At 43.4% G+C, this 123,689-nt stretch overlaps 9 protein-coding genes, 2 long non-coding RNA genes and 1 pseudogene across 17 annotated transcripts; 5 read left to right on the top strand and 7 right to left on the bottom strand.

The window, feature by feature from the left end:
- Window positions 1–10,025: 10,025 nt before the first annotated feature.
- On the top strand, window positions 10,026–14,430 carry LOC147326787 (zinc finger protein 277-like). Its single transcript, XM_086302152.1, has 9 exons — window positions 10,026–10,115; window positions 10,636–10,849; window positions 11,124–11,212; window positions 11,326–11,408; window positions 11,644–11,735; window positions 12,093–12,189; window positions 13,231–13,273; window positions 13,359–13,533; window positions 13,728–14,430. Exons 1-9 carry the CDS (start codon window positions 10,088–10,090, stop codon window positions 13,915–13,917), a joined length of 1,011 nt encoding a protein of 336 aa, XP_086158278.1. The 5' UTR covers window positions 10,026–10,087; the 3' UTR covers window positions 13,918–14,430.
- Window positions 14,431–32,331: 17,901 nt separating this feature from the next.
- LOC147326786 (uncharacterized) lies at window positions 32,332–36,394 on the top strand. Its single transcript, XM_086302151.1, has 7 exons — window positions 32,332–32,824; window positions 33,007–33,683; window positions 34,174–34,219; window positions 34,577–34,668; window positions 34,758–34,868; window positions 34,986–35,259; window positions 35,580–36,394. The coding sequence occupies exons 1-7, from the start codon at window positions 32,810–32,812 to the stop codon at window positions 35,784–35,786; spliced, it is 1,422 nt and encodes a 473-aa protein (XP_086158277.1). The 5' UTR covers window positions 32,332–32,809; the 3' UTR covers window positions 35,787–36,394.
- On the bottom strand, window positions 35,305–42,183 carry LOC147326785 (uncharacterized). 6 transcript variants are annotated; one of them, XM_086302146.1, is made up of 15 exons: window positions 39,955–42,183; window positions 39,649–39,788; window positions 39,215–39,440; window positions 39,027–39,102; window positions 38,624–38,904; window positions 38,506–38,544; window positions 38,326–38,399; window positions 38,144–38,221; window positions 37,670–37,875; window positions 37,489–37,588; window positions 37,229–37,391; window positions 37,020–37,126; window positions 36,781–36,925; window positions 36,517–36,643; window positions 35,305–36,334 (listed from the first exon to the last, which is right to left on the bottom strand). In XM_086302146.1, exons 1-15 carry the CDS (start codon window positions 40,000–40,002, stop codon window positions 36,030–36,032), a joined length of 2,115 nt encoding a protein of 704 aa, XP_086158272.1. In that variant the 5' UTR covers window positions 40,003–42,183; the 3' UTR covers window positions 35,305–36,029. The 6 variants fall into 6 exon arrangements, with proteins under 6 accessions (XP_086158272.1, XP_086158270.1, XP_086158271.1 ...); XM_086302144.1 differs by having other exon boundaries at window positions 35,306–36,367; XM_086302145.1 differs by having other exon boundaries at window positions 35,306–36,367; window positions 38,506–38,541.
- Window positions 42,184–42,326: 143 nt separating this feature from the next.
- On the bottom strand, window positions 42,327–46,580 carry LOC147326784 (zinc finger protein 277-like; annotated as a pseudogene).
- A 10,384-nt stretch (window positions 46,581–56,964) lies between these two features.
- LOC147326783 (transmembrane emp24 domain-containing protein 6-like) lies at window positions 56,965–60,335 on the bottom strand. The gene is made up of 4 exons (XM_086302143.1): window positions 59,910–60,335; window positions 59,559–59,685; window positions 57,596–57,768; window positions 56,965–57,359 (listed from the first exon to the last, which is right to left on the bottom strand). The coding sequence occupies exons 1-4, from the start codon at window positions 60,333–60,335 to the stop codon at window positions 57,126–57,128; spliced, it is 960 nt and encodes a 319-aa protein (XP_086158269.1). The 3' UTR covers window positions 56,965–57,125.
- Window positions 60,336–68,183: 7,848 nt separating this feature from the next.
- Window positions 68,184–69,567, top strand: LOC147326782 (uncharacterized). The gene is made up of 2 exons (XM_086297800.1): window positions 68,184–68,666; window positions 69,193–69,567. Exons 1-2 carry the CDS (start codon window positions 68,184–68,186, stop codon window positions 69,517–69,519), a joined length of 810 nt encoding a protein of 269 aa, XP_086153926.1. The 3' UTR covers window positions 69,520–69,567.
- Window positions 69,568–70,548: 981 nt separating this feature from the next.
- On the bottom strand, window positions 70,549–73,292 carry LOC147326781 (uncharacterized). The gene is made up of 2 exons (XM_086302681.1): window positions 73,137–73,292; window positions 70,549–72,453 (listed from the first exon to the last, which is right to left on the bottom strand). The coding sequence occupies exons 1-2, from the start codon at window positions 73,290–73,292 to the stop codon at window positions 70,576–70,578; spliced, it is 2,034 nt and encodes a 677-aa protein (XP_086158807.1). The 3' UTR covers window positions 70,549–70,575.
- A 4,286-nt stretch (window positions 73,293–77,578) lies between these two features.
- LOC147326780 (mixed lineage kinase domain-like protein) lies at window positions 77,579–78,606 on the bottom strand. The gene has a single exon (XM_086302680.1). The coding sequence runs from the start codon at window positions 78,604–78,606 to the stop codon at window positions 77,947–77,949; it is 660 nt and encodes a 219-aa protein (XP_086158806.1). The 3' UTR covers window positions 77,579–77,946.
- A 13,941-nt stretch (window positions 78,607–92,547) lies between these two features.
- LOC147326779 (uncharacterized) lies at window positions 92,548–95,185 on the top strand. Its single transcript, XR_015130507.1, has 2 exons — window positions 92,548–93,044; window positions 94,741–95,185. It is a non-coding gene; the product is annotated as an uncharacterized LOC147326779 (long non-coding RNA).
- On the bottom strand, window positions 94,960–100,213 carry LOC147326778 (zinc finger protein 277-like). Of its 2 annotated transcripts, XM_086302141.1 has the most exons (10): window positions 100,174–100,213; window positions 99,440–99,653; window positions 99,077–99,165; window positions 98,881–98,963; window positions 98,554–98,645; window positions 97,741–97,851; window positions 97,243–97,339; window positions 96,117–96,159; window positions 95,857–96,031; window positions 94,960–95,662 (listed from the first exon to the last, which is right to left on the bottom strand). In XM_086302141.1, exons 1-10 carry the CDS (start codon window positions 100,199–100,201, stop codon window positions 95,473–95,475), a joined length of 1,122 nt encoding a protein of 373 aa, XP_086158267.1. In that variant the 5' UTR covers window positions 100,202–100,213; the 3' UTR covers window positions 94,960–95,472. The 2 variants fall into 2 exon arrangements, with proteins under 2 accessions (XP_086158267.1, XP_086158268.1); XM_086302142.1 differs by lacking the exon at window positions 97,741–97,851.
- A 5,263-nt stretch (window positions 100,214–105,476) lies between these two features.
- Window positions 105,477–109,772, top strand: LOC147326777 (zinc finger protein 277-like). The gene is made up of 9 exons (XM_086302140.1): window positions 105,477–105,535; window positions 106,056–106,269; window positions 106,544–106,632; window positions 106,746–106,828; window positions 107,064–107,155; window positions 107,380–107,476; window positions 108,573–108,615; window positions 108,701–108,875; window positions 109,070–109,772. Exons 1-9 carry the CDS (start codon window positions 105,508–105,510, stop codon window positions 109,257–109,259), a joined length of 1,011 nt encoding a protein of 336 aa, XP_086158266.1. The 5' UTR covers window positions 105,477–105,507; the 3' UTR covers window positions 109,260–109,772.
- On the bottom strand, window positions 109,547–112,031 carry LOC147326776 (uncharacterized). Its single transcript, XR_015130506.1, has 2 exons — window positions 111,694–112,031; window positions 109,547–109,991 (listed from the first exon to the last, which is right to left on the bottom strand). It is a non-coding gene; the product is annotated as an uncharacterized LOC147326776 (long non-coding RNA).
- Window positions 112,032–123,689: the final 11,658 nt, after the last annotated feature.

Below are 123,689 nucleotides of genomic sequence, written 5' to 3'. Positions count from 1 at the left end.
GCCAGTAGGTTATGGGGCTTCTGTGTTCACATCTGCTCTGTATGACATTAAACTCCAAGGACCAAATAAACTGCAAATTTGAGTGTTTCGAGCAGCCTGAGCTTTTAGCTTACATGCACTGGCATTATTATTAAAAATGTAAAATAAAAGATGTTAAACCATGTTTCACATGAACATCCACCACCAGAACACAAAATATATGATGGGAAAGACAGAGGAGCAGAACAAGTTCATCTAGAGGCAGATGTTGCTTAAGGAAGTAGACTAGAAGCCAAGTATAATAAAACTGACCGCATGTTTTAAAAATGCAGGGGTGGTTAGTCTTTAAATGTTAACAAAACAAAATTTCAAGGTTGAGGTTTGAAAAACTGTAAAGTCCAGAAATCAGTGGTTAATGTCACTTTGTTGATAAAGTGTGCTGGTAGAACCTGGAATTGTGGTTTCCTGTTAAAATGTTACCAGATCCAGCATTTATGTGTGACTTCAGACTTTATACATAATAATGACCCAGACTGAACACTGCAGTTATAATTGATCTGAATTTCAGGAGTGGGACCACACCTCCATACACGTCACTTCCTCTCCTATGTCTATATATGTCGCCTGCCCTATAACCTATAACAGGCACTATAACCTGTTCATTATTGTTTCCATGCCCCACCCATCTCGCCTTTTCAAGCCTTTCACTTCTCATTAGTATCTGCACAGCCTGGGACCTGCCTCCAGTCCCCTCTGAGGCCTTCCCCAAACCACAGCCTCAATTCAATCTCAAGCCATTATCTACTAGAAATGCTGTCAAACCTAAAATGAGGACGATAGTATTTTGCAGGCATCTGTATTCAATTCAATTTAATCTTATTTATATAGCACCAAATCACAACAACAGTCACCTCAAGGTGCTTTATATTGTAAATGGTAAATGGCCTGTATTTATATAGCGCTTTACTAGTCCCTAAGGACCCCAAAGCACTTTACACATCCAGTCATCCACCCATTCACACACTGGTGATGGCAGCTACGTTGTAGCCTGGGGCGCACTGATAGAGGCGAGGCTGCCGAACACTGGCGCCAGCGGTAGGCAGAGGGCCCGGTGGGTGAAGTGTCCCAAGGACACAACGACCGAGACTGTCCGAGCCGGGGCTCAAACCGGTTACAAGGCGAATTCCCAACTCTTGAGCCACGATCGCCCCCAGGATATTGTAAGGTAAAATCATATGACCCTGTGAGCAAGCACTTTGGCGACAGTGGGAAGAAAAACTCCCTTTTAACAGGAAGAAACCTCCGGCAGAACCAGGCTCAGGGAGGGGCGGGGCCATCTGCTGCGACCTGTTGGGGAGAGAGAAGGAAGACAGGATAAAGACATGCTGTGGAAGAGAGACAGAGATTAATAACAAGTATGATTCCTACGGTGGCTGGGAAGTGCAAATCACATTTACAACATCAACAACAAAATAATATTTCCGAAAACACTTTTACATTAAAAAAAGGTTTTGACCTTGACTTCCAGGTGTTCTGAGTGTGGTGTTCAGAGCTGCCCACCAGCAGGTTGAGGATTGAAGCCAGAAACTTGGAGATGTTATAGGTGACTGAGTTGATCATGCAGACAATTGGTCTTAAAGGTGCACCCTGTTTATGTATTTTTGGTAAACCATAGTGGTTGGTGTAGATTCCCCTGGGTACAGCCTGTGGTATGAGGTCCGGTCAATAGCCTTGTCTTGTTCTAACTGCTTCAGACAGTCTATCACCCTCTTCCTGTAGCCACTAAAATTTATTTATACAGTAAAACTGTTAATTTTCATTTGTTGCCTCAAGACAACACTGTGCAGTTAGCCCAATTTTTTTCAGGCAATATACAGTAATGCATTTGCATTTGCGTGTAGAGATGTGTTTGTGTGCATTTATATGATCATAGTCAATGTTTATTACTTTACAATCTACTCATAATTACAGGACATGGATGTAAAAAACCTTTTATGGAGGGAAACCAAGGGAATGTGCACTTTCTGTCCTCAGAAAGTGAGGACAGTGAAGTAGAGGAGTGGATCCCTGAATCAGGTTTGAGGGACAATTAGGAGCTCAGGAGTAACTGTGTCTGTGTGTCAGATGAAGAAAATGGCGAGGGGGCCAATCTCGAATCTTTGCAAGAGGGCATTAAAAATATCAGCCAACAAATCTTTGACCTCCGGACGGAGATGAAAGCTGACTTCGACGCATTCAAAGAAGACCTCAGGCGTGAGTTGAAAGACGACCTAAAGAAATTCAAAGAAGACACAAACCAACAGCTATCGGCTAACAAGCTAGCGCTCCAAGAACACGGCGAGAAACTCGAGGAAGCCGAAACACGAGTGGCGGGGCTTGAAAGCTGGTCAGCGGTGGCCTATGACGCGCTGAGACAATCGCTAATGGAGCAAAGGAAACTAACCGAAAGGCTAGAAGACCTTGAGTCTAGATCGAGAAGGAGAAGGAGAAGAGGGCAGTTCGGTAATGAGCTTTGTTGAAAATGTGATCAGAAGAGAGAGACTAATACCTGATGGCACTGACCCACAAATACAACGGGCTCACCGATCCCTCGGTCCTAAGCCAGGTGCTGATGCCGCTCTCCGTTCCATTGTCGTCTGTTTTCTTCCGTTCAAAACAAAGGAAACCGTCCTCAGAAACGCATGGCAGAAGAAGATCCTCGTCAAAGACAAACCCATCGGTTTTGACCATGATTATACTGCCACGGTAGTACAACAGCGCCGTGCACATAGAGAAGTGAAAAGCGCACTTAAACAAAAGGGCATACGATTCCAATTCTCTCCAGGGTTTAATTAGAGCCCCCGGGCTCGGTGTGAATAATGCAGCACCTGAGCGCACCTGAGCGGCCTGCTCGAGCAGAACGAGGAGCCGCAGGGAGGCCGAGAGAGCACCACCTCCAGAGGGAGAGAGAGGGTGGTGAAAGGGTTTGAAAGAGTAACATCATAACATCTGAAGGTTTTCATGTCACTCTAATGATGTCCTGACAGAACCACGAGGGGCATCAGAAACATCTGTGTCACACCTGTCCATCACTACATCTGTGTTAGTGACACTGCTGGAAGAATCCAGATTGCTTTGATTATTGTTTCCTTCCATTTTGTTTGCACCAACACTGCAAGCATCAGACTAAATCATACTTAGTATGTATGACCCCACAGTACCATATCACCCTATTAGAGCACTTCGCTCTCGCTTTGCAGGCCTACTTGTTGTTCCTAGAGTATTTAACAGTAGAATGGGAGGCAGAGCCTTCAGTTTTCAGGCCCCTCTTCTGTGGAACCAGCTTCCAGTTTGGATTCAGGAGACAGACGCTATCTCTACTTTCAAGATTAGGCTTCAAACTTTCCTTTTTGCTAAAGCATATAGTTAGGGCTGGACCAGGTGACCCTGAATCCTCCCTTAGTTATGCTGCAATAGATGTAGGCTGCCGGGGATTCCCATGATGCACTGGGTGTTTCTTCTTCACTCACTATGTATTAACAGACCTCTCTGCATTGAATCATATCTGTTATTAACCTCTGTCTCTCTTCCACAGCATGTCTTTATCCTGTCTTCCTTCTCTCACCCCAACCAATCACAGCAGATTGCCCCGCCCCTCCCTGAGCCTGGTTCTGCCGGAGGTTTCTTCCTGTTAAAAGGGAGTTTTTCCTTCCCACTGTCGCCAAAGTGCTGCTCACATGTCATTGTTGGAGTTTCTCTTTTGTCTCTTTATTATCATAAGGTTCTTACTCTACAATATAAAGTACCTGGAGGCAACTGTTGTTGTTTTTGCTGTATAAATAAAAGTGAACTGAGTTGAATGTAATTTGGTTGAACAGGAAATTCACATCATGGATCTGGAGCAGCTGTGTGATGATGTCATGTCAACATGGACCAAAACCTCTGAGGGATGTTTCCAGAAACTTTTTAAATTTGTGCCACAAATGACTAAAGCAGAAGAGAGCTCAGACTCAGCTTCACTGTCATTCAGCCATTTGACATGATATGAATGAAAAACAGATTCTCTGTCCAGGACCTGGGTCTGAGCGACCCAGGGTCCATGAGCATTTATGACTCTTGTTATATGATATGTGTTTGTTTCTGCATTGTGCTGCTGTTCCTGTGTCTATGATGTTGGAGACCTCACCTGCTCAACCGCCTGCCATAACCACGCCACCATCACTTTACCTACCTGTTGCTGCTGCATCACCGTCCAATCTACCCCCAGTGGCTGCTACACCACCATCATTTCCACTGCCTGCAGCTGCCACACCAGCACGGCCTGCGTGTCACAAACCACCTGCAGTGCTTCGCCATGGGCCATCGGAGCTCTTACGTGGCTGGACCTACTACAAGGCTGTCATCAGATCACTGGCCGGCCACCAGAACTGCTATGCCACAGCTGCCAGACCTGTGGCAGGCCGCTCGAGCTGTTTTCCTGCCGTCACCGTCCATCGGGCCAGCTGCCAAAACTGTGGCAGAACTGTGGTTGATTTTTTCAGTTTTTTGGGGACTGTTTTGACAGCGCTGCTGGACGTGCGGTCGGACTTTGAAACCGTTGGGATTAGGGGCTCTGTTTGCTAGAGGATTTTGTTTTTGCACGGAGAGTGCGGAGACTCGGGAGCAGAGTACAGACACTTGGGAGAAGGCGTGACACGGGAGTCGTGGGAGCGCACTGGAGATTTGTTGTGTGTTACATTTACTTCACTGTAAATCAACGCACTGTTTACTGCACAGAGTCCAGCATTTAGGTCCTTTCTCCCCCACAGTCTGCCACACAGACCGTGACATTCTCAGGTCTCAGTATTGCAGCATGCTACCAAACAACGAGTAAAACATTACAAATAACTACAATTAATAGAACAAGAAATTCTCAAAAATAAGTACTGAAATATGCAAAAACATAAATAACAATCACAAATATATAATATTTATATTTGGTTCTTCTTTATTTTAATGACTATTTACAGATTTTCACTGGAGGCATCAAAACTATGGATGAACACATGGAATTAAACCCTCGGCCTTCTCTCAGCGAGCTTCATGCTGTAGTCACCTGACATGGTTTCACTTCACAGGTGTGTTAACTCCAAAGCTGGAATCCTGGAATTTCTTGCCTTCTGAATCTGGTTGGGACTAGAAGTCAGGGTGGCACGCAGTAGGGCTGCACGATATTAGGAAACCCTGCGATGTGCGATAACTGCGATCAATATTGCGATAACGATATGACTTGCGATAAAATAAATAGCAAAACAAACAAAAAACCCCGAATACATAATTTACGTTTTACTGCAACAGTTTTATTTAAAGAAAGCTGCTGTATTAGCAGTGCAACAACAAAGTGCACTTTAACATTGAAACATTGCCCCCATAAAAATTTTTGGGTCTTCTTTAAGGTCCCAGCTGGCCAGCACCTCACGTAATACACGGGCTATATTTTCACTAGTGTGAGAGTTTGGAAAACACACAGTCTCTAGACACCGTGTTTTCAGTTCAAAGTCTTCGGTGAGGAAGAGCACTGTGAAACTCATATATGGCTCTGTTGTACGACTTGATCATAGGTCTGTAGCGTAGTTTTCAGCTTGGCTCAGTTCAAATGTGACGGTCTTGTGTAGGGCTGGGTATCGTCCATGATTTCTAGAATGGATTTGAATCCGATTCACAAGGTCCTGAATCGATTCGATACACGATTCGATTCAATTTGATTCGATTCGATTTAAATCTGGGAAATTTTGCCTCAGTCAGATTATAATTCAGATCAGCACATTTACATATTTTTGTATCTATAAAAAGGAAGCTGACACTTTCCAGACTTTATCACAGGTGTGAGCGTCACAGCAGAGGCCTTTGTGTCAAAGTAGCTGAAGATAAAACACAGAAACACATGAAGGTGGTTTTCCTGGCCTGGATTTTATAAAAATATTCTGCAGTACATCAAAAACGAAAGAAAACCATTAACCAGCTTATGAACATTGCCTCTGAAGTTACAGCGGTTTTATTAGAGACAGCGTTTTGCATAATTTTAAAAAGTTTACATTTGTTCAGAAGCCTATTGAACGGCAGAAATTAGGTTTTCTCTTTGGAAGTAAGTAAAAAAAACATCGGCCGACAGGCTGTAAACAACGGTAGACTTGTGCGTAACAACCAAGCGAATAATGCAGAAAACAGATTTCGGGGACAGACGGGAAACTGTTCTTGAAGTACAGAGAGAGAGAGAGAGCTGTGCATGAAGTGTGATTTTATCCTGGTGGAAGCAAAACAGCAACAGTCAGAGTGAATCCATGACGATGTTTATGTTAAGCGTTTGGATCTTCTTTTGCTGCTGGTTCGGTCAATATTGTTTGGAGAGAGATCAAACTAACAGCTTTAGAATCTGTGCAAAAACGGCGTGAACACAAAGCGCGGACCCGCCGAAACATCAGAATCAGCGAGCTGTCGGCTTTCAGCCCCGAGCGTGTCCGTGCCGTCGGGTGAGAAAGTCACATCTCACTGATCCTGATCCGTCGGCGCTTTGTGTTTACGTCTCTGTGCAGAATCTGTGTTCCTGCTCTCATTCACTGTTTTAAATGTTTGGTGGTTGTCAAAATTTTGTGAAGTTTCACCTGAGATTCTGGAATTTCAGGCAAAATACATTTATATTAAAAAAATCAATTCAGGATTTTAATGAATCGATATCACGTTATCCAAGCCAGAATCGATATTAATCGATGAATCGATTATTAAAACCCACCCTAGTCTTGCGGCATGTTTCGTACATTTGTGGAATGGCGACATGGGAAAAGTAGTTCCCTGAGGGGATGCGGTATCTCCGGTCCACTTTATGTATCAGACTGGTGAAGCCGCCTCTGCTAACTGTATTTATAGGCATCATGTCTTTGTCAAAAAATGTGTAATGGCCTCTGTTATTTCTTTGTAGCGCTTCCACGTTTTCTCATAAGGAGTTCCACTTTAAAAACTCGGATACAGAGACGGCCGTTGGACTGCGGCGCTCTTTGTCTTAACATTAGCAACATTAGCTAGCCCTGTCTTTCTGGAACTCTTCAAACTGTTCTCTGTGGTCATGTTGAAGATGATGGTGGAGTCGTGTTTCCTCTGGTGGTTGCCACGAGTGTTCGGCAAGTTTTGCAGAGCACCTGTGTTTGGAGAACGTCGTCTTTACCAAATCCAAAGTACCTCCAAATAAGCGAGGTACTATTTTTTAGCCACGAGTTCATAGTCAGTAGCGTTCTCGTCATGCGTCTCGCTCTCAGCCATTACAACTCCGACTCGTCGCTGCAGCGTTGTTCGCTCCCCACCTACATAGGAGGCGGGCCTCTAATCCATTTGATTGGTTAATGCCGTGAAGGGCTCTGTTCGACTGGTCAAATGTGTAAAGGGGTTTCTTTGATTGGCAAATTCTTTAAAGCACGTGCGTAAACATTTTAAGGTACCCAATTATCGCGGTTTGCGCCGTCTTTTGCAATGGGCCCATCGCACAGGCTGATATTGCGATGACAATAAATTTTTTATTTATTGTGCAGGCCTAGTACACAGCTGACAGCTCTATTTGACAACTGTTAGAATTCATATTATGGCAAGAACCAATCAGCGAAGGAAATGTCACGGGGTGAAACGGGACAAGTTATTTAGAGTTTTATTGTGCATGTTTTGCAATGTTTTATCTGTTTTAATATTTTAATATTGTATATTGGGTTTGTTTGTATGAGCTTTATTGCATGTTTTTATCTTATTTAAATTGAACACCTGTCCTGTAAAGACTCCGCCCCTACCTGATAGTAAACTGATCACACCTGCGAGAGATCCCAGAGAGGCCAATAAGAGGGCCTGGCAGACCATAGAGCAGCGGGGGGAGAAAAAGCTTGAGAGAAGGCTTGAGAGGAGGAGAGACATGGCATGGTAACCGGTGTGGGCGACGGCCGCGCAGAGCGGCACAGAGGCCCGGCTATAGGCAGCTGGCCAAGGCGTGCGGCAAAGGAGAACGAGACCAGAGATCGCGGACGACCGCGCACTGGAGGGAGTGATCGGAGCTGAGCGGAGAGGTCTGTGCTGGTGTTGACGGGAGGTAGCTCCTCGCCGAGAGAGGCCCACGGCAGGGGATAGAGAGGCAGCGGGATGGCGCCTTATGTCCCCGGGACGGCGAGTCTATGGCTACGCGTGTGAAGCACAACACAGTGGTGGGCGGAGTTAGGAGCTCTGCCCATCTGGGGTAAGTCCCGATTCATCCCGTCTAAGACGAACCTCCAGTGGAATTTAAGAATGGTGACTGCCGCTGGCCCTCTCTCCCTTTTCTAGTTGGCATCAGAAGGAAGAGGCCGACAGGACGGCGACAATCCTGTTGGTTTCTGCACCGTTTGGACTTTTATATCGTGGCGGATGCCACTGGACTGTTAATGTTGTGTTTTATTGCTTTTTATTGTGTTACCCCTTGGCCAAGGTTGTTTTAATTCATTTTGCATTTTTAACTATTTAAATATAATAAATTATATTTTAATTATACAGTTTTTTTTAATCGTGTGCTTTCCCTTGGCGGCTCCACTGCTCTGTCTGTTTGGAGGAAGGTTTCCTTCCTTTAAAAAACGACACTGTGGAAATAAAATCAGCCTTTCCGCTCCGTTACAGAAACAACAGTCTGTCATTTCTTTAAGAACTGAAGGTCAGTCAATCCAGGAAATTGCAAAAACTTCACAAAAACCATAAAGCGCTACAAAGAAACTGGCTCACACGAGGACCGTCCCAGGAAAGCAAGAGCCAGAGTCCCCTCTGCTGCTGAGGATACATTCATCCACCAGCCTCAGAAATCACAAGTTAACAGCTACTCAGATCAGAGCGCAGATAAATGCCACATAGAGCTCCAGTAACAGACACACTCTACATCAGCTGTTCAGAGGAGACTGTGTGAATCAGGCCTTTATGGTCAAATAGCAAGCAGAGGAGATTAGTTTGGGCCAAGAAACACAGGGAATGGACATTAGACCATCTGTGCTTTGGTGTGATGAGTCCAAATCTGAGATCTTTGGTTCCACAAAGGTGAACGATGGTCTCTACATGCATGGTTCCCACCATGAAGCATGGAGAAGGAGTGTCTGGTAGTGTGTGCGCCAGTGAACATGAACTTTTAAAACTCAAAATATTTTTTTTATATACTGGTTAAAAGTGTTTGTGAAATACTTTGTTCTTTATGCTGGACTAACAAACTGCAGTCACAAAGACTGACTGTGAGCACTTTTCGGTGATTACAGAGTCATAATAACGTGTCATATATGAGATTATCACCATGGCATGACATCACATCATGTATGTATTTGCAATATTTAAAAAAAACAGCTGACAGTGTGTTTTCATATTTTCATTCTGTGCTTAAAGGGAGAAAGGTTTATTATTTCTGCAGTATTGCTGTCATTGCTTTTATCTATAGTTTTTTTTTGTTGTTGAGAATAACAGAGTGAGTCAGACTGCAGGATGAACACTGAGCTGTTTGTGCCCCCCAGTGGTCTTTGACCACAACGTGCTTCCAGTGAATTCCCGAATCCAAGCTGTGTGTCATCAGCAGCCACTCCACCTTAAAACTGACTTCACGTATAAAACTTGGGTCATTTATTTAAGAATTTGCACCATATCCAGCCTTCTTGTGCCTCCCTGTACAGAAACTCAAATGTTATTTTCAGACTTTTATTTTAGGGAGCCTTACACCTGTACACATGGTACACATTCACAAATAACGTTTCATTTAAAAATTTGTAATAGAGGGGAGGACACATATGCTAATGTAATGTTAATAAATGGGTATTTATGAACACTAAACTTTCATGTTCAGAGAACACTCTCAGGTATATCTTGAGGATCTGAGTGTTCATGTGATTTATATTCTTTGCTATATATATGCAACAACGTCCAACGTTACATGTTAGTCAACTTCATTCACATTAATTAACCTTCAGCTATCGAAACTTGAGTTTTTATATTTCCTTGAACCACTTGAATGCACCTTTTCTAATTCGTGTTTTACCGGGGGTCCGCGAAGGCGCTTCGTTGGCATTTTACGGCCTCCGATTGGTTCGATTTGTGTTATTTGCACCACGTGACACCAGACATGGCCGCCAGCGAGCCGAGTAAAGACGGTAAGTGTGACTTTTTAAACGTGTCCGCGGCTTTAATGCTGATATCTGGTGGTCTGCGTGCAAAGGTTTGGGTGTCGGTGACTCTCCGAGTCTGTGGGAATCCACAATCAGCAGAAAAAAGGCTAAAAAAAATCAGAAAAGCAGGCGGGAACCCGCCCGGCTAAGCTAGCAGGCTAGGAAATAGCTGGGCTGCTAACTGTGATTATACAGCAATCTCTATATTCAGTCAGTACTCAGTCTGACAGCTGTGAAGTTTATTCAGGATTTAACAGCGTGTAAAGTCTGAGTTCGATTAATGAGTTATTTAATTCATTAATTAATTTATTTTTTTACTTTTAGATCATAGTTTTGTCCCCACGGGTGATGAAAATAATTGTATATAGACAGATTTTTGTAGATCAGAGGGAAATGCTTCTTCATGCCAGGCTGTACATTCTCGCTTCCGCTTGGTTTTGACTCACCTGGTCTGGAGTAGAGTGTGTGTGGTATATAAGGTGTAGTCTCTCTTCTGCTTTCTCAGGTAAGGACAGCATTCTGGAGCCGCTGTGTTTCCCCGATCAGCCGGCTGACATCTCCAGCCCTCCCGGTGTTCAATGTCCCGGCTCCGAGCCGCTGGTCTGCCTGTTCTGCTCTGAGTCCGTCCCACCGCCGCGGAAAGACGTCCTCCTCAGACACCTGCTGATGGAGCACAAGCTTGTCATCGCCGACGTCAAACTCATCGCAGACGTCCCAAAGTACGAGCCACACATGCTCCGGCTCACTCGTTTAACTCTCGGGAACACGTTTGGATGTTTTTAGCATTTGGAACTCGATCATTTCACCAAAGACTTCCTGTAATTATTTGGGGTGATGGGGGGAAACCCTTACCTTACAAGTATAAATATATACAACAAGTCCAGCATGTCCACGCCTGTTAGTGTGCTGCTTTTATGAACCGTGACGAAGTGTTTCTGTGCGCCGGTAAACCTGGCTGTGAGTCGGTTTTTACTGACGAGTTTCCTCCATCAGGTACTTGCTGTACTGGAAGGGCAGATTCCTCGAGCAGCCGCTCACAGATTTCTGCAGCGTCATCAAAACCAACTCCACGGGCCCAGTCGGTGAGTTCACTCAAACCCACAGAGGACCTGACCTTTCAAAGTGAACCACGTACACTTCCTCCAGCTCTGATTAATGACTCATTAAAAACTCTTCTTCCTCGCTGACCTGACAGAGAAGCAGGAGGACTACTTCCTGCTGTGTGACGTCCTTCCAGAAGACAGAGTCCTCCGAGAGAAGCTGCAGCAGAAACGACTGGTGAGGAGACGTGACACTCGGAGCATCCTGAGTGAATCTTGTGCTGCTGGAAGTTTCGTTTCTTTTAAACTTTGTTTTGAGGCAAAGTCTGAAAATCAGGAAAAATCAGAAAAATTGCAGATTTGAGTGATTTGACACGCTTTGTGTCGTTGTAACCTCTGCACTTTAAATATCTGAGCACTCTGAGGTAGTTTTCTGAAGAATTCCTCTGAGCTCTTCTTCTGTGCTCCCACAGGAGGAGGTCCTGGAGCAGCAGCAGAAGGAGCGAGACGACAGCAGCTTCCATCGTCTCTGCATGTTCTGCAGCGAAGAGTTCACGGGAAACAGGTAAAGCGCCGCGGGATTCCCATCAGTCCTGGAAACCTCACGTGTGTTAGATGAAAGCAGACAGAAGGTAGAGCTTCCTGAAATCATGTGACTAAAAGCTTCTTTGCTTCCTGTAGTCATCCTCTTATGATCCAACCCCCAAAAAGCTGCTTTTTACGCATAATTCCATAAACATCATTCAGTGACATGTCTGAGCCTGAACCAAGATACTGAACCTTGGATTGTCCGTCCTGATAATATTCTTATTTACTGTGTCAGCCTGGATGCAAAAGTTTCAATCAAGTCCACTTCCTAGTCCTCCTCTGATCCTGTGTGAATGCTTTCAGTCTGCTCGTTTCATCTCTGTATCGTCCGCAGTGATTGGTCGGACTGGCAGGCTCATCCGGTCTCTGCAGTGTGTCTGTTCTGTGATCACCAATCGGAGACGTTGGAGCAGATCTACGCGCATATGAAGGTACGGGAACGTAGAAGTTTCAGAGAAGGAAAATATCGTTTTCTGCTTTTCATCCCTGAAACGATTCTGCAAAGGCTTCTGGGAGAACGGAGACAGTGCACACTAACAGGAAACGATCTGCTTCCTGAGGTCTCTGCAAACATATGAATCCATCGTTCGCACAAAACATGGATTTTACTCAGAAAGTGCCCTCACACACAGACGGACCGAAGCTGAAGAGCTTTTAAAATGAAGCGCCTTTTATTTTGAAAAGTTTCCAAATAAATACATGATTGTCAAACCTTTAACGAGCAAATAAAAATGTTTCCTCGTTGTTGGGTCTGTGTTTCCACAGGCCCCGCTAGTTTAGAGACTTATTCATCATGAAGGAAACAAGACATAACAGAACATCTTCAACCGGTTTTTCACTCGCTAACGAGGGAAGTCTTTGGTCAAGAACCAGCTCTTGGAGCCCACGCCCCTGTCCTGTCTCAGGCCCGAAGTCCTTCAAAGAGCAGCTTCCCCCGTAGCTATTTATTGACATGGCAGTTACAATACACAATACAACACAAGCACCTCCCACTGTAAAACCCCCCAATGGTTCTAAGACGTGTGTGTGTGTGTGTGTGTGTGTGTGTGTCAGTCATAAAAGCAGGAAGCTCACAACAGATCTGTCAGGATGCATCTGCAATAAAAGCTCCCCCAGCACAGAGTGGCTGGAGAGGTCAGAGACAAAGGAACGTCTTGATCCTATAGGTTGAACTCAGACCGTACAAATTTAAGAAACACGATGACAACATTCAACAATTAGACTTAACACTCGTGAACAATAAATAAATCTAGGATTGGACGTCGACTGCAGTCCGATTTTGTCGTTGATTAAACGTTCTGGTTTAAAGTCAGAACCAGTTTCCCAAACGTGACTCTAAGTTTGTGCTCACGAGTGACGAGTTTACCTGAGAGGCAGAAAAGTTTCTCTCTGCTTTCTGGTTTTGTTATTTATGAAGTCTGTAACGGGCGTCGCGTGCGTGACCCTGACATCTTTCTGTTTTGTGTTTGCAGGAGGCTCACGGCTTCGACCTCCACCTCCTTAAGACCGAGCTCAGTGGGTGAAATCGCCGTGGTAATTCGAGCGCAGTTTGCTTCTATTTCTTCCTTCTGAGTGTTTCTAATGTTCTGTCCTCCCTCAGACCTCAAGTTCTACCAGCAGGTCAAACTGGTGAACTTCATCCGGCGGCAGATCCATCAGAGCCGCTGCTACGGCTGCACGCGGATGTTCGACTGCCGGGCGGACGCCCTGCGTCACATCGCGGCTGAAGGTCACGTGATGAAACTGCCAGAGATGTCCGCCTGGGACCAGCCGCAGTAGGTTTAAGGAAGCGCCTGCAGAATTAACCAATGAGAGCGCGGGCTTTAAAGCTGGCGTACAGCTGCTGATGAACGTGGTCAACGCCACAGATGTTTACACTTCATTTGGAGTATTTTTATCAGCTGAGGAAAATGGCGTCCTTTTTGGGACTAATTTGAGCCTGAGCACTAAACGTCGTCTCGCTCCGCAGGTATTACTTCCCCACGTACGAGAACGACGCTCTCCTGTGCACGCTCTCTGACAGCGAGGAAGGCGACGGTGACGAGGAGCATCGCGGCGAGGAGATCCCGGTCATCGCGGAGGACATCTCTAACCTGAGAGCGCTGAAACAGTCCAGTGTCCTCAAGCAGCTGCTGAAGGAGCGAGGAGGCAGCAGCTAGGACCACAGACGGACACGTGTCATACGTTTGACTCAAAGGCGTCTCTGACGTCGGCTGAGCTCAGCTCATGGTGACCACATGCCACATGGCTGGAACGCAGCGGCACGGGTTTGAGTCCGGCCCTTTCCCTCTCAACTATTTCCTGTACGTCTCTACTTAGTAAAGATAAGAAAGGCAAAAGAAGAGTCCTCTCCACAGCTGGACACGCGGACGCCATGATGTCCGCTGAAACGTAATTGCTCTGCCTCGTGCAATGAAGCTGAAACATGCGTTTTCTTGAATGTGAATTTTAGTACTCGAGTAAAAATGATTTTCTTTTGTAACTTGTAACTGAGCTGGATTCAGTGCTGTGGTGGACGAGCTCATCGTCAAGATGAGACGAGAGACTCTTTATTGTCATTGCACAGTCACACTTAGAACAACAGCACTACACAATTGCAAACTGTCCCGCGTCGGCACTACGCACAACACAAACAACACAACACAGGAACTTAATAAATGAAAAGAATGAGTGTATGTTTTACTGCACATTGTTAGGGCCCGAGCACCGAGAGTGCGAAGGCCCTATTGTATCTGCTCCGTTTCTTATTATTATTATTATTATTATTATTATTCAGGCGAAACAAGGGCCTTTTTGAGGGCCTAAACATGCTCAAAAACTCATGAAATTTTGCACACATGCCAGGTCTGGTGAAAAATTTTGTATTTTAATGGTTTTACATATGAGCACTGGGAAATGGCTCTACAGCGCCACCTATGCCTTGTTAAATGCAGCCCTACAACCACATCGTTTGGGCTACATGTATGAAATTTGGCACACATGTGTATCATGCCAAGACGAACAAAAAAGTCTGTGGGCCCATTGACGCAAACCCAACAGGAAGTCCGCCATTTGGACGTGAAGGTGACATTTTGGCTCTAATTTTGCCGTTTCCATGCCTCGAACTTTTTCGAACTCCTCCTTGGGATTTGGTCGTATAAGCTTCATCTTTGGTCAGTTTCAACTACACACCTGGGCCATGTTAAATTGCGGAGCTTTTGAGTTTTCACAATACCATGAGGCCGTGGCGCCACGGCGAATTTCGATGACTCGCCATGAAAATCTTATTGCCTCTCATTTTGTCATACATTTTCTGACCTTGACCAAAGTGAACACATATGATAAGGCTCCACCCCTGAACATATTTCAACTGCCATATTTGACACCAGGTACAGCGCCACCTAGTGGGAACAGGAAATGTCATGTTTTACACTTTGGGGTACAGTATAGTGATGGGTGACATCTGCAGCCTCAAATTTCTCCAGGAAAGCCTTAAGGAGTTGGTCTTGGGTTACAGTGAAAACTGTGACTTTTCGCAAAAGGGTGTGACCCCAGCGGCGTGGCGAACTTTGATGTCACGCCATGAAGAAACAAATTAGTATAACTCAATGAAATCCAGTCTGATCAGTACCAGACTTTACAGGCATGATGTCAGACCCGCCCTGAACAGATTGATGTGCCCATTGTTGGAAATACGGACAGCGCCACCTAGTGGCAACAGGAAATGTCATGGCTTTAATTTTGTTGTACTGATTTTCACAGGTTCATCGTGGCCACCTCAAAAGCGGTGAATATCAACATCAGTCCCTCGTATCAGTCCCTCGTGATGCTTCAGTGCAAAAATTGTGACTTTAAACTGAACGGCGCACCCTGGTGGTAACGCGGTTCACCATGAAAGATGAAGTGGCTTTTGAGGGGCTTGGAAAGTTTATAGAGGCTTGAAATTTGGCACACACCTCCAAATGGATGAACGCTTTGTTGGCATGTGATCATTTTCATTGAATAGCGCGAAATGGCTCCACAGCGCCCCCTACAATATTTCAAAACATCAGCCCCTGCTCTGTGTTTCATCTATGAGTCTGACACTTGGTAAGCTTGTGTAAGATATCAAGATGTACAAAAAAGTCTCTTGGAGCAATATCCCAAATCCAACAGGAAGTCAGCCATTTTAAAATTAATGTGTAATTTTGATGACATTTTCCCCCCTTTTCAGGCCTCATACTTTGACGAACTCCTCCAAGGGATTTCATCATATTGAAGCATTCTTCAGTGTGTAGAATCTAAAGACCTTTGTGATGTTAAATTGCGAAGCTTTTTCCGTTCAGGGAAACGGGGTGGTCATGGCGGCACGTAGAGTTTCAATCACTCGCAAAAAGCAGTAATCTGCTGTCACTAAAAAACACAATGTCCAATCTCTCCCAAAGGTCGCAGTTGTGATGAGACTCGAGCTTGGAAATGTTTGTTATGCTATTTGTCAATAATGGTTAGAGCGCCACCTAGTGGCATGACTATAATCCTGGTTGAATAAGATGAAATGTTAGCTGGTGATTAAAAGCATGAAATCCATCAATGTGACATCACATCGGACGTGCCGGTTTGAGGTGTTGGCAGTGGCTCGACGTGCCGGGGGTGCGAGGGCCCTCATAACGCTGCTTGCAGCTTTAATTATTATTATTGTTGTTGTTGTCCCCTCAGAAAGCCCAGGGACGTCTCGTGCCTGAAACATCTGTCCTATTTGGTGTTTCTGTTGTTTTTCTGCATCGCTTTGCTGAGCGACACCTGCCGTATGGTGGAGCCGAACTGCAGCGCTCAGAGTTTTCACCGCGTCCTTCGCGTCCAGGCTCACGTTCACGAACATGCAGCACTGAGGAGAGAAACGAGAGGTCGCTGCAGGAACTCACTGCTGTCAAACTTCCTGTTTTATCCTCATTTCGTACTCTGGCAGGCTGTAGGACATTTTGGACAATCTATAATCTTCTAACACAAAAACATACAAGTGTTCACTGAAGTAAACACACAGAGCAGTAGCAGATTTTTTTAAGTGTTTTATTTATTTTCATTTGCTGCTAACTGCCTTGTTTTCATTTGTAGTTTTTGTAGTAGGAAGAACTACAAAATCTACAAATAAACAAAGAGCAGTTAGCAAATGTAGTGCTCTCCACTATGTGAAGCCCTCACATGAATTTTTAGATTTTTCAGTTTAAGCCAATTAAATGAAATCCAAAAATTCAGCCCCAACAATCAAATGATCCCCTATGAGCAAGCACTCTGGCAACGGTGGAGAGGAAAAACTCCCTTTTAACAGGAAGAAACCTCTGGCAGAACCAGGCTCAGGGAGGGGCGGTCTTCTGCCATGACTGGTTGGGGGGTGAGGGGCAAAATTAAATCAAACATAAAGGAGAGCACAGCATATTTATGACAGGTCGGTGGACTGTGGCTCGAGTTCAAAAGATGCTCGAATCCCGCCTGAGGTGGTATGGACACGTGATTCGAAGCAATGAGAACTCAGCAAAAACGACTATTAAGGATCGACCCAGACGGACGCCGGCCTCGAGGCAGACCCCACAGAGCGGGACATTCGCTTCAGCTGAAAATCTTAGAGGCGACCCAGAAAGCTGCAGGAAACGCAACAGTTAAACCTACTTTAAGTAGGTTTACACCACACGAACCAGGCGATTCTCTTTCTGTTGTCTCTTGTTCCCGTACCGCTGGGCGCTGAAGATTTTCCACAGTTTGTCTGAGTTCTGCCATCTCTTGCCTGAGTTGTGTGTTTTCTTGACAGAGTCGTGTGTTTTTTTGAATGTGTCGTGTGACATCGTTACTGAGTTCTATGTGTTCTTTACTGAGTTCTATGTAGTTTTCACTGAGTTGTGCGTTTTCTAGCTCGAGTTGTGCGTTTTCTAGCTCGAGTTGTGCGTTTTCTTGACCGAGTTGTGTGTTTTCTCGACCGAGTCGTGTGTTTTCTTGAATGTGTCGTGTGACATCGTGACTGAAGTCTATGCACATTTCATTGACTCGTGCGAGTTCTTCGGTGAGTCGTGCGTTTTCTTCCCAGAGCTGTGCGTTTTGATGCCCGAGTTCCTCTCTCGTACGCTCCAGTTGGTCTAACGAATCTCCACTTGCCTGTGACATTTTTGTAAAGGTTTAAGGCTGAAGGGTGTCAAAGGGTAGCTGTGTCTCAAACAACTGTCTCTTTCTGCTGTAAACTGTTGAACGAGCTCCTATTTATAGACTCGGTGGGCGTGGCAGAGAATGCGATGTCGCTGTGACAAAACAATGATCCTTTGATCTTCTCAAAGGATCATTGTGATGTCGCCGTGACGTCACGATGATCGTTCGAGAAGATCAAAGGAGCGCTGTGGATCATTCTGCGCATGCTCAGATCAATGAACGGGAGAACTATTTGTAAATACTTTGCTAGCTAACAAAGGTGCTTTTAGCAACAGCTGGTGGTGGTTCGTCGCTATCAACCCTTAAACTCGTGAACTGGCTCTCTAGCTTTTCGATTGCTACTGCTGTCTATCACATATGTATTATTTGGAACCCAGCTTACCTGTAAAAACAGACACACAGCAGGTAACAGGAACTACTCGGTCGCCAGCTCGGCACCACTAGGCTGTGTCCCAATTCAGGGTCTGCACGCTTGAAGTACGCGCACTACGCACGGTGCGTACTATAAGTATGAGAAGTGCGGAAGTGAGAGGCTTGTGAAATAGGACGGTCTTGCCTTCGTCGCGCTGCTCAGGTTGCCTAGCAACCATGATACTAACCGCGAGAAACGTGTCATACAGCTTTGTGTGACAGAAACGAAGGAGAACATGTTTTGTTCATTTGAGACCAAAGGACCGTAAAACATGATTGTTGGGCTTCATTCCTGTGCTGAACAGTCATTTAAGATTAGCTAGTAAATAACAATTAGCTGATGTTGGTCATGAGACTAAAGTCATCTCACTGTGGTAATGTAAATATAATATGGCCAATATTAAAGTTATAGTCAGATTATTATGATATATTACAGCAGTGAGCTTGAACAGTTGTTTATATGTCCTATCACCTTAAATCTTCACTCAAAGACGAGTATCTGTGACAGTGTGTATACAGATGTGTTATATATAAGAGACAAATATTGTTCGTTTAATACGTTGGCATTATTACATTTGGCTCAATGCTTACATACATGTGTATAAAGCAAATGTACGAGCTGTGATAACTGTGTCTGATAGAATGAAGAGTAGACTGATATATGAAATATTCCTTTATTGGGTGAGAAAATCAGACCATGTCATAACTGCTGTAAGTCACACAGAATAGACATCAGAGCCTTAAACAGGCTGACGTCTGCTAAATGGGTCAAACTGGGCAGAAAGTCTACAAACACATAACATCCTTATAGAATATGATGTAACACTATAGATCAACTTAGCTCAGAATATATAAAGCATATAAACAGTTACAGCAATATGATGCAACAAACACAGCAGCTACTGATCCAAAATACTCAAAGCTTCATAGAACTGAAACCAACATTTATTTTAGCTCCATTCTGCTGCTGATACAGACTTTAGGTTTCTGAACATTAAACTTGTTGCTGCCTTTCATGGTGTGTAACTTGAAGGCCCTGAGTACTCTGAGTACTTTCTCCCACACTGGAAACACTGGGATGATCACATTATGTGAACATTACCTAATAAGACTGATTCAGCACAGACAGTTCTGTTAAACTTTCCTAGCAGTCCTTCACAAACAGGGAACAGTCTGTCTATTCTCTCCATCTGTCAGCTGCTGCTGGCTCTTCCTCCTCCTCTTCCTCACACACTGCCGAGTTTGTCCTGGTGGATCATCAGGGGTGCAAAGCCTCACAGATGATGTGCAGCAGTGGGTCCCTCAGTCTGTCCTCACTCTGGACACTTGCAGTCGTCACACATGGAAATCAAATGTGTGATAAGCTGCAGGATTCAAACACAAGTGTAACTTATAAACACACGTTCATACTTTTATTCCACAATCAGAGAGAAAGAAACAGAGAGAGAGTGCAGGACAGACAGACAGGTGACAGTCTCAGGTGTACACACTGCTACACAACAGCACAGAGAAGCAGGATTTAGTGTTTGTGTTATTACGAGTGTAAACAAGAAGAGTTCCAGATGGTACAGTGGACACATGTGTGACTGCTGTGATTAAAGCATCTTTCTTTCAGCTTAACGAGTGAACCGTCAGCTCGTTCAAACACACGTTAAAGTCCGTTTGGCTCGACACCACCGAACAGAGGCAGCAATATAACACAGCTCACATTAACAGTGCAGTGGATCCTGCTTGTGCCGTGATATTCAGGACTGCAAACCGAGCAGCATCACTGACTTTCAGCTTGTTGTGTTTGTGGATATATGACTGACTTTAATTATCCATGAAATCATCACATTCTCTGTAAGATTAAGGTTGACTATATATATATTTATTAGGGGTGCAACGATACACAAAATTCACGGTTCGGTTCGGTTCGATACTTTGGTGTCACGGTTCGATATTTTTTCGATACAAAAAAATGTTCATGCATTTTTAATTTGTCATTTATTAAAATTATAAATATATATTTTAACTCAAAAGTACAGTTTTTAAATTTAACCCTAACCCTTGTGCGTGTTTTTTATTTTGACAGCGAATGCGCACCTGCGGACCACTTATGTGCAGCCCTGGTTATTTAGCTCGTCATATTGCAGCCACAGAAATAATTTTGTCCATGAAACCATAAAGCTGCACTTTCTTTTTGCCTTATAGTCTGATTTGTCATAACTTTTCCGTTTTGTGGTAAGCTTTTCTTTGGCTGTCACTTCTTCACCCTGACCTGTCTTATTTGGCTCAGCAGAACTAAAATATATATCCTGCTGCTTTTACACACGCACTCACATAAGCTCAGCGATTCTCTGCGCGATCAACCTCTCACATGTTTAAGCTGCGGGAGATTTCACTTGTCATGTTTGCATAGTAAGCTAACGATTAATAAGACGATGTCAGAGGAATTGGTGCACAAATTATCATCACTCACAGATCAGTGCTGTCGCTCTCTATACACAGTTCGCACGATTGCAAAGTGAAAGCAAAAAAACAAGCGCAAATTCAAACGCGACTTCAATATGTCACATATTGACAGTGGCTCACCGATGCCAATGACATAATTACCCAGCTACATTTCTGAAAGAATGCAAAAGCATTGACATATATTTTTCCTACAATAGCCCGACGGGCAGGGAAGAGATAGATTTTGGTAGCCCGACTGAAAAAATCGCTAGCCCCAGGACGTTGGGCTAGCGATATTGCGAGCCCTGTATCTGATTGAGAAATCACTCATCTTTGGAAAAGAGAGTTTATTACAGAGAAATGTCTCTTTCCAAAATAAAAGCTATACTATCCGCTTCTTCTGGGCTATATTCTCAGCAGCATAAGGAGAATCACGTGCTAACAGCTGTCTAAATGACTCGGCTAAAGTTAGTAGCATGCTTGTTGTTTTTGTCTTTGCACTAGGATGATGTAAATGTGCAGTCATATTCGTTGTGTTCCCACTAGTGCTTTCAGGTTAATCTCGTTGAAATGACCTTAACGCCACAACACGGCAAATCTCCGTTAACGAGCTACCGCCGATCGCTCCGTGCATGGGGCTAGACGGCCAACACGTTAACGAGCTAACTGCGCTAACACACTAGTTCACACCAATGTAATTGAGCATTGCGTGGCACATCCAACATACTGTTTTACTTTAGTCCATGACTCGCTTACCTTCAGGGTCATACGTCACATGAAAACCAAAATAATTCCAAACGCCAGATCTGAATGAGGTTCAATTTGCCTGTTGCAAGGAGAGCTTAACTTCTGTCTCGCTAGCTTGCCCTGCGCTCTCAATGTGAGAGATTTACATTGCTGTGCTTGAGAGCCACCAGCTGTGGAACGCCAGGACTGCCATAATGAATTAATTAAATACACCATTAAATAATTAATTAAATGTGGCAATAATTAATTAAAATTGGAATTAATTAATTAAATAAATAGTTATGACACATGTAATTAATTAATTATTGACACATTTAATTAATTATTTAATGATATATTTATTTATTTCATTTTGGCAGTCCTGGCGCCTGGCTCTCGTCATGAAATAATTTTATCTGTCAGCCTCACCCATCAAACTCAGGGGGCGGGGTTAACGCTGCCCATGCAGCTTCTCTAACATTTGATTGGTTGCCGTGCAAAGTAAGTCAAAACAGGTCGATCCTAGAAAATCGATTGCTTGTGTAGACCAGGTATCCCAGAATGCAGATCAAATCACAAGCAGCAATGGTGGTGGTGTAGTTTTAAAATACCCCGTTTTTCTGTCACCAGCTACACTTTTAACAGTGTTTTAGCCGCGAATGTCGCGACGTATGTCTGGTCAGGTTGTCAACATAGAACATGTTTGCAAAAGTGCTCAGATGTTTTCAGAGATGTCACTAGCTCTGCTAACAGTTAGCATGCAGAGTGCACCGAGGGGGTTACGTTAACCGGGTTGTTTACATATTCCACTCTCCGTGTTCCACATGTTGCATTCGCAGATTCTCATTTTCACCGAACGATCGTCTCTTTCCGCCTGGTCTTGTGTCTCTGTGCTTCTGTAACATAAAGAACGAGCTGACATTTTTCTCACGAAACCAGCGATCAGCTCAACAGACCCTCAGTTTACCTGCATGCATCCTCCTCCTCATCTGTCAGCTGTTTAACACCTGCTGCTAATTCAAGAAACACGCCTACGTTACCTGGTGATAGTCACAGTTTAACTGGGCAGCCGGTGCTCGATATAACGCAATGTCAGCGCATTTTTCTGCACAAGATAAGTAAATATAGTGTTTTCCCCGAGCGCAGAGCTGCTGGAGCTCGTTTCCTTACAGAGCACTTTATAGGCGAACAGCTTCATCAGCGGCTGATGTCCAATCACCGGCACACAGCTTTCAAACCTCACCTTAGTTTTAGCTCTCAGTGGTTAAACGCTGGACTTCATTCACTCAGGTTCTGTCTGTCGGGTCACGTTTACTTCGCTGTTTTATTTACAACTGAGCAAATCGGTTTGGCTGAGGTTAAAGTTACGTTTCATAACTGCATAGTTTCACAGACGTTTAATGGTTCACTGGCACATGTGTTAGACTGAACTATCATCTAAATATCATCTGTTTTTTAATAGTTATTCAACTGTATTCTAAGCACCAGCTGTCTGTTAGAATGTGATTTTTTTCTCTCTCTGTTGGCAGAGGTATAAAAATGCGCAGGAAAATCTGACATGCATGGCGAACTTCACCGACGATATTTAGGGAGGAATAAACACACATCAAACATAAATGAACCATTTGTCTGTCTCCATAATTGAGAGAATTTTCTCTTCTTATGTCAACACTCTCTCTCTTTTTTTTTTCTTTTTTTTTTCTTTTTCGGTCATGTTATGTTTACCTGTCAAAGGCTTGTTACAAACTATGAAACACATCGTGCAGACTTCTGGATGTTAGAAGAAAACTAATACTGCTCATGAATGAGACTAAAGGCAGGAAGGTGTCCTTTAAAACTAAACATGTTAATAGGACCTCCCTGTTTATATCATAGTTTATGATATAGCACGTGTATTTCAGTAATAGCCTGCTGAGGCCACTATATGTGCTGGCCTCATATCAAATGTGAAGGCAGACTGAGTCTATGTTTGACGTTTTTTATATCTAATCTTCCTTTTCAAACATTTAAACAGCAGCGAGTCTGCAGCTGAGGGAATACAAATTCAAATTGTCGGAACAGGTTTGCTCGTTTCTTGGATTCATTTGGTGATTTATTAAATGTATAACTGTTATTCTAATCTGCTGCTGAGTCTCTTACACTTTTCTTGATGCTGTATATTTTCACGTCTCTGGAATAGTTGGCAGTTAGATAGTCAGCTGGGAAACTTTGTGTTAACTCATGGAGCTGAGGATATCGTGGATATGCTGACCTCGCTGCGTGGTGTACAGAGCGAGGTCAGCATGATTAATATTCACAATAAAAATATTAGCCGAACATCATGAAGTCTGTATGTGTTTCATAGTGTTGAACAACCTTTGTACAGTTAAAGCCAACAGTTACTACATGACGGAAACACCAACGTTATCTCTTTTATGTGTTTATACACAGGTCACGCTGATTACTGAACAAAAACCCAAAGATCAGATGTTAAACAGATTTATTTGCTCTCTCTCCTCCTTAAACATGTTTTTAATGTTAGTTATAATTCAGAATTGGCGACTGAAACACGTAGGACACATAAGAACATCAGGAAATAAAACATCGATAAATATAACCTCAGTAAAAGAAGTCAGCGGGGGTTACTACAGCTGTGTACCGGGGCCTGCGCTTTGTCGGTGGGATTGCTTGCGAGGCGAGCGGGTCTATCCCACGCTTTGCCGTGAGACTGGGCAGACATCTCCGAAATCATCGAAACACTTTTGCAAAGAGGCTGTATCTTGACAAACCGACCAGACACATGAAGATTAAACCACTACATTCTCGGCTAAAAAAATATTAAAACGGTATTTGGTAACACACAAACAGGGTTTTTCAAAGCTCAGTTCTGTTAGCTTCCACATGCCGGTTGTTGTGTGCTAGAAACAATGGCCACCAGGCCAAAGCAATGGTTTTGACTCGATCAGCGTTAACCCCGCCCCCTGAGTTTGATGGGTGAGGCTGACAGATAAAATTATTTCATGATGAGAGCCAGGCGTCAGGACTGCCAAAATGAAATAAATAAATATATCATTAAATAATTAATTAAATGTGTCAATAATTAATTAAATGTGTCAATAATTAATTAAAATGTGAAATACATAAATAATTAATTAAATGTGTCAATAATTAATTAATTAAATGTGTCAATAATTAATTAAAATGTGAAATACATAAATAATTAATTAAATGTGTCAATAATTAATTAATTACATGTGTCATAACTATTTATTTAATTAATTAATTCCAATTTTAATTAATTATTGCCACATTTAATTAATTATTTAATGGTGTATTTAATTAATTCATTATGGCAGTCCTGGCGTTCCATAACCATCTACCGGAACTAAATTCCCTATATGTAGGGTTGCCAACTCCCTGAAAAATAAATAAGGGACACCTCGTGGCCAGGGCCGGGCGACCCAGTTGTCTTCACCCTTCCCAGTGTGGTGAATTTTCTAGCTCTTTTTTTGTGTGTGAAATTATTTTTTTAACCATTTGACTTGAAGTTGATTTAAGTAGATGTGTATTCTTTGTGATATGAACACATGTGAAACAAATGATCATTTAGCCATTTATTTTTAGCTCAAAATGACAACATTAACACAGTAAAACAGGTCTCTTTCTTAAACAGAAGCCTGTCATGCTTAACTTTTGAGAATATAAGTAAATCTTTCTTTAAAAGCACTCTGTCCTGCTTAACTTAAAATAATAGAAAACAATAGAAAGAAAAATATTCTTGTAACAGTGCACATTTAGTGCATTTAGTACAATTGGCTTCAGTTGAGCAATGGCGTGTCCAGCGGGGTGGCCTGGGGGGGCACAGGCCACCCCCCAAACCAGACTGGCCACCCCAGGTGCCACCCCAAAGGCAAAACAATAAAATTCAATCAAATATCAAATGTCCGATTATGTTTTCACGGTGACGCTCAGATATCCGAGTGTAAGTGAATGCAGCATCGCTTCTGCGCTATGCGCATCACGTTAGCAAAGGTAGGAGAGCCAAGCACGAAAGATGGCACTGCAGGAAACAATTTTTCGGTGAAAGAAAATGAGGACAGAATAAATGTCCCGGTAAGTAATATCAAGTTTGTTGAGTTTAGTAAACTTCGGTGAAATTAGAATCCCAAGGAAAAAAATAACACTTAAAGAATTATTGCAGCTGTGGAATATTTCAGACAGTATGCTACTGAGGGCAGCTAACATAAGAGTTATGCGTTATAAGATATAATCTAAGTCGTAACATTGCTGTATGGAGCTGCAGATTTGGTTGCAGGTTAACATCGCTGGACTGGCCATCGGGCATACCGGGCATATCCCCAGTGACTTATTTTTTATTTTTTTTGTAATGGCATGAACAATGAGAGGTGGTGGATTGGCCAGATGCAGGTCGATGTGTAGAAATAACTCCGTTGTTTGGTGGTGACTATGACGGGGCTTCCACAGAGGCAACAGGTGGATGAGGGAAGGGGAGGCAGGAGGAGAGACCCGAAGCAGCCACCAGTCCGAGTGTCAGGTGAACTGAACTTCAGGTAAGAAGTTATGACCTGCAGTCTATCTGGGTCAGATATAAACCAAGTTTAGGTGGAGTTTATTTTCATGTTGCTGACTTTTTACTGTCAGTTGCAATAACTCATACTGCGTTCTAGCCAGTTTGACGGAGTTTTTATACAGCTGGGTGGGTGCTATGATGTTACTGATAGTGAACTTTATTTTATTCATAAGGTTAGTAGAGTTGCCAACGGCTCCTTAAAAAAATGGAATGGTCCCTCATTCAGAGAAAATATTACACGTTTCGTATTGAGCTGAGAAGAGACGCAGTTTGTCCCGAACTTTAGCTAGAATGGAAAAAAGACACAAAGCTGGATTTATTCTGTCTTTACGCTGCACAGCTGCCTCTTCTCTCATTCTCTCCCCCTCCCTCTCCTGTTGCTACTTCAATCATGAAACTGATCAATGATCAGCTGATCGGCTTTTCTCTCTTGTTTATCGCCCACTTTGCGCCAGAAAGAGGAAACCAGCAGATGTTGCGCTAAACAACAGCAGCACGTTTAAGCTTGATCGGCTGTTGTTAGAATGTATTTAATATTAATTTCTAGTATCAGCTGATGTTTGCTGGAGCCACAGCTGTAAAACTGCTGGTCATGATGTCGGTTTGGATATGTGGTGAGAGGGAAACATGAAGATGAAACCAGGAGATGTCCTTACTGAACCATCAGAGCTGAACAGGTGATGGAGAAACAGGTTTACCTTTTAGGTGACATGAATGAGTTGAAGGGAAGTTATGAACTGTTTCTGAGAGACAAATAACACCAGGATCCTTTTTTATGTAGCAGACAGCTGGTAACTGTGCAGGGGCGGGTCTAGCAAAGTTTTGCCAGGGGGCCAGGTAGGGCATTAACAGGGAAAGGTGGGCACAAAGAAATACTTTTCTTTCTTATTCTCATTTAAAATACCTAGTTTTTATTAAATAATTATCTAAATCTTACAACCAAAGTTTTTATCTGACGTAAAATGTATAGAAATCATACATATACCAACAAGACTGTACATCACTGTCACAACAGGGTTTGTTTTCAGTCAAAGTCTTTATGGCTTTACTACCTGGTGGGTCGGTCAGTAGTAAAAATGCCCAATTTTTTTGTCCCAGTCCAGCCCTGCAGGTTAATACTGGCAGTGTCACCATGCCAGCTGACTGTATTTTATCATCAGCCAGTGTTGTTCTTTATCAATATTACCAAAGTTTACCATAAGGCAGCATAGAAAGTATTTACTTGCTTTCAGGTTTCATTCAAATGTTAGTCTTTTCAGTTGTTTCTCCACTTTTTTCCTGTTTCAAAATCAAACACCAGTTTGTGAGAAGATTATCTTCTTTTTTTAACAGGCAGATAAAGTTTTACATTGGCATTGGCTAATTTGTCAATTGTTTGTTACAAATGTTCGTATTTTAATTTTCAAAAATGTTTTTGCCCAAAACATATGTGCACTATATGTCAGTAAAAATACTATGCAAATATTGTTGTCCTTGACTGCTGAGTAAACACTGACAAAGCACTGATTGTATCTCTTGTACTTTATCAACGCAGTATCTAAAAACTTTGCACCGTAGTGGTTAAAATCTCATTCTAATAAGAGTTAAAAGTGCATTTGGTTATTAGGTTTATAGGATTATTGAATTATGGTTAAGGGTTGGTAGAATTTTTTTTTAAAACATTATCTGCCAATTAAATCTGCCACCCTTCTCCAAATCTGTGCCCCTACCTGGCCCCCCCAACAAAAATTTTCTAGACACGCCACTGCAGTTGAGGTATTATTTCAGCTTTTCTAATGCTAATCAGCTGCTCCTGTTTGTAAACCCGCTTGTTCCCATGATTACGCATCATAACTCATCATCATTATTCATCTATGTATTACTTTTATGTATTAGTCATCAATTTGTCGTAATCATCTATCCTTGCAGTTGTTTATTACACAAAATAAATTATATTATCACACTTCTGGCCACATAGCGCTGTGGTGAGACCCTCACGAGCGATTGATGATCGGGAGCTGGTCGTGAGGTGTTAATCACTTCTCGTTACCCCACGTATACTACACGACGCACGATGAAGGCCAAAATCGGTCCGATCACTCAAAAATCGGCTCAAAATGGGCCAAAAATCGCACAGTGTGAGCCCAGCATTAGAGCAGCAATGTTTGTTCCCCGCAGAGAAAGGGAAGAATGGGAAAAGGAAAACACCTGGCTGGAAAACGTTAATATGGGCATGTGCAGTGAATATCAGCGCTATGTGGCCAGAAGTGTGATAATATAATTTATTTTGTGTAATAAACAACTGCAAGGATAGATGATTACAACAAATTGATGACTAATACATAAAAGTAATACATAGATGAATAATGATGATGAGTTATGATGCATAATCATGGGAACAAGCGGGTTTACAAACAGGAGCAGCTGATTAGCTTTAGAAAAGCTGAAATAATACCTCAACTGAAGCCAATTGTACTAAATGCACTAAATGTGCACTGTTACAAGAATATTTTTCTTTCTATTGTTTTCTATTATTTTAAGTTAAGCAGGACAGAGTTCTTTTAAAGAAAGATTTACTTATATTCTCAAAAGTTAAGCATGACAGGCTTCTGTTTAAGAAGGAGACCTGTTTTACTGTGTTAATGTTGTCATTTTGAGCTAAAAATAAATGGCTAAATGATCATTTGTTTCACATGTGTTCATATCACAAAGAATAGAATATGCATCTACTTAAATCAACTTCAAGTCAAATGGTTAAAAAAATAATTTCACACACAAAAAAAGAGCTAGAAAATTCACCACACTGGGAAGGGTGAAGACAACTGGGTCGCCACGAGGTGTCCCTTATTTATTTTTCAGGGAGTTGGCAACCCTACATATAGGGAATTTAGTTCCGGTAGATGGTGGCTCTCAAGCACAGCAATGTAAATCTCTCACATTGAGAGCGCAGGGCAAGCTAGCGAGACAGAAGTTAAGCTCTCCTTGCAACAGGCAAATTGAACCTCATTCAGATCTGGCGTTTGGAATTATTTTGGTTTTCATGTGACGTATGACCCTGAAGGTAAGCGAGTCATGGACTAAAGTAAAACAGTATGTTGGATGTGCCACGCAATGCTCAATTACATTGGTGTGAACTAGTGTGTTAGCGCAGTTAGCTCGTTAACGTGTTGGCCGTCTAGCCCCATGCACGGAGCGATCGGCAGTAGCTCGTTAACGGAGATTTGCCGTGTTGTGGCGTTAAGGTCATTTCAACGAGATTAACCTGAAAGCACTAGTGGGAACACAACGAATATGACTGCACATTTACATCATCCTAGTGCAAAGACAAAAACAACAAGCATGCTACTAACTTTAGCCGAGTCATTTAGACAGCTGTTAGCACGTGATTCTCCTTATGCTGCTGAGAATATAGCCCAGAAGAAGCGGATAGTATAGCTTTTATTTTGGAAAGAGACATTTCTCTGTAATAAACTCTCTTTTCCAAAGATGAGTGATTTCTCAATCAGATACAGGGCTCGCAATATCGCTAGCCCAACGTCCTGGGGCTAGCGATTTTTCCAGTCGGGCTACCAAAATCTATCTCTGCCCTGCCCATCCGGCTATTGTAGGAAAAATATATGTCAATGCTTTTGCATTCTTTCAGAAATGTAGCTGGGTAATTATGTCATTGGCATCGGTGAGCCACTGTCAATATGTGACATATTGAAGTCGCGTTTGAATTTGCGCTTGTTTTTTTGCTTTCACTTTGCAATCGTGCGAACTGTGTATAGAGAGCGACAGCACTGATCTGTGAGTGATGATAATTTGCGCACCAATTCCTCTGACATCGTCTTATTAATCGTTAGCTTACTATGCAAACATGACAAGTGAAATCTCCCGCAGCTTAAACATGTGAGAGGTTGATCGCAGAGAATCGCTGAGCTTATGTGAGTGCGTGTGTAAAAGCAGCAGGATATATATTTTAGTTCTGCTGAGCCAAATAAGACAGGTCAGGGTGAAGAAGTGACAGCCAAAGAAAAGCTTACCACAAAACAGAAAAGTTATGACAAATCAGACTATAAGGCAAAAAGAAAGTGCAGCTTTATGGTTTCATGGACAAAATTATTTCTGTGGCTGCAATATGACGAGCTAAATAACCAGGGCTGCACATAAGTGGTCCGCAGGTGCGCATTCGCTGTCAAAATAAAAAACACGCACAAGGGTTAGGGTTAAATTTAAAAACTGTACTTTTGAGTTAAAATATATATTTATAATTTTAATAAATGACAAATTAAAAATGCAAGAACATTTTTTTGTATCGAAAAAATATCGAACCGTGACACCAAAGTATCGAACCGAACCGAACCGTGAATTTTGTGTATCGTTGCACCCCTAATAAATATATATATAGTCAACCTTAATCTTGCAGAGAATGTGATGATTTTGTGGATAATTAAAGTCAGTCATATATCCACAAACACAACAAGCTGAAAGTCAGTGATGCTGCTCGGTTTGCAGTCCTGAATATCACGGCACAAGCAGGATCCACTGCACTGTTAATGTGAGCTGTGTTATATTGCTGCCTCTGTTCGGTGGTGTCGAGCCAAACGGACTTTAACGTGTGTTTGAACGAGCTGACGGTTCACTCGTTAAGCTGAAAGAAAGATGCTTTAATCACAGCAGTCACACATGTGTCCACTGCACCATCTGGAACTCTTCTTGTTTACACTCGTAATAACACAAACACTAAATCCTGCTTCTCTGTGCTGTTGTGTAGCAGTGTGTACACCTGAGACTGTCACCTGTCTGTCTGTCCTGCACTCTCTCTCTGTTTCTTTCTCTCTGATTGTGGAATAAAAGTATGAACGTGTGTTTATAAGTTACACTTGTGTTTGAATCCTGCAGCTTATCACACATTTGATGTCCATGTGTGACGACTGCAAGTGTCCAGAGTGAGGACAGACTGAGGGACCCACTGCTGCACATCATCTGTGAGGCTTTGCACCCCTGATGATCCACCAGGACAAACTCGGCAGTGTGTGAGGAAGAGGAGGAGGAAGAGCCAGCAGCAGCTGACAGATGGAGAGAATAGACAGACTGTTCCCTGTTTGTGAAGGACTGCTAGGAAAGTTTAACAGAACTGTCTGTGCTGAATCAGTCTTATTAGGTAATGTTCACATAATGTGATCATCCCAGTGTTTCCAGTGTGGGAGAAAGTACTCAGAGTACTCAGGGCCTTCAAGTTACACACCATGAAAGGCAGCAACAAGTTTAATGTTCAGAAACCTAAAGTCTGTATCAGCAGCAGAATGGAGCTAAAATAAATGTTGGTTTCAGTTCTATGAAGCTTTGAGGATTTTGGATCAGTAGCTGCTGTGTTTGTTGCATCATATTGCTGTAACTGTTTATATGCTTTATATATTCTGAGCTAAGTTGATCTATAGTGTTACATCATATTCTATAAGGATGTTATGTGTTTGTAGACTTTCTGCCCAGTTTGACCCATTTAGCAGACGTCAGCCTGTTTAAGGCTCTGATGTCTATTCTGTGTGACTTACAGCAGTTATGACATGGTCTGATTTTCTCACCCAATAAAGGAATATTTCATATATCAGTCTACTCTTCATTCTATCAGACACAGTTATCACAGCTCGTACATTTGCTTTATACACATATGTAAGCATGGAGCCAAATGTAATAATGCCAACGTATTAAACGAACAATATTTGTCTCTTATATATAACACATCTGTATACACACTGTCACAGATACTCGTCTTTGAGTGAAGATTTAAGGTGATAGGACATATAAACAACTGTTCAAGCTCACTGCTGTAATATATCATAATAATCTGACTATAACTTTAATACTGGCCATATTATATTTACATTACCACAGTGAGATGACTTTAGTCTCATGACCAACATCAGCTAATTGTTATTTACTAGCTAATCTTAAATGACTGTTCAGCACAGGAATGAAGCCCAACAATCATGTTTTACGGTCCTTTGGTCTCAAATGAACAAAACATGTTCTCCTTCGTTTCTGTCACACAAAGCTGTATGACACGTTTCTCGCGGTTAGTATCATGGTTGCTAGGCAACCTGAGCAGCGCGACGAAGGCAAGACCGTCCTATTTCACAAGCCTCTCACTTCCGCACTTCTCTATGGTATGGCGTTATTTTTGTGCCACTATTCTGAGCGGACGTAAAAAAAAATTGAGCGCACGTAAAAAAAAATTGCAGGTGCAAGTGTTGCATTTTGAGGAGAAATTCATTTTGAGCTTACAAAAGCTGAATTTGAGTGAACAAAATTCATTGCTGCGTGCAAAAAACGTATTTCAGTGTTTGCGCTTATCCATATACACACACAATAGCACCCCCTCTCGCTCAGTTTTTTCATTTGCGCTTGCTCGCAATGTGTTGCTTGCGCTCACAACATTCTCTGCTTCGTACGCTCAACTCTCTGTACACCGTTATAAGTGTGCCACAAAACCAACCAATCACAGACTTGGTTTCAAAAATTCTGATTGGCTCTTACGGTCTCCAATCAGCTGGCTAGCTACTGCTTTCCGGAAACACTGTCCGAAATGTAGCTAAATCCAGCTAAAATCTCTTAAACCCCAATTTGCGGATAATATCTTTAATCATTTTATTTTAAAATATATTATTTTTTAAGACTATTGTTGGTGTAGTAGAATGTAGTTGCATCATACAACCATGCCAACTGACTAATTTTTCCAAATTATACTTGAGTAGCTCTCTTTTATGTCGTCGAATACTGAATAGCAGCACGAAAAGAGCATGTCCCGGCCACATGTAAGTAATATAAAATCATTTTGTTAATTATTATTCGCTTGATAACTGACGTTAGCTAATTTGCAAACTATGCAAACTTGAAAAATGATGTACCTCATGTAGTTTGTTTTATGGGTTGTTTATTTTTGTCTGAGATACATCATTTCATTGTACTTGTCCATGTTCCTTGCTGCTTTTAACAGGACATACTGAGACAGCAAATGATGCATAGACTCCTCTCTAAACTGGAAGCTGCTTTAAACCAACAACCACTAAATCTGGATTATTTGGAGTTCTTGACTCGTCATGAGCTTGTTCTGTTTGAATCTTTCTCTCAGCAAATAGGCGGTCTGTCAGAGATTACAGAGGCTCTACAAAACGTTCATCATCTGGTTCAGTGTGAAATTAACATCAGCTCTGTGGCCATTATTGAACTGGAAACAGAAGTTGGTCTGGGACCTGGCCACCCCAAAATCGTACTAGAGAGAGAAAGACTCAAGAATTTGTTGGACATTCAGCTGCCAGTCAGCTGCATTGCTAAATGTCTTGGTGTTTCAAGAAGAACAATCTACAGGAGGATGCAAGAATTTGACTTGTCTGTGAGAGGAACATACAGCACAATGAATGACCAAGAGCTGGACAACATCATATCGGCTATCAAAAATCAGATGCCAAATGCTGGCTATCGAATGGTTCAAGGACATTTGGTTTCTATGGGTCTCCGTGTTCAGTGGTGGAGAATGATGGCCTCCATGCATCGAGTTGATGCTGTAGGGATCTTCAAACGGATCACAGAACTAGGCTGTGTTGTGCGAAGAAGCTACTCGGTGCGAGGCCCTCTCTCCCTGGTCCACATAGACACAAATCACAAGCTAATAAGGTAAAATACCCACTTATATAGCTCTAACACAAGTTGGGCAGAAAGATGCACGTTATACTTTAAATCTGCTTTAATCAACCTTATCTGATAGGTCTTTCAGTGTATTTATAATATTTTAAAAAGCACTTGATAGAGTAATATTAAGTAAAAGGAATACAGGATGTGTAACAAAACCAGCAATATTGTTAATTGTAAATTTTCTTGAGCAATTATTTACACTTTGTATATCGATATTTTCCATGATAACAAGCCTATCAACACATAATATGTTAAGTGCTCCAGAAAACTTAAAAAAAATCATGACAAGAGAACTAAAATATTTAGTCTCATTGAACTTATAAACATATAAAAATGTTGGTATTATTTTCAGCACACCTGACAAGTGTCCAGTTTAAGTCAGTGGCAAGTGTGCATACTGAAAAATTTATTTTCAATGTCTTACATGTTCTGCAAATCAAGCCTTAGTGAGATTGTTTTCCCTCTGAAACAGGTACAATGTTGTGATCTTTGGTGGAGTGGATGGCTACTCAAGGAAGGTAAAAGTGTAACTGTTATGTAGAATATTTGGTAGTTTTGAAATGAGAGCTTTATTAGGTTGTTTTTTTATGAACATCAATTATTCAGCAAGCCAACATAGTGGACGATTTGCAATTATTATTTTTTTAAATTTCTAATCAGTTCTTTACCAAAAAAGGTTAAACTAAAAGGCCATTTTCATTTTTTGATAAGTACTACCAATATTGATGTATAGACTACTCAAGCTTTGAATTATGGTTATGAACATAGAACCGTACAATATTCCTTGAACACTTATTATGAAACTGCATTATTAACTGAAAAACTATACATGATCTGAAACCAGATCTTTAATTTTCCATTTGTTTTTACTGCAGGTCCTGTACTTGGATGCAGCAACTAACAACAGGGCAAAAACTGCATTCTCATTTTTCCTGAGATCAGCCCAGCTTCACGGCTTGCCATCAAGGTTTTATGTCCTGATTTAATTTATATGCTAGCAACAAGTATCATTAAAGAAAACTTTAAAAATTCCTTAAAAATGTATTTTTATCATAGGGTTAGGGCAGATCAAGGAGTAGAAAACCTGGACATTGCACATTTCATGTTTGCCACAAGAGGAACAGGGAGAGCGAGTTTCATATCTGGAAAGAGTGTCCACAATCAGAGGTTAGTCTTTTGATGTTTTTTATATTATTATTGACTGCATGGGTAGATTGTTGTAGCAGTTCTGATATTGATTTGAAGCATGAAATACCTGAAATCCAAATTCAAATGTATTTACAGAGTAGAACGACTTTGGCGTGATGTCTGGGTTGCAGTCACTAGCAAGTACCATGATATTCTTCACTCACTCGAGGAGGATGGCCTGCTTGACATTTCAGATGTCATTCATCTTTTTGGTGTCCACTACATCTTTGTCCCTCGACTCCGAGCAGATCTTGTCACCTTTGTTGGAGGATGGAATAATCATCCCCTCAGGACAGAAGGTGGTCTCACTCCTGAACAGCTCTGGTGTATGGGACATCTACAAGAGCTGGACGAGGGCGAGAGACTTGAGGTACCAGCTCATAATCTGATTTTTTTTTTTTTTTTATTTAAATGTTGAATTTCAAAATTTTAGTTAGCAGTTAACTCTGCTCTTCTGAAATTAACAAATTAAAACACTTGCAGCACATCTGGGAGATGCTTCTGGTGATTTTATACATTCTTGCTTATCAATTACCACTAATCTAAATTACAGTAAGAAGAACATGAAAACAAAGGCATTCTTTTTAAATTGTTGTATTTTAATGGAAAAAACGCTTACACAAAATAACATTCCTCCCAAAAGTACCTATTCTGGAATAATGACCATTATATATGTTTGTGGATTTGAAGGAGCTTCGGGATCCAGGCATTGACTGGGAGAGTGCTGTACTGCAAGAAGAATCTAACAGCACAGTTGTGGTTCCTGAAGTTGAATGCCCACTGGATGAGGAAACCCTGGAGGGGCTTCAGAGAACTATTAATCCCTTGGAACATTCTGAGTCACACGGTCGTGACCTGTACATACAATTCTTGCTACAGGTGTCAAACCAACAGTGACACTTAACATGGACGTGAAAGTCAACGTTCTTTTAAGTTCTCAAATACTGGATTTCTTTGCTAAAACATTCAGATTACAAGTAGACAAGCAAACAAAGCACTTGCTTATTATCTATCAACGTAGGACCCTACACAAAGTTTTGAAGTCTTGTCATTTTCATGAAACGGCTACGAACATCTTAACAGCTAATGTTTACAAACATTTTTACTCATTTAGTTTCCAAATTACAAGACAACAATGTGTTAAACTCTGTGGAATCCACCACCATATTTAACTGCTGCACTCATTATGGTTTTAAACACTGTGTAAGTGTCCAGATACTGCACTGGAAAAGTCACAGTACAAGTGCATGCACTCACAACTGGGTAACAAATGGAGTGATCTCCCAGCCGCTCCTTACATTCATGGTCAAACTTGCATGTTATTTTGAAATGTCTCTTTTCATCAGGAAGGATGGGAACATGGGACTGGCCGGTCATCCACTGGAGCACATGGTGGACAGCAAGAGACTCTGATTTTTCACCACCTGCACCGCCTGTGTTTCCATCTGTGATGTTTGAAAATGTTTCTGAAGTCTTTTCTAAATAAAAAGCAATCTGGATTACAATGTTTTAAATTAACAACTAAGAATACTTTCTAGTGCCCTGCATGTTAAAGCAAAAATATTTAACAGATGCATACGGTATATATACAATACTATAGGTATATACAGCTAATACTATATAGTACCTGATACTTCAATCTCCTGCAAGAAATCTTGCAAAAAATTTATGATCTTCCTCTCAGTTCTCTCCCTAGATGTCCCTTTTTCACTGAAATGTGGTTGGCAGCTCATCATAATGAAATCAGCGTCTGGCTGTAAATAAGGAAATAAAGTAGATTATATTATAGATATATTGTTCATTCAAAACTAATAAATAAATACAGGATAACTACAGTACAGATAAGTGGACTGTGTTTGGATCAGACTGAAGCTGCTATGTTAATACTTACTTTGAGGATTTTCCCAGGAACAAACAAACTGTGGCAAGCTTCAGGATTTACAGCCATCAGGTTCACAAGACCATACAGTTCCATGCCCTTTCGGAGCTGCTGTAGCATTGGAATCAGTCTTGTTGTAGAGTGTAAGACAATAGCACTTAAAAATAAAAATAAAAAAACAAAAAAACAAAATGAAAAACTAGTTGGGGAGGGGGGGGGGTTAATGATCTCTCTGATTTTTTCTCCCTTACCGGATCATGCTTTCCTTACTATCCATCTTTATCTGGTTTGTGTATCCACAGCTGACAATTTCATCAGCCCACATCATCAGAGACTGTATGTCTGCTGCATCTTCAACCTGGAAATGTATAATGTGAAAGAGGAAATACAGAAGGTTAAAAGTGTTTAAAAACACCATACTCATAATATATCATGTGCCAGAGCTAAACCAGGTGCTCACTTTGCGGATGAGCAGGGAAGATTCCACATCTGCAACATCCTCCTTAGACAGACAGCTGAAATCAACCTCTCCTGAGCAGAGGAAATTGTAGCACCATTCTTTGAAAAAGGCAGGAGATGGGCCTCCTTGGGCGAGGCTGACTGCAATTATTTCACCAACAGTTCTGTGTAGACAAATGATTATAATTCATTTTCAGGTAACATTTACAAAAATATCGGATGCGTATTAAATGTAATACACAAAGCTCGTATGTAACCAACCTGAAGTTTTCATTATCAAGATCGGTCAGAGAATACTTGGGGTTTTTGCCCCTGTTCTCAAGTCCTTCAAAGAATCTGCTTTCAATACCTGAAATCATGTCTTTCATACAAAAAATATCCGCATTTTTAAGTTATCCATTATTTATTCACACTAGGACAAAACAGGTAATAGGCAACTCACCACTCAAAAACTCTTTCCTAAGTGCTCCTGTATCCACGCCTGCCTCTCCAATGAAAACCACCCTAAGAACACTGGTGGGAGATGCAGCTTTTTTTCTCTGCCACTGGAGAATGCCTCTGTCTGGAAGGTCTTCTCTGTCCACACACAACTTAAATTCTGTTGTGGTGTCGACTTGTTGTTCAAGGCAACGCAATACATCTTCCACGCTTAACAAAAACAGGGTAGAAAACATCCTAAGCTCTCAAAGAAAAATAATCATCTTTAGATTAAAAGAGGCTACCACATTAAACGTGATTAGAAATTATTGCAGCATGTTCTGTGCAACAACCTTTAACAATAATTTAAAGTAGTGTGATCATAAAATGTTTTATATGAAATTAAACCCCAGGTATTGTGTAAAAGATCTTACACATAATTTTAACAAATGGTTCTGCATAATAGTGTGTATATGAATTATAATAGAGCAAAAAGTACCTGTCTGTTGTGCATACTGAAGTTTGAGCTGGTGTCCCTGTAGTTTGGTCATTTTCTTCAGGCACCATGCATTGAAAGCTGATGACAAAACAAAGTTTAAAAAAAAATAAAATAAAAATACATATGTTTGCGTGGACTGTTACTGATTAACATTTTTTCATAAACGGCTGAAAAAAGATTACCTATCCCCACACAGACTCGCATGGACTGTGATCTCATCTTCAGGAAAATCCTTAGTGCATATTGGACAAATAACCTACAATTCCAAAAATGGGTACATGTTAGGCATAGTGGGAAAAAGATCATTACCGATACAAAATTCATTGTAGTTACTATGGTTTTTAGTAATGTGCTAGGTTTACCTTGCATTTGCTTTTCACAATGCATAACTCCGATTCCTGCTGAATCAAAAAACAGTAATTGTGATACTATATTATTTAATCAAAATTGCTCATTTTGATTTCATCAAAATTGTCTCACCTCATCATCAGTCTCATCAGGAGAGAATTTTCCTTTGCACGTATTGATGTGTACTGCAAGCATCTGCAGAGGCATAACTTCATTACACTGGTAACATATCTTCTTTGGCATCTTTGAAAAGTGCTGTGAGTCGGGAGGTAGAGGAGATGTGTCTAATGTTTCCTGAAGAGGTACTATGTAAAAAGTGGATTTGCCACCTCCTGACACAGCTTTCAGTGTTTTGACAGAATATCCTTCTGTTTCAGGTGGAATTACAGTGAGCTTTCGTCGACCACTGCCACCTTTATTGACAGAAAAATAGCATAAACAATCAAGCAGCAAAAGTATCAACTACATAATCATAATGCAGTATGAGCACGCAAGAATGCCAAAAAAATACATAAAAACTGAATTAACAACAAACCTGTTGCCTTATGTAAGAGCCATCCTCCACAAAGATATTCCATTTTTGGAAAGGTTTCTTCCAGAAGTCTAGAAATCTTAGTTAAAAACACCGTTAAGCAGAATGGAACACTAAATGGACTGTGGCATATGATTCAGGCTAAATGCGTCTGCCAATGACTGATTTTAATACTGACTACACAAACTTACCTCTGCATGGTCACCATCTTCTGGAAGAGACACTGTTTGTCTCCCCATGCCAGCTTGTAGGAGTTCAAGCTCCTCAGCTGGCAAAGGTGTGTAGGATGTGTTTTTTGACAGCAAATAAAAACTGAGGCCTGTGGTCTTACTGCCTGCCTTAACAAGCTGCTTAGTAGATGTTAAACATCTCTTTTTACCACGGCTCAAGTGTGATTTGAAATATCCTGGAAATGATCTGTGGGATGAAAATGCATGAGTTTAAAAAAATGCAGTGTTGCATAACATAAGGGTTATTGTTTAATAAAGTTATTAAATATGACATCAGTCCTTAATAGCACATTTTAATTTAAAAATCAATGTTGATAAATCCACAAACCAAATAACTTTAACAGAAAAGATTGCAAAAAGTTAAAATAAAAAAAACACACAAAAAAAGCAAAAACCTTGTCATCTCTTGCTGGATAGTCAGATTTCTAGGCTCCGGCTGCCCACTCTCTGTTGGCCTCCCTGAAGGATTTGTGGATATGTTGTTAAGCAGCAAAGACACCAGATTTCTTACTGCTGACTCAACTGCACCATTACCCTAAAAAACATGATTAGGATACACTGCCTCAGTAAGACAACTACGCTGGTAATTACCCATAAGGCTAGCTTAAACTCTACAGCTGCATCTGTAACTACAATTTCACAGCATATTAAACAGAAAGGACAGCAAATTACTAAATTCACACAAAAAAAATTAAACTCACCTGATACTGTGGTGTAGTATTATTGGAGCCATTGTTTGATTCTGCCATCTCTTCTTTACCTGCAGAGTAAATCAAAAATCCCTCTATCTGCAAGAAGCGAGGCTGAGTGGACAGTGTTTCCGGTGTCCGGACAGCAGTAGCTAGCGAGCTGATTGGAGACCGTAAGAGCCAATCAGAATTTTTGAAACCAAGTCTGTGATTGGTTGGTTTTGTGGCACACTTATAACGGTGTACAGAGAGTTGAGCGTACGAAGCAGAGAATGTTGTGAGCGCAAGCAACACATTGCGAGCAAGCGCAAATGAAAAAACTGAGCGAGAGGGGGTGCTATTGTGTGTGTATATGGATAAGCGCAAACACTGAAATACGTTTTTTGCACGCAGCAATGAATTTTGTTCACTCAAATTCAGCTTTTGTAAGCTCAAAATAAATTTCTCCTCAAAATGCAACACTTGCACCTGCAATTTTTTTTTACGTGCGCTCAATTTTTTTTTACGTCCACTCAGAATAGTGGCACAAAAATAACGCCATAGTTCACGAGTTTAAGGGTTGATAGCGACGAACCACCACCAGCTGTTGCTAAAAGCACCTTTGTTAGCTAGCAAAGTATTTACAAATAGTTCTCCCGTTCATTGATCTGAGCATGCGCAGAATGATCCACAGCGCTCCTTTGATCTTCTCGAACGATCATCGTGACGTCACGGCGACATCACAATGATCCTTTGAGAAGATCAAAGGATCATTGTTTTGTCACAGCGACATCGCATTCTCTGCCACGCCCACCGAGTCTATAAATAGGAGCTCGTTCAACAGTTTACAGCAGAAAGAGACAGTTGTTTGAGACACAGCTACCCTTTGACACCCTTGAGCCTTAAACCTTTACAAAAATGTCACAGGCAAGTGGAGATTCATTAGACCAACTGGAGCGTACGAGAGAGGAACTCCGGCATCAAAACGCACAGCTCTGGGAAGAAAACGCACGACTCACCGAAGAACTCGCACGAGTCAATGAAATGTGCATAGACTTCAGTCACGATGTCACACGACACATTCAAGAAAACACACGACTCGGTCGAGAAAACACACAACTCGGTCAAGAAAACGCACAACTCGAGCTAGAAAACGCACAACTCAATCTAGAAAACGCACAACTCAGTGAAAACTACATAGAACTCAGTAAAGAACACATAGAACTCAGTAACGATGTCACACGACACATTCAAAAAAACACACGACTCTGTCGAGAAAACACACAACTCAGGCAAGAGATGGCAGAACTCAGACAAACTGTGGAAAATCTTCAGCGCCCAGCGGTACGGGAACAAGAGACAACAGAAAGAGAATCGCCTGGTTCGTGTGGTGTAAACCTACTTAAAGTAGGTTTAACTGTTGCGTTTCCTGCAGCTTTCTGGGTCGCCTCTAAGATTTTCAGCTGAAGCGAATGTCCCGCTCTGTGGGGTCTGCCTCGAGGCCGGCGTCCATCTGGGTCGATCCTTAATAGTCGTTTTTGCTGAGTTCTCATTGCTTCGAATCACGTGTCCATACCACCTCAGGCGGGATTCGAGCATCTTTTGAACTCGAGCCACAGTCCACCGACCTGTCATAAATATGCTGTGCTCTCCTTTATGTTTGATTTAATTTTGCCCCTCACCCCCCAACCAGTCATGGCAGAAGACCGCCCCTCCCTGAGCCTGGTTCTGCCAGAGGTTTCTTCCTGTTAAAAGGGAGTTTTTCCTCTCCACCGTTGCCAGAGTGCTTGCTCATAGGGGATCATTTGATTGTTGGGGCTGAATTTTTGGATTTCATTTAATTGGCTTGAACTGAAAAACCTAAAAATTCATGTGAGGGCTTCACATAGTGGAGAGCACTACATTTGCTAACTGCTCTTTGTTTATTTGTAGATTTTGTAGTTCTTCCTACTACAAAAACTACAAATGAAAACAAGGCAGTTAGCAGCAAATGAAAATAAATAAAACACTTAAAAAAATCTGCTACTGCTCTGTGTGTTTACTTCAGTGAACACTTGTATGTTTTTGTGTTAGAAGATTATAGATTGTCCAAAATGTCCTACAGCCTGCCAGAGTACGAAATGAGGATAAAACAGGAAGTTTGACAGCAGTGAGTTCCTGCAGCGACCTCTCGTTTCTCTCCTCAGTGCTGCATGTTCGTGAACGTGAGCCTGGACGCGAAGGACGCGGTGAAAACTCTGAGCGCTGCAGTTCGGCTCCACCATACGGCAGGTGTCGCTCAGCAAAGCGATGCAGAAAAACAACAGAAACACCAAATAGGACAGATGTTTCAGGCACGAGACGTCCCTGGGCTTTCTGAGGGGACAACAACAACAATAATAATAACAATGTGCAGTAAAACATACACTCATTCTTTTCATTTATTAAGTTCCTGTGTTGTGTTGTTTGTGTTGTGCGTAGTGCCGACGCGGGACAGTTTGCAATTGTGTAGTGCTGTTGTTCTAAGTGTGACTGTGCAATGACAATAAAGAGTCTCTCGTCTCATCTTGACGATGAGCTCGTCCACCACAGCACTGAATCCAGCTCAGTTACAAGTTACAAAAGAAAATCATTTTTACTCGAGTACTAAAATTCACATTCAAGAAAACGCATGTTTCAGCTTCATTGCACGAGGCAGAGCAATTACGTTTCAGCGGACATCATGGCGTCCGCGTGTCCAGCTGTGGAGAGGACTCTTCTTTTGCCTTTCTTATCTTTACTAAGTAGAGACGTACAGGAAATAGTTGAGAGGGAAAGGGCCGGACTCAAACCCGTGCCGCTGCGTTCCAGCCATGTGGCATGTGGTCACCATGAGCTGAGCTCAGCCGACGTCAGAGACGCCTTTGAGTCAAACGTATGACACGTGTCCGTCTGTGGTCCTAGCTGCTGCCTCCTCGCTCCTTCAGCAGCTGCTTGAGGACACTGGACTGTTTCAGCGCTCTCAGGTTAGAGATGTCCTCCGCGATGACCGGGATCTCCTCGCCGCGATGCTCCTCGTCACCGTCGCCTTCCTCGCTGTCAGAGAGCGTGCACAGGAGAGCGTCGTTCTCGTACGTGGGGAAGTAATACCTGCGGAGCGAGACGACGTTTAGTGCTCAGGCTCAAATTAGTCCCAAAAAGGACGCCATTTTCCTCAGCTGATAAAAATACTCCAAATGAAGTGTAAACATCTGTGGCGTTGACCACGTTCATCAGCAGCTGTACGCCAGCTTTAAAGCCCGCGCTCTCATTGGTTAATTCTGCAGGCGCTTCCTTAAACCTACTGCGGCTGGTCCCAGGCGGACATCTCTGGCAGTTTCATCACGTGACCTTCAGCCGCGATGTGACGCAGGGCGTCCGCCCGGCAGTCGAACATCCGCGTGCAGCCGTAGCAGCGGCTCTGATGGATCTGCCGCCGGATGAAGTTCACCAGTTTGACCTGCTGGTAGAACTTGAGGTCTGAGGGAGGACAGAACATTAGAAACACTCAGAAGGAAGAAATAGAAGCAAACTGCGCTCGAATTACCACGGCGATTTCACCCACTGAGCTCGGTCTTAAGGAGGTGGAGGTCGAAGCCGTGAGCCTCCTGCAAACACAAAACAGAAAGATGTCAGGGTCACGCACGCGACGCCCGTTACAGACTTCATAAATAACAAAACCAGAAAGCAGAGAGAAACTTTTCTGCCTCTCAGGTAAACTCGTCACTCGTGAGCACAAACTTAGAGTCACGTTTGGGAAACTGGTTCTGACTTTAAACCAGAACGTTTAATCAACGACAAAATCGGACTGCAGTCGACGTCCAATCCTAGATTTATTTATTGTTCACGAGTGTTAAGTCTAATTGTTGAATGTTGTCATCGTGTTTCTTAAATTTGTACGGTCTGAGTTCAACCTATAGGATCAAGACGTTCCTTTGTCTCTGACCTCTCCAGCCACTCTGTGCTGGGGGAGCTTTTATTGCAGATGCATCCTGACAGATCTGTTGTGAGCTTCCTGCTTTTATGATACACACACACACACACACACACACACACACACACACACACGTCTCAGAACCATTGGGGGGTTTTACGTGGGAGGTGCTTGTGTTGTATTGTGTATTGTAACTGCCATGTCAATAAATAGCTACGGGGGAAGCTGCTCTTTGAAGGACTTCGGGCCTGAGACAGGACAGGGGCGTGGGCTCCAAGAGCTGGTTCTTGACCAAAGACTTCCCTCGTTAGCGAGTGAAAAACCGGTTGAAGATGTTCTGTTATGTCTTGTTTCCTTCATGATGAATAAGTCTCTAAACTAGCGGGGCCTGTGGAAACACAGACCCAACAACGAGGAAACATTTTTATTTGCTCGTTAAAGGTTTGACAATCATGTATTTATTTGGAAACTTTTCAAAATAAAAGGCGCTTCATTTTAAAAGCTCTTCAGCTTCGGTCCGTCTGTGTGTGAGGGCACTTTCTGAGTAAAATCCATGTTTTGTGCGAACGATGGATTCATATGTTTGCAGAGACCTCAGGAAGCAGATCGTTTCCTGTTAGTGTGCACTGTCTCCGTTCTCCCAGAAGCCTTTGCAGAATCGTTTCAGGGATGAAAAGCAGAAAACGATATTTTCCTTCTCTGAAACTTCTACGTTCCCGTACCTTCATATGCGCGTAGATCTGCTCCAACGTCTCCGATTGGTGATCACAGAACAGACACACTGCAGAGACCGGATGAGCCTGCCAGTCCGACCAATCACTGCGGACGATACAGAGATGACACGAGCAGACATTTACACAGGATCAGAGGAGGACTAGGAAGTGGACTTGATTGAAACTTTTGCATCCAGGCTGACATAAGAGATGACTACAGGAAGCAAAGAAGCTTTTAGTCACATGATTTCAGGAAGCTCTACCTTCTGTCTGCTTTCATCTAACACACGTGAGGTTTCCAGGACTGATGGGAATCCCGCGGCGCGTTACCCGTTTCCCGTGAACTCTTCGCTGCAGAACATGCAGAGACGATGGAAGCTGCTGTCGTCTCGCTCCTTCTGCTGCTGCTCCAGGACCTCCTCCTGTGGGAGCACAGAAGAAGAGCTCAGAGGAATTCTTCAGAAAACTACCTCAGAGTGCTCAGATATTTAAAGTGCAGAGGTTACAACGACACAAAGCGTGTCAAATCACTCAAATCTGCAATTTTTCTGATTTTTCCTGATTTTCAGACTTTGCCTCAAAATAAAGTTTAAAAGAAACGAAACTTCCAGCAGCACAAGATTCACTCAGGATGCTCCGAGTGTCACGTCTCCTCACCAGTCGTTTCTGCTGCAGCTTCTCTCGGAGGACTCTGTCTTCTGGAAGGACGTCACACAGCAGGAAGTAGTCCTCCTGCTTCTCTGTCAGGTCAGCGAGGAAGAAGAGTTTTTAATGAGTCATTAATCAGAGCTGGAGGAAGTGTACGTGGTTCACTTTGAAAGGTCAGGTCCTCTGTGGGTTTGAGTGAACTCACCGACTGGGCCCGTGGAGTTGGTTTTGATGACGCTGCAGAAATCTGTGAGCGGCTGCTCGAGGAATCTGCCCTTCCAGTACAGCAAGTACCTGATGGAGGAAACTCGTCAGTAAAAACCGACTCACAGCCAGGTTTACCGGCGCACAGAAACACTTCGTCACGGTTCATAAAAGCAGCACACTAACAGGCGTGGACATGCTGGACTTGTTGTATATATTTATACTTGTAAGGTAAGGGTTTCCCCCCATCACCCCAAATAATTACAGGAAGTCTTTGGTGAAATGATCGAGTTCCAAATGCTAAAAACATCCAAACGTGTTCCCGAGAGTTAAACGAGTGAGCCGGAGCATGTGTGGCTCGTACTTTGGGACGTCTGCGATGAGTTTGACGTCGGCGATGACAAGCTTGTGCTCCATCAGCAGGTGTCTGAGGAGGACGTCTTTCCGCGGCGGTGGGACGGACTCAGAGCAGAACAGGCAGACCAGCGGCTCGGAGCCGGGACATTGAACACCGGGAGGGCTGGAGATGTCAGCCGGCTGATCGGGGAAACACAGCGGCTCCAGAATGCTGTCCTTACCTGAGAAAGCAGAAGAGAGACTACACCTTATATACCACACACACTCTACTCCAGACCAGGTGAGTCAAAACCAAGCGGAAGCGAGAATGTACAGCCTGGCATGAAGAAGCATTTCCCTCTGATCTACAAAAATCTGTCTGTATACAATTATTTTCATCACCCGTGGGGACAAAACTATGATCTAAAAGTAAAAAAATAAATTAATTAATGAATTAAATAACTCATTAATCGAACTCAGACTTTACACGCTGTTAAATCCTGAATAAACTTCACAGCTGTCAGACTGAGTACTGACTGAATATAGAGATTGCTGTATAATCACAGTTAGCAGCCCAGCTATTTCCTAGCCTGCTAGCTTAGCCGGGCGGGTTCCCGCCTGCTTTTCTGATTTTTTTTTAGCCTTTTTTCTGCTGATTGTGGATTCCCACAGACTCGGAGAGTCACCGACACCCAAACCTTTGCACGCAGACCACCAGATATCAGCATTAAAGCCGCGGACACGTTTAAAAAGTCACACTTACCGTCTTTACTCGGCTCGCTGGCGGCCATGTCTGGTGTCACGTGGTGCAAATAACACAAACCAAACCAATCGGAGGCCGTAAAATGCCAACGAAGCGCCTTCGCGGACCCCCGGTAAAACACGAATTAGAAAAGGTGCATTCAAGTGGTTCAAGGAAATATAAAAACTTAAGTTTCGATAGCTGAAGGTTAATTAATGTGAATGAAGTTGACTAACATGTAACGTTGGACGTTGTTGCATATATATAGCAAAGCATATAAATCACATGAACACTCAGATCCTCAAGATATACCTGAGAGTGTTCTCTGAACATGAAAGTTTAGTGTTCATAAATCCCCATTTATTAACATTACATTAGCATATGTGTCCTCCCCTCTATTACAAATTTTTAAATGAAACGTTATTTGTGAATGCGTACCATGTGTACAGGTGTAAGGCTCCCTAAAATAAAAGTCTGAAAATAACATTTGAGTTTCTGTACAGGGGGGCACAAGAAGGCTGGATATGGTGCAAATTCTTAAATAAATGACCCAAGTTTTATACGTGAAGTCAGTTTTAAGGTGGAGTGGCTGCTGATGACACACAGCTTGGATTCGGGAATTCACTGGAAGCACGTTGTGGTCAAAGACCACTGGGGGGCACAAACAGCTCAGTGTTCATCCTGCAGTCTGACTCACTCTGTTATTCTCAACAACAAAAAAAAACTATAGATAAAAGCAATGACAGCAATACTGCAGAAATAATAAACCTTTCTCCCTTTAAGCACAGAATGAAAATATGAAAACACACTGTCAGCTGTTTTTTTTAAATATTGCAAATACATACATGATGTGATGTCATGCCATGGTGATAATCTCATATATGACACGTTATTATGACTCTGTAATCACCGAAAAGTGCTCACAGTCAGTCTTTGTGACTGCAGTTTGTTAGTCCAGCATAAAGAACAAAGTATTTCACAAACACTTTTAACCAGTATATAAAAAAATATTTTGAGTTTTAAAAGTTCATGTTCACTGGCGCACACACTACCAGACACTCCTTCTCCATGCTTCATGGTGGGAACCATGCATGTAGAGACCATCGTTCACCTTTGTGGAACCAAAGATCTCAGATTTGGACTCATCACACCAAAGCACAGATGGTCTAATGTCCATTCCCTGTGTTTCTTGGCCCAAACTAATCTCCTCTGCTTGCTATTTGACCATAAAGGCCTGATTCACACAGTCTCCTCTGAACAGCTGATGTAGAGTGTGTCTGTTACTGGAGCTCTATGTGGCATTTATCTGCGCTCTGATCTGAGTAGCTGTTAACTTGTGATTTCTGAGGCTGGTGGATGAATGTATCCTCAGCAGCAGAGGGGACTCTGGCTCTTGCTTTCCTGGGACGGTCCTCGTGTGAGCCAGTTTCTTTGTAGCGCTTTATGGTTTTTGTGAAGTTTTTGCAATTTCCTGGATTGACTGACCTTCAGTTCTTAAAGAAATGACAGACTGTTGTTTCTGTAACGGAGCGGAAAGGCTGATTTTATTTCCACAGTGTCGTTTTTTAAAGGAAGGAAACCTTCCTCCAAACAGACAGAGCAGTGGAGCCGCCAAGGGAAAGCACACGATTAAAAAAAACTGTATAATTAAAATATAATTTATTATATTTAAATAGTTAAAAATGCAAAATGAATTAAAACAACCTTGGCCAAGGGGTAACACAATAAAAAGCAATAAAACACAACATTAACAGTCCAGTGGCATCCGCCACGATATAAAAGTCCAAACGGTGCAGAAACCAACAGGATTGTCGCCGTCCTGTCGGCCTCTTCCTTCTGATGCCAACTAGAAAAGGGAGAGAGGGCCAGCGGCAGTCACCATTCTTAAATTCCACTGGAGGTTCGTCTTAGACGGGATGAATCGGGACTTACCCCAGATGGGCAGAGCTCCTAACTCCGCCCACCACTGTGTTGTGCTTCACACGCGTAGCCATAGACTCGCCGTCCCGGGGACATAAGGCGCCATCCCGCTGCCTCTCTATCCCCTGCCGTGGGCCTCTCTCGGCGAGGAGCTACCTCCCGTCAACACCAGCACAGACCTCTCCGCTCAGCTCCGATCACTCCCTCCAGTGCGCGGTCGTCCGCGATCTCTGGTCTCGTTCTCCTTTGCCGCACGCCTTGGCCAGCTGCCTATAGCCGGGCCTCTGTGCCGCTCTGCGCGGCCGTCGCCCACACCGGTTACCATGCCATGTCTCTCCTCCTCTCAAGCCTTCTCTCAAGCTTTTTCTCCCCCCGCTGCTCTATGGTCTGCCAGGCCCTCTTATTGGCCTCTCTGGGATCTCTCGCAGGTGTGATCAGTTTACTATCAGGTAGGGGCGGAGTCTTTACAGGACAGGTGTTCAATTTAAATAAGATAAAAACATGCAATAAAGCTCATACAAACAAACCCAATATACAATATTAAAATATTAAAACAGATAAAACATTGCAAAACATGCACAATAAAACTCTAAATAACTTGTCCCGTTTCACCCCGTGACATTTCCTTCGCTGATTGGTTCTTGCCATAATATGAATTCTAACAGTTGTCAAATAGAGCTGTCAGCTGTGTACTAGGCCTGCACAATAAATAAAAAATTTATTGTCATCGCAATATCAGCCTGTGCGATGGGCCCATTGCAAAAGACGGCGCAAACCGCGATAATTGGGTACCTTAAAATGTTTACGCACGTGCTTTAAAGAATTTGCCAATCAAAGAAACCCCTTTACACATTTGACCAGTCGAACAGAGCCCTTCACGGCATTAACCAATCAAATGGATTAGAGGCCCGCCTCCTATGTAGGTGGGGAGCGAACAACGCTGCAGCGACGAGTCGGAGTTGTAATGGCTGAGAGCGAGACGCATGACGAGAACGCTACTGACTATGAACTCGTGGCTAAAAAATAGTACCTCGCTTATTTGGAGGTACTTTGGATTTGGTAAAGACGACGTTCTCCAAACACAGGTGCTCTGCAAAACTTGCCGAACACTCGTGGCAACCACCAGAGGAAACACGACTCCACCATCATCTTCAACACGACCACAGAGAACTGTTTGAAGAGTTCCAGAAAGACAGGGCTAGCTAATGTTGCTAATGTTAAGACAAAGAGCGCCGCAGTCCAACGGCCGTCTCTGTATCCGAGTTTTTAAAGTGGAACTCCTTATGAGAAAACGTGGAAGCGCTACAAAGAAATAACAGAGGCCATTACACATTTTTTGACAAAGACATGATGCCTATAAATACAGTTAGCAGGGAGGGCTTCACCAGTCTGATACATAAAGTGGACCGGAGATACCGCATCCCCTCAGGGAACTACTTTTCCCATGTCGCCATTCCACAAATGTACGAAACATGCCGCAAGACTAGGGTGGGTTTTAATAATCGATTCATCGATTAATATCGATTCTGGCTTGGATAACGTGATATCGATTCATTAAAATCCTGAATTGATTTTTTTAATATAAATGTATTTTGCCTGAAATTCCAGAATCTCAGGTGAAACTTCACAAAATTTTGACAACCACCAAACATTTAAAACAGTGAATGAGAGCAAGAACACAGATTCTGCACAGAGACGTAAACACAAAGCGCCGACGGATCAGGATCAGTGAGATGTGACTTTCTCACCCGACGGCACGGACACGCTCGGGGCTGAAAGCCGACAGCTCGCTGATTCTGATGTTTCGGCGGGTCCGCGCTTTGTGTTCACGCCGTTTTTGCACCGATTCTAAAGCTGTTAGTTTGATCTCTCTCCAAACAATATTGACCGAACCAGCAGCAAAAGAAGATCCAAACGCTTCACATAAACATCGTCATGGATTCACTCTGACTGTTGCTGTTTTGCTTCCACCAGGATAAAATCACACTTCATGCACAGCTCTCTCTCTCTCTCTGTACTTCAAGAACAGTTTCCCGTCTGTCCCCGAAATCTGTTTTCTGCATTATTTGCTTGGTTGTTACGCACAAGTCTACCGTTGTTTACAGCCTGTCGGCCGATGTTTTTTTTACTTACTTCCAAAGAGAAAACCTAATTTCTGCCGTTCAACAGGCTTCTGAACAAATGTAAACTTTTTAAAATTATGCAAAACGCTGTCTCTAATAAAACCGCTGTAACTTCAGAGGCAATGTTCATAAGCTGGTTAATGGTTTTCTTTCGTTTTTGATGTACTGCAGAATATTTTTATAAAATCCAGGCCAGGAAAACCACCTTCATGTGTTTCTGTGTTTTATCTTCAGCTACTTTGACACAAAGGCCTCTGCTGTGACGCTCACACCTGTGATAAAGTCTGGAAAGTGTCAGCTTCCTTTTTATAGATACAAAAATATGTAAATGTGCTGATCTGAATTATAATCTGACTGAGGCAAAATTTCCCAGATTTAAATCGAATCGAATCAAATTGAATCGAATCGTGTATCGAATCGATTCAGGACCTTGTGAATCGGATTCAAATCCATTCTAGAAATCATGGACGATACCCAGCCCTACACAAGACCGTCACATTTGAACTGAGCCAAGCTGAAAACTACGCTACAGACCTATGATCAAGTCGTACAACGGAGCCATATATGAGTTTCACAGTGCTCTTCCTCACCGAAGACTTTGAACTGAAAACACGGTGTCTAGAGACTGTGTGTTTTCCAAACTCTCACACTAGTGAAAATATAGCCCGTGTATTACGTGAGGTGCTGGCCAGCTGGGATCTTAAAGAAGACCCAAAAATTTTTATGGGGGCAATGTTTCAATGTTAAAGTGCACTTTGTTGTTACACTGCTAATACAGCAGCTTTCTTTAAATAAAACTGTTGCAGTAAAACGTAAATTATGTATTCGGGGTTTTTTGTTTGTTTTGCTATTTATTTTATCGCAAGTCATATCGTTATCGCAATATTGATCGCAGTTATCGCACATCGCAGGGTTTCCTAATATCGTGCAGCCCTACTGCGTGCCACCCTGACTTCTAGTCCCAACCAGATTCAGAAGGCAAGAAATTCCAGGATTCCAGCTTTGGAGTTAACACACCTGTGAAGTGAAACCATGTCAGGTGACTACAGCATGAAGCTCGCTGAGAGAAGGCCGAGGGTTTAATTCCATGTGTTCATCCATAGTTTTGATGCCTCCAGTGAAAATCTGTAAATAGTCATTAAAATAAAGAAGAACCAAATATAAATATTATATATTTGTGATTGTTATTTATGTTTTTGCATATTTCAGTACTTATTTTTGAGAATTTCTTGTTCTATTAATTGTAGTTATTTGTAATGTTTTACTCGTTGTTTGGTAGCATGCTGCAATACTGAGACCTGAGAATGTCACGGTCTGTGTGGCAGACTGTGGGGGAGAAAGGACCTAAATGCTGGACTCTGTGCAGTAAACAGTGCGTTGATTTACAGTGAAGTAAATGTAACACACAACAAATCTCCAGTGCGCTCCCACGACTCCCGTGTCGCGCCTTCTCCCAAGTGTCTGTACTCTGCTCCCGAGTCTCCGCACTCTCCGTGCAAAAACAAAATCCTCTAGCAAACAGAGCCCCTAATCCCAACGGTTTCAAAGTCCGACCGCACGTCCAGCAGCGCTGTCAAAACAGTCCCCAAAAAACTGAAAAAATCAACCACAGTTCTGCCACAGTTTTGGCAGCTGGCCCGATGGACGGTGACGGCAGGAAAACAGCTCGAGCGGCCTGCCACAGGTCTGGCAGCTGTGGCATAGCAGTTCTGGTGGCCGGCCAGTGATCTGATGACAGCCTTGTAGTAGGTCCAGCCACGTAAGAGCTCCGATGGCCCATGGCGAAGCACTGCAGGTGGTTTGTGACACGCAGGCCGTGCTGGTGTGGCAGCTGCAGGCAGTGGAAATGATGGTGGTGTAGCAGCCACTGGGGGTAGATTGGACGGTGATGCAGCAGCAACAGGTAGGTAAAGTGATGGTGGCGTGGTTATGGCAGGCGGTTGAGCAGGTGAGGTCTCCAACATCATAGACACAGGAACAGCAGCACAATGCAGAAACAAACACATATCATATAACAAGAGTCATAAATGCTCATGGACCCTGGGTCGCTCAGACCCAGGTCCTGGACAGAGAATCTGTTTTTCATTCATATCATGTCAAATGGCTGAATGACAGTGAAGCTGAGTCTGAGCTCTCTTCTGCTTTAGTCATTTGTGGCACAAATTTAAAAAGTTTCTGGAAACATCCCTCAGAGGTTTTGGTCCATGTTGACATGACATCATCACACAGCTGCTCCAGATCCATGATGTGAATTTCCTGTTCAACCAAATTACATTCAACTCAGTTCACTTTTATTTATACAGCAAAAACAACAACAGTTGCCTCCAGGTACTTTATATTGTAGAGTAAGAACCTTATGATAATAAAGAGACAAAAGAGAAACTCCAACAATGACATGTGAGCAGCACTTTGGCAACAGTGGGAAGGAAAAACTCCCTTTTAACAGGAAGAAACCTCCGGCAGAACCAGGCTCAGGGAGGGGCGGGGCAATCTGCTGTGATTGGTTGGGGTGAGAGAAGGAAGACAGGATAAAGACATGCTGTGGAAGAGAGACAGAGGTTAATAACAGATATGATTCAGTGTAGAGAGGTCTGTTAACACATAGTGAGTGAAGAAGAAACACCCAGTGCATCATGGGAATCCCCCGGCAGCCTACATCTATTGCAACATAACTAAGGGAGGATTCAGGGTCACCTGGTCCAGCCCTAACTATATGCTTTAGCAAAAAGGAAAGTTTGAAGCCTAATCTTGAAAGTAGAGATAGCGTCTGTCTCCTGAATCCAAACTGGAAGCTGGTTCCACAGAAGAGGGGCCTGAAAACTGAAGGCTCTGCCTCCCATTCTACTTTTAAATACTCTAGGAACAACAAGTAGGCCTGCAAAGCGAGAGCGAAGTGCTCTAATAGGGTGATATGGTACTGTGGGGTCATACATACTAAGTATGATTTAGTCTGATGCTTGCAGTGTTGGTGCAAACAAAATGGAAGGAAACAATAATCAAAGCAATCTGGATTCTTCCAGCAGTGTCACTAACACAGATGTAGTGATGGACAGGTGTGACACAGATGTTTCTGATGCCCCTCGTGGTTCTGTCAGGACATCATTAGAGTGACATGAAAACCTTCAGATGTTATGATGTTACTCTTTCAAACCCTTTCACCACCCTCTCTCTCCCTCTGGAGGTGGTGCTCTCTCGGCCTCCCTGCGGCTCCTCGTTCTGCTCGAGCAGGCCGCTCAGGTGCGCTCAGGTGCTGCATTATTCACACCGAGCCCGGGGGCTCTAATTAAACCCTGGAGAGAATTGGAATCGTATGCCCTTTTGTTTAAGTGCGCTTTTCACTTCTCTATGTGCACGGCGCTGTTGTACTACCGTGGCAGTATAATCATGGTCAAAACCGATGGGTTTGTCTTTGACGAGGATCTTCTTCTGCCATGCGTTTCTGAGGACGGTTTCCTTTGTTTTGAACGGAAGAAAACAGACGACAATGGAACGGAGAGCGGCATCAGCACCTGGCTTAGGACCGAGGGATCGGTGAGCCCGTTGTATTTGTGGGTCAGTGCCATCAGGTATTAGCCTCTCTCTTCTGATCACATTTTCAACAAAGCTCATTACCGAACTGCCCTCTTCTCCTTCTCCTTCTCGATCTAGACTCAAGGTCTTCTAGCCTTTCGGTTAGTTTCCTTTGCTCCATTAGCGATTGTCTCAGCGCGTCATAGGCCACCGCTGACCAGCTTTCAAGCCCCGCCACTCGTGTTTCGGCTTCCTTGAGTTTCTCGCCGTGTTCTTGGAGCGCTAGCTTGTTAGCCGATAGCTGTTGGTTTGTGTCTTCTTTGAATTTCTTTAGGTCGTCTTTCAACTCACGCCTGAGGTCTTCTTTGAATGCGTCGAAGTCAGCTTTCATCTCCGTCCGGAGGTCAAAGATTTGTTGGCTGATATTTTTAATGCCCTCTTGCAAAGATTCGAGATTGGCCCCCTCGCCATTTTCTTCATCTGACACACAGACACAGTTACTCCTGAGCTCCTAATTGTCCCTCAAACCTGATTCAGGGATCCACTCCTCTACTTCACTGTCCTCACTTTCTGAGGACAGAAAGTGCACATTCCCTTGGTTTCCCTCCATAAAAGGTTTTTTACATCCATGTCCTGTAATTATGAGTAGATTGTAAAGTAATAAACATTGACTATGATCATATAAATGCACACAAACACATCTCTACACGCAAATGCAAATGCATTACTGTATATTGCCTGAAAAAAATTGGGCTAACTGCACAGTGTTGTCTTGAGGCAACAAATGAAAATTAACAGTTTTACTGTATAAATAAATTTTAGTGGCTACAGGAAGAGGGTGATAGACTGTCTGAAGCAGTTAGAACAAGACAAGGCTATTGACCGGACCTCATACCACAGGCTGTACCCAGGGGAATCTACACCAACCACTATGGTTTACCAAAAATACATAAACAGGGTGCACCTTTAAGACCAATTGTCTGCATGATCAACTCAGTCACCTATAACATCTCCAAGTTTCTGGCTTCAATCCTCAACCTGCTGGTGGGCAGCTCTGAACACCACACTCAGAACACCTGGAAGTCAAGGTCAAAACCTTTTTTTAATGTAAAAGTGTTTTCGGAAATATTATTTTGTTGTTGATGTTGTAAATGTGATTTGCACTTCCCAGCCACCGTAGGAATCATACTTGTTATTAATCTCTGTCTCTCTTCCACAGCATGTCTTTATCCTGTCTTCCTTCTCTCTCCCCAACAGGTCGCAGCAGATGGCCCCGCCCCTCCCTGAGCCTGGTTCTGCCGGAGGTTTCTTCCTGTTAAAAGGGAGTTTTTCTTCCCACTGTCGCCAAAGTGCTTGCTCACAGGGTCATATGATTTTACCTTACAATATCCTGGGGGCGATCGTGGCTCAAGAGTTGGGAATTCGCCTTGTAACCGGTTTGAGCCCCGGCTCGGACAGTCTCGGTCGTTGTGTCCTTGGGACACTTCACCCACCGGGCCCTCTGCCTACCGCTGGCGCCAGTGTTCGGCAGCCTCGCCTCTATCAGTGCGCCCCAGGCTACAACGTAGCTGCCATCACCAGTGTGTGAATGGGTGGATGACTGGATGTGTAAAGTGCTTTGGGGTCCTTAGGGACTAGTAAAGCGCTATATAAATACAGGCCATTTACCATTTACAATATAAAGCACCTTGAGGTGACTGTTGTTGTGATTTGGTGCTATATAAATAAGATTAAATTGAATTGAATACAGATGCCTGCAAAATACTATCGTCCTCATTTTAGGTTTGACAGCATTTCTAGTAGATAATGGCTTGAGATTGAATTGAGGCTGTGGTTTGGGGAAGGCCTCAGAGGGGACTGGAGGCAGGTCCCAGGCTGTGCAGATACTAATGAGAAGTGAAAGGCTTGAAAAGGCGAGATGGGTGGGGCATGGAAACAATAATGAACAGGTTATAGTGCCTGTTATAGGTTATAGGGCAGGCGACATATATAGACATAGGAGAGGAAGTGACGTGTATGGAGGTGTGGTCCCACTCCTGAAATTCAGATCAATTATAACTGCAGTGTTCAGTCTGGGTCATTATTATGTATAAAGTCTGAAGTCACACATAAATGCTGGATCTGGTAACATTTTAACAGGAAACCACAATTCCAGGTTCTACCAGCACACTTTATCAACAAAGTGACATTAACCACTGATTTCTGGACTTTACAGTTTTTCAAACCTCAACCTTGAAATTTTGTTTTGTTAACATTTAAAGACTAACCACCCCTGCATTTTTAAAACATGCGGTCAGTTTTATTATACTTGGCTTCTAGTCTACTTCCTTAAGCAACATCTGCCTCTAGATGAACTTGTTCTGCTCCTCTGTCTTTCCCATCATATATTTTGTGTTCTGGTGGTGGATGTTCATGTGAAACATGGTTTAACATCTTTTATTTTACATTTTTAATAATAATGCCAGTGCATGTAAGCTAAAAGCTCAGGCTGCTCGAAACACTCAAATTTGCAGTTTATTTGGTCCTTGGAGTTTAATGTCATACAGAGCAGATGTGAACACAGAAGCCCCATAACCTACTGGCAACACAGTCTACTCATATTGTGTCACAAAGGCCCAGAGACCTGTAGGAAACCATTGAACCACCAATCATTCCCAACCCGTTGTAAGTGCTTGGTGATTAGCTGCTATTGCCCCGTCATGCTGGCCTAGAGACCGGTCCTTAACCCCTCGCCAACCGCCCATTGCTATGCCAACGTGTAGATTCTGCAAACAGCTGATGAATGGTTTCTGGAGAGTACTGGTAGCTATCAGTATAATATGTTTACATATTTTTAAAATCACCATCACATATATGTTATTGTTTTTATTTGTTATCAAACTGTATCAATGCAGTATATTGTGAAAAAAAACGTGTTAAGATAACTGATCGAGTCTGTTTGGAAAAGCATCACAAAGTCTCAACATGATTATTTCTAATATTTATTCATTCAAAGAGAAAGAACCATCACTGCTTTTCAATTTGTTCGTGTCTGCCTTTCCTCCACAAAACATCCAGACATTTTTATTTTTAGTCTATCAGCATCGAGGCTTCTCGCCCTCTGTGCCGGTATTGTTGACAAAGAGGCTTTTGAGGAAGAGTAGCTGCAGGTACCCAGAGGTGACGATGAGGAGGCTGAGGGCCATCGACCACCAGGTGATGTACTTTGAGTTGGACTGCAGCAGGAAGTAGTCTACGCTCTTTCTCATCCGACTGAAGCCGTAGTGCCGGAACATGTGAAAGACGTAGGTCTCCACTTTGTGGGTCGTAGTCTGACACAGCAGAACAGACGCAGGTATAAAAATCTGTTTATTCACTTTTGATGTGTCAAACTCCAACAATCCCGCCTCTGCTACCAGTTACTGTTTTTAATTCATTTTGTGAAACACTTTGAACTTAAGTGTGAAGTTTAAATACATTTGACTTGTTTTGGCTCACCAACTGCTGTCAGTACTGCCACAGACACCACAACACTATAACAACTGTAACAGCAGGTAGCTATGTGTACCTCGATGACGCTCAGTGTGTTGTTCAGCTCTTTGCTGATCTCCTCCTTCTTCTTCTCCTCCTCCTCGCTCTTTGAGGGATCTTGGTAGGTGTCATAGTAAACACCAAAGCTGAGGGAAACCTGCATCGAGCCGAAACGGTTGTGGAAGTTGCTGAAGCACATCTGATAGAAACCTGGAAGTAGACAAGTCAAGATGTTTTTCTTTTTTTTTTCCATATAGCACAGTTAAAAGTAACACAGCAAACACAAAATGTTTTCCAGTTAAAGCAAACCTATTACGTATCGCAGAATCCTGTGAAAATTGAGTTTATCCTTAATGTTTCCATAGGAATTAAAATCAGTTGTATTTGATTGGTGTATCCAACGGCAGATGTGAGAACCTTTGCAAATGCAGACGTTTTTGCAGTTTGCTGGTCTGCAGCATTCAGTTGTGTGTTAACACAATACTACAATCATCTCAGGAGTGGATGTTCCAGCAAATTCAACCTAAGACCATCCAAACGCTCAGAAAAACTGCAAAACCCCAAGAATTCTCATTCTCAGACTCTACAGGCCTCATGTTAAATGTTAAAGTTCATGAGAGTACAAATAGAAACAGACGGAACAAGTGTGACTTGTTTGGAAGGGTTACCAGGAGGAAGCCTCTTCTCTTTAACTGAACATTGCAGCAACGCTCAGGTTCCTTTGGACAGACAAAACCAAAGTGGACATGTTTGTCCATAAAGGAGAAAACGAAACATGTCAGACCAGCTGTCAGCACTGTGGTGGAGGGATGATGATCTGGGCTCCGTGCAGTGACTCAGTAAACCATGAACTCCTCTGTATACAAATGTATTCTAGAGTCAGATGTGAGGCCATCAGCCACAGGACGATGATACCAAGAAGAGTGCCAAACCTCCAAAAGAAAAAGAATCAAAGTGGTGCAATGCTCCAGCCAGTCCAGACCGCAGCCTGACGGAGAAGCTGTGGTGGGACCTTCAGAGAACGGTGCCGAAACCGACTGAAGAGTTGAGTCTCAATGATGAGACTAATAACATCTACAGAAGCGGTCCCCAACCCCCGGGCCTCGGACCGGTACCGGTCCGTGAGTCGTGTGGTACCGGGCCGCGAGAGTTCAGGCTCAGGTGTGAAATGTCTGGTTTTCAGGGTTTTTATCGGTTTTCAGTGTTATTTTGTTATCGTTTTTATCGTTTACTCGGTTTTCCTGGGTCTTTCCACGTGTGTTATGAATAAATTTTCTTTTTTTCGGTACCGGTACTAGTTTTATTTTGTTGTATTTATCCATGACACCTTAAAGGCCGGTCCGTGAAAATATTGTCGAGCATAAACCGGTCCGTGGCGCAAAAAAGGTTGGGGACCGCTGATCTACAGGGTGCACGCACGAGGCATTGACGATGACGTGACAATGAGCAGTGACAAATAAATAATGACAGGATGAGAAACAGGTGAAAACATGGCTGGAAGAAACTAAAGAAACAGGAAGTACACTCCACATAACGAGCACAGGACAAAAGACTATCATAATAAAACAGGAAACAGACACAGGAAAACTAAACACTAACAAAATGTCCAAACTTAAAACACTGGCACCACCCAGGCACCATTACAGAAAAACATGATGAAAATTAGAAGATTTTATTGAACATTTCTGTAAAACTCCTGCAGGGTGAGATGCAGTGGGACGACCTGTATCATGAGAATAAAAGATGAAATCTCAATGGAAATCTCAAATGCTAATCTACCAGCTAACGCTAACAAGGTGTTTTTGTGTTTTAATAATTATTTGGCTGCTCACCTTTAAAACATGTATCTCTCTGACTTTACATCCTCTACGAGAGTTTGTGTTGTATCAACATTTAATGTTAAAGTGAATATCTAGACATAATTTCCTACAATCTGTTCATCGCATTCAGCTGAAGTGAAATAACAGCATGGAAGAGCTATCCATCAGACAGACAGCTACCTGATTCTGCAGCCTCAAAGTTGATCTGGCCCTTCGCATCATCAACAGTAGACAGCAACAGATCACTCGGAGTGTTGACGGTGACAGACAGGTGTCTGTCATGGCCGACTCCCATCACCCACTGGACCTACAAAACCAATACAGAGTTAAAAACCATACAGAGCGTCCACACACTGCAGGAACGAGCAGCAGCAGCTCTGTCAGTGTAAAATATCCTGTTTGATGTTACCACTGTGAGCTCTTTTCAACAGATGGTACCGATGCTGGTGTCCATGCTAATCTGACATTTGTGGGAAAACAGACTACATGTCAGGTGGCGTCACTTAGCTTGACACAGAGTTTTCTTCTTACCATGAAGTTCAAGTAAAATCTCTCTCCACGGTGAGCAAAGTGCCAGAAACACTCCAACCCAGCAGCAGGAAGCACTATAGCAAAGTCGTACTGGTCAGAACCCCAGAACAGCTCCTGGTCTGTGACGTCGGGGCGGGCGTTTGTCTGGGGAACCCCATGAGCTGAGCCCCAAAATAAAAAGCCCAGAAAGAAGCAGGGAATCCAGCACAGCATGTCTAAAACATGGAAGGGTGAGAGTAGAGTCTGTGCTGCAGTTAGATCAAAAATGATTAACCAGCCCTGAAATGTCTCCTCCTCTGCTGGGAAAACTGGACGGGCTGCACAGATGGAAGCACTGCTGATAGAGAGGAAAACCCTGCAGGAGGGAAACTCTCCAGGTGATCCAAACAAATGAACCTTGAAACTTCCACAGACAGATCCCGACATCCTGTGGAGGTTTGGACCACCGGTTCAGTAATATTTGACCATGTGGTGGATGTACATTTAGATTATTCTCATGGCCGTCATTTCAACATTTACATGAATCCATTGATCCACTGGTGAACAGGAAACAGCAGACATATGCCAACAGGAGAGTGGGTGTAGTGCTGAGAAGATGGTCTGATTGATGTTTTACATGATAAAACTTGTTTCCATTCTAGACAAAGATCATAAAGAGAATACAAACAGTATTGTTTAAATGATGGTTTCATTTATAAAGCGAAAAACTCTCCCCAAACCTGCCCTGTGTGCAAAAGTAACTGCCCCCTAAACCTGATCACTGGTTGTTCCACCCTCTGCAGCAGGAAGTGCAGTCACGTGTTTGTGGTCCTGCAGTGAGTCTTTCACATCACTGTGGAGGAATCTTGGTCCACTCTTATTTGGAGGATTGTTGGAATTCAGACACATATTTAAGGTCACGCTGAAGCACCTCAGTCTGATTTCAGTCCAGACTTTGACTCGGGCACTCCAAACACTTCATCTGTTTTTGGACTCATTGAGAGGTGGACGTGCTGCTGATCGTGGTGCTGCTGCATAACTGGAGTGCTTTTGAACTTCAGGGCACAAACTGATGGTCAGACATTCAGGACTGTCAGGTAGAGAGTAGAATTCAAAAGGGTCGAGCCTCTCTTTAAGAAATGTCACTTGTCATCTGCAGCACTCAGTCTGCTTCAGGAAGCGTGCTGCTGCAGTCTGCTGGGGGGCATCATCAGGAACAAGGATGCAAGGAGAGGAGACAAACTAGTGAGGAATGCTGGCTCTATAATTGGAGCTGCCACACACACACAGACACACACACGCAGACACACAGACTCTGTGTGAAGCTCGTCTATATTATCTTTGCTGATCTATCAAACAGCTTAAACGTATTCCTGGTTATATCCTGATCAGTGCTGAGCAGTTAAACATAATTAACTATCAATGAAATCATGTATGAATTATGATTCTGTGATTAACATACACTTCATATCACTTCTCATTTTCAAAATCATGTCGTTTAGCTTTGAAATGTCTGCATTTGTGAATAAAACATTCTCTTAGTAACAACATTTATTTAGATCCAACCATGCAAAATATGATTTTTTCCATTTTTCAAGTGGTCTTAAAGCTTTAATCAGGACTGTATCTGATATCACTTCAGTTTAATGTGAAAAAGCTGCATCAGTGTTTTGCTGGGATGCATCTGCTCCTCTGGCTTTCCTGTTAGCAGTGAGTGCATCGATGTCACAGAGGTTTTAGTGCAGCATAAACTCCAGCACATATTTTTGTCACTCTGGAGCACATTTCAGGAAAATAACAAGAAGTAAATGAAGGAAAGCGACAGAAGCCGACAGGATAAGACGAGCGTCATATCTGAGACAATAACCAGGGCCGGACCGTTTCTGACAGCTGCATCATTTTTATTGTGCAACAACACGGCAGCAGAGGACGGTTTGATTTGGTCTTGGGAATAAATCACTACTGGAAATCACAGGACTCAGATCAACACACGTCTGCTGTCCAGAACCAGGACGACGTGCTGAGATCACGGTGGGCGACAAATGTTCATCAGCAGAACGATGAGACAGAAACACAGAAGAGCCATTTGGAAAGGCAGGAGGTACAGTGCTAACAGGCTGCAAGAAATATAAATACAGACTCACGTCTGTCTCTATCAGTACTTATCATGCAAAAGATACGACACACATGTGTGCAAAGAAGTGTCCAGGTTCATCCTGACCATCAACCTTTCTGACTGAAGGGCATTTCTGCCAGCAGAACTTCAGATATAAGCAGTGACGTGAGCTATAAGACAATAACACTATCAGTCATGGTCTGGCAGTCCCAGAGCACAAAGCTCAGCAGGACATAAACAGCGTGGAGTCATCAACATCATCAACAGAAGGCAGAAGAGCTTTGAATGTCCTTCAAGAAGTCTGGAGAAGTGTTCCTGCAGGTCCTCACAGAGACGCCAGAGAGCTGCTCAGAGAGTTCAGAGAGAGCTGAAGGATGAAGGCCAGACCAAACATTCACGTTCAAGCTCGTTAGAACTGTAAAGACTAGATTTTTGCCTCATATTCTGTATTTTTAATGAATATTTGCACATTTCAGTGAATCGCTGCATCCGTTTCCAATTCTCCTGCAAAATGTAAAGAAACGAGTGAAACGAGGGCTCAAGACTTTTGCACAGTACCGACTATATTAAAGTAAAGCTGGATTCATTCTCATTTAAACACAGTGAAGGCGTTGCTGGTCCATCGGGTAATAAATCACAGAGCTTACAGTGATCACATGGTTTCAGACTCCATCACCTCCCAATCAACTTTAAACAGGGTTCCTTTATCTGGCTCCAATTCAAGCACTTTTTAAGATCTTTCAAGGTCCATGTTCAAGCTTTTCGAGTACATGACCGAAAAAACAAGCGAACAGAAAGCATGTTTCACTTTGCATCACCTCAGTAAGACCATGTGAAAATGTAAACAAAGCCACAATAGAAAAAAATAAGTAGAAACAAAAGGAAAAATTAATAAATACATAAATATTAAAAGGACATTTTATTGTCCAGCAGAGCATTAAGAATATTCAACAGAAACTAAAGTATTGAAGCTCCCTGAAAATCTGCCCACCGATCACTTCAGGCTCTCAGATTTGAACCCACTAAAAAAAGATGTGAAGACAAACAAACTCCAACACCCAGTTTTCATGTACACACAATGAAAAAGCAGCAGAAATCATTTATTAATACATTTTTATGAATTGATTCTGAACCTTGCATGTTTTCCCTCTTTTTTATCCTGAAGTGGCTTTTTGGACTTTCCCTCCTTTGTTCCTTTTCCCTCCTCGTTACTGTCTCGTCGGAGCACCTGAGCCTTGTTATCCTCAGTGTGAGTCAAAAACATAAGCTTATGATAGCAAGGATAAAGACTTGTGGATGTTTTTGCATCTGTGTTGTAACTTGCTGTGATGTATCTACACCAGGTAACCAGTGTTTCCCCTCGCAGCAGCTTCCTCTTCTTTGTTCGTTTCTTTCAGATTTCCTTTCTGTTTAGTTTTGTTGGTTTTTTTCCAAAGTGAGTTTCTCGTGTGGCTTTCTGTGATTTTTCCTTCCCTCTTTTGCAGGAAGACCCTCGTTATTGTCTTGGTTGGGTTCACCTGTGCGTTGTTATCCCGCCTCCTGGAGCCGGTGTATTTAGTGTGGCTTCTCTCTCTCTCTGTCAGTCTTCAGCAGGTTGTTGTGTCTGTTGGGTCTTGCTGTTGCTTTGGGCCTTTTAGGCAGTATATAAGTTTGTGTTCTGCAGTGTTTATATAGAGGTTTTAATTTCTAAAGGCTTACCCACGGCCAATCTGCAAGCTGACAGCTGTGTTTCTCCCAAACAAAATAAATCTGCCCGTCCATCATTAGCAGGGACATAAAGACTCATACTGCGTCCTAAAGTTTGTCTTCCAGCATCAGAGTGAATCAAGACTGTTTTACAATACACCATGCAGTAAAAGACAAAACACAAATGTGAGGTGCTGAGATATTAGCCGTAAAGATAAAAATAATCCAACGCTAACTCAGCCACTTCACAACATTAAAACAAGTTGCATGTTTTATTAGGGACTCCCATTTTTGATAAAATTTAAAGCTGATAGCATCTACTCCAGATCTTCCCATCAAACATTGTTAACTTTGCGTCTGCGCTCCATGCAGGGCCACAAACTCTGGTGCTTTCCCCTCAAATACAAGCATTTCAAAGCCAGTGCAATGGTAGACCCTTCCCTCTACTTCGAGGGCCAGTTTCCTGAAACCCTTACGTGTCCCTGCTGCAACACACCTGAATTTAAACTTTAGTAGCTCATAAGCCAGACTCTAGACCTTAACTGCATGTTGAGGTGGCAAATCTAAGGCGTGCCAGAAGGCCTCATCTCGTTGGTGTCACTGGTTCCTAATCGCCCCATGTGCGACATGCAGTAGCGGATTTTCATACGGGCAGTTGCCCGGGGCGGCATCATGGGCATCTGCAAAAAAAAAATCCTCCTACTCATGCTGCCCCGACGTCATGCCAGCGCATAGTGGGAATGTCACAGGCACCGATCGGTTTTCTATCGCCCATTTGCTGGGAGTAAGGGCGCCCTGCGCCTGCTGCTTGCGGCAGGGAGGAGAGGGCGGGGCGGCGGGGGATTCTCTGGTGGCTGGAGCAGCATCTAATAACCAACTCGCAAAATAAAACAAAATAAAAACAAACACGAAAACACCAGACATCATGATACAGACTTATAATTTGCATCGATGTGTTTTTTTGAAATTCTGTACACGAAAAGTGAGCGAGAGCCCTCGGTGCGCGTGCTCGCTGCTGAAGTCAAAGTAAACTTTATTGTCATCTCCGCTACAGACAGTCCAGCATATAGAGACGAGACGACGAGGCTCCAGCTACAGCAGTGCAAGTAAACAAACAATAAATATAAAATGAGTAAGAAAATAAATGTACACTTTAGGACTCGGGGTAAAGGATCAAAGGAACTTGTCTAAAGCAGTTCTTGTTCATTAACTGTTTTAAAAACTACCATCTGCATAACTGACAAAGGCTAACAAGGCCGGGGAAGGACTATATACACAGACTTAAAAATGTATCTAAAGTCAGCTATTTCATTATTTGTGCTCTTGCCTCTACCATTGAGGACACTTTTTGTCCAGTAAAGAGTAGCGCTACCTCGATTTTTAAACTTTTTTTTTTGTCATTTTGCTCAAAGACTATTGTGATACTCACTCTGAACAATCAGCTCACGTGGAGTTGGCACATACCTGTCTCACTTTGAGATTGTCTGACAGATGTTGAAGGACCTCAGGGACGACTCTGGCCCTTCCTGTAAAGTGCAGTGGTGTTTTTTAACCCAGTCCAGTTTGTCTGTGTACTCAAAGGTCCACGTTGACCCCGTGGATTGAAACAGGGGTCAAGTCTCCTTTGCAACTCAACGTGGCAAAGGAGTCGACTCATCGCCCCTGCTGATGCATCCAACCACCGCAGAGTCATCAGAAAACTTCTGCAGATGGAGGTCTCTGTTCAGTGGCTGAAGTCTGGTGTAGGGGGGCGAGGGGACAGTCCCCTGTGGTGCTCCTGTGTTGCTGATCAACATTGTCTGACAAGGTGAAGACGTACATTGTGGTCTTCCTGTCAGGTAATCAATAATCCAGGACACTAAAGAAGCATCCACCTGCATCGCTGTTAGCTTATCACCCAGGAGAGTCGGCCTGATGTTGTTGAAAGCACTGGAAAAGTCAAAGAGCATGACCCTCACAGTGCTTGCCGGCTGGTCCAGATGGGCGTAGTCATGATTGAGCAGATGGATGATGGCGTCCTCAGCTCCAAGACATGGCTGGTAAGCAAATTGAAGGGGATCCTGATGTGGTCTGACTATGAGTCGGAGCTGGTCCAGGATGAGTCTCTCCAGGGTCTTCATGATGTGGGAGGTCAGTGCCACAGGCCTGTAATCCTGGGGGCCACTGGGATGTGATGTCTTCCACAGCACTGGGACCCTCTGCAGACTCGGCATGAACAGTTTATGGAAGACTCAAAAAAAGCTGGGGGCACAGGACTTGAGGACACAGGGACCCACTCGTCTGATCCAGCAGACTCGCCTGATTGGAGTCTCCTAATCTGCAACTGTACCTGGTCTTGAGTGAAAGTGATGGGTGGGGAGGGGTGTCAGGACTCTGGTGAGGGTGTGAGCAGTCACTGCAGTGTTGAAAATGGTGGTTGGTAACCCATGATGAACTGCCAACTTATCTAGGGTGTACCCTGAGTCCGCTAGGATAGGCTACCTGATAAGGAAATGATGGACAGAGGACATCTCCTCAGCAGGTGTTCATAAAGTTTCCTCATCTTCATGAGGATCTCATGCGCAGCATCTTCCACTGGCTCGATGTGGGTGATCAGGTCTCATACAATATGACCCTTATGGTTATTCTGGCCAAGAAAGAGAATAGGCTGGCAGCCCAGAGAATGTAGTTTTGAAACCTGCAAGAACAACAAGGAAATCTATGCAGCCAGTCTGGTTTGAAAAATTATCTTAGCAGGGGAATAGTTTACAGTGTGGGCATGGCCAGGCTGATCAGTACCAACTCAGGAGGTGCAACAACGTAAATATTAAATCCGTGTGGTTGGTTGGCTTTGATTTGTTACAAGGTTAAGACTGGCCTGAAATGTATCCTCTGGAATTTACAAATCTTGAACAAATGAAGTTGCATATAAGCAAACTGATGCATAACAAACCTTTAAGTTTCACATCTTTGTTATGCTGCTGTAGATTTTTAAAAAGGTTTTGGCATCTCACCTGACAAATTTCTATCTGCTCCTTTTAGGCATCTATGACACGCGCTCTTCCACAAGCATGTACTTTTGTCTGTCGTCACAATCCCCGACATCAGATTGACAGTGAGATGTATCCTGAATAGGGTAAAGAGTTGCTACACTGCTTCCTCACATCTGCTTCATGAATATGAAGGGTTGTAGTGGGAGAAGGTGGTCTAGGGTGAAGAAGGGGGGTGCAGGGTGAAGGTGATGGCTCTGGGGGGGTGAGTGTCCAAAGTGTCTCTATTGTGTGAAGGCTTCTTGATGGCTCATCAAAACGGCAGTTAAAGTCGCTGAGGGCGTTGGCCAAGAGCTTGTGTTGTGTTATTCTGTGTTTGATTCAGTCATTGAAATATCTAACATGAGACAGGTGCTCTTGGATTACTATTGAGACGACAAAGACGGTCATGAACACTATAGAACCAACATCTGTGATGGGCATGATTATCAATAAAAACACATTTTCTTGGCGTGTTAGCCTGCGATCAGGTACCCAATGCGCAGCTTCAAAGACTCCCAGCTATGGCTATTGTAAACACTCACCCTTCTACAGTGCCCGGGGAACACTGGCTGGCTCTTTATTTTGAGAGACAGACGCGGTTATTTTTTTGATAGTTTTGGAAACTCGCTAGACAGTTTTCCACCAGCAATAAAGGTGTTTTTTCTAAACTGTTCCACTATTTTATATTCAGCAGAACGACTCCTCCATCACATGCGGTCAACATTGTGTATTTCATACAGTGTGTGTGTGTGTGTGTGTGTGTGTGTATGTATGTATATATATATATATATATATATATTACGGAAACGTAGAGCTGCCACCCAGGCAAAAGAAAAATACAAGTGTATCACGTTATAACGTGAAAGGTTTATTGTTCTAACAAGATACTTTTCCTGTTTGTACAATATACTTTTCACGTTTGAACAACATAATATCACGTTATTACAATATACATAATTATCACGTTCGTACAATATAAATATTATATTGTACGAACGTGATAATTATATTGTTTGAACAATAAAATTTTCACGTTATAACATATATTTTATTGTTCGAGCATGATATATTGCCGTAAAGATACGGAAGTGTAAAACATAGTGAAGTGGGTGACAGTGCAGATCAGAGTGCGAGAAAATGGCTCGTTTATTGGAATTAATTAAGTTCTATTTTATGCTTGGATTGAGGCATGGGGAGATTTTGCTGTTATTGAGCAGTTTGGACAGTATTGTGATAAGCATGCGGACACTTAGAAGAAACCTAAAACGCATGGGACTGTACAGGAGAAAGAATGAGTCCGATCCGATTGAGGTGGCACGATTTCTTATTGATCAACTGGAGGGACATGGGAGGCTCCATGGATACAAACTACATCACCTGAACTGCATTCAGGCAGGTTATGTTGTCACGCAGAGTACTGTGAGACATTTACTGAAATATCTTGACCCTTACGGTGTTGAGCAACGACGCAGAAATCGCCTAATGCGACGCATGTATGTAAATCCTGGACCAAATTTCATGTGGCATGTTGACTCCTATGACAAACTGAAGCCTTTTGGAATCTGTATAAATGGAGCTATTGATGGGTTTTCGAGAGTTATGATTTGGCTTCATGCCTATTCAACAAACAATGATCCCAAAGTCATTGCTGGCTATTTCATAGCAGAAGTTGAAAAGAGGATGGGAACACCTGCTAGGATTCGCTCTGATTTGGGAACAGAAAATGTCATAATGGCCGAGATGCAACGATTCTTGCGCTGGACTATGGATCCGAACGTCAGAAACTGTTTTATTACTGGATCCAGCAATCACAATCAGCGTATTGAAGGCTGGTGGGCCTTTCTGAGACGACATCATGCTCAGCACTGGATAAATCGTCTCCAGGAACTAAAAGACCATGATTGCTTTTCTGGATGTTTTTTGGACAAGCAGCTCATATTGTTTACGTGCCTGAACGTCATCGAGGTATGTAACCATGTTTATATTCTTTTAATGAGTCATTGTGTGTGTGTGTGTGTGTGTGTGTGTGTGTGTGTGTGTGTGTGTGTTAGAGAGAAAGAGAGACACGGAGAGAGAATAAAAAGTTTGCTTTAACACCTACCATGCACCATCCCTATTATCACTCCGTTGAGGATATAAAAAAAATGCATATTTCACTGGCCAGAAACATAAAATCGCACTGTCTAAAACAATTCACGTTTAATAATTACTTAAAATTTTCCAAAGTATCACGTGTCTACCACTGTTATTCTTGTTGTTGAGTATTTTTGATAAACTCTGTTTTTCCGACTGTCATTGTGTAGTGCTTTTGATTGATTGATTGATTGATTGATTGATTGATTGATTGATTGATTGATCGTACTTTATTCATCCCGAGGGAAATTGGGTTAAGGCTGCCAGCCGTGCCAGCGCCGTTTTGGGTAACATGTTGAGCCAAGAGAAATGTGTTCTTTTACTGATATGAGATTTTTTAATTTTTAATATTTAATAGGAAGAGCTGCAGCAAGTTGCACATATGTGGAACACCCACATAATACGCAGAAGCAGAAATGCAGTTGCTCCAAGTGGACGTCCGATTCTCATGTACACCATCCCTCATCTCTTTGGAGGACAGGATCATCTGAAAGAGGTTTCTCGGGAGGCAGTGGATGCTTGTAAGCAAGAATGTCAACAGAGAGGACCTTATACCTGTGATGAAACCGTTTTCAGCTTGTGTTGCCTTATAATGTCAGAGAACTTCTTACTTCCACCAAGCACAGCAGATGAATCCATTGAACTGTATCTCTTCCTGAGAGCCTATATACTGAAGGACTTATAAACCTAAATATAATTGGGCTTTGGGAATTTTTACGCATATATTTTTGGGTACAATGTTTTATTTGTGCAATAAACAATAGAAAAGACAATCATTATTATTTTGTTTGGATTTTCGGTTCAAGATAGTAGCAAGCAAGCATGTCTAAATATATTTAACCAAATCTGCGTACTCCAACCTTTTGGCATTTCCAATTATTTTTTAACGGAATTTCTATTATATCTGATTTCTGTTTTAAGACTGTCAAAAAAACATTTTTTAAACTGCTGATCCTATACATTATCATTCATGAAATATTGTTTTCAATTTTACTGAACACATTGTGCAACTGCTATTCATCCACGAACAGTTTCTTGTAAACTGGTAAATGTACAAATTCTGCATTATTTAATAATTAACAAATAGTGTTAGATGTTAACCTCCCTTTTATTTGTGTTCAAGGAGAAGAAAACACGGACTCTTGATAAACACTACAAAACTTAACTTATGTGCCAATTTTCTGTCTTTTATTCCAGTCAACTATTGCATCAAACACATTGCCTTCCAAAGTTATTCCCTTAAAATATGTTCTAAACAAATGACTGGTGGAAAGGTAAAAAAAATATACTTGAAAATAATTAATATTAAGTCTTTTGAATTATTACTAAACAAAACATCCCCTCTAGCAGACATCTTGTATCCTACAAAACTGCACCACAGACCTGTGGAAAAGGACCTTGACACATGATAAGAACTAATAATAAGCATAGTTCACCACTTGCTGCTAACCATATGAACTTATTAAACATAATTAGTTAACATTTAAACTAGTAAAACTTTTAAGTATGAAAATTTAAACTGAAATTTACATTTTTCATGGTGGAAACAAATTGATGTTATCCACAATTTTTGAAAATAAATTCAAATATGAAATAAAACACTTCCCTGAAATTTAAGCTCTTTCTTTTTTTATACAATGATGTGTTTCCTGTTTGTGGGTTTAACAAACTTTAGAGCTTCATAGCCAGTCATTGTTAGTGCAAACCTTTCATTCTTTGGTTTAAACATGATGGACTTTAATCAAGCTATGCTGAACTCATAAGAGCTTTTAGCAGCCAAAACATTGTTCAGTTCATTTCGTAGTTCTGGGTAGGACGTGTATGTCCATGGTAGTTCCAGAAGAGGGCCGCATGTGTGTGCCACAGGTCGTCGTGCCAGTCCATCCACAGGCGTGAACAGTACCTCAACCTTGTCAACACAGATGACATCTGACCCAGTAAGAAACCTGAACATCCTTCTGAGCCCTGTATCGTCAAGTCCTCTGATGTACTGGTGCAGAAATCTGAAGCTCTGCTTCTCTGCTTGAGTGGTGGGAGAGGCAGTAAGCAACTTCAAAAGCTTTCTCGTTGTTGGCTTTTTATCCTCATACATTTGTAGGACATCTTGTGGGCTTTGAAAAGCTTCTTTTAGGAAGTAGCTTGCAACTAAGGACATTTTCTCTGCGGCATATGCTGGTTTTTGGATTAATTGTTTGTGTGCGACTTTCAGAAGAAGGCCTTTTAAGTTCTCTTTGGTTGGAAGCACTGATACATCCAGGCGATCCATGAGATCCAGCACTTCATCCCTGTCTTCATCTGAAAGCTCTTCTTTTAGTGCCCTTGTTATCAGATCCCTATCTGATTGACTTAGGTAAAAGAGAAGACTTTCAAACAGCAGATCATCTGATACTTGATTCTCACCGAAGATGAGTGCCACTGTGAAAACAGGAGCAAGGCGACAAGGGAAATATCCATGGTCTTGAAATCCCTTCAGTAAAATTCTACCCATGGATTTCCACTCTTCTTCCTGCCATTTAGGAGACAGTGATGGCACTCTGAACTCCTCTCCTTCAGCTGTGTTGTCCACAAACTCTGACCAAAATGCAGCATACACATCTCTTGATACACCGTCTGCGTCAGCTCCTTTTTCATCAATGTAGGTGTATTTTAGAGGGTGTATGAGGAGTGTTGGATCTTTGAACTGGCTGATCATCTCCTCCAGAATAGTAACCCTGTGAAGTTTGATGGTAACACAGACAACATCATATGATCCTGCAGAGATTATTGCTTCATTGCTTATAGATGTTTCTGGACTACTGACTGCTGTGTTTGTTGGAGGAAGTGTAATGGATGTGATGACCAGATCATCTTCCTCAAACTGCAGGAATGGTTCATCTATTACAGTGTCATCAAGTTGACAAGGCAGAGGCTCTCCAAGGTAGGGTCCAATCATTACCTCAGATGTGTCTAATAATACATCTTCATCAGCATTCCTAGATTCTGATGATGAGATCACAACAGTGTGAGAAGCTTCTTCATCTCCTTGATGTGAGTCAGTCAGTTGTGTAACATTGTTTACATGTGTTTTCCCTCTATCATAAACTTCTTCATCATCTTCATCATTGGAAAATCTTCTTGTGCACAAGTAAAATCTCAACATTCCCATTTTAAGTGCTGAATAGAGTTCTCCAACTGTGACATCTTCATCAAATACGGCCTCTTCCTGATAGTCTAATATGTCATGACTGAACACTTCCCATCTTCCAAATTTGCTTTTTCCACTTGGAAAGAAAAGATCTTTAGCATACTGTAATATGTCAGCTTTTTTGGAGTCTTTGGGCACATCAAAGGTCCTTGTTCCTCCTCCTCTGCGCTTTCTCACTTGCTTACCTTCATGGATCCACCCTAACTCAATTTTTCGTGTCTTTTTCTCAGCCCATTTGTTGTTTTTTGCATATGTTCTTTTTCTCTTAGAAACAAATGCCTCCTCATGATCAGGTTTCTTCTCATTTTCATTGATTCCCATCTTTTCCTTCAATTTTTCCAAGCAGAACCGTCTGGCAGCTATCCGGTCACCATATGTTGGGATGTAATCAGACAGGGTCTTGTCATCCATGAAATCAATCACTGTGGCATCAATCTGTAATAACAGGGATATTTATTACTATACAGAAGTACAAGGTATACCTGCTGCCACACCACATGAGGTACCTCACTAAAAAAATGTATGTAAATTTCACATGTGTTTTGATAATTGTCTGTTATTATTTTAGTGGCAGCCATCAATATTTAGCATTTATTCTTTTCCTCTCTCTATGGCAGCAACATTAATGAGATTCTCTAACATGTTATTAATAGAAATATTACAGTATATACAACGCCCACCTTTGAAAAAGTAAATTAGTATTCACGTATCTTTCAGTTGCACAGAGCACAAAGGGTTGAACTCACTGTTTTTTTTTAATTGAAGACAAATATCAATATAAACACAGTTTAATTCATTTGTTTTTAGATAAACAAGGAAACATTGTGCATCACATAATATAGCGATATATTTAAGAAACCTGGAATCTGCATACGGGTTAAGTAGTAACATGTGGTCATACAACGACCCAGTTTTATACAGCGGGTTAATTTGTTTTACATTCTCCATTCCATATTAAAGATCCACACCAATGCAGCCTACCGTTACGTCCTTACGCAGTCAAAGCGAGAGAAGCGAAAACCGCTGTGGTTGCTAACTTAGCAATATGTCACATTTTTAGACGCTGTAACTTCGTAAAAAGCGAGTTTTACAAGTTTCCCCCTCAAGAGTGCACTTACGTGTTCTTGTAGCATTCGTAAGAGACAGTCCTCAGGTACACCACGATTCCGAAGAAATCTCAGAAGTGGGCTATCAGTGTTTGTGTCCATGTTGAAAGCAGGGCATTCAAAGTTAAGTGCCAGTTCTGACGAGCGTGCACTCTCCACAACTACCATGGATTTGGGTTTCCGAATGCAACACGTTTTACGTTCTTACAATAAAAAATGTTATTGTAATGGTATTTTTTTTTTACGTTCGTACAATATATGATCACGTTCGTACAATATAATATTTATATTGTACGAACGTGATAATTATGTATATTGTAATAACGTGATATTATGTTGTTCAAACGTGAAAAGTATATTGTACAAACAGGAAAAGTATCTTGTTAGAACAATAAACCTTTCACGTTATAACGTGATACACTTGTATTTTTCTTTTGCCTGGGTGGCAGCTCTACGCTTCCGTAATATATATATATATATATATATATATATATATATATATATACATATATATATATTAGTTTTTTTTTTTTTTTATCAACAAAAGCAAACATAAGGTGTGGCATGACAGGACAGAATCATTTCTGAAAGTAAATACGAAAAAAAACCCAAACTTTTTTATACACAAGCTACAATGTCAATAATCCCACTTGATCTGTTTTCATTTCATTCTCCAAAACCAAATTGGAATCAATGCTGAGTCAGCAGCTATGGTCATTTTTGTGCACTCTAGTGTTGCAAAAACTGGCATACTACTGAAACCATATGTGGGATTATTGACCTTTCTTGCCTTATCTGTTTGGAAAAATATTTAAACATTTTCCTTATTTACCATGGGTGAATACATTCCTCAGTAGAAAAAATGCACTGGTGGCGAATGGGGACCCAACCAAGATGGCGGCCCGCTATTGATTTTTTTCTTACTTTCAACCTTTATTGAGGCATATCAATGTTACAGCCAGTGCCAATGCACGTCGCCTCTACGTCTCTACAAAACACGGAAAGTACCCAAAAATTAGGGACAGCTAACTAGCCTACCATATGCGGCACAGTGCACTTAAGTCTGGTCTTTTACCTGTGAAAATAGGCCGAGCAGCCGGTGAAGAACCGCTCTTAGCAGTCAACAGACACACCGGACTAATGGCGACCGCACTTCCTGCGCAGAAGCCAATGGGGTTGAACTTCACCCCATAACGTTACGAAAATTTAGAAGCGTTTCTTAACAATTACTAACATAAAATGCTTCCCTTCAAAAAATAAATTTCACATTTCAAAAATAAAATCACAGTGAACACAACTTAGCTTGGCTAGCTACGTTAGCATAGTAGTTTGCGCCGGGGCTAACAACGTCCGCTATCTTTTAAAAATTATAAGACAATTACAGTGGTCTGCATTAGAGTAACGTCAGTGTTAAATTTTCCAAAAAGAGCCCAACAATTTATGCTATCGCGGAATTAGCTGCTGTGTGTATATTAAAACACACAAACGCGGGGGCAAGCTAAGATGTATGTTATGTATGTTACGTCGTTGTTTTAAAGTAAACTAACAAAATCCAGAGCGACTGCAGATATGTGTAATTTCGCATAAAATTACTCACCGTTCGCGATGAACACAGCTCTTGATAAACCTTGAACATGTGCTGTTGAATATGTCCGCTTGTGTAGAAGAAGGGAACTGTGAGCTGTTTACACGTCATCAAGTTGTATTTTACATCGACAGAACTTAAAATTATATTGTTTTTTGATTAAAAGAAGATTTTAAATTCAGACAAATCACGATTATATATTGAGTAAAGAGGCATAATTTATGTGTCACCCGAACTCAATAAAATAAAAATTTTAATTAGGAAGTCTAACAGTATTTATGAACTTGATTTTTCATTTCACAACAACATATATATGTAAGTAATGACTAAAGATCCCATTAATTACTTTTTAGAGTGACAGCCAATCACCTTCTCAGCAGAGCGCACAACACGCTGCAGTCTCTGTTTGTCCCTGATAGTGGCTCCAGCGTACCACACGGTGATGGAGGAGGTGAGGATGGACTCGATGATTGCGGTGTAGAACTGCATCATCGTCCGTGTTGGCAGGTTGAATTTCTTCAGCTGCCTCAGGAAGTACATCCTCTGCTGGGCTTTCTTGATGACGGAGGTGATGGTGGGCTCCCACTTCAGGTCCTGAGTGATGGTGGTACCCAGGAAGCGGAATGAGTCCACAGAGGTGATGGGGGTGTCAGTCAGGATGATGGGGGGGAGTGGAGCTGTGTGCTTCCTGAAGTCCACAATAATCTCCACTGTCTTCTGGGCATTCAGCACCAGGTTGTTGTGGCTGCACCAGGACACCAGACGTTCAAAAGCAGAGCAGGAAACTGTTTTCTTTGTGAAAGTGGTCGCTGAGGAGTCCATGTGCGCTCAACATGAGGTTCAGAGATTCAGCAATCCTAGTCATTATAATTTGAATGTGACTCATTGAGGGCTGAATAAAAACATTTTGTTCCCTGGCACATGTCTCTTCAGCTGAACAAGGAAATAATGACGACATTCAAGGATGTTCACAGAACAATTGAGAAGATGAAGGATAATGTCCAGCAAATTCAAATTTTATTTGTCACGTACACAGTCATACACAGTACGATATGTAGTGAAATGCTTGGACAACTGCTCGTGACCTAAAGAAAACAAAAAAGGAAAAGGCTATGAATAAGATAGGAAATAAATATGAAAAATTAAAAAGGGTAAATTTAACTAGGAAGGAATAAAATATAAATTAAGGTTAAAAATGAAATAACTGTACAACACAAATTAGAATGAAGGGTAAATTTAACTGGGAGAATAAGATAAAATATATAAATTAAAGTTGAAAATAAAATAACTGTACAACAAAATACACAATATAGAACTATATAAGAATGTATGAAGAAATATAAATAAATATATGCACAATAACAGCAGCATATACACAATAACAGCAGCGTGATTTAAGTAATGAAGTGAAAACAATGTCCAGAAAGTCCAGTGTGTGTGTAAGAACCATATGTGTGGGTCAGTACTGTGTGGTGGTGTGATTGAGAGACCGTATCGCCTGCGGGAAGAAGCTCCTCCTCAGTCTCTCTGTGTTGGTCTTCAGGGAGCGGAATCGCTTTCCTGACCTCAACAGAGAGAACAGTCTGTTGTTGGGATGGCTGAGGTCCTTCACGATCTTCCTGGCCTTGGTCCAGCACCGCCTGCTGTAGATTGAGTGCAGGTCAGGGAGCTCGGAGCGGATGGTGCGCTCAGCTGACCGCACAACCCTCTGTAGAGCTCGTCTGTCCTGCATGGTGCTGTTCCCGAACCAGGTTAAGATGTTTCCCGCCAGGATGCTCTCTATGGTGCAGGAGTAAAAGTTCCTGAGCACCTTAGAGGGCAGTTGGAAGTCTCTCAAGCGTCTGAGGTGGTAGAGACGCTGTCGGGCCTTTTTCACCACGGTGTTGATGTGACAGGACCATGACAGGTCCTGCGTGATGTGAACTCCGAGGTATTTGAAGCTGTCCACTCTCTCCACTGGGCACTCGTTGATGACGGGGGTCTGGTAGTTCCTCTCCTGCTTAGTGCTGAAGTCCACTATCAGCTCCTTTGTCTTACTGACGTTTAGAAGGAGGTTGTTCCTCTGGCACCAGTTCTCCAGATTCCTAATCTCCTTCAGGTAGGCCGTCTCGTTGTTATCAGAGATCAGGCCCACCACGACGGTGTCGTCAGCAAACTTGATGATGGTGGTGGAGCTGGTAGTGGCCACACAGTCATATGTGTACAAAGAGTACAGCAGGGGGCTCAGAACACACCCCTGGGGGGCTCCAGTGCTGAGAGTGGTGGAGGCTGAGACATGTCCGCCCATCCTTACTGGCTGTGGTCTGCCAGTTAGGAAGTTGGAGATCCAGGCTCCCCTCGTCGTGAAAAGACTTGAAGCTCTGTGGAAACTGGTGTTTTTCCTCGACCAGAGGAAGGAAGTTCAGCTGTCTGATGTGAAAAAAGCTCTGGAGAATTTCCTAGAGACTTTGCAGAAAGCTGAACTACTGAACATCAAATTCGCAGAGGCTCACAAGATGAATCAGATGTGGAAGAGTTTGAAAATCTGAACAAGAGCCTCACTGATGACTACATATCGCTGTCTGGGGCTCTACACATCGATCGGGAGATGAAGCTGGATAAACGAGAAAAAAATGTCCAAGCTGGAGGCAAAATTAGCAGAGCAGGAGGAGACACTGGAGGAGACACAGAAAGGAGTGGCATCAAATTCAGCCCAAGAAAATAACACGTTCTACTGTGTCCTGCAATGAAGATCAGACCACACATTATAGGAAACTTTGTTAAACCTCTGAAATCACAAAGTTTAAAATATTTGAGATTATTATAATTAACTAGCTCACCACGCTGCATCCTCAGACTGCACAGTTTGAAGCAGATCAGATGAACGATTGTTAAATTAGATGAAAACCACACAGACACACATAGGCTCCTTGATTTATTAGAGATTCATTTAGCACTAGGACAAGAGGACACAAATTACATAACAATGTGAAAGAGAATAAATATGTGTGCACTCATTTCAGCAAGGAATAATTTCATTGTTTCACAAAACTTTATTAAAATTGTTTGTTTTTGAATCCCTCTCAAATCTATTTAATCGTGAAAAAAAGTAGTATTTCTTTTACAAAAGAATTTCTCGAGAATGAAAGTTACCTTCACAGCTTCCCAGTCAAGAAGACCTTCCAGGAGGAATGAAGGCCCATGAGGATTAAATAGGGATTATTATTGATCACAAATCATGCAAAGCGACTGGCCAAACTAGTAGAGCCGAAAACCCATCGGTGAAACAGTTCTGACGACAGAAACAGGGCTGATGGTCCTAATGACGGGCATCGGGGGCATGTTATTGGAGACAAGAACGCGAACTGTTGTAGTTTTGCAGAAAGGCTGGGCCAGAACAGGCGTCGAAGCCCGCATGGGTGCCATGATGTAGGCGGCAGGCACGGGAGGAGAGGGGATAGGCGGTGCTGCTGGGGAAAACGTAGGACATGGGGGGTTAGGCAGCGGTGTGTAGGGGCGCCCTAAAACAGTTTCATACACCTTGTGCAGTATGTCGCTCTGCTCAACCTGCAGAGCTCCAGAAAGCATCTGGAAGTTCTCAGTGAGTCTTTGGTTCACCTCGCTGAACTTTGCTCCAATGCTGCCTGACATCATGAACTGCTTAAGCCGATTATTTTTTGAGAATTTTGACACCAGTTTCTCAGCATGTTTCAAGATGGTGTGGAGTTCCTTCAGCGCTTTCTCCACAGCGCCAGAGTTTCTGCCTGATCCCCTTTCTTTGACGGTTAAAATCAGTCCCTCCAAAGCTCTGACCCTGTCAGCAATCCGCCTGCAGCGTTCGTCATTGTCCTTCATATTGTCATACATCTCGATGATGGTTGGGCAGAGGCCGAAAAGTTCGGAGACCAGCTTATCCATGGTGAACTGTAAGGAAAGAAAGGTAACAGAACTGTAACGGTGCCATGGAGAAGTAAACTTAACTAGACTGAATTCAAATCAAAATCAAATCAAAATTTATTTATATAGCACATATTAAAACAACAGTGTTGACCATAGTGCTTCACAGTCAGTATAAGCATGAGACAATTAAAACAAACAATAAAACAGGACAACAAACAATAGGTAACAACACAACAAGCTAGACCAACTAGTTAGAATCAAAAGCCAAAGTAAAAAGATAAGTTTTAAGACGTGATTTAAAAGACTGGATCGACTCGGCAGTACGAACATGAACAGGGAGGTTATTCCAGAGTCTGGGTGCCACGGATGCAAAGGCCCGGTCACCTCTCGACTTCATTCGAGACCTAGGTTGTGCTAGGAGCCTGTGATTGGACGATCTGCTCTGTTGGGATTGTATGAGTGGAGTAGTTCAGATAGCTGGGCGCTAAATTATTCAGAATATTAAAAGTGAACAAAAGAATTTTAAAATCTTTGCGATATTTAACAGGGAGCCAATGTAATTTGGCTAACATTGGAGTTATGTGTTCATGAATTCTTGTACCTGTTAAAAGATGCGCAGCTGCATTTTGAATTAACTGAAGCCGGCAAAGAGAGGAGTGTTGGAGGCCCGAGTAGAGGGAGTTACAGTAGTCCGATCTGGATGTAATAAATGCGTGGACAAGCTTTTCAAGATCTTTTAAAGGAAGGAATGGCTTTGCTTTGGATATCTGACGCAACTGGTAAAAGCTGTTTTTTACCACAGTGGACACCTGTTTCTCAAGTTTAAAAGAGCCCTCCAGGAACACTCACAGGTTTCTTACAGTGGGCGAGAGATGGCTAGCGAGAGGGCCTAGGGCATCAGCTAACTGGTTTAGCGGAGTGTGACTACCAAAGACTATGATTTCGGTCTCGTTCAATGTAGGTCAAAATGTATTAAAGTTAGTGAAGGGCAGGATTTAGCCTCTGGCTGCTGAATACAACACGTTTCAACTCTAAATTCCCATTTGAAGAAAACACTTTCAAAGCATAGTTAAAAATATTAAACTGCTGCTGGTTTTAACAAAGATGACTCCAGGGTAAAATCTCCCATCGTACAGGAGCAGAGGAGTAAAGAGTTTGGGTATTTACCAGTCAGTGGAGGTCACAAGTGTTGCTGCTCAGGTGTTGAGGAAAATGAATGTCAATTTCATTCTTGTGAGTTTTTTAGGTGATTTATCTGAAACATCTCTGTGCTGACGTACAGCAACAGACACAACGATCTGCGTTAGCCCCGTTTATTATCAGCAGAATACTTCAAAGTAAAGCACGGATACCTGGAATGCTTAAGTATTTTGTACTTAGTTACCACCCAGCTGTTCTTGGTTTTGTTCTGACATGAATTGAATCAGAGTGAGCCGATGTTCTGAGCACAGACGGTCCAATCCTGACCCAGGTGAGCCTCAGCCCAACAGTCCAAGCAGAGAGGCCTGTAACGCTTCAGGTGAGTCACAGCCAGCGAATCACAACTGCCTGCTGTCGGTTTGCTTCATCCACACAGGAAGTGGCCCTCTGTGAAAAGACGTTTCTGTGGTGTGTGTTGGTAATCGTAAATGTAAAAACAGAAATGTTAACCAATTGTTTTTGAACTAATTCTAGTTCATAGAGTCCAGTTTGATGTGAGCGGCAAATATTTGATCTCTTTAAATATTTCACAGCAAACCCAGTAAGGCTGCACAGTTGGAGGCGATACCTGCGCTGCATGCACGTCATTGTTTACATCATGAAGGTACCAGTGTTGGGACTAAGGCGTTATTAAGTAACGCGTTACAGTAACTACGTTATTATTGTGGTAAGTAGCACGGTAACTAGTTATTATGCCAAAACCAGGAACGCGTTACTCGTTACTGGGATTTAGATAGGCACGTTATTCGTTCGTGTGGTGGCTGTCGCGGAGCTTCCACAGATTCAATAACATTAGCAAGTGGTGGAGGCAGCAGGTGGAGGAGGGAAAGGGGAGACAGGAGGAGAGACCCGAAGCGGCCGCCGGTCCGAGAGTGTCAGGTGAACTGAACTTCAGGTAAGAGGTTATGACCTGCAGTCTCTCTGGGTCAGATATGAACCAAGTTTAGGTGGAGTTTATTTTAGCTGTGCTGACTTTTTCCATACTGCGTGCTAGCTAGCATGACAGGGTTTCTATACAGCTGGGTGGTGCTATGAAGTTAATGATGTTGAACTTTATTTTGTTCATATGGTTAATTATTAGAGTTTCCAACCGTCCTGTAAAAAACGGAATCGTCTCGTATTCAGAGAAATTATTACGGGTTTCGTGTTGAGCTGAAAAGGAACAGTTTGTCCCGGACTTCAGCTACAATGAAAAAGACACAAAGCTGGAGTTTTTCTGCGTCTTTACACTGTCAGCTGACTCTTCTTCGCTCCCCCTCCCTCTCCTGTTTCTACTTCAATCATGAAACTGATCAATGATCAGCTTATCGGCTTTTCTCTCTTGTTTGTTTATCTCCACTTTGCGCCAGAAAGAGGAAACCAGCTGATAAACAACAGCAGCACGTTTGAGCTTGATCAGCTGTTGTTAGAATTTATTTAATATTAATTTCTAGTATCAGCTGATGTGTCAGGGCTCTGTGTGCGGGAGGGCGGAGAGGAGGATCCAAAGGCAGTACTCAGACACAAACGTGAAACTCAAAAAACCTCAGCTTTATTGCTGGCAGAAAAACAAACATGGAGTGAGGATGGAACACTGAGACCAAGGACACACAGGCATAATTCTGAGGGTACAACACGACACTGAGCATGGGAAAACACAGGGCTTATATACACAGGGTAGTAACGGGGGAATCGGCAACAGGAGGGAGACACAGCTGGGAGAGATCAGGGCTAACGAGACGGGGGAGCTAAGCTGCACACACTAACATAAGACAAAGACTTTCACAATAAAACAGGAAACATGAATTACTGAACAAGCATGCAGACTTTACACTGAGAGACAGACAGAATGACACATGGAACCTGAACTAAACTAAACGTGAGATATAACTGAGAACAAATCCTTAAGCACGGATAAACAGAAACAAGAAACTAATAATAATTATCATCTACGAGAAGAAAACAATCCATGAAGCAGAAATAAACCAAAACATAATAAACTCAAAATACTGGGTCCAACGGACCCAGAACCGTGACATGATGTTTGCTGGAGCCACAGCTGTAAAGCTGCTGGTCATGGTGTGGGTTTGGATATGTGGTGAGAGGGAAACATGAAGATGAAACCAGGAGATGTCCTTACTGAACCATCAGAGCTGAACAGGTGATGGAGAAACAGGTTTACCTTTTAGGTGACATGAATGAGTTGAAGTTATGAACTGTTTCTGAGAGACAAATAACACCAGGATCCTTTTCTAAGTAGCTGACAGCTGGTAACTGTGCAGGGGCGGGTCTAGCAAAGTGCTGCCAGGGGGCCATGTAGGGCATTAACAGGGAGAGGGGGGCACAAAGAAATACTTTTCTTTCTTATTATCATTTAAAATGTCTCGCTTTTAAAAAAATAATTATCTGAGTCTTACAACAAACGATTGATAGATTGATGCATATATACCATCAGAACAGTGCACATCACTGTCACAACAGGGTTTATTTTCATTCAAAGGCTTTATGATTTTTCCTATAATGGCGGCCGGTCTCTAGTCAAATTCCCCGGGCCGATTTTTTGTCCCAGTCCAGCCCTGTAAGCAGCTCATCTGCAGTCTGGTGTTACCTACATCTTCCTATTCAGAAGGCAGAATTTCCGAGTTCTGAGTACAATCGAAAGCACCACGACTGCAGTTTTTGTGTTGGATGTAAAAAGCAGGATAGGATAGAATCAGGCGTGGGATTTCTCTCGTGGAAATGTGCACATTATTTTTTTCCTTTCTATTGGTAGGTGGCACAGTGCACTGTGGGAAGTAAGCAAGCTAGAAGACTGACAGTCTGGCTGGGTATCCAGTTACGGAAGCAACACATTAACAAGAGAATTCTGAGTAAAACCAAAGTTACTTTCCCTAGTAACTAGTTACTCTGAAAGTAACGAGTAACTTGAAGTAACTGAGTTACTTTTGATAGAAGTAACTAGTAATGTAACTAAGTTACTAATTTAAAGTAACTTACCCAACACTGGAAGGTACAGCCAATAGAATGAGAGGTGATATTTTGTTTCTAAGAGATGCACTCAGGTCAGGTACATGGAGACCTTATTTGTCTGCAATGATGTTTTGATGAACAGGAATGTAGCACAAAGTAAAGGTGAAAGCAGCCAGCTGTTAGCTTTAATGTTAACAGTTTCATTTATATTTTTATTCTACAAGCTGCACTGAAGTTAGGAGAGAAGAACAATCAATTATAGTTTGCTGCAAATACCTGTATATGTCTCCATCACTAACTGACACAACAAAGGGGACTCTTACCTTGTAGCGTGAGTGTTGTTGGGAAGCACAGCAGTGACACCTTGTGGTGAATAAGTTAATCACCATCACATAGCTGGTTGCCCTCCATCTACAGCAGCACAGCAGCCAGTAGCTGGAGATTCTGAGGCTGACGGTGCACCGGAGCCCTAGCATCCATACGCTGTTCCAGGCAGTGAATGTTCTCATGTTACCTGATGAATCTGTCTGATTGGTTATTATGTGTTATTATTGTGTATCACGCGTGCATATAACAGGTATTACGGTAAATGATACCTGTTGTACCGTAAAGTAAAAGCTATGTTTTTAGGTGTGACGTTAACAATGACAAACATACATATATATACACATACATACACATATGTATATGTATACCATATATTAGAACATTAGACTGCTGATTTATTGTGAATGGATGATATTGTTTTATGATGCACTATACTGCTGAGTTAAGAAGAGAATATTGTGTGCAGAGAGTCAGGGCCTTGCTGTTCTGATAGCAGAGGAGACAGAGCACATTCCACAGGAGGTTCACCCCACCACCTTGTTGGGAGCAGGAAAAACAATGAGCCGAGGTCATAACTTGGGCGCCGTGTGAGAGAAAGAATGTGAATGTTTAGGCCTTTACGACTAGGTGTTGCCCATTAGAGGCTATAAGAGCTTGAGTAACCCTCCACCAGTTTGAGATTTGCTGTGTCACTCTGCATGCATGTCTCCCCATCCGGAGGGTTTGTGCTCTTAAAGTGTTGAATTGTATGGAATAAAGGATTGTTGATTGAGCATTTATACACCGAGTATTGTCCTTCCTTCAGCCCAAAGATCAAAAGAATTGGGAGAATTGAACAATACATACATACATGCACACACAGACATACATATATATATATATGTATGTCTGTGTGTGCATGTATGTATGTATTGTTCAATTCTCCCAATTCTTTTATTCATATATATATATATATATATATATATATATATATATATATATATATAAAACACCCAGCATGCCCCTGCGGGCGGTTTATCCTTCAAGCTCGGGTCCTCTACCAGAGGCCTGGGAGCTTGAGGGTCCTGCGCAGTATCTTAGCTGTTCCCAGGACTGCGCTCTTCTGGACAGAGATCTCCGATGTTATTCCCGGGATCTGCTGGAGCCACTCGCCTAGCTTGGGAGTCACCGCACCTAGTGCTCCGATTACCACGGGGACCACCGTTACCTTCACCCTCCACATCCTCTCGAGCTCTTCTCTGAGCCCTTGGTATTTCTCCAGCTTCTCGTGTTCCTTCTTCCTGATATTGCTGTCATTCGGAACCGCTACATCGATCACTACGGCCGTCTGCTTCTGTTTGTCTACCACCACTTTGTCCGGTTGGTTAGCCACCACCATTTTGTCTGTATCTGGAAGTCCCACAGGATCTTAGCTCGGTCATTCTCTACCACCCTTGGGGGCATCTCCCATTTTGACCTCGGGACTTCCAGGTTATACTCAGCACAGATGTTCCTGTACACTATGCCGGCCACTTGGTTATGGCGTTCCATGTATGCCTTGCCTGCTAGCATCTTGCACCCTGCTGTTATGTGCTGGATTGTCTCTGGGGCATCTTTACACAGCCTGCACCTGGGGTCTTGCCTGGTGTGATAGACCCCAGCCTCAATGGATCTTGTGCTCAGAGCTTGTTCTTGTGCTGCCATGATTAGTGCCTCTGTGCTGTCTTTCAGTCCAGCTTTGTCCAGCCACTGGTAGGATTTCTGGATATCAGCCACCTCCTCTATCTGCCGGTGGTACATACCGTGCAGGGGCCTGTCCTTCCATGATGGTTCCTCGTCTCCCTCCTCTTTCCTGGGTTTCTGCTGCCTGAGGTATTCACTGAGCACTCGGTCAGTTGGGGCCATCTTCCCAATGTATTCTTGGATGTTCGTTGTCTCATCCTGGACTGTGGTGCTGACACTCACCAGTCCCCGGCCCCCTTCCTTCCGCTTAGCGTACAGCCTCAGGGTGCTGGACTTGGGGTGAAACCCTCCATGCATGGTAAGGAGCTTTCTTGTCTTTATGTCAGTGGCTTCTATCTCCTCCTTTGGCCAGCCTATTACCCCAGCAGGGTACCTGATCACGGGCATATATATATATGTGTGTGTGTGTGTGTGTGTGTGTGTGTGTGTGTGTGTGTGTGTATATACAGGGAGTGCAGAATTATTAGGCAAGTTGTATTTTTGAGGAATAATTTTATTATTGAACAACAACCATGTTCTCAATGAACCCAAAAAACTCATTAATATCAAAGCTGAATGTTTTTGGAAGTAGTTTTTAGTTTGTTTTTAGTTTTAGCTATCTTAGGGGGATATCTGTGTGTGCAGGTGACTATTACTGTGCATAATTATTAGGCAACTTATCAAAAATAAATAAATATATATATATATATATATATATATATATACACATACATATATATATATATATATATATATATATATATATATATATATATATATATATATATATAAAACAAATATATACCCATTTCAATGATTTCTTTTTACCAGTGAAACCAATATAACATCTCCACATTCACAAATAAACATTTCTGACATTCAAAAACAAAACAAATCAGCGACCAATATAGCCACCTTTCTTTGCAAGGACACTCAAAAGCCTGCCATCCATGGATTCTGTCAGTGTTTTGATCTGTTCACCATCAACATTGCGTGCAGCAGCAACCACAGCCTCCCAGACACTGTTCAGAGAGGTGTACTGTTTTCCCTCCTTTAAATCTCACATTTGATGATGGACCACAGGTTCTCAATGGGGTTCAGATCAGGTGAACAAGGAGGCCATGTCATTAGTTTGTCTTCTTTTATACCCTTTCTTGCCAGCCATGCTGTGGAGTACTTGGACGCGTGTGATGGAGCATTGTCCTGCATGAAAATCATGTTTTTCTTGAAGGATGCAGACTTCTTCCTGTACCACTGCTTGAAGAAGGTGTCTTCCAGAAACTGGCAGTAGGACTGGGAGTTGAGCTTGACTCCATCCTCAACCCGAAAAGGCCCCACAAGCTCATCTTTGCTGATACTCGGCCCTGAAAATCTTAGAAATATGGTATCTAACCAGATTCTTACCCTGGATGGCATTACCTTGGCCTCCAGTAACACTGTGAGGAACCTTGGAGTCATTTTTTTATTGGGCGACCGTGGCTCAGGGGGTTGGGAATCGCATCTGTAACCGGAAGGTCGCCGGTTCGATCCCTGGGCTCTCTGTCCTGGTCGTTGTGTCCCTGGGCAAGACACTTTACCCTACTTACCTACTGGTGTTGGCCAGAGGGGCCGATGGCGCGATATGGCAGCCTCGCTTCTGTCAGTCTGCCCCAGGGCAGCTGTGGCTACAACTGTAGCTTGCTTCCACCAGTGTGTGAGAGTGAATGAATAGTGGTATTGTAAAGCGCTTTGGGTGCCTTGAAAAGCGCTATATAAATCCAATCCATTATTTTTTACCAGGACATGTCCTTCAACGCACATATTAAACAAATATGTAAGACTGCTTTCTTCCATTTGTGCAACATCTCTAAAGTTAGAAATATCCTGTCTCAGAGTGACGCTGAAAAACTAGTTCATGCATTTATTACTTCCAGGCTGGACGACTGTAATTCATTATTATCAGGAAGTCCAAAAAACTCACTGAAAAGCCTTCAGCTGATCCAAAATGCTGCAGCAAGAGTCCTGACAGGGACTAGAAAGAGAGAGCATATTTCTCCTGTTTTGGCTTCCTGTTAAATCCAGAATTCAAAATCCTGCTCCTCACATACAAGGTCTTAAATAATCAGGCCCCATCTTATCTTAATGACCTTGTAGTACCATATCACCCTATTAGAGCGCTCCGCTCTCGCTCTGCAGGCCTACTTGTTGTTCCTAGAGTATTTAAAAGTAGAATGGGAGGCAGAGCCTTCAGTTTTCAGGCCCCTCTTCTGTGGAACCAGCTTCCAGTTTGGATTCAGGAGACAGACACTATCTCTACTTTCAAGATTAGGCTTCAAACTTTCCTTTTTGCTAAAGCATATAGTTAGGGCTGGACCAGGTGACCCTGAATCCTCCCTTAGTTATGCTGCAATAGACGTAGGCTGCCGGGGGATTCCCATGATGCATTGAGTTTTTCCTTTCCAGTCACCTTTCTCACTCACTATGTATTAACAGACCTCTCTGCATTGAATCATATCTGTTATTAATCTCTGTCTCTCTTCCACAGCATGTCTTTATCCTGTCTTCCTTCTCTCACCCCCACCGGTCGCAGCAGATGGCCCCGCCCCTCCCTGAGCCTGGTTCTGCAGGAGGTTTCTTCCTGTTAAAAGGGAGTTTTTCCTTCCCACTGTCGCCAAAGTGCTGCTCATAGGGGGTCATATGATTGTTGGGTTTTTCTCTGTATCTATGAAGCGCCTTGAGGCGACTTTTGTTGTGATTTGGCGCTATATAAATAAAATTGAATTGAATTGAATTGAATTGAATTGAATTGAATACCAGCCCAAACCAGTACTCCACCTCCACCTTGCTGGCGTCTGAGTCGGACTGGAGCTCTCTGCCCTTTACCAATCCAGCCACGGGCCCATCCATCTGGCCCATCAAGACTCACTCTCATTTCATCAGTCCATAAAACCTTAGAAAAACCAGTCTTGAGATATTTCTTGGCCCAGTCTTGACGTTTCAGCTTGTGTGTCTTGTTCAGTGGTGGTCGTCTTTCAGCCTTTCTTACCTTGGCCATGTCTCTGAGTATTGCACACCTTGTGCTTTTGGGCACTCCAGTGATGTTGCAGCTCTGAAATATGGCCAAACTGGTGGCAAGTGGCATCTTGGCAGCTGCACGCTTGACTTTTCTCAGTTCATGGGCAGTTATTTTGCGCCTTGGTTTTTCCACACGCTTCTTGCGACCCTGTTGACTATTTTGAATGAAACGCTTGATTGTTCGATGATCACGCTTCAGAAGCTTTGCAATTTTGAGACTGCTGCATCCCTCTGCAAGATATCTCACTATTTTTGACTTTTCTGAGCCTGTCAAGTCCTTCTTTTGACCCATTTTGCCAAAGGAAAGGACGTTGCCTAATAATTATGCACACCTGATATAGGGTGTTGATGTCATTAGACCACACCCCTTCTCATTACAGAGATGCACATCACCTAATATGCTTAATTGGTAGTAGGCTTTCGAGCCTATACAGCTTGGAGTAAGATAACATGCATGAAGAGGATGATGTGGACAAAATACTCATTTGCCTAATAATTCTGCACTCCTTGTATATATTGTTAGATTATAATATTATTTTATGCCATGTTAGACCCCTAATTAAAGATTGTGAATTATTATGTAGTTTTAGTTTGCATTATTCTCCTGAATTAGAAGAAGCTGATAACTATTGCATTAGTTAAACTGATTTGCATTACATTAAACTGCTGACTTGTTGTGAATGAATGATATTGTTTTATGATGCATTATACTGCTGAGTTATAAGAAATCTAATTTGTCTGAGTAGAAGAGAACAGAGTGTGCTGGAGTTTTCTGCCCTATTTCAGCAGGAGCAGATAAACAGGGAGCCAAGGTCGTAGCTTAGGCGCTGTGTAAGAGAAAGCATGTGAATGTTTAGGCTTTGTATGATAAGGTGGAGGCACCAGAGGCTATAAAAGTTTGAGCAATGCTCCACCATTTTGAGATTTTGAGGCTGTCTGCATCAGTGTCCATCTCCCACGTGTGTGATCATTAAATCATCGTTTGACTCAACCCGACCGGACCAGTGTTGTTATTGTGGTTTTTCTCTTGTCTCCATCCCCAATATTTTGAACCTTAACAATATATATACATACACGTATATATATGTATATATGTATGTTAGCGTGGGCTGCAATGCGTTAGCACGGTTAGCTCATTAACGCGTTAGTGCCATGTAGCCCCACGCACGGGGCGATCCGCGATAACTCGCTAAGGCAGATTTGTCGTGTTAATGCGGTTATGGCGTTAGCATCATTTTAACGAGATTAACGCTGACAGCACAAGTTTTTACAAAAGTCTGCAAGGTCAGCAGACATGGGGACATTTGTGTGCGGACTGAATTATAGCACGTTCGCATGAAGACAGGAATTACATCAAGGGTTTCTACTTCTGCTCCACTAGAGTAGCTTTGCATGAATCACAGTTCAAATATATGTTTTAGCTCCTCCCCTTTTACAGCCAACCTACCTTTACATCAACTGTGTGCCTCAGATACCAGAGATTTCACCTCTGTGTGTGTGTGTGTGTGTGTGTGTGTGTGTGTGTGTGTGTGTGTGTGTGTGTGTGTGTGTGTGTGTGTGTGTGTGTAGATCAGCGGGCTGTGTCCAGAAGAGGCAGCAGCTCAGGAGCAGTCAGGACAGGTGACAGAGTGTCTGAAGATCAAACTGGAAGACTGTAAGATGGTAAATGAGCTCGCTGCTGCCTTCACTGACCTCTCAGGGTGTAGTGAAACCCAGCTTTATAATTTAAAATGTTTTAGAGAACTACCTGAGGCTGCTCGGCTGGCATGTACAGTGGCTTGCAAAAGTATTTGGCCCCCTTGAACTTTCCCACATTTTGTCACATTACAGCCACAAACATGAATCAATGTTATTGGAATTCCAGGTGAAAGACCAACACAAAGTGGTGCACACGTGAGAAGTGGAACGAAAATCATACATGATTCCAAACATTTTTTACAAATAAATAACTGCAAAGTGGGGTGTGCGTAATTATTCAGCCCCTGAGTCGATACTTTGTAGAACCAGCTTTTGCTGCAGTTACAGCTGCCAGTCTTTTAGGGTCTGTCTCTACCAGCTTTGCACATCTACAGACTGAAATCTTTGCCCATTCTTCTTTGTAAAACAGCTCCAGCTCAGTCAGATTAGATGGACAGCGTTTGTGAACAGCAGTTTTCAGATCTTGCCACAGATTCTGGATTGGATTTAGATCTGGACTTTGACTGGGCCAGTCTAACACATGGATGTGTTTTGTTTTAAACCATCCCATTGTTTCCTGGCTTTATGTTCAGGGTCGTTGTCCTGCTGGAAGCTGAACCTCCGCCCCAGTCTCAAGTCTTTTGCAGACTCCAAGAAGTTTTCTTCCAAGACTGCCCTGTATTTGGCTCCATCCATCTTCCCATCAACTCTGACCAGCTTCCCTGTCCCTGCTGAAGAGAAGCCCCCCCAGAGCATGATGCTGCCACCACCATATCTGACAGTGGGGATGGTGTGTTCAGAGTGATGTGCAGTGTTAGTTTTCCACACACAGCGTTTTGCATTTTGGTCTCATCTGACCAGAGCAGCTTCTTCCACATGTTTGCTGTGTCCCCACATGGCTTGGGGCAAACTGCAAACGGGACTTCTTATGGTTTTCTGTTAACAATGGCTTTCTTCTTGCCACTCTTCCATAAAGGCCAACTTTGTGCAGTGCACGACTAATAGTTGTCCTATGGACAGATTCCCCCACCTGAGCTGTAGATCTCTGCAGCTCGTCCAGAGTCACCATGGGCCTCTTGGCTGCATTTCTGATCAGCGCTCTGCTTGTTCGGCCTGTGAGTTTAGGTGGACGGCCTTGTCTTGGTAGGTTTACAGTTGTGCCATACTCCTTCCATTTCTGAATGATGGCTTGAACAGTGCTCCGTGGGATGTTCAAGGCTTGGGAAATCTTTTTGTAGCCTAAGCCTGCTTTAAATTTCTCAATAATTTTATCCTTGACCTGTCTGGGGTGTTCTTTGGACTTCATGGTGTTGTTGCTCCCAATATTCTCCTCTGAGGCCATCACAGAGCAGTTGTGGAGCTGTTTTGCAAAGAAGAATGCGCAAGGATTTCAGTCTGTAGATGTGCAAAGCTGGTAGAGACATACTGTAAGTGTCACAGAAATGGCTTGTGTATAAAGAAGTTTAATAGATGGTTCCAGCAGTTAAAATGTTCTTGATTGTACATTTCTGTGGTCAATATTGTAAAGGTGTGTTTATCTTGTATAGGAGACATGTTTATCTTGTCACAAAGAACAAGTTGTTACACCGCTATTATTGCGAGGTTTGGGCGTGATAATATAGGGTCGAGCCACGATCGCCCCATATATAAATATATATATAGTCGACCTTAATCTTGCAGAGAATGTGATGATTTTGTGGATAATTAAAGTCAGTCATATATCCACAAACACAACAAGCTGAAAGTCAGTGATGCTGCTCGGTTTGCAGTCCTGAATATCACGGCACAAGCAGGATCCACTGCACTGTTAATGTGAGCTGTGTTATATTGCTGCCTCTGTTCGGTGGTGTCGAGCCAAACGGACTTTAACGTGTGTTTGAACGAGCTGACGGTTCACTCGTTAAGCTGAAAGAAAGATGCTTTAATCACAGCAGTCACACATGTGTCCACTGCACCATCTGGAACTCTTCTTGTTTACACTCGTAATAACACAAACACTAAATCCTGCTTCTCTGTGCTGTTGTGTAGCAGTGTGTACACCTGAGACTGCCACCTGTCTGTCTGTCCTGCACTCTCTCTCTGTTTCTTTCTCTCTGATTGTGGAATAAAAGTATGAACGTGTGTTTATAAGTTACACTTGTGTTTGAATCCTGCAGCTTATCACACATTTGATGTCCATGTGTGACGACTGCAAGTGTCCAGAGTGAGAACAGACTGAGGGACCCACTGCTGCACATCATCTGTGAGGCTTTGCAGCCCTGATGATCCACCAGGACAAACTCGGCAGTGTGTGAGGAAGAGGAGGAGGAAGAGCCAGCAGCAGCTGACAGATGGAGAGAATAGACAGACTGTTCCCTGTTTGTGAAGGACTGCTAGGAAAGTTTAACAGAACTGTCTGTGCTGAATCAGTCTTATTAGGTAATGTTCACATAATGTGATCATCCCAGTGTTTCCAGTGTGGGAGAAAGTACTCAGAGTACTCAGGGCCTTCAAGTTACACACCATGAAAGGCAGCAACAAGTTTAATGTTCAGAAACCTAAAGTCTGTATCAGCAGCAGAATGGAGCTAAAATAAATGTTGGTTTCAGTTCTATGAAGCTTTGAGGATTTTGGATCAGTAGCTGCTGTGTTTGTTGCATCATATTGCTGTAACTGTTTATATGCTTTATATATTCTGAGCTAAGTTGATCTATAGTGTTACATCATATTCTATAAGGATGTTATGTGTTTGTAGACTTTCTGCCCAGTTTGACCCATTTAGCAGACGTCAGCCTGTTTAAGGCTCTGATGTCTATTCTGTGTGACTTACAGCAGTTATGACATGGTCTGATTTTCTCACCCAATAAAGGAATATTTCATATATCAGTCTACTCTTCATTCTATCAGACACAGTTATCACAGCTCGTACATTTGCTTTATACACATATGTAAGCATGGAGCCAAATGTAATAATGCCAACGTATTAAACGAACAATATTTGTCTCTTATATATAACACATCTGTATACACACTGTCCCAGATACTCGTCTTTGAGTGAAGATTTAAGGTGATAGGACATATAAACAACTGTTCAAGCTCACTGCTGTAATATATCATAATAATCTGACTATAACTTTAATATTGGCCATATTATATTTACATTACCACAGTGAGATGACTTTAGTCTCATGACCAACATCAGCTAATTGTTATTTACTAGCTAATCTTAAATGACTGTTCAGCACAGGAATGAAGCCCAACAATCATGTTTTACGGTCCTTTGGTCTCAAATGAACAAAACATGTTCTCCTTCGTTTCTGTCACACAAAGCTGTATGACACGTTTCTCGCGGTTAGTATCATGGTTGCTAGGCAACCTGAGCAGCGCGACGAAGGCAAGACCGTCCTATTTCACAAGCCTCTCACTTCCGCACTTCTCATACTTATAGTACGCACCGTGCGTAGTGCGCGTACTTCAAGCGTGCAGACCCTGAATTGGGACACAGCCTAGTGGTGCCGAGCTGGCGCACCGAGTAGTTCCTGTTACCTGCTGTGTGTCTGTTTTTACAGGTAAGCTGGGTTCCAAATAATACATATGTGATAGACAACAGTAGCAATCGAAAAGCTAGAGAGCCAGTTCACGAGTTTAAGGGTTGATAGCGACGAACCACCACCAGCTGTTGCTAAAAGCACCTTTGCAAAGTATTTACAAATAGTTCTCCCGTTCATTGATCTGAGCATGCGCAGAATGATCCACAGCGCTCCTTTGATCTTCTCGAACGATCATCGTGACGTCACGGCGACATCACAATGATCCTTTGAGAAGATCAAAGGATCATTGTTTTGTCACAGCGACATCGCATTCTCTGCCACGCCCACCGAGTCTATAAATAGGAGCTCGTTCAACAGTTTACAGCAGAAAGAGCCAGTTGTTTGAGACACAGCTACCCTTTGACACCCTTCAGCCTTAAACCTTTACAAAAATGTCACAGGCAAGAGCAGATCCGTTAGACCAACTGGAGCGTACGAGAGAGGAACTCCGGCATCAAAACGCACAGCTCTGGGAAGAAAACGCACGACTCACCGAAGAACTCGCACGAGTCAATGAAATGTGCATAGACTTCAGTCACGATGTCACACGACACATTCAAAAAAACACACGACTCGGTCGAGAAAACACACAACTCGGTCAAGAAAACGCACAACTCGAGCTAGAAAACGCACAACTCGAGCTAGAAAACGCACAACTCAGTGAAAACTACATAAAACTCAGTAAAGAACACATAGAACTCAGGAACGATGTCACACGAGACATTCAAAAAAACACACGACTCTGTCGAGAAAACACACAACTCAGGCAAGAGATGGCAGAACTCAGACAAACTGTGGAAAATCTTCAGCGCCCAGCGGTACGGGAACAAGAGACAACAGAAAGAGAATCGCCTGGTTCGTGGGGTGTAAAACTACTTAAAGTAGGTTTAACTGTTGCCGGATGTGTCATTGCGCTTCCTGCAGCTTTCTGGGTCGCCTCTAAGATTTTCAGCTGAAGCGAATGTCCCGCTCTGTGGGGTCTGCCTCGAGGCCGGCGTCCATCTGGGTCGATCCTTAATAGTCGTTTTTGCTGAGTTCTCATTGCTTCGAATCACGTGTCCATACCACCTCAGGCGGGATTCGAGCATCTTTTGAACTCGAGCCACAGTCCACCGACCTGTCATAAATATGCTGTGCTCTCCTTTATGTTTGATTTAATTTTGCCCCTCACCCCCCAACCAGTCATGGCAGAAGACCGCCCCTCCCTGAGCCTGGTTCTGCCAGAGGTTTCTTCCTGTTAAAAGGGAGTTTTTCCTCTCCACCGTTGCCAGAGTGCTTGCTCATAGGGGATCATTTGATTGTTGGGGCTGAATTTTTGGATTTCATTTAATTGGCTTAAACTGAAAAATCTAAAAATTCATGTGAGGGCTTCACATAGTGGAGAGCACTACATTTGCTAACTGCTCTTTGTTTATTTGTAGATTTTGTAGTTCTTCCTACTACAAAAACTACAAATGAAAACAAGGCAGTTAGCAGCAAATGAAAATAAATAAAACACTTAAAAAAATCTGCTACTGCTCTGTGTGTTTACTTCAGTGAACACTTGTATGTTTTTGTGTTAGAAGATTATAGATTGTCCAAAATGTCCTACAGCCTGCCAGAGTACGAAATGAGGATAAAACAGGAAGTTTGACAGCAGTGAGTTCCTGCAGCGACCTCTCGTTTCTCTCCTCAGTGCTGCATGTTCGTGAACGTGAGCCTGGACGCGAAGGACGCGGTGAAAACTCTGAGCGCTGCAGTTCGGCTCCACCATACGGCAGGTGTCGCTCAGCAAAGCGATGCAGAAAAACAACAGAAACACCAAATAGGACAGATGTTTCAGGCACGAGACGTCCCTGGGCTTTCTGAGGGGACAACAACAACAATAATAATAACAATGTGCAGTAAAACATACACTCATTCTTTTCATTTATTAAGTTCCTGTGTTGTGTTGTTTGTGTTGTGCGTAGTGCCGACGCGGGACAGTTTGCAATTGTGTAGTGCTGTTGTTCTAAGTGTGACTGTGCAATGACAATAAAGAGTCTCTCGTCTCATCTTGACGATGAGCTCGTCCACCACAGCACTGAATCCAGCTCAGTTACAAGTTACAAAAGAAAATCATTTTTACTCGAGTACTAAAATTCATATTCAAGAAAACGCATGTTTCAGCTTCATTGCACGAGGCAGAGCAATTACGTTTCAGCGGACATCATGGCGTCCGCGTGTCCAGCTGTGGAGAGGACTCTTCTTTTGCCTTTCTTATCTTTACTAAGTAGAGACGTACAGGAAATAGTTGAGAGGGAAAGGGCCGGACTCAAACCCGTGCCGCTGCGTTCCAGCCATGTGGCATGTGGTCACCATGAGCTGAGCTCAGCCGACGTCAGAGACGCCTTTGAGTCAAACGTATGACACGTGTCCGTCTGTGGTCCTAGCTGCTGCCTCCTCGCTCCTTCAGCAGCTGCTTGAGGACACTGGACTGTTTCAGCGCTCTCAGGTTAGAGATGTCCTCCGCGATGACCGGGATCTCCTCGCCGCGATGCTCCTCGTCCCCGTCGCCTTCCTCGCTGTCAGAGAGCGTGCACAGGAGAGCGTCGTTCTCGTACGTGGGGAAGTAATACCTGCGGAGCGAGACGACGTTTAGTGCTCAGGCTCAAATTAGTCCCAAAAAGGACGCCATTTTCCTCAGCTGATAAAAATACTCCAAATGAAGTGTAAACATCTGTGGCGTTGACCACGTTCATCAGCAGCTGTACGCCAGCTTTAAAGCCCGCGCTCTCATTGGTTAATTCTGCAGGCGCTTCCTTAAACCTACTGCGGCTGGTCCCAGGCGGACATCTCTGGCAGTTTCATCACGTGACCTTCAGCCGCGATGTGACGCAGGGCGTCCGCCCGGCAGTCGAACATCCGCGTGCAGCCGTAGCAGCGGCTCTGATGGATCTGCCGCCGGATGAAGTTCACCAGTTTGACCTGCTGGTAGAACTTGAGGTCTGAGGGAGGACAGAACATTAGAAACACTCAGAAGGAAGAAATAGAAGCAAACTGCGCTCGAATTACCACGGCGATTTCACCCACTGAGCTCGGTCTTAAGGAGGTGGAGGTCGAAGCCGTGAGCCTCCTGCAAACACAAAACAGAAAGATGTCAGGGTCACGCACGCGACGCCCGTTACAGACTTCATAAATAACAAAACCAGAAAGCAGAGAGAAACTTTTCTGCCTCTCAGGTAAACTCGTCACTCGTGAGCACAAACTTAGAGTCACGTTTGGGAAACTGGTTCTGACTTTAAACCAGAACGTTTAATCAACGACAAAATCGGACTGCAGTCGACGTCCAATCCTAGATTTATTTATTGTTCACGAGTGTTAAGTCTAATTGTTGAATGTTGTCATCGTGTTTCTTAAATTTGTACGGTCTGAGTTCAACCTATAGGATCAAGACGTTCCTTTGTCTCTGACCTCTCCAGCCACTCTGTGCTGGGGGAGCTTTTATTGCAGATGCATCCTGACAGATCTGTTGTGAGCTTCCTGCTTTTATGACACACACACACACACACACACACACACACACACACACACACACACACACACACACACACACACACACACACACACGTCTTAGAACCATTGGGGGGTTTTACAGTGGGAGGTGCTTGTGTTGTATTGTGTATTGTAACTGCCATGTCAATAAATAGCTACGGGGGAAGCTGCTCTTTGAAGGACTTCGGGCCTGAGACAGGACAGGGGCGTGGGCTCCAAGAGCTGGTTCTTGACCAAAGACTTCCCTCGTTAGCGAGTGAAAAACCGGTTGAAGATGTTCTGTTATGTCTTGTTTCCTTCATGATGAATAAGTCTCTAAACTAGCGGGGCCTGTGGAAACACAGACCCAACAACGAGGAAACATTTTTATTTGCTCGTTAAAGGTTTGACAATCATGTATTTATTTGGAAACTTTTCAAAATAAAAGGCGCTTCATTTTAAAAGCTCTTCAGCTTCGGTCCGTCTGTGTGTGAGGGCACTTTCTGAGTAAAATCCATGTTTTGTGCGAACGATGGATTCATATGTTTGCAGAGACCTCAGGAAGCAGATCGTTTCCTGTTAGTGTGCACTGTCTCCGTTCTCCCAGAAGCCTTTGCAGAATCGTTTCAGGGATGAAAAGCAGAAAACGATATTTTCCTTCTCTGAAACTTCTACGTTCCCGTACCTTCATATGCGCGTAGATCTGCTCCAACGTCTCCGATTGGTGATCACAGAACAGACACACTGCAGAGACCGGATGAGCCTGCCAGTCCGACCAATCACTGCGGACGATACAGAGATGACACGAGCAGACATTTACACAGGATCAGAGGAGGACTAGGAAGTGGACTTGATTGAAACTTTTGCATCCAGGCTGACACAGTAAATAAGAATATTATCAGGAGGGACAATCCAAGGTTCAGTATCTGGGATCGAGCCGGGGATCAAACCTCCAACCTTTCGCTGCACCTCCTGATCCACAGCTACCCCGAGCTCACAGCACCTGGTTCAGCACCTGGTTAGCGCTGGAGATCAATTTTTCCTCATGTGATCCTTCAGCGTGGTTTTATCTCGAAACGTTTTCTCGCAGTACAGACACTGCAGACTGAAGCGAGGGGAGCAAAATGAAAAGGCGCGCGAAACAAAACTTAACGCTGTGAATAAAAAGCAACGATTAGCGTACCTGTCCAGTTTGTCCTGCAGCGTGTCGAGGAACTCGCTGCAGTAGACGATGTTGTCCGGCAGTCCGATGCTGAAGGAATGCTCTCTGGCCATGTGGTTCAGCAGAGACGACCTGGAAACAGCACGTGGAGCCATTTTTAATAAACAAAAGAAAACATCAGCTGACATCATCACTGTTAGCACTGCGCTGCAGTCCTTTGGGCTTCGTCCAGAAGTTCCCATTTGGACAAGACTTCAAGATCCACGCAGCATGCCCATAGTGGCAGACAGAGGGAAGCAGCCTCTCTCGCCATGGGCCGCTGCATGTCCAAATGTGAGGAGACCCGGAGCGGACGCGGGTTATGTCTCTCGGCGTCCTCCCGCAAGAAGCTGGAGGTGGTGGCTGTGCAGAGGGAGGCCGAGCATCTGCGAACCAACACAGTGACTGAAAATGGATGGATGGAAGCTTAACTGGAGGTAAGACACAGATCCACACAAGAACTGTGGTAAACACCAGTGAGTCACACCTTCATGCCATTCATGAACCAGCGCACACCTGCACAGGTCTCAGACCTGACCCTTAGCAGGAGAGGAAGAAGGGTGAGGAGCTGCACTGGTCTCAGATCAGCTTCTTGGTTCAGGCTCAGACATGTCACTGAATGATGTTTATGGAATTATGGGTCAAAGCAGCTTTTTGGGGGTTGGATCATAAGAGATGACTACAGGAAGCAAAGAAGCTTTTAGTCACATGATTTCAGGAAGCTCTACCTTCTGTCTGCTTTAATCTAACACACGTGAGGTTTCCAGGACTGATGGGAATCCTGCGGCGCGTTACCTGTTTCCCGTGAACTCTTCGCTGCAGAACATGCAGAGACGATGGAAGCTGCTGTCGTCTCGCTCCTTCTGCTGCTGCTCCAGGACCTCCTCCTGTGGGAGCACAGAAGAAGAGCTCAGAGGAATTCTTCAGAAAACTACCTCAGAGTGCTCAGATATTTAAAGTGCAGAGGTTACAACGACACAAAGCGTGTCAAATCACTCAAATCTGCAATTTTTCTGATTTTTCCTGATTTTCAGACTTTGCCTCAAAATAAAGTTTAAAAGAAACGAAACTTCCAGCAGCACAAGATTCACTCAGGATGCTCCGAGTGTCACGTCTCCTCACCAGTCGTTTCTGCTGCAGCTTCTCTCGGAGGACTCTGTCTTCTGGAAGGACGTCACACAGCAGGAAGTAGTCCTCCTGCTTCTCTGTCAGGTCAGCGAGGAAGAAGAGTTTTTAATGAGTCATTAATCAGAGCTGGAGGAAGTGTACGTGGTTCACTTTGAAAGGTCAGGTCCTCTGTGGGTTTGAGTGAACTCACCGACTGGGCCCGTGGAGTTGGTTTTGATGACGCTGCAGAAATCTGTGAGCGGCTGCTCGAGGAATCTGCCCTTCCAGTACAGCAAGTACCTGATGGAGGAAACTCGTCAGTAAAAACCGACTCACAGCCAGGTTTACCGGCGCACAGAAACACTTCGTCACGGTTCATAAAAGCAGCACACTAACAGGCGTGGACATGCTGGACTTGTTGTATATATTTATACTTGTAAGGTAAGGGTTTCCCCCCATCACCCCAAATAATTACAGGAAGTCTTTGGTGAAATGATCGAGTTCCAAATGCTAAAAACATCCAAACGTGTTCCCGAGAGTTAAACGAGTGAGCCGGAGCATGTGTGGCTCGTACTTTGGGACGTCTGCGATGAGTTTGACGTCGGCGATGACAAGCTTGTGCTCCATCAGCAGGTGTCTGAGGAGGACGTCTTTCCGCGGCGGTGGGACGGACTCAGAGCAGAACAGGCAGACCAGCGGCTCGGAGCCGGGACATTGAACACCGGGAGGGCTGGAGATGTCAGCCGGCTGATCGGGGAAACACAGCGGCTCCAGAATGCTGTCCTTACCTGAGAAAGCAGAAGAGAGACTACACCTTATATACCACACACACTCTACTCCAGACCAGGTGAGTCAAAACCAAGCGGAAGCGAGAATGTACAGCCTGGCATGAAGAAGCATTTCCCTCTGATCTACAAAAATCTGTCTGTATACAATTATTTTCATCACCCGTGGGGACAAAACTATGATCTAAAAGTAAAAAAATAAATTAATTAATGAATTAAATAACTCATTAATCGAACTCAGACTTTACACGCTGTTAAATCCTGAATAAACTTCACAGCTGTCAGACTGAGTACTGACTGAATATAGAGATTGCTGTATAATCACAGTTAGCAGCCCAGCTATTTCCTAGCCTGCTAGCTTAGCCGGGCGGGTTCCCGCCTGCTTTTCTGATTTTTTTTAGCCTTTTTTCTGCTGATTGTGGATTCCCACAGACTCGGAGAGTCACCGACACCCAAACCTTTGCACGCAGACCACCAGATATCAGCATTAAAGCCGCGGACACGTTTAAAAGGTCACACTTACCGTCTTTACTCGGCTCGCTGGCGGCCATGTCTGGTGTCACGTGGTGCAAATAACACAAACCAAACCAATCGGAGGCCGTAAAATGCCAACGAAGCGCCTTCGCGGACTCCCGGTAAAACACGAATTAGAAAAGGTGCATTCAAGTGGTTCAAGGAAATATAAAAACTTAAGTTTCGATAGCTGAAGGTTAATTAATGTGAATGAAGTTGACTAACATGTAACGTTGGACGTTGTTGCATATATATAGCAAAGAATATAAATCACATGAACACTCAGATCCTCAAGATATAGCTGAGCGTGTTCTCTGAACATGAAATTTTAGTGTTCATAAATACCCATTTATTAACAAAATCAAAATCAAATCAAATCACTTTTATTGTCACATCACATGTGCAGGCACACTGGCACAGCACATGCGAGTGAAATTCTTGTGTGCGAGCCCCACAAGCAACAGAGATGTGCAAACACAACAACACAAACGAGCAAAATACAAGAATGGCCAACCTGAAACTAATAAATATATGTACAATATATAATAGTGTATGCATTTCTGGATGTGTATACTAAATATTTTCCTACGTGTGTGTGTGTGTGTGGTGTGTGTGTGTATGCACATTTTTACAAATTAAATAGTTAAAAAAAAATTTAAAAAATAAATAAATAAATAATAATAATAATAATAATAATAATAATAATAATAATAATAATAATAAAATATATAAAATATACAGAGTTGAATATGTGCAAAACAAGTGGCATTTATATACAGTGTGGAGTGCATAATGTTAAAGTTCCAGTAGTGAAGCTGAGGTGTCTATGACGTGTTCAGCAGTCTGATGGCCTGATGGAAGAAGCTGTCTCTCAGTCTGCTGGTACGGGACCGGATGCTGCAGAACCTCCTTCCTGATGGAAGTAGTCTGAACAGTTTATGGCTGGGGTGACTGGAGTCCTTGATGATCCTCCCCGCTTTCCTCAGGCACCGCTTCCTGTAGATGTCTTGGAGGGAGGGAAGCTCACCTCCAATTATCCGTTCAGAGCACCGCACTACTCGCTGGAGAGCTTTGCAGTTGTAGGCGGTGCTGTTGCCATACCAGGTGGTGATGCATCCAGTGAGGATGCTCTCAATGGCACAGTGATAGAAGGTCCTGAGGATGCGGGGGCTCATGCCGAATCTTTTCAGTCTCCTGAGAAAGAAGAGGCGCTGCTGCGCCTTCTTCACTGTTTTGTTTGTGTGTACTGACCACGTAAGATCCTCAGCCAGATGTACTCCAAGGAACCGGAAGCTGCTCACTCTCTCCACAGCAGCGCCGTTGGTGGTGATGGGGGTGTGTACTTCTCTGCACCTCCGGAAGTCCACTATCAACTCCTTTGTCTTTGCGACGTTGAGGGTGAGATGGTTGTCTTGACACCAGTGGGTCAGGGCGCTGACCTCCTCCCTGTAAGCTGTCTCATCACCGTTGGTGATAAGACCCACCACTGTAGTGTCGTCCGCAAACTTCACGATGATGTTGGAGTTGTTAGTGGCTGTGCAGTCGTAGGTGTAGAGTGAGTACAGGAGAGGGCTCAGTACACACCCCTGTGGAGCACCAGTGTTCAGTGTGATGGGGGATGAGGTGATGCTGCCCAGTCTGACCACCTGGCGTCTGTCAGACAGGAAACTAAGGATCCAGCTGCAGAGGGAGCTGCTCAGTCCTAGATCCTGCAGCTTCCTGTCCAGCTTCGAGGGAACGATGGTATTGAATGCTGAGCTGTAATCTACAAACAGCATCCTCACATACGTGTCTCTCTTCTCCAGGTGTGACAGGGCAGTGTGTAGTGTCAGGGCTATGGCATCATCAGTGGACCTGTTGTGGCGGTATGCAAACTGTAGAGGGTCCAGTGAGTCGGGTAGTGCAGAGCAGATGAAGTCCCTGACCAGCTTCTCGAAGCATTTGCTTACGATGGGGGTCAGGGCTACAGGTCGCCAGTCGTTCAATGAGGAGATGGTGGAGGATTTGGGTACAGGGACGATGGTGGCCATTTTGAAGCAGGCTGGGACTACAGACAGAGAGAGGGAAAGGTTGAAGATGTGCGTGAACACTCCAGCCAGCTGAGCCACGCATGACCTGAGGACGCGGCTGGGAATCCCGTCCGGACCAGTAGCTTTGCGTGCGTTCACCTTCCTGAAGCACTTCCGCACATCCTCCTCAGACACAGTGTGCGCACTGACGTCATCCGCGGTGCGCACACTGTCCGGTCTCATGGTGTTCGCTGTGTCGAATCTAGCGTAGAATACGTTTAGATCCTCACACAGAGAGGCCGTGGTCTGCGGTGTGCTGGTTTTCCCTCTAAAGTCCGTGATCGTGTTTAGTCCCTGCCACATACTCCGAGGGTTGTCAAACTGTTGCTCCACCCTGTCCCTGTACTCACGTTTGGCTGCTTTGATCGTCTTCCGGAGTTGGTAATGTGCGTGTTTGTAGTCCGATGTGTTCGCGGAGGCAAAGGCGGTGCTCCGTGCCGCGCGAACATCTCCGTTAATCCAGGGTTTTTGATTTGGGAAGGATTTGACTGTTCTGGGTGGGACGACATCTTCCACGCATTTCCTGATAAATCCACAGACTGAGTCTGTGTATTCATCAATGTCTCTGGCGGCCACGTGAAACATTTCCCAGTCCGCGTGATCAAAACAGTCCCGCAGCGCAGACTCCGATTGGTCTGTCCAACAGTGCACCGCCCTCCGGGTTGGAGCTTCCTGTTTCAGCTTCTGCCTGTAGGCGGGCAGGAGCAGGATGGAGCAGTGATCTGATTGGCCGAATGGGGCGCGGGGGAGGGCTTTGTACGCATCCCGGAAAGAGGTGTAACAGTGGTCGAGTTGCCGGTTTCCACGTGTGTTGAAAAGGATGTGTTGATGGAGTTTTGGTGAGACTTTCTTCAGGTTTCCCTTATTAAAGTCTCCGGCTGTGATAAACGCTGCCTCTGGGTGTGCGGTTTCCTCGCTGCTGATCGCGCTGTACAGTTCCCTGAGTGCTCTGTCAGTGTCGGCTTGTGGGGGAATGTAAACAGCCGTAATAATCACTGCTGTAAATTCCCTCGGTAGCCAGAATGGCCGGCACTTAATCATCAGGTACTCCAGGTCCGGTGAGCAGAAGGATTTGACCGGGTGCACGTTCGCATAATCACACCAGCTGTTGTTGATCATGAAACACACACCACCACCTCTGCTTTTCCCAGTAAGATCCTGTGACCTGTCCGCGCGGTGCACGGAGAACCCCGGTAGTTGTATTGCGGAGTCCGGTACTTTGTCCGATAGCCAGGTTTCTGTGAGGCAGATCACGCAGCAGTCCCGCATCTCTCGCTGGAATGAGATCCGTGCCCGAAGCTCGCACAGCTTGTTCTCCAGAGACTGCATATTAGCCAGTAATAAACTGGGTAACGGTGGTCTGTAAGTGCGCCGTCTCAGTCGAACCAGAACGCCAGATCTTCTCCCTCTGCGTCGGCGTTTGCGGCCTCCAGGGCCAGAGAACAAAGGCGTCTCAGGTGAGATGAATGGGGGGTCTGCAAACGGAGCGTCCGTGTTGCAAAACTTGAACTCCGGAAAGTTATAAGAAAGACCGTCTTTTATGTCCAGTAAGGTTTGTCGGTCATACACAAGGAGACAAGTGCTGCTCGTGAAAAAATAAAGGAAAAGTAAAATTAAACACAGAAAAAAGCTGTTGCTTGGGGGAGCTCGCGACGAGGCTGCCATACTCGGCGCCATCTTGATCACATCTTGATATTGCGATGACAATAATTTTTTTATTTATTGTGCAGGCCTAGTACACAGCTGACAGCTCTATTTGACAACTGTTAGAATTCATATTATGGCAAGAACCAATCAGCGAAGGAAACAACAGTCTGTCATTTCTTTAAGAACTGAAGGTCAGTCAATCCAGGAAATTGCAAAAACTTCACAAAAACCATAAAGCGCTACAAAGAAACTGGCTCACACGAGGACCGTCCCAGGAAAGCAAGAGCCAGAGTCCCCTCTGCTGCTGAGGATACATTCATCCACCAGCCTCAGAAATCACAAGTTAACAGCTACTCAGATCAGAGCGCAGATAAATGCCACATAGAGCTCCAGTAACAGACACACTCTACATCAGCTGTTCAGAGGAGACTGTGTGAATCAGGCCTTTATGGTCAAATAGCAAGCAGAGGAGATTAGTTTGGGCCAAGAAACACAGGGAATGGACATTAGACCATCTGTGCTTTGGTGTGATGAGTCCAAATCTGAGATCTTTGGTTCCACAAAGGTGAACGATGGTCTCTACATGCATGGTTCCCACCATGAAGCATGGAGAAGGAGTGTCTGGTAGTGTGTGCGCCAGTGAACATGAACTTTTAAAACTCAAAATATTTTTTTATATACTGGTTAAAAGTGTTTGTGAAATACTTTGTTCTTTATGCTGGACTAACAAACTGCAGTCACAAAGACTGACTGTGAGCACTTTTCGGTGATTACAGAGTCATAATAACGTGTCATATATGAGATTATCACCATGGCATGACATCACATCATGTATGTATTTGCAATATTTAAAAAAAACAGCTGACAGTGTGTTTTCATATTTTCATTCTGTGCTTAAAGGGAGAAAGGTTTATTATTTCTGCAGTATTGCTGTCATTGCTTTTATCTATAGTTTTTTTGTTGTTGTTGAGAATAACAGAGTGAGTCAGACTGCAGGATGAACACTGAGCTGTTTGTGCCCCCCAGTGGTCTTTGACCACAACGTGCTTCCAGTGAATTCCCGAATCCAAGCTGTGTGTCATCAGCAGCCACTCCACCTTAAAACTGACTTCACGTATAAAACTTGGGTCATTTATTTTAGAATTTGCACCATATCCAGCCTTCTTGTGCCCCCCTGTACAGAAACTCAAATGTTATTTTCAGACTTTTATTTTAGGGAGCCTTACACCTGTACACATGGTACACATTCACAAATAACGTTTCATTTAAAAATTTGTAATAGAGGGGAGGACACATATGCTAATGTAATGTTAATAAATGGGTATTTATGAACACTAAACTTTCATGTTCAGAGAACACGCTCAGCTATATCTTGAGGATCTGAGTGTTCATGTGATTTATATGCTTTGCTATATATATGCAACAACGTCCAACGTTACATGTTAGTCAACTTCATTCACATTAATTAACCTTCAGCTATCGAAACTTGAGTTTTTATATTTCCTTGAACCACTTGAATGCACCTTTTCTAATTCGTGTTTTACCGGGGGTCCGCGAAGGCGCTTCGTTGGCATTTTACGGCCTCCAATTGGTTCGATTTGTGTTATTTGCACCACGTGACACCAGACATGGCCGCCAGCGAGCCGAGTAAAGACGGTAAGTGTGACCTTTTAAACGTGTCCGCGGCTTTAATGCTGATATCTGGTGGTCTGCGTGCAAAGGTTTGGGTGTCGGTGACTCTCCGAGTCTGTGGGAATCCACAATCAGCAGAAAAAAGGCTAAAAAAAATCAGAAAAGCAGGCGGGAACCCGCCCGGCTAAGCTAGCAGGCTAGGAAATAGCTGGGCTGCTAACTGTGATTATACAGCAATCTCTATATTCAGTCAGTACTTAGTCTGACAGCTGTGAAGTTTATTCAGGATTTAACAGCGTGTAAAGTCTGAGTTCGATTAATGAGTTATTTAATTCATTAATTAATTTATTTTTTTACTTTTAGATCATAGTTTTGTCCCCACGGGTGATGAAAATAATTGTATACAGACAGATTTTTGTAGATCAGAGGGAAATGCTTCTTCATGCCAGGCTGTACATTCTCGCTTCCGCTTGGTTTTGACTCACCTGGTCTGGAGTAGAGTGTGTGTGGTATATAAGGTGTAGTCTCTCTTCTGCTTTCTCAGGTAAGGACAGCATTCTGGAGCCGCTGTGTTTCCCCGATCAGCCGGCTGACATCTCCAGCCCTCCCGGTGTTCAATGTCCCGGCTCCGAGCCGCTGGTCTGCCTGTTCTGCTCTGAGTCCGTCCCACCGCCGCGGAAAGACGTCCTCCTCAGACACCTGCTGATGGAGCACAAGCTTGTCATCGCCGACGTCAAACTCATCGCAGACGTCCCAAAGTACGAGCCACACATGCTCCGGCTCACTCGTTTAACTCTCGGGAACACGTTTGGATGTTTTTAGCATTTGGAACTCGATCATTTCACCAAAGACTTCCTGTAATTATTTGGGGTGATGGGGGGAAACCCTTACCTTACAAGTATAAATATATACAACAAGTCCAGCATGTCCACGCCTGTTAGTGTGCTGCTTTTATGAACCGTGACGAAGTGTTTCTGTGCGCCGGTAAACCTGGCTGTGAGTCGGTTTTTACTGACGAGTTTCCTCCATCAGGTACTTGCTGTACTGGAAGGGCAGATTCCTCGAGCAGCCGCTCACAGATTTCTGCAGCGTCATCAAAACCAACTCCACGGGCCCAGTCGGTGAGTTCACTCAAACCCACAGAGGACCTGACCTTTCAAAGTGAACCACGTACACTTCCTCCAGCTCTGATTAATGACTCATTAAAAACTCTTCTTCCTCGCTGACCTGACAGAGAAGCAGGAGGACTACTTCCTGCTGTGTGACGTCCTTCCAGAAGACAGAGTCCTCCGAGAGAAGCTGCAGCAGAAACGACTGGTGAGGAGACGTGACACTCGGAGCATCCTGAGTGAATCTTGTGCTGCTGGAAGTTTCGTTTCTTTTAAACTTTATTTTGAGGCAAAGTCTGAAAATCAGGAAAAATCAGAAAAATTGCAGATTTGAGTGATTTGACACGCTTTGTGTCGTTGTAACCTCTGCACTTTAAATATCTGAGCACTCTGAGGTAGTTTTCTGAAGAATTCCTCTGAGCTCTTCTTCTGTGCTCCCACAGGAGGAGGTCCTGGAGCAGCAGCAGAAGGAGCGAGACGACAGCAGCTTCCATCGTCTCTGCATGTTCTGCAGCGAAGAGTTCACGGGAAACAGGTAACGCGCCGCAGGATTCCCATCAGTCCTGGAAACCTCACGTGTGTTAGATGAAAGCAGACAGAAGGTAGAGCTTCCTGAAATCATGTGACTAAAAGCTTCTTTGCTTCCTGTAGTCATCTCTTATGTCAGCCTGGATGCAAAAGTTTCAATCAAGTCCACTTCCTAGTCCTCCTCTGATCCTGTGTAAATGTCTGCTCGTGTCATCTCTGTATCGTCCGCAGTGATTGGTCGGACTGGCAGGCTCATCCGGTCTCTGCAGTGTGTCTGTTCTGTGATCACCAATCGGAGACGTTGGAGCAGATCTACGCGCATATGAAGGTACGGGAACGTAGAAGTTTCAGAGAAGGAAAATATCGTTTTCTGCTTTTCATCCCTGAAACGATTCTGCAAAGGCTTCTGGGAGAACGGAGACAGTGCACACTAACAGGAAACGATCTGCTTCCTGAGGTCTCTGCAAACATATGAATCCATCGTTCGCACAAAACATGGATTTTACTCAGAAAGTGCCCTCACACACAGACGGACCGAAGCTGAAGAGCTTTTAAAATGAAGCGCCTTTTATTTTGAAAAGTTTCCAAATAAATACATGATTGTCAAACCTTTAACGAGCAAATAAAAATGTTTCCTCGTTGTTGGGTCTGTGTTTCCACAGGCCCCGCTAGTTTAGAGACTTATTCATCATGAAGGAAACAAGACATAACAGAACATCTTCAACCGGTTTTTCACTCGCTAACGAGGGAAGTCTTTGGTCAAGAACCAGCTCTTGGAGCCCACGCCCCTGTCCTGTCTCAGGCCCGAAGTCCTTCAAAGAGCAGCTTCCCCCGTAGCTATTTATTGACATGGCAGTTACAATACACAATACAACACAAGCACCTCCCACTGTAAAACCCCCCCAATGGTTCTAAGACGTGTGTGTGTGTGTGTGTGTGTGTGTGTGTGTGTGTGTGTGTGTGTGTGTGTGTGTGTGTGTGTGTGTGTGTGTGTGTGTGTGTCAGTCATAAAAGCAGGAAGCTCACAACAGATCTGTCAGGATGCATCTGCAATAAAAGCTCCCCCAGCACAGAGTGGCTGGAGAGGTCAGAGACAAAGGAACGTCTTGATCCTATAGGTTGAACTCAGACCGTACAAATTTAAGAAACACGATGACAACATTCAACAATTAGACTTAACACTCGTGAACAATAAATAAATCTAGGATTGGACGTCGACTGCAGTCCGATTTTGTCGTTGATTAAACGTTCTGGTTTAAAGTCAGAACCAGTTTCCCAAACGTGACTCTAAGTTTGTGCTCACGAGTGACGAGTTTACCTGAGAGGCAGAAAAGTTTCTCTCTGCTTTCTGGTTTTGTTATTTATGAAGTCTGTAACGGGCGTCGCGTGCGTGACCCTGACATCTTTCTGTTTTGTGTTTGCAGGAGGCTCACGGCTTCGACCTCCACCTCCTTAAGACCGAGCTCAGTGGGTGAAATCGCCGTGGTAATTCGAGCGCAGTTTGCTTCTATTTCTTCCTTCTGAGTGTTTCTAATGTTCTGTCCTCCCTCAGACCTCAAGTTCTATCAGCAGGTCAAACTGGTGAACTTCATCCGGCGGCAGATCCATCAGAGCCGCTGCTACGGCTGCACGCGGATGTTCGACTGCCGGGCGGACGCCCTGCGTCACATCGCGGCTGAAGGTCACGTGATGAAACTGCCAGAGATGTCCGCCTGGGACCAGCCGCAGTAGGTTTAAGGAAGCGCCTGCAGAATTAACCAATGAGAGCGCGGGCTTTAAAGCTGGCGTACAGCTGCTGATGAACGTGGTCAACGCCACAGATGTTTACACTTCATTTGGAGTATTTTTATCAGCTGAGGAAAATGGCGTCCTTTTTGGGACTAATTTGAGCCTGAGCACTAAACGTCGTCTCGCTCCGCAGGTATTACTTCCCCACGTACGAGAACGACGCTCTCCTGTGCACGCTCTCTGACAGCGAGGAAGGCGACGGTGACGAGGAGCATCGCGGCGAGGAGATCCCGGTCATCGCGGAGGACATCTCTAACCTGAGAGCGCTGAAACAGTCCAGTGTCCTCAAGCAGCTGCTGAAGGAGCGAGGAGGCAGCAGCTAGGACCACAGACGGACACGTGTCATACGTTTGACTCAAAGGCGTCTCTGACGTCGGCTGAGCTCAGCTCATGGTGACCACATGCCACATGGCTGGAACGCAGCGGCACGGGTTTGAGTCCGGCCCTTTCCCTCTCAACTATTTCCTGTACGTCTCTACTTAGTAAAGATAAGAAAGGCAAAAGAAGAGTCCTCTCCACAGCTGGACACGCGGACGCCATGATGTCCGCTGAAACGTAATTGCTCTGCCTCGTGCAATGAAGCTGAAACATGCGTTTTCTTGAATATGAATTTTAGTACTCGAGTAAAAATGATTTTCTTTTGTAACTTGTAACTGAGCTGGATTCAGTGCTGTGGTGGACGAGCTCATCGTCAAGATGAGACGAGAGACTCTTTATTGTCATTGCACAGTCACACTTAGAACAACAGCACTACACAATTGCAAACTGTCCCGCGTCGGCACTACGCACAACACAAACAACACAACACAGGAACTTAATAAATGAAAAGAATGAGTGTATGTTTTACTGCACATTGTTATTATTATTGTTGTTGTTGTCCCCTCAGAAAGCCCAGGGACGTCTCGTGCCTGAAACATCTGTCCTATTTGGTGTTTCTGTTGTTTTTCTGCATCGCTTTGCTGAGCGACACCTGCCGTATGGTGGAGCCGAACTGCAGCGCTCAGAGTTTTCACCGCGTCCTTCGCGTCCAGGCTCACGTTCACGAACATGCAGCACTGAGGAGAGAAACGAGAGGTCGCTGCAGGAACTCACTGCTGTCAAACTTCCTGTTTTATCCTCATTTCGTACTCTGGCAGGCTGTAGGACATTTTGGACAATCTATAATCTTCTAACACAAAAACATACAAGTGTTCACTGAAGTAAACACAGAGCAGTAGCAGATTTTTTTAAGTGTTTTATTTATTTTCATTTGCTGCTAACTGCCTTGTTTTCATTTGTAGTTTTTGTAGTAGGAAGAACTACAAAATCTACAAATAAACAAAGAGCAGTTAGCAAATGTAGTGCTCTCCACTATGTGAAGCCCTCACATGAATTTTTAGATTTTTCAGTTTAAGCCAATTAAATGAAATCCAAAAATTCAGCCCCAACAATCAAATGATCCCCTATGAGCAAGCACTCTGGCAACGGTGGAGAGGAAAAACTCCCTTTTAACAGGAAGAAACCTCTGGCAGAACCAGGCTCAGGGAGGGGCGGTCTTCTGCCATGACTGGTTGGGGGGTGAGGGGCAAAATTAAATCAAACATAAAGGAGAGCACAGCATATTTATGACAGGTCGGTGGACTGTGGCTCGAGTTCAAAAGATGCTCGAATCCCGCCTGAGGTGGTATGGACACGTGATTCGAAGCAATGAGAACTCAGCAAAAACGACTATTAAGGATCGACCCAGATGGACGCCGGCCTCGAGGCAGACCCCACAGAGCGGGACATTCGCTTCAGCTGAAAATCTTAGAGGCGACCCAGAAAGCTGCAGGAAGCGCAATGACACATCCGGCAACAGTTAAACCTACTTTAAGTAGTTTTACACCCCACGAACCAGGCGATTCTCTTTCTGTTGTCTCTTGTTCCCGTACCGCTGGGCGCTGAAGATTTTCCACAGTTTGTCTGAGTTCTGCCATCTCTTGCCTGAGTTGTGTGTTTTCTTGACAGAGTCGTGTGTTTTTTTGAATGTGTCGTGTGACATCGTTACTGAGTTCTATGTGTTCTTTACTGAGTTCTATGTAGTTTTCACTGAGTTGTGCGTTTTCTAGCTCGAGTTGTGCGTTTTCTAGCTCGAGTTGTGCGTTTTCTTGACCGAGTTGTGTGTTTTCTCGACCGAGTCGTGTGTTTTTTTGAATGTGTCGTGTGACATCGTGACTGAAGTCTATGCACATTTCATTGACTCGTGCGAGTTCTTCGGTGAGTCGTGCGTTTTCTTCCCAGAGCTGTGCGTTTTGATGCCGGAGTTCCTCTCTCGTACGCTCCAGTTGGTCTAACGGATCTGCTCTTGCCTGTGACATTTTTGTAAAGGTTTAAGGCTGAAGGGTGTCAAAGGGTAGCTGTGTCTCAAACAACTGGCTCTTTCTGCTGTAAACTGTTGAACGAGCTCCTATTTATAGACTCGGTGGGCGTGGCAGAGAATGCGATGTCGCTGTGACAAAACAATGATCCTTTGATCTTCTCAAAGGATCATTGTGATGTCGCCGTGACGTCACGATGATCGTTCGAGAAGATCAAAGGAGCGCTGTGGATCATTCTGCGCATGCTCAGATCAATGAACGGGAGAACTATTTGTAAATACTTTGCTAGCTAACAAAGGTGCTTTTAGCAACAGCTGGTGGTGGTTCGTCGCTATCAACCCTTAAACTCGTGAACTGGCTCTCTAGCTTTTCGATTGCTACTGCTGTCTATCACATATGTATTATTTGGAACCCAGCTTACCTGTAAAAACAGACACACAGCAGGTAACAGGAACTACTCGGTGCGCCAGCTCGGCACCACTAGGCTGTGTCCCAATTCAGGGTCTGCACGCTTGAAGTACGCGCACTACGCACGGTGCGTACTATAAGTATGAGAAGTGCGGAAGTGAGAGGCTTGTGAAATAGGACGGTCTTGCCTTCGTCGCGCTGCTCAGGTTGCCTAGCAACCATGATACTAACCGCGAGAAACGTGTCATACAGCTTTGTGTGACAGAAACGAAGGAGAACATGTTTTGTTCATTTGAGACCAAAGGACCGTAAAACATGATTGTTGGGCTTCATTCCTGTGCTGAACAGTCATTTAAGATTAGCTAGTAAATAACAATTAGCTGATGTTGGTCATGAGACTAAAGTCATCTCACTGTGGTAATGTAAATATAATATGGCCAGTATTAAAGTTATAGTCAGATTATTATGATATATTACAGCAGTGAGCTTGAACAGTTGTTTATATGTCCTATCACCTTAAATCTTCACTCAAAGACGAGTATCTGTGAGTGTGTATACAGATGTGTTATATATAAGAGACAAATATTGTTCGTTTAATACGTTGGCATTATTACATTTGGCTCCATGCTTACATATGTGTATAAAGCAAATGTACGAGCTGTGATAACTGTGTCTGATAGAATGAAGAGTAGACTGATATATGAAATATTCCTTTATTGGGTGAGAAAATCAGACCATGTCATAACTGCTGTAAGTCACACAGAATAGATATCAGAGCCTTAAACAGGCTGACGTCTGCTAAATGGGTCAAACTGGGCAGAAAGTCTACAAACACATAACATCCTTATAGAATATGATGTAACACTATAGATCAACTTAGCTCAGAATATATAAAGCATATAAACAGTTACAGCAATATGATGCAACAAACACAGCAGCTACTGATCCAAAATCCTCAAAGCTTCATAGAACTGAAACCAACATTTATTTTAGCTCCATTCTGCTGCTGATACAGACTTTAGGTTTCTGAACATTAAACTTGTTGCTGCCTTTCATGGTGTGTAACTTGAAGGCCCTGAGTACTCTGAGTACTTTCTCCCACACTGGAAACACTGGGATGATCACATTATGTGAACATTACCTAATAAGACTGATTCAGCACAGACAGTTCTGTTAAACTTTCCTAGCAGTCCTTCACAAACAGGGAACAGTCTGTCTATTCTCTCCATCTGTCAGCTGCTGCTGGCTCTTCCTCCTCTTCCTCACACACTGCCGAGTTTGTCCTGGTGGATCATCAGGGCTGCAAAGCCTCACAGATGATGTGCAGCAGTGGGTCCCTCAGTCTGTCCTCACTCTGGACACTTGCAGTCGTCACACATGGAAATCAAATGTGTGATAAGCTGCAGGATTCAAACACAAGTGTAACTTATAAACACACGTTCATACTTTTATTCCACAATCAGAGAGAAAGAAACAGAGAGAGAGTGCAGGACAGACAGACAGGTGACAGTCTCAGGTGTACACACTGCTACACAACAGCACAGAGAAGCAGGATTTAGTGTTTGTGTCATTACGAGTGTAAACAAGAAGAGTTCCAGATGGTGCAGTGGACACATGTGTGACTGCTGTGATTAAAGCATCTTTCTTTCAGCTTAACGAGTGAACCGTCAGCTCGTTCAAACACACGTTAAAGTCCGTTTGGCTCGACACCACCGAACAGAGGCAGCAATATAACACAGCTCACATTAACAGTGCAGTGGATCCTGCTTGTGCCGTGATATTCAGGACTGCAAACCGAGCAGCATCACTGACTTTCAGCTTGTTGTGTTTGTGGATATATGACTGACTTTAATTATCCACAAAATCATCACATTCTCTGCAAGATTAAGGTCGACTATATATATATTTATATATGGGGCGATCGTGGCTCGACCCTATATTATCACGCCCAAACCTCGCAATAATAGCGGTGTAACAACTTGTTCTTTGTGACAAGATAAACATGTCTCCTATACAAGATAAACACACCTTTACAATATTGACCACAGAAATGTACAATCAAGAACATTTTAACTGCTGGAACCATCTATTAAACTTCTTTATACACAAGCCATTTCTGTGACACTTACAGTATGTCTCTACCAGCTTTGCACATCTACAGACTGAAATCCTTGCGCATTCTTCTTTGCAAAACAGCTCCACAACTGCTCTGTGATGGCCTCAGAGGAGAATATTGGGAGCAACAACACCATGAAGTCCAAAGAACACCCCAGACAGGTCAAGGATAAAATTATTGAGAAATTTAAAGCAGGCTTAGGCTACAAAAAGATTTCCCAAGCCTTGAACATCCCACGGAGCACTGTTCAAGCCATCATTCAGAAATGGAAGGAGTATGGCACAACTGTAAACCTACCAAGACAAGGCCGTCCACCTAAACTCACAGGCCGAACAAGCAGAGCGCTGATCAGAAATGCAGCCAAGAGGCCCATGGTGACTCTGGACGAGCTGCAGAGATCTACAGCTCAGGTGGGGGAATCTGTTCATAGGACAACTATTAGTCGTGCACTGCACAAAGTTGGCCTTTATGGAAGAGTGGCAAGAAGAAAGCCATTGTTAACAGAAAACCATAAGAAGTCCCGTTTGCAGTTTGCCCCAAGCCATGTGGGGACACAGCAAACATGTGGAAGAAGCTGCTCTGGTCAGATGAGACCAAAATGCAAAACGCTGTGTGTGGAAAACTAACACTGCACATCACTCTGAACACACCATCCCCACTGTCAAATATGGTGGTGGCAGCATCATGCTCTGGGGGGGCTTCTCTTCAGCAGGGACAGGGAAGCTGGTCAGAGTTGATGGGAAGATGGATGGAGCCAAATACAGGGCAGTCTTGGAAGAAAACTTCTTGGAGTCTGCAAAAGACTTGAGACTGGGGCGGAGGTTCAGCTTCCAGCAGGACAACGACCCTGAACATAAAGCCAGGAAACAATGGGATGGTTTAAAACAAAACACATCCATGTGTTAGACTGGCCCAGTCAAAGTCCAGATCTAAATCCAATCCAGAATCTGTGGCAAGATCTGAAAACTGCTGTTCACAAACGCTGTCCATCTAATCTGACTGAGCTGGAGCTGTTTTACAAAGAAGAATGGGCAAAGATTTCAGTCTGTAGATGTGCAAAGCTGGTAGAGACAGACCCTAAAAGACTGGCAGCTGTAACTGCAGCAAAAGCTGGTTCTACAAAGTATCGACTCAGGGGCTGAATAATTACACACACCCCACTTTGCAGTTATTTATTTGTAAAAAATGTTTGGAATCATGTATGATTTTCGTTCCACTTCTCACGTGTGCACCACTTTGTGTTGGTCTTTCACCTGGAATTCCAATAACATTGATTCATGTTTGTGGCTGTAATGTGACAAAATGTGGGAAAGTTCAAGGGGGCCGAATACTTTTGCAAGCCACTGTACATGCCAGCCGAGCAGCCTCAGGTAGTTCTCTAAAACATTTTAAATTATAAAGCTGGGTTTCACTACACCCTGAGAGGTCAGTGAAGGCAGCAGCGAGCTCATTTACCATCTTACAGTCTTCCAGTTTGATCTTCAGACACTCTGTCACCTGTCCCGACTGCTCCTGAGCTGCTGCCTCTTCTGGACAGAGCACGCTGATCTACACACACACACACACACACACACACACACACACAGGTGAAATCTCTGGTATCTGAGGCACACAGTTGATGTAAAGGTAGGTTGGCTGTAAAAGGGGAGGAGCTAAAACATATATTTGAACTGTGATTCATGCAAAGCTACTCTAGTGGAGCAGAAGTAGAAACCCTTGATGTAATTCCTGTCTTCATGCGAACGTGCTATAATTCAGTCCGCACACAAATGTCCCCATGTCTGCTGACCTTGCAGACTTTTGTAAAAACTTGTGCTGTCAGCGTTAATCTCGTTAAAATGATGCTAACGCCATAACCGCATTAACACGGCAAATCTGCCTTAGCGAGTTATCGCGGATCGCCCCGTGCGTGGGGCTACATGGCACTAACGCGTTAATGAGCTAACCGTGCTAACGCATTGCAGCCCACGCTAACATACATATATATACGTGTATGTATATATATATACAAGGAGTGCAGAATTATTAGGCAAATGAGTATTTTGTCCACATCATCCTCTTCATGCATGTTGTCTTACTCCAAGCTGTATAGGCTCGAAAGCCTACTACCAATTAAGCATATTAGGTGATGTGCATCTCTGTAATGAGAAGGGGTGTGGTCTAATGACATCAACACCCTATATCAGGTGTGCATAATTATTAGGCAACGTCCTTTCCTTTGGCAAAATGGGTCGAAAGAAGGACTTGACAGGCTCAGAAAAGTCAAAAATAGTGAGATATCTTGCAGAGGGATGCAGCAGTCTCAAAATTGCAAAGCTTCTGAAGCGTGATCATCGAACAATCAAGCGTTTCATTCAAAATAGTCAACAGGGTCGCAAGAAGCGTGTGGAAAAACCAAGGCGCAAAATAACTGCCCATGAACTGAGAAAAGTCAAGCGTGCAGCTGCCAAGATGCCACTTGCCACCAGTTTGGCCATATTTCAGAGCTGCAACATCACTGGAGTGCCCAAAAGCACAAGGTGTGCAATACTCAGAGACATGGCCAAGGTAAGAAAGGCTGAAAGACGACCACCACTGAACAAGACACACAAGCTGAAACGTCAAGACTGGGCCAAGAAATATCTCAAGACTGGTTTTTCTAAGGTTTTATGGACTGATGAAATGAGAGTGAGTCTTGATGGGCCAGATGGATGGGCCCGTGGCTGGATTGGTAAAGGGCAGAGAGCTCCAGTCCGACTCAGACGCCAGCAAGGTGGAGGTGGAGTACTGGTTTGGGCTGGTATTCAATTCAATTCAATTCAATTCAATTCAATTTTATTTATATAGCGCCAAATCACAACAAAAGTCGCCTCAAGGCGCTTCATAGATACAGAGAAAAACCCAACAATCATATGACCCCCTATGAGCAGCACTTTGGCGACAGTGGGAAGGAAAAACTCCCTTTTAACAGGAAGAAACCTCCTGCAGAACCAGGCTCAGGGAGGGGCGGAGCCATCTGCTGCGACCGGTTGGGGTGAGAGAAAGAAGACAGGATAAAGACATGCTGTGGAAGAGAGACAGAGATTAATAACAGATATGATTCAATGCAGAGAGGTCTGTTAATACATAGTGAGTGAGAAAGGTGACTGGAAAGGAAAAACTCAATGCATCATGGGAATCCCCCGGCAGCCTACGTCTATTGCAGCATAACTAAGGGAGGATTCAGGGTCACCTGGTCCAGCCCTAACTATATGCTTTAGCAAAAAGGAAAGTTTGAAGCCTAATCTTGAAAGTAGAGATAGTGTCTGTCTCCTGAATCCAAACTGGAAGCTGGTTCCACAGAAGAGGGGCCTGAAAACTGAAGGCTCTGCCTCCCATTCTACTTTTAAATACTCTAGGAACAACAAGTAGGCCTGCAGAGCGAGAGCGGAGCGCTCTAATAGGGTGATATGGTACTACAAGGTCATTAAGATAAGATGGGGCCTGATTATTTAAGACCTTGTATGTGAGGAGCAGGATTTTGAATTCAATTCTGGATTTAACAGGAAGCCAATGAAGGGAAGCCAAAACAGGAGAAATATGCTCTCTCTTTCTAGTCCCTGTCAGGACTCCTGCTGCAGCATTTTGGATTAGTTGAAGGCTTTTCAGCGAGTTTTTTGGACTTCCTGATAATAATGAATTACAGTCGTCCAGCCTGGAAGTAATAAATGCATGAACTAGTTTTTCAGCGTCACTCTGAGACAGGATATTTCTAACTTTAGAGATGTTGCACAAATGGAAGAAAGCAGTCTTACATATTTGTTTAATATGTGCGTTGAAGGACATGTCCTGGTCAAAAATAATGGATTGGATTTATATAGCGCTTTTCAAGGCACCCAAAGCGCTTTACAATACCACTATTCATTCACTCTCACACACTGGTGGAAGCAAGCTACAGTTGTAGCCACAGCTGCCCTGGGGCAGACTGACAGAAGCGAGGCTGCCATATCGCGCCATCGGCCCCTCTGGCCAACACCAGTAGGTAAGTAGGGTAAAGTGTCTTGCCCAGGGACACAACGACCAGGACAGAGAGCCCAGGGATCGAACCGGCGACCTTCCGGTTACAGATGCGATTCCCAACCCCCTGAGCCACGGTCGCCCAATAAAAAAATGACTCCAAGGTTCCTCACAGTGTTACTGGAGGCCAAGGTAATGCCATCCAGGGTAAGAATCTGGTTAGATACCATATTTCTAAGATTTTCAGGGCCGAGTATCAGCAAAGATGAGCTTGTGGGGCCTTTTCGGGTTGAGGATGGAGTCAAGCTCAACTCCCAGTCCTACTGCCAGTTTCTGGAAGACACCTTCTTCAAGCAGTGGTACAGGAAGAAGTCTGCATCCTTCAAGAAAAACATGATTGTCATGCAGGACAATGCTCCATCACACGCGTCCAAGTACTCCACAGCGTGGCTGGCAAGAAAGGGTATAAAAGAAGACAAACTAATGACATGGCCTCCTTGTTCACCTGATCTGAACCCCATTGAGAACCTGTGGTCCATCATCAAATGTGAGATTTAAAGGAGGGAAAACAGTACACCTCTCTGAACAGTGTCTGGGAGGCTGTGGTTGCTGCTGCACGCAATGTTGATGGTGAACAGATCAAAACACTGACAGAATCCATGGATGGCAGGCTTTTGAGTGTCCTTGCAAAGAAAGGTGGCTATATTGGTCGCTGATTTGTTTTGTTTTTGAATGTCAGAAATGTTTATTTGTGAATGTGGAGATGTTATATTGGTTTCACTGGTAAAAAGAAATCATTGAAATGGGTATATATTTGTTTTATATATATATATATATATATATATATATATATATATATATATATATATATATATATAAAACAAATATATATATATATATATACATATATATATTTGTTTTTGATAAGTTGCCTAATAATTATGCACAGTAATAGTCACCTGCACACACAGATATCCCCCTAAGATAGCTAAAACTAAAAACAAACTAAAAACTACTTCCAAAAACATTCAGCTTTGATATTAATGAGTTTTTTGGGTTCATTGAGAACATGGTTGTTGTTCAATAATAAAATTATTCCTCAAAAATACAACTTGCCTAATAATTCTGCACTCCCTGTATATACACACACACACACACACACACACACACACACACACACACACACATATATATATATGCCCGTGATCAGGTACCCTGCTGGGGTAATAGGCTGGCCAAAGGAGGAGATAGAAGCCACTGACATAAAGACAAGAAAGCTCCTTACCATGCATGGAGGGTTTCACCCCAAGTCCAGCACCCTGAGGCTGTACGCTAAGCGGAAGGAAGGGGGCCGGGGACTGGTGAGTGTCAGCACCACAGTCCAGGATGAGACAACGAACATCCAAGAATACATTGGGAAGATGGCTCCAACTGACCGAGTGCTCAGTGAATACCTCAGGCAGCAGAAACCCAAGAAAGAGGAGGGAGACGAGGAACCATCATGGAAGGACAGGCCCCTGCACGGTATGTACCACCGGCAGATAGAGGAGGTGGCTGATATCCAGAAATCCTACCAGTGGCTGGACAAAGCTGGACTGAAAGACAGCACAGAGGCACTAATCATGGCAGCACAAGAACAAGCTCTGAGCACAAGATCCATAGAGGCTGGGGTCTATCACACCAGGCAAGACCCCAGGTGCAGGCTGTGTAAAGATGCCCCAGAGACAATCCAGCACATAACAGCAGGGTGCAAGATGCTAGCAGGCAAGGCATACATGGAACGCCATAACCAAGTGGCCGGCATAGTGTACAGGAACATCTGTGCTGAGTATAACCTGGAAGTCCCGAGGTCAAAATGGGAGATGCCCCCAAGGGTGGTAGAGAATGACCGAGCTAAGATCCTGTGGGACTTCCAGATACAGACGGACAAAATGGTGGTGGCTAACCAACCGGACATAGTGGTGGTAGACAAACAGAAGCAGACGGCCGTAGTGATCCATGTAGCGGTTCCGAATGACAGCAATATCAGGAAGAAGGAACACGAGAAGCTGGAGAAATACCAAGGGCTCAGAGAAGAGCTCGAGAGGATGTGGAGGGTGAAGGTAACGGTGGTCCCCGTGGTAATCGGAGCACTAGGTGCGGTGACTCCCAAGCTAGGCGAGTGGCTCCAGCAGATCCCGGGAACAACATCGGAGATCTCTGTCCAGAAGAGCGCAGTCCTGGGAACAGCTAAGATACTGCGCAGGACCCTCAAGCTCCCAGGCCTCTGGTAGAGGACCCGAGCTTGAAGGATAAACCGCCCGCAGGGGCGTGCTGGGTGTTTTATATATATATATATATATATATATATATATATATATATATATATATATATATATATATATAAAAGAATTGGGAGAATTGAACAATACATACATACATGCACACACAGACATACATATATATATATATGTATGTCTGTGTGTGCATGTATGTATGTATTGTTCAATTCTCCCAATTCTTTTGATCTTTGGGCTGAAGGAAGGACAATACTCGGTGTATAAATGCTCAATCAACAATCCTTTATTCCATACAATTCAACACTTTAAGAGCACAAACCCTCCGGATGGGGAGACATGCATGCAGAGTGACACAGCAAATCTCAAACTGGTGGAGGGTTACTCAAGCTCTTATAGCCTCTAATGGGCAACACCTAGTCGTAAAGGCCTAAACATTCACATTCTTTCTCTCACACGGCGCCCAAGTTATGACCTCGGCTCATTGTTTTTCCTGCTCCCAACAAGGTGGTGGGGTGAACCTCCTGTGGAATGTGCTCTGTCTCCTCTGCTATCAGAACAGCAAGGCCCTGACTCTCTGCACACAATATTCTCTTCTTAACTCAGCAGTATAGTGCATCATAAAACAATATCATCCATTCACAATAAATCAGCAGTCTAATGTTCTAATATATGGTATACATATACATATGTGTATGTATGTGTATATATATGTATGTTTGTCATTGTTAACGTCACACCTAAAAACATAGCTTTTACTTTACGGTACAACAGGTATCATTTACCGTAATACCTGTTATATGCACGCGTGATACACAATAATAACACATAATAACCAATCAGACAGATTCATCAGGTAACATGAGAACATTCACTGCCTGGAACAGCGTATGGATGCTAGGGCTCCGGTGCACCGTCAGCCTCAGAATCTCCAGCTACTGGCTACTGTGCTGCTGTAGATGGAGGGCAACCAGCTATGTGATGGTGATTAACTTATTCACCACAAGGTGTCACTGCTGTGCTTCCCAACAACACTCACGCTACAAGGTAAGAGTCCCCTTTGTTGTGTCAGTTAGTGATGGAGACATATACAGGTATTTGCAGCAAACTATAATTGATTGTTCTTCTCTCCTAACTTCAGTGCAGCTTGTAGAATAAAAATATAAATGAAACTGTTAACATTAAAGCTAACAGCTGGCTGCTTTCACCTTTACTTTGTGCTACATTCCTGTTCATCAAAACATCATTGCAGACAAATAAGGTCTCCATGTACCTGACCTGAGTGCATCTCTTAGAAACAAAATATCACCTCTCATTCTATTGGCTGTACCTTCCAGTGTTGGGTAAGTTACTTTAAATTAGTAACTTAGTTACATTACTAGTTACTTCTATCAAAAGTAACTCAGTTACTTCAAGTTACTCGTTACTTTCAGAGTAACTAGTTACTAGGGAAAGTAACTTTGGTTTTACTCAGAATTCTCTTGTTAATGTGTTGCTTCCGTAACTGGATACCCAGCCAGACTGTCAGTCTTCTAGCTTGCTTACTTGCCACAGTGCACTGTGCCACCTACCAATAGAAAGGAAAAAAATAATGTGCACATTTCCACGAGAGAAATCCCACGCCTGATTCTATCCTATCCTGCTTTTTACATCCAACACAAAAACTGCAGTCGTGGTGCTTTCGATTGTACTCAGAACTCGGAAATTCTGCCTTCTGAATAGGAAGATGTAGGTAACACCAGACTGCAGATGAGCTGCTTACAGGGCTGGACTGGGACAAAAAATCGGCCCGGGGAATTTGACTAGAGACCGGCCCACCATTATAGGAAAAATCATAAAGCCTTTGAATGAAAATAAACCCTGTTGTGACAGTGATGTGCACTGTTCTGATGGTATATATGCATCAATCTATCAATCGTTTGTTGTAAGACTCAGATAATTATTTTTTTAAAAGCGAGACATTTTAAATGATAATAAGAAAGAAAAGTATTTCTTTGTGCCCCCCTCTCCCTGTTAATGCCCTACATGGCCCCCTGGCAGCACTTTGCTAGACCCGCCCCTGCACAGTTACCAGCTGTCAGCTACTTAGAAAAGGATCCTGGTGTTATTTATCTCTCAGAAACAGTTCATAACTTCAACTCATTCCTGTCACCTAAAAGGTAAACCTGTTTCTCCATCACCTGTTCAGCTCTGATGGTTCAGTAAGGACATCTCCTGGTTTCATCTTCATGTTTCCCTCTCACCACATATCCAAACCCACATCATGACCAGCAGCTTTACAGCTGTGGCTCCAGCAAACATCAGCTGATACTAGAAAGTAATATTAAATAAATTCTAACAACAGCTGATCAAGCTTGAACGTGCTGCTGTTGTTTATCCGCTGGTTTCCTCTTTCTGGCACAAAGTGGGCGATAAACAAACAACAGAGAAAAGCCGATCAGCTGATCATTGATCAGTTTCATGATTGAAGTAGAAACAGGAGAGGGAGGGGGGAGAATGAAAGAAGAAGAGGCAGCTGTGCAGCAAAGACACAGAATAACTGCAGCTTTGTCTTTTTCATTGTAGCTGAATTACGGGACAAACTGTTCCTTTTCACCTCAATAAGAAACGCGTAATATTTTCTCTGAATACCAGACGATTCTGTTTTTTACGGGACGGTTGGCAACTCTAATAATTAATCTTATGAACAAAATAAAGTTCAACATCAGTAACATAGCACCACCCAGCTGTATAGAAACCCTGTCATGCTAGCTAGCACGCAGTACGAAAAAGTCAGCACAGCTAAAATAAACTCCACCTAAACTTGGTTCATATCTGACCCAGAGAGACTGCAGGTCATAACCTCTTACCTGAAGTTCAGTTCACACTCGGACCGGCGGCCGCCTCGGGTCTCTCCTCCTGTCTCCCCTTTCCCTCCTCCACCTGCTGCCTCCACCACTTGCTAATGTTATTGAATCTGTGGAAGCTCCGCGATGCCTCCACACGAAGTAACGAATAACCAGCATATTTAAATCCCAGTAACGAGTAACGCGTTCCTGGTTTTGGCATAATAACTAGTTACCGTGCTACTTACCACAATAATAACGTAGTTACTGTAACGCGTTACTTAATAACGCCTTAGTCCCAACACTGGTACCTTCATGATGTAAACAATGACGTGCATGCAGCGCAGGTATCGCCTCCAACTGTGCAGCCTTACTGGGTTTGCTGTGAAATATTTAAAGAGATCAAATATTTGCCGCTCACATCAAACTGGACTCTATGAACTAGAATTAGTTCAAAAACAATTGGTTAACATTTCTGTTTTTACATTTACGATTACCAACACACACCACAGAAACGTCTTTTCACAGAGGGCCACTTCCTGTGTGGATGAAGCAAACCGACAGCAGGCAGTTGTGATTCGCTGGCTGTGACTCACCTGAAGCGTTACAGGCCTCTCTGCTTGGACTGTTGGGCTGAGGCTCACCTGGGTCAGGATTGGACCGTCTGTGCTCAGAACATCGGCTCACTCTGATTCAATTCATGTCAGAACAAAACCAAGAACAGCTGGGTGGTAACTAAGTACAAAATACTTAAGCATTCCAGGTATCCGTGCTTTACTTTGAAGTATTCTGCTGATAATAAACGGGGCTAACGCAG

Source organism: Aulonocara sp. 'chitande type north' Nkhata Bay, linkage group LG7, assembly GCF_057382095.1.
Source record: "Aulonocara sp. 'chitande type north' Nkhata Bay isolate Kocher_YH1m ecotype deep benthic linkage group LG7, A_spYH_male_GT1.1, whole genome shotgun sequence".
Classification (NCBI taxonomy): Eukaryota; Metazoa; Chordata; class Actinopteri; order Cichliformes; family Cichlidae; genus Aulonocara; species Aulonocara sp. 'chitande type north' Nkhata Bay.
The sequence above is the reverse complement of the archived record's forward strand: the minus strand, read 5'-3'. Positions and strand labels throughout refer to the sequence as shown.

What these genes read in the sequence shown, in the direction of transcription:
- LOC147326787 (XM_086302152.1), top strand. Translation starts at nt 10,088, where the DNA reads ATGGCCGCCAGCGAGCCGAGTAAAGACG. An exon ending in CTCATCGCAGACGTCCCAAA is followed by an intron (nt 10,850 to 11,123) that starts GTACGAGCCACA and finishes TTCCTCCATCAG; the next exon opens with GTACTTGCTGTACTGGAAGG. An exon ending in GAAGAGTTCACGGGAAACAG is followed by an intron (nt 11,736 to 12,092) that starts GTAAAGCGCCGC and finishes TATCGTCCGCAG; the next exon opens with TGATTGGTCGGACTGGCAGG.
- LOC147326786 (XM_086302151.1), top strand. An exon ending in CTTCACGGCTTGCCATCAAG is followed by an intron (nt 34,669 to 34,757) that starts GTTTTATGTCCT and finishes TTTTTATCATAG; the next exon opens with GGTTAGGGCAGATCAAGGAG. An exon ending in ACGAGGGCGAGAGACTTGAG is followed by an intron (nt 35,260 to 35,579) that starts GTACCAGCTCAT and finishes GTGGATTTGAAG; the next exon opens with GAGCTTCGGGATCCAGGCAT.
- LOC147326785 (XM_086302144.1), bottom strand. Translation starts at nt 40,002, where the DNA reads ATGGCAGAATCAAACAATGGCTCCAATAATACTACACCACAGTATCAG. An exon ending in GCTCTTACATAAGGCAACAG is followed by an intron (nt 38,905 to 39,026) that starts GTTTGTTGTTAA and finishes CTGTCAATAAAG; the next exon opens with GTGGCAGTGGTCGACGAAAG. An exon ending in CTTCCCTGCTCATCCGCAAA is followed by an intron (nt 37,127 to 37,228) that starts GTGAGCACCTGG and finishes ATACATTTCCAG; the next exon opens with GTTGAAGATGCAGCAGACAT.
- LOC147326783 (XM_086302143.1), bottom strand. Translation starts at nt 60,335, where the DNA reads ATGTCGGGATCTGTCTGTGGAAGTTTCAAGGTTCATTTGTTTGGATCA. An exon ending in CTTTGAGGCTGCAGAATCAG is followed by an intron (nt 57,769 to 59,558) that starts GTAGCTGTCTGT and finishes GTCTACTTCCAG; the next exon opens with GTTTCTATCAGATGTGCTTC. An exon ending in ACACACTGAGCGTCATCGAG is followed by an intron (nt 57,360 to 57,595) that starts GTACACATAGCT and finishes CTGCTGTGTCAG; the next exon opens with ACTACGACCCACAAAGTGGA.
- LOC147326782 (XM_086297800.1), top strand. Translation starts at nt 68,184, where the DNA reads ATGCGACGCATGTATGTAAATCCTGGACCAAATTTCATGTGGCATGTT. An exon ending in CGTGCCTGAACGTCATCGAG is followed by an intron (nt 68,667 to 69,192) that starts GTATGTAACCAT and finishes AATATTTAATAG; the next exon opens with GAAGAGCTGCAGCAAGTTGC.
- LOC147326781 (XM_086302681.1), bottom strand. Translation starts at nt 73,292, where the DNA reads ATGGTAGTTGTGGAGAGTGCACGCTCGTCAGAACTGGCACTTAACTTT. An exon ending in TACGAATGCTACAAGAACAC is followed by an intron (nt 72,454 to 73,136) that starts GTAAGTGCACTC and finishes CTGTTATTACAG; the next exon opens with ATTGATGCCACAGTGATTGA.
- LOC147326780 (XM_086302680.1), bottom strand. Translation starts at nt 78,606, where the DNA reads ATGGATAAGCTGGTCTCCGAACTTTTCGGCCTCTGCCCAACCATCATC.
- LOC147326778 (XM_086302141.1), bottom strand. Translation starts at nt 100,201, where the DNA reads ATGGCCGCCAGCGAGCCGAGTAAAGACG. An exon ending in CAACTCCACGGGCCCAGTCG is followed by an intron (nt 98,964 to 99,076) that starts GTGAGTTCACTC and finishes CTGACCTGACAG; the next exon opens with AGAAGCAGGAGGACTACTTC. An exon ending in AGATCTACGCGCATATGAAG is followed by an intron (nt 96,160 to 97,242) that starts GTACGGGAACGT and finishes TTGTGTTTGCAG; the next exon opens with GAGGCTCACGGCTTCGACCT.
- LOC147326777 (XM_086302140.1), top strand. Translation starts at nt 105,508, where the DNA reads ATGGCCGCCAGCGAGCCGAGTAAAGACG. An exon ending in CTCATCGCAGACGTCCCAAA is followed by an intron (nt 106,270 to 106,543) that starts GTACGAGCCACA and finishes TTCCTCCATCAG; the next exon opens with GTACTTGCTGTACTGGAAGG. An exon ending in TCCGCCTGGGACCAGCCGCA is followed by an intron (nt 108,876 to 109,069) that starts GTAGGTTTAAGG and finishes CTCGCTCCGCAG; the next exon opens with GTATTACTTCCCCACGTACG.